Genomic DNA, 119,166 nt, shown 5'->3' with positions numbered 1-119,166 from the left:
TTTACTCCATATAGTCCAGAAGGAAAATACTGCATCTTTCATTCCACTACATTGACTTTAGCTGCTGTTATTTCAGAAAGTCAGGTTTCAGTCAATACAAGTCTTCCTGTAGTTCAGGGGTATATCACGAGAAGGCTTTAGTTGTGAAACACGTACAGAAAGTGTGTTTAATCAACAGGAACAAAACACTTTATTCAAAACTATATTGGCTGCGCTCTGCAGTTGCTCAACCCTCTCCTCAATAGGACAACAGTGATGGAGAGGAAGGGGCTTGAAGAGAGTGATCCCTATTTGTGTCCTGTGTTTCTTAAAAGCCCAGATTAAAAAAAGAAGCCTATAAGCTTTTTTTTACTCTGTTTCCAGTACAGCAAGCATGTGAATCAACAGACCCCGGGTGCTGCTCAAGCACCGCCCCTTTGGCCTCTGACTATACTAGTGCCCTTTAGGTGAGACATTTTGTAAAAAAAAAAAAAATTCATTTGAATGTATATAGATTTTTAATATGGCCAACGATGGCATCAATTCTCAATTAGAAATGACCTCATGTGAAAAACATGTGAATCATTACACAGCCCTTAATGTGTGTATGGGTATACCTAAATACATGTGTAATTAAAAGATTACTGCATGTAACTTCATTTCTATAAATAATTGTAAGGGGGGGGGATGCCCTTTTTTCCCCCTCTCAAAATGTCTGTGCACGGCCCTGAGCTACAGTGCGTTTACCCGGCCGGTGGTTCCAGCTGCTTGTTTGGTGTCAGTCTTCTCATCCACCTCTCTGCAGGGATAAGGCTAATGGCAAAGTGTCCCCTGGGTCCTGGTACCAATTTCCACAAAGCAATTCAGAGCAAATAGGCATCAAACCTTTGATTAGAACGACTCAAAGATCACCAGGTAGGATTTTTGTTTTCATAAACCACACGATTAGCTCTGTGATTGGACACTATAGAACTATGTACACACGTATATTATACATGACGTTTAATATGTTATTATTAAGGTTCACGTGTTAATGTTTCAGGTTTTTAAGCATGAAAACTTCCCTGCAGGACTAAATCTATCTGCTGCTTAAATATGCATTAATGTTAATTAATGTGGATTGTCCTTTTTAAATAAATAAACATAACCATAGTAGACAAGAGATTAAAAAGTGTGTGTGTGTGTGTGTGTGTGTGTGTGTGTGTGTGTGTGTGTTTCCCTTTATCCGCCTCTGTGAGTCATGCAGCCTCTGATTGGTCTGTTCAGATGAAAGGGGCGGGTCCAGAGGAGGGGATTCCCGCAGCTCTAACAAATATTACTTTTCTCTGTCTCCTGTCACTCATTCAGCTCGGACTTCTCTGCCAGACGGTCACTGAGAGTGAGTGAGTGTGTCCATCATGAATGGTGAGTGGCAAAACCTTGATTTAGTTCATATTAATAACACTAATACTACTCATGGTGCTGTGTGAGATGTCAGGACATAATTGAATAAGGAGCAATAATCATGTGTGTGATGTTCACTGCTGACTCCAGTGTAACTGAGTTTATACTCATATGTGAAGCCTTTGTGTAGAAGAACAGGGTTTGATTTCTTAACGTAAACCGTGTGTGACACTAAGTCTGATGAACAACACAGTCTAACTTCCTCATTTCTGCAATGACTGACAGTGTCAGTGGAGTCAGTGTCAGTAATTACAGTACAGCTTCAGCAGGATTAAATGGGTTAATAAGCACTATAGACCGTGAGTGTGTGACTGAAATATGCTTGTATTCTGCTACACCGTCACTACTATTCCCTGTGGTTTTGCATGTATTTATATATAAATATATTTGTCTGATTTGTTTTCCTCCTCAGTTCTTATGCCCTCCATGCTAGGGGACGACCCACACCTGAGTAAGGACATTTTCATTTTAATGCCTCTTGTGTCAAAATTAGGATTTTAGCTGCCCATCTGCACAAGTCAAAACTTGACTGTCCCTGAAAACAGTCACAGAATGTGTTGCAGGGATATTTCACTTCCCCAATTTGTTTAGTTTTTTAGTTTTTTAGACCTGTATGCGTGTCTGTGTGTCATCTTTCAGTTCTGTGTTTGCTAATGTGGCGGCAAAATGAGGAAGGCAGGACAGGCAGGATATTGGCCGTGCCACTTAGTTTTTCTTTTGCCAAACCTACATTTCTTAATCATGTCAGAAATGTAACTGGACTTGTTTCATCCTAACCTACTTAACATCTGCGTATGAGTGCCGCACTCTTGTTGTGCCTGACGCATCTTCAGAACCGTATTTTAGTGTTGCTGAGTTGTTGGAAACGCCCAAAACAGACACACTTTCTGGATCGGTTTTAGTTCCTCTCTTGCGCAGACATCATGTGGGGCATCAAGATTTATGTTAAAGGGACACAGTGCTGATGAACTAAATTCATTAGACATTATATATAATGTTGTTTCAGTATATCTGTGAGATGCATAACTCTCAATATAGACTTTGAGTTGACTAATGTTGTATCTAAAACCTCTCACCTCTCGACCAAAGTTTTCATGATTTCATGTCATTGAATCAATGCTTATTATTACTGAGCCAGACCATTTTAAATTGAACTGTTAAATATGAGATGCAGAACAAACAACAAACTCACCAGTTATGAATACACAGATACAGGTAATTACACAGGATTTTAGGCACCATCGCCAGTTTGTGCCTAAAAAGAAAAGAGGAAGTGAAAGCTGGCGAGAAAGAGCTTTAATCAGTGTCTGTTTCCTGAAAATACCAACGCTAAAACAGCTCTTGTTTGTTCAGTCTGACTTCCTAAAGACTGGTCATAAGACAACGTCCTCACCTTTTTCACAGCCGACATTTTATCGTCATAGTCAGAGAAGCACAGGTCCCACCAATAATATTCATGATGGTTTCCAGTAAGACAGTGAGACAGTTTATACAACACCAGGAGCATGGGACTGTCATTAAATGAACTCAATCGGTGTGGCAGCCATATTTGTTCATGTTTTGTTGACCTGAATCTAATCATTTGAAATCACTAAATCCTCTGAATAGTATTTGGTGAAAGTAGATTTGATAGTAAACTTACTTTCCTTACACAACCATCCTTCCCTCCATCCATATATCCATCCATCCATTCATACATACATCCATCCATCCATCCATCTATTCCTCTATCACTCCCTCCATCCATCCATCCATCCATCCATCCATCAATCAATCCATCATCTCTTTCCCCTCCTCTTCACTGACTCTTTTCTTCATCTGTGCTGTGCAGTGGCTGAGCCGGCGGTCCAGATCTTCGAGCAGCCCCGGCAGCGGGGGATGCGCTTCAGGTACAAGTGTGAGGGTCGCTCAGCCGGCAGCATCCCCGGAGAGAATTGCTCCGACAACAACAGGACCTACCCCAGCCTGCAGGTAAGCCTGCTCAACCCTTCCTCAGTTGCAAAGATTCACATGCTAAGATATATATATATATATATGCAAAGTCTTTAAAGAACATAATTTTTGGCTTTTCTTTTCACATCTTCGTGTCTTTCTATACAAGAGCATTACATTGGTATCAGTATAATAACTGTAACAGCAACCGCCTCCTCTCTATCTACAGATCCTGAATTACTCTGGGAAAGGTAAGGTGCGCGTTTACTTGGTGACGAAGAACGAGCCGTATCGGCCGCATCCACACGACCTGGTTGGGAAGGACTGCAAAGACGGATTCTACGAGGCCGAGTTTGGTCCCGACCGCAGAGTGATTGTGTGAGTTCTCCTCCCACAGTCGTCTCCATCCAACAGCCCCCCTGTCATGCACAGTGTTCACTCACTTCACTGTCACTGTCGTCATCCCTCACTCTCCGTCTTAAGTAGCATGCTGTGATTGGAATACGTCTACACACTCTCTCTCTGTCTCACACACACACAGACACACACACACACACACACTAACACACACACTCACCGCAACATAATTATTTGCTCTCTGTCAGCAGTATTTTGTGTTTCGCTTGACTGTTCCGGAAGACACCCAGTGTAAATAAGTGAGCTCTCAGATACAGAAGAAGAAACTCATTCAGCAAATATTCGCATTCAGGCCCACACACACACACACAGGAAGCATATTTGTTAAACCATGTCTGTGATGAGGATAGCAATATGGGAATTCCCCAAGTGACATCACCCAGAGAGAAAACCGTGTGTGTGTGTGTGTGTGTATGTGTGTGTTTGCATTTGTGTGTGTGTGTGAATGAGTCAGTAACTTTTAGGGTGTGTATAATTTGCACATCCCTCATGTTTTGCTGCATTAAATTCATTATTTATTTAGGATTCCAGCCCTTATATGTGCAAACAGTGAATTATACTAGAGTTCACACAGTCACTAGTATAAAATAAACACAACAAGATTGTTGACATTAAAAGCATCATTGCTTTGATTTGAATACACAGCTTTGTACACAACAGCAACACTTTTTTAGATTGCACATCATTCACACATGGGGCCAGCATGTGTTTTATTTACATATAATAAGGCTGTTACGGTGGTGTCACTTTCTCATGGCAGGACTGTGTTGTTATTATTGACAGTTTCCAGAATCTGGGCATCCAGTGTGTGAGGAGGAGGGAAGTGAAGGAGGCGATCGTACAGAGGATCACCAGAGGGATTAACCCCTACAGCGGTGAGTCCTTCAACTTCCTAGATTCTATCTTGTCATCTTGACATCAGCGCGCCGTCACATAGAGCCGGACTGATGCTGGATCTATTTAGTCCTGATAACAGATCACATAACAGAACAAATCTGATCATGTTATATTGGCTCATATTTATTCTCACAAAAACCAAAAAACTCAAAAAAGAGTGATGACATGTTTGTTCTGCATATATCACACTTGATGACATGAAATGATTAAATCTATATGAACTATCCCACTTGATGCATGCTAGCGAATAGTGTGTGTGTGTGTGCGTGTGTGCGTGTGTGTGTGGGGGGTCCAGGTGGGGACCTAGATCTGTTTACAGTCACAATATGAGAACGGAAAGCAAGTCCCAAGAATATAAATCATAACATTTCAAGTGTTAGGTTAAGTTAGCCTTAGGTTAGGTTAGGTTAGGTTAGGGTTGGTTAGATTTAGGTGAAGTTAGGGTTAGGTTAGGTTAAGTTAGGGGTTAGGCACGTAGTAACTAGTCTCCAGGAAATCAATGTAAGTCAATGTAATGTCCTCTGAAGTCATTGAGACAGGGTGTGTGTGATGCGTACGTGCGTGCATGTGTGATTCCAAAGCCTTAGACATCTTACGATCAACTGTTTTTGAAAAGTGAGCTCTCTTTAGTGAGTTCTAAAAACAATATTAAACTACATAGTTTATGAATCATCTTTTACTAATGCAATTAACGTATTACTAAACTATGAATGAAAGTTTTCAAAAACAAAATAATGTTTTGAAAATGAAGAAAAAATTTTTTTAACTTTTGCATTTCTGCCACACCACTGTGTATGATGATACCAGTGTGTCTCTGATCAGCTAATATCAGCTGATAATATGCTATTCAGACTGCACAGAACAATGAGTGTTATTGTATCGAGTTGACAAGTCTGACTCCTGCTGCTGCTGCTGCTGCTGCTGCTGCTCTCATCACTGCTGTTTATTACTTTAACTGCTGCTGCGGCTGTTGTTACTGTCAAACAGGTTCAAAACAATTCAACAGAATTTATTTCTCGTGCCCGCTGACCCAGTTCTCAGGCAGCAGAGAAGAGTTTTCCTCACGTTGAGTCAAAAAATGAGCTCTGGCGCTATCTTCAGCGGGGCCATTTCCTCTTGTGTGCTGCGCGCTGTGCTCGTCCCCCGGTGCAGGCAGACGGCCGCTCTCGTGTACAAACAGGCGTTGAGCTGACTTCCCCATTCTTGGTCACAGTTGCTCAATTCAGCACAGTGCAGGAGGCCACGTGAGAGCTGGGAATGCAGGATTCATTAACAGGGGGGGTTCCCCAGCCCTCAGAGATGATGATAAAAGTAGGGTATGGTGCCTCGCAGGTCTGAGGAGAGAATGGGCGGCCTACAACCAGTTTTTATTCACACATGCAAGCTTCACTTTCTCTCTCTCTCTCTCTCTCAAACATAGATCCTATAGTTATTACTGATATCAAATATTTAGTTTGTTTTAAGGTTGGATTGGGAGGATTTGCGAGTGGTGACTGAAATTGCTTCAAGTGGCTCTAACTGGCCTCAGTGACCTGGAAACCATATGTTATATATTTAACATGGTCATTTGCTCTTACGTTATGATTTATTTCCTCCAACAAGGAAGCTATGTTTTTGTCTGCGTTTGTTTGTCTGTCTGTCTGTTAGTTAGCAGGATTACACAACAACTAGAGGACGTATTACCACAACACTTGGTGTGAGGATGCGGTATATGGGTCTGGTGTGGATCCAGATTATTTCTTTCTTTAACATTATGAGACACCAACCTTTTGATTTCTCAGAGTATAATTCATGGATCTTGGTAAAAAAAAAAACAGACAGGGTTACTGTCTGTGCTTGATGAAGCTGATATTTGGGGAAATCTTATAAGGCCAAGCACTGTACACATATAGAATATAAGACCTAAACTGACCTAAAAAAAAGAAAAATGAAGCTGTGATACAGATGGTTCTGTGTGATATGAACCCCCGAACCCATAGCTGACATTTATAGACTTCTGCTCTATCGACTGAGCTTCACCATGTTAATCTCTATTCTCTTACCTGCATTAGAGCAAAGAGCAAATTTAGGTTTTCGAAATTCTGCGAAGTCGAAGTTGAGAAACAGCAGCGTGTCATGTCGTTACTGCGACCAGTGAGGATATTTTTACTGTGTGATTCCTGTGGTCGAGGGTCATGCAATTAGACACGTCTTACAAAGCCAGCTGTTTGGATTCGTGGCTGAAAAGAGACAGAAAAAAGTTTCACAAAAGTCTTATTTACATTTATCCAAAATACCACTGGGTAGATTTATATCGCTGTTTCAAATCTGCCCTTTTTTATTCCTTAAAAGAGCAGTTTTAGAGTGACAGACTTTGAGTGGTTCACTGTCACAAAGATTTGATGGATTCTGATAAAAGGAAAAAAAAAGCATGCGAAGTATGGACCATTATTCACCATAGGGAGGTTGGATGTGAGCACATAACCAGAGCTTTGACTAATTCATTGGACAAACATGATCGAGATCTTTGTTGGTGTTTTGTCACGTCCATCAGTAGCAGCCGTATAATTGTTGTTTTAAAAGATGTCTGATAGACGCGTGCTGCAGTGGAATGTGGTTTCAGATGAAGCGATTTTATGAACAACTAATCATACAAAAGTGCAAGATTCAGAGTCTTTGGTGCTGTGACGATGGATATAAAACTGATTTGGGACATTTGATCATTGTGTATCTAGTGCAGGTCGTCTTATTGGTCAGGTTGCAGGTCGACGTGACTCCACCACAGACGCAGTGCAACACGATTATTGCTGCAGACGGTTTAATGGGCAGCTGGTTGTTTTGACTTTTTCAAACTCTCCCTTCTCTTCAGCTCAGTTCTGCTGCGGAACTCAGCTGCTTCCTGTGCTGTGCTCAGGTGGCTGTGTGAGTGCAGAAGGGTACACCCACCTCACCCCCACACCTTCACACACCCACGCACACAAACCTTTCCTCGTGCATGTAATATGTTGCTCGAGCTCCATCTGTAGAATATCAGAGACCTCTTAACCTTACAAAGGGGTTGAGGTCCCTGTTTATTTGTCGAGAGCTCACATCACCTACTCTGGAGGCGACACAGAGCTGAATAGTGTGTGTGTGTGACGTAGAAAATGATGTTGTGGTAATGCACCTGGTAAAAGTTTGCTGGGCTCACATGAGGAACAGTTCTTAAACAATTAAAGTGATCAGTGTGTTTATACAGTGCATTATGTTGAATCACTAATGCTTTATAAATCACTGAGTAAAAGACAGATGCAAAAAATAATTTTATAATCCAGTGATTTAAGCTTCAAATCCATATTCAGATATTCCTGGCTGCTGATATCTGTGCACTAGTTTTAGTCGTATTTCACCGTTTTTGTCGCTGAACATTATTTCACAAGCTGTAAATCTCGCCGAGCTCGTAGTTTTGCCACTTGATGTAAGAACAATAGTGATAAAACCCTCACAGCCACACCTATCAATTTAAATCACTATAAAATATGTCAGCAGCAGATTTCTGGCCTTTCTCATGTTTTTACAAAATGATTTAACACCACAGGCTTCTGAACTATTTCAGAATATGATTCCACAAGCCTCAAATTCTTTGTGATTCTAATTTGAGGCCGTACAAAACATATTATTGTCATTTAGAAGTCGGTGGTCACTTCAAAGTCAGTGCTGGATGCTGGTTGGTCGGCGCTGTTGAATATTAATGAGCACTGTTTTAGAGAGGGGTTATTTTTGCCACTTATTCTTCCTCTTTTGGTCTTTACTGGATGGGATGGATTCCTGTGCTGGACATGGTTTATCTACTTGCCTTTTACTCTTTTATTTGCGCAATGTTTGTATCCACACCATCCTCCATGTCGTTTGTGCCTTAAAGCAATTTCACTTTGAAGCAGATTTCAGAGGGAATCTGACCTGCCACAGTATGTTCTACTACACTCTGTAGCTATATGTGATGTAACTTTTATATTTGATTCAGTTATTGTTGGCCTCAGCCTCAGAATAAAACTGAAGCTTTGTGAAATAGTGAGTCATGCAGTGGAGACAGTGTTTGTGGTGGAGCAAAGCACCTGCTCCCCTTCTTTCTCACTCTCAGTCTACCCCCACATTCATGCTAACCACTCACCTCACACTCTCCCCCGGCCCCCGGCCCCCCACCGTCACCGTCACCGTCCCCGTCACCGCCACAGCCACTGCACTGACGTAGCCTCATGCAGCCTCATGCAGCCTCATGCAGCCTCATGCAGCCTCATGCAGCCTCGATGCCCAGTGACACCGAGCCCCAGGTTCTTTCCACCATGCACATTCCCTCACCACTATAGTTTTACCTGCTGCCCACTTTCCAGCACCTGTCCCTCGTCTGCCTCGTTCGACAGCACGGCTCCACAAACACATACCACACATTAGGACGAGCAACTTGGTTCCATCACTTTTGGTTGCGCTCTCATACGTGGGCTCGTCTTCATTTCTCCCTCCTTCAGTTTCTCCACTGTGTGTGTGTGTTTTTGTGGGTCTGTGCCTCCTACAGACGATAAACCTGGTGACCAAACAGAAATGTGAAATAGAGCAGAGCTGCATGCAGCTCAAAGACTTGATGTTGTTGTTGTCATTAATTGACACTAAAACTCTTCATAAACTGGACATACACACCCAATACAAAGCATATAGTATGTTAAGAAAAACTCCCTCAAACTGATTCGAAGAAAGGAAGCACGTGTTATGACCTGTTAAGAGAAGTCACAATTCTAAGCAGCCAGAAGCGCTTGATATTAAAGTAGCTGAATCAGCGATCTGATGACGAGTGGATGAAGAGCTGAGGTAGATATACTGCTGGCATGACGGGAGGCAGGTGTACAGACAGACAGCCAATCAGGTCGCTGGAAGAGAGGGAGCAGCACCATGGCTACACACACACTCAGAGACAGAGACAGACTGAGGAGGTGGAAACACCAGGAGAAAACAGGGAAACGAAAGGGAAAGAGTCAGGAAACAAGCTACATGTACTCATTTGGCATTAAAGGAATCGTCATAAGCAGCTTGAAACGATGACTGAATCTAGGTGTTTACATGACATTGAAAGTTTATTATTTTTTATTTATTGTTTTTGAAAGGGACCATGTACAGTGAAAAACATAAATGTCACCATTAGATGCACTGTACCAGATTATAGCCTGAAGCTTGTTCACATCTGGAGCCCCTTCACAGGTGAGAATAACACAAGACACACAGTGTAGTACAAGCAGAAAAGCACATCATAAGAGCAGAGCTCGGGGTCAGTGAGAACATTGCCGAGCAGCTTTCAACAGAGTTGGTTTTAAAAACTCTGATAGAGATGCAGCTCCTCACATCGTTTTGTTTTCTTATATTGTAATTATATTGTTTTATTGTAATGAAGTAACACATCAAATATAATGGTTTAAAACCCTCGTAAATATTAAGCCGCTAGTCCACTGTCTGTAGCTTCATATTTCACAGACTGTGTAATGTTATAAAAGTTATAAAATAACCAGAGCCACACTGACATGTTTTGGCTGAATCTGATATTTAATATCAGAGCTTGTGAGCTTGGATTGAAACATTTCTCACTAAAACGCTCATGGAGACGTGAGGAGAAGCCTAAAATGACCAGTGAGTTTCTAGTTGTGTTTGTTTTTTGCTTTTTTTCACTTCTGACCAAGCAAAATCCAAACAGACTTGTAACTGCACTTGTGACCTGTGACCTCACTTGGAACTGAGCCCTGAGAGGAGTGATGGCTGCTGCCAGCAGAGCATGCAGAGACAGAGCGGGAGAAATACCAAGCTACAGTACAGCTGTCTGCACTGAACTCTCCACTGGCACTCTCACAAAAGATGAGGAGTTCCCCTACATGTTGTCTGCAACCACACTGCAGCTTTTTGTTGTATATTGTAGTGTTTCTGTCGGGAGTACACATGTGTTATTAACCAAAGTCTGGTATCTGCTGAGAAACACATTGTGACAGCCTGAAAAAATACACCAACAAAGTCAAAGACGTGAAATTTGACTTGACACTGGCTCATGTCTCACCACTTTCACTCACGTCAGGAGCCCCATGGTCACTCATGCAGGAGACGCATCTGTTGCCTCTGTGCTGTGCACACGCTCACACTTCTTTCCACCCTGTGGTATCGTCGCTGAGCGTCACCGTAGCGGCAGATTGTAGGTGGGGATGGCCTCAACATGAGCACGACAGATAGAAATTAAAAGATGGAGGAAGAGAAAGTAGGCAGATGTGAAAGCTTTGGTGTGTGTCGGTGTGTGGGCGTCTCTCAGTAAAAGCTCTCCCTGCAAGGTGTGTGTTGTCTCTGAGGGTGGGACGTGTGACGCTCTCATGTCTGTGTGTGTGTGTGTGTGTGTGTGCAGATGAAAATGTAGGCCGAGGACACTTGAAAAAGCTTTCTGTGACGTGCTGAGCTTGATTCAAGGTTGAGGTTATGGCAACATCCTACAGATGTGACAGAAGCATAAGAGAATTGATGAGAATTTGTATCTTGACACACAAGAGACATTGAAGAGAGCCAATATTAATCACCATAAACAGATTTTGCAACAGATTTTTAAAATTTGACTTCTTTTCCATTTACTTTTGGTCTTAATGACACATACTTACTGACACATTTAAAACTGTTTATGGAGGTCAAGGCGATGAAAAATTATACTTTCAACAGGACAGTCTCATAATTAATGTCCCAGTCACATTGAAATGACATCTGCTCCATCTGTCCCAAATTTTTGTTGCACTGTCCAATTGTTGTTTCCCAAAGCTCTGAGCACCGCAAACAATTCATTCCATTTACTTTCATAGTATTTAAGTGGCTGCAGACTTAAGTAATATACTACTCCTGACCCTCAGATATACAGGTGGAATGTACGGGTACCTGCACTTTGGTGTATTCGTCTACCCCACCACAATCCAGAGGAAAATGTTAAACGTTTAATGCCACCACATTTATTTGATGGCTGTAGTTACGGGCTACTATTTGCAAATTTATATTATTAGAAAAAAATATGCTGAAATATCAACCATATATAAAATTATTCAAATTTGCTTTGCGATGCAGTTTGATCCTTTTGCTCCTCTGCTGCTTGTTTTTCTGTCAGTAAATATGACTTGAGTCAGCATCAGTGTGTTTTTATTCTCATATTGACGTTCATGTCTGTGTGTGTGACCTCAGTGCCACGTGAGCAGCTGCTGCAGACCGAGGAGTACGACCTGAACGTGGTTCGCCTTTGCATCCAGGTTTTCCTGCAGGATGAGAATGGGCAATACACCCCGTCGCTCAACCCCATCGTCACCAACCCCATCTACGACAACAGTGAGTTGGTTGAGCTCTCTCTGCGTTAACTGCGTTCATGCTGACATCATGTTAGGGTAATTACAAGTGATGAAATTGCCATACGCGAGAAAACAGGCTGCCTGAGGTTAGATGTGTCCGCGTTATGGTTCAGTTGATAGTCATGATGATGATGTGAAATTAAGGTAAGTGCTAATATTAAAGCCATCCCATGCACTTACCTAGATTTGTATCAGTGTCCTATTAACTGAAATGCAGTGACAATAATATTTATTATGCAATAACTAAGGAGTCATACAAGGAGCAGAATTGCCATGTTCATAGACTCAGTGTATGTTTGTCCAGTAGATATCCTCTCAACACTGTTTCAAGTGTTGCACTCAGTTATCTACTTATGTGTTCCTCACACACATTGAGAAAGGGGAAGTTCTTTATACGCACTAACCCTCAAACTACACTGTTGCCATGGAGCACTTCCTCTTCTGACAACACGCATGTGACATGTGACTCAACCTGGCGAGGCTTCAACTGTAAACTAACTGTGCTTTCTTTTTCTAAACTGAGGCAGATCCTCACACTGATCATTTAAGCTGCTCACACCTGCACAACAGTAGATTTAGCAAAGGCAGATCCTGACATTATCATCCTATGAAAAAATGTATTATTTGTATTATGTGCCTGCCTGTTTGGAATGGCCTATGTTAATGCCCTGTAGCAACTACATCATTATTTGTTGTCATGAGTGAGTCCTCCTAAAACATATCTATACTGTCACTTTTTTATTGTTTGTGTGTTAGAATTTGTTTGCAGAGCTTTTTATAAGCAGTCTATGGTGCAGAGTGAATTTAGAAAATCTTGTGTTCATCCTACCTGGTTTATCTGCAATGAAGATTTTGTTGTCAAGGTTTTAAATAAAACAAAACTTAATATCCTTCATTACTGTTCACATGTGTGGCTTATATATAAGATTAATGTATTTAAATAGCGCATTTCTAGTCTTGATGACCACTCAAAGCGCTTATGGGTTATATGTGGTAATAACTTTTTCCTGCATCATCAGGGGCCCCAAATACAGCAGAGCTGAGGATCTGTCGGGTCAACAGGAACAGTGGCACTGTCAAAGGAGGAGATGAGATCTTCTTACTGTGTGACAAAGTACAGAAAGGTACAACTATCAGTATTGTGTATAATCCATCAGAATTTTTATTGTTGACACACTTTACAGTATTTTTCTTATAGCTTGCATCTATTTTCTCTTCATTCATCTCCATCCAATCAATTTACCCATAAATTAATTTTGCTTTTCATAGCTGAAGCACCCAACTCTTTGCATGTTTATTCAGTTTCCCATTCCTGTCATCCCATCATCCCCTTTACCTCCAGATGACATTGAGGTGCGATTCTACTCAGCTGACGGCTGGGAGGCTAAAGGCTCCTTCTCCCAGGCTGACGTTCATCGCCAGGTAGCCATCGTCTTCAAGAGTCCTTCCTACTATAACACCTCCATTACAGAGTCGGTCACTGTGCACATGCAGTTGCGAAGACCTTCTGATCAGGAAGTCAGCGAGAGTATGGAGTTCAGATATTTGCCTGATGACAAAGGTGAGCAATAAATGCCTTCTTTCAAACTATCACCGTTCTTCTGTGTCTGATGGTGGTAGCCAGCCAATCAGACCCAGTTCTCAGTTATTTTCATTTGATTTATGTGAACGTTTCCTGTTTGCTATAGACCCTTACGGCTACAATGAGAAAAAGCGCAGAAGAGAGCACTTGATGAAGATATCAGGATTGTCAGGTAAAAGACATTTCACATGAATGAGCATTTCCTTTGTATGTCAACACACATGAATTTATTGTAACAGAGGTTTCTCCCCATCCTTCAGGTGGTAATTTTTCTGGTCTGGCTTTGAACAGGCCAAAGGCAGTGTCACAGACTACCATGAGTCATATGCGTAAAGGTAACTGCTTTAATTTGATTTCCCTCAAATAGGAATCAACATTTTAAACCAGGTTTGGATAATACTGCCCTGTGATTACACTAAATGTAACTATCTGTTTTCCAGACCCAAACATGTACCTAAGGACACACCCCATATCTACGATACAGCAGCAACCTGCTATGTTCACCCAACCTTACCAACCAGGGCCCCAGAATGTGATGATGACACCACAGGCGCGTAATCTACAAATGAGCCAATCATGGGCAAACCCCAGCGCAGGACTCTCAATGGAAACAGTCACCATAAACCCATCTGTTGCCATAAACAATCTGCCACGTCATACTACTATCAGGCAACAGCAGCCAAACCATGGATCTAGTTACTCCCACAGAATGGGGCACAACAGCTGTGAGAATAACGCCCTACCCCAGCTCTCCATAAGGGACTTGCAGTGCTTGGATACAGCCCCCCAGTCCTCTGTAATGAGCCAGTCAGAGTCCCAGCCACTCTTCCACATGCAGCACCAAAGGGATGAGCAAGCATCTGAGAGCCAGGCCCAGAATCATCTAGGCAACCAAAACCAGGGTCTCCAGACTGTGTGGCCCACTTTCAATACCCTCAATGCAGTCCAGAGCCCATTTAACGGGTCAGTACCTGGAGGTGGAGGGGGGTCCCAAGGGCTTGGCTCTTTCCCCTTCCTTGACGGAATGCAAGGGGATGATTTGCTGAAGGGCATAGTGGGAGGAAGTTCTCAGACTGGCTTCCAGCTGAAGCAGGAGCCTCAGATGAACGTGGGACAAGACACCCATGCCTCGCTCATGCAATCCCAAGGAAATACTTATACCAACTTGCTTCCTCGTCCTATGAGCAATGGCACGAATATGGATCAAGTGATACACGATGGTAGTGGCAATAGCCAGGCTTTCAAAAATCTGCAGAATCCTTACCCAAACAACAGCATGGCCCCAGATAATCACTTTTCAACATTGGCTGACTGGATCGAAGCAACCCGGCAAAGCGAGTAGAGGCAGTGACATATGTCGTATATATTATCTTGTTTTACCTTATTAATCCAGAAATGTTGCTCTCTCCCACTTTGGCATGGTAAGGCTCAGTGGGGACTTGGGTTATTTCATCTGTGGGCATGAGACCAAAATTATTGGCAAGCATTTGGATTCATAACCAACCATTGTTTTGTTGTTTCTTGGTGGCACAACCGATTACTGTCTATATTCCTTTTTGGAATTGGTCTTTGCTTCCAATTATAAATCAGTAATGATACATTTCTTCCTAAATCTATCAACCAAAATTTGGTGTTTTGGCAAGTTTAAGGCCATATAGCTCCAGAAACTTCCATCATTTTATATCAAGGAGACTTTATTTCAAGGTCATTCCATGATCGGTGTAAAGTGTGGTTCTGATATTGTTCTACCCCAACCCTCTTGGTGTGCACCATTCACTCCCCCTAATTCACTTATTGGTTTGGCATCCAGCTGGTGGTTTTCTCCAAATGACTCAATAAAACCGAGCTCACATTTCTTCACTTGGTTTCTGCAAGGCTAAGACCTGCACGTGGATAACCTCTGCCTAACGCCGGGTTTACACCGGACGCGGAAGCGCCGCACCACGCCGCGCCATTCTCAAGCGCGCAGCCGCCTGGCTGTTCACACCAGCCTGCGATTCTGCTTTCTCCGCTTGTTGTTGTACCCGTTGAATGTCGGGGTTCGGGGGTAAATGATGATGGTCTTAATAGCCCCCCCCACCACCCCTCTCTTTCTCTCTCTGTCTGTCTGCTTGTGTGCTTGTAGTGGATGGGCAGATGGGGAAATTTAATTATGTGATTGGGAAAATTGGGAAAATTAAAACTCCAGGACAACAGAAGGGGAATACAAAGTATGGGATGCATATTTGATAATTTATATCATATAAAATATGTCATTTATATCGTTTAAAATCATTTTTCAGTGTATTTCCTGGCGCGATACGCTCGCGGCAAGCGGAAAAAATAGACCCGACGCGGAAACCATCGGTGCAGGGCGCGAGGCGCCCTTGGCGCTGCGCGGCGCATCGCAGCCTATGTGAACGGCACAATTGAGTAACAGGGGGGCGGAAAGGAGGCGCCTGGCTTTCCTTGGCGCGGCGCGCCGTGGCGCTGCGCTTCCGCGTCCTGTGTGAACACGGCGTAAGGCTGTAAAGATGATAATGATCTCATCAAATGATACGCTGATGGTTTCCAAGAAAGTTAGATTTTTAAAGAGGTGAATGTGCTTCTCGCTTTCTTTCTTTCTTTCTTTCTTTCTTTGTCTCTCTCAGGTGAAGTTGGATTCACTGTCAACATACTGTATAGAAATTAATGTTTTCTTTGGTGTTTGATGCTAAAGAAAAGTGAATGTTAGAGATTTTGAAAATACAGCATACAAATGGCTTATCATCATGGGTTTACTTGTTAATGCTTTTTAAGAGATTTATACATATTATATGTGTCAGTTAAGGTGTGCAACTGTTTCATTGATTTCTTTAACAGAGCTGTTAAATGCTCTCTGTATATACATGTTAGCCATAGTTGAGGGTGAATGCAGAAACTATGCTGAAACACTCAAGAAGTGGCAAGGTACTGAAATTTCCATTGAGGAAGTGGGAGGAAGCACATTCAGTGGTGCCTTTCCTTGTAATGACTATGTCATACCAGTGATCACATGTATTATCCAGAGTTCTCAGAGCATTTCTACCAGATGTTTTATAGATAAACATGTAATTTTTTTGTTATTGTTGTAAATGTTCAACTGATGCTCTTAGGGACTGTTACACAGAGTTCTTTGTGACTAGACACATGGCTGATGTTGGAGGAGAACCTGGTGGAAGCCTGCAGAGCAACTTTGTTACAATCAGCCCAGCTCAGCCTACATGCTTTCTGACTTATATATCTTCCAGAAGCTTTTGGATATTATTTTGTTGACAGCTTTGTAAGTTTTGCTTTTTTTGTTGTTGTTTTTTTGTACTGAATCTTTTCTTAATAAATAAAAACTTTGTCCACATCTTTTATCATTTTATGTCTTGTTTGTATTTTTAAAAAAGGTATAAAAAAAACTGCATGTGCAAAAATATATATTTATGTAAGTAATGATGCACAACAAGGTGTCCAAACAAAATAAATCACGGAGAAGGTCAATCTGTGGCACATCAGAGTGCAATATCCCAAACATTACAAGACCACAAAATACATTTATTATTTGTTCATATGATATAATATAATCAATTACTATCAATTTTGTAGGATTGTGTCAAATTATGATACCAAAATGTCATGGCCAACATAAATAGACATAAATACTTTGAGCGAAACTTGTTGCTTTCATGTCCAGACACAAATCTCAGAGTACTTTGTGCATTCATCTTTATAAATAATTATTTATCTATAATCTATTTTAAATCACTTTTAAAACATTTTCCATTTTCTGGCCGAATCAACCAGTTGAAATGTGAGTGAAAATATCTGACCATTAAATCTCACAAAGAAAGTTTAATAAAAATGTACTGATATTTTCACAAGTATGCTTTTCTGCTAACTCCCCCAGTATGGGATAAGAGGATTGATACCATTAGCATAGTGTAGCTCAGGTTAGCATAAAGACTGAAAGCAGAAACCCCACATAAAATTGCAAAAGGCCAAATCTGAACTGTTGGTCGGCTGTTGTCAGGCTCTCGCACATTTGAAGCATAGTTGCAAGACGATGCTGTACCTTCTTCCCTCACTGCCTCTGTGGGACATGGCAGAACACGATAGTAGGAAATGTAGTTTATGGCGGGAAGCAACCGCACTGCAAGAAAGAAAAAGGAAATAAAAGTGGTTCTTACAGCAAAGTAATCAAGTGTAGCTAGTGATCAATTTACAATAAAGTAGCCTTAAACCTTGTTTGCTTCTTTTTCTACAAAACAGCAAAACCAAAATGCTGATGTCTTCCAAGCCATGTATGCTGTCCGTATGCCGACGCCTCTTTCTTGGACGTTTTGATACAGAATAACACATATGATCAAGGCAGCAAGGCGAAACAGCTAGCAAGGCTCATGTCTGAAGATAACAAAATTTGACTTTTTCTGTACAGATTCAACATTAAACAAAAATAACGTTAGTTAACTGACCTTAAGACGTGGTGGGGGATAATTTTGTGGGGGCACTATTAAAATATTTGTTCAAGGTAATTTGTTCTGTTAATCCTAAGCGACTGTTTATACGCCCACTTGTGGTCAAGGAGAACTGTTTCAGTTTGTAAGATTTTAGAAAAATTTGGTTTATGATGGCTCGAACATACAGTACACTGAAATGTGCATCTGAGAAACAACTTCATTTAAAACTCTTAATATCAGGCTTTTGTACAGAATACAGCCCAAATTTGTCACCAGTTGCACAACCAAGACAAAGTGACTATTACTACTATTATTGATACTGTCGATCAGTGTCAGCTGCATAAGTTAACGTCTGTTATTAACAAGTCTCATCTTTTATACATTTTTACTATTCAACTTGTAAATGCATGCACAACACCATTATATATGAACTGACTCTTTTTCTATATTATACAAAGCCTGGTTTAATAAAAGGTTTAATAATAAAAAACAGACCCGTTTGCATAGTAACACTGTGTAGTGATAAACTACAAAAGTGTTCCTCAGGTTTATTTCTCACATTGTTTCATAGATAAGTGTTTTTTCCATATGATCTCTTGGCCTATCAGCTTTCTGAAGATGTCCCTTCTAGTTCCTCCTATTTCATGTCACTTGAAATCTATTGACTCATCTTCTCTATTGCAGCAAATTTCCTCATGTTTTCAGACACAATCTGTCTTGTACCTTATGTCTGACCTACAGTACATGGGTAAGATAAAATCTGGGATGTCGTAGTCGCTATGTCATCTCCTGTTGTTTGGGTGCAATGAATTTTTGGTTATGTACGTGATTTTACATGAAATAACGCATAATTCTGACACATGCGAAACTCACCATTACCTCAAGGTTTCAATAATGTGGTGGTAAGAATGAGGGTAACGTCCACTAAATATCTGTCTAAAATCGTCAGTCCCGGTAGTGGAACCTGATGTTAATGACGCCGTTTCGAGATTTTGAATGTCAGGGCTTGTGGACACTTGGATGACACCACACGAGCAGTATGGAGGCATTTTATGTTTTTTTTCTGTTGTGTTTATGTTTTTTACGTCTGAAGAAGGACTCACAAGTTACTTCAATTGTATTGAGCTGCAACTCTGTTTACCCTTGAGACTCCAGACTGTTTTGTGGACTCAAACACTTCACCCCTCCATCGGCATAGTGGTGAGTAGATATTGAGTGAATGTTCCTTTTTTGGGGAACTATCCCTTTAATGTCAGAACTTTTGTAGATGTGTGTGTGGAGTATAACTGAAGAAACATGACACTGATGTGTAATGCTGTGAAGTTCCATACTTACTCACCGTTGCATTACAATTACGCCATGATTGATGATTAGGGGACAAATTGACAATCTTAATTCTAATCTCGTTTCTTGAAAAACTCTACGTTCGCTCTCGCCGAGGTAATTTACAGGCAGTGCGTCCTGAGGAGCCACTACCAAGCAACCCAGGATGTGCTACAGTGGCGGTGCTGGTTTTCTCTTGTATCAGGAGACTGACGTAAAGTGCTGCATGTAGCTTCCTTCCTGTCTTGTTGTCAGGAACCACAACGAACCCTGATTTAACCTCAATGCACAGGATACTGTCAATAATCCGTTGGCAGGTTTTGGTTCACCGGACCAAACTCTCTCGTATTTGCAGACAGCATTTAGTACGTTCAATTTAATCTACACTCATACTTGTCATTTTGATTCAGTTATGCTCCTGTAATCAAACTTAAATGACCCTTGCCCTAAATAGCAGTAATGTCAACATTTCTGATTTATATTTACACTAATAAGCCTTTGTATTCTGCAAGGTTTCAGGAGACCTCCACAACAGTCAAAGGTCAAGAGTGTGGCTTAATAACCTTTCCTAAAGTCCTATTGACTCTCCTTTTAGCTCTGTTTTGGTCTGCCAGGTTCTAGTTGCAAAATTCTCCAGTACATTGGACAGCTTGCAACTACTTTTGTTTTACAACCGTTTGCTGCGCTTGGAAACAGGATTGGTTGAAGTGGAAAGTCTGAAACAAAACAGGGAAGTTGTAGCTGTTAAACCAAAACAATGAGATGCTAAAACCCTGAGTAGAGCAGACATGCATTAAGGTTTTGATCTGTAAAAGAATCGAACAGCTTGCAAACAAAATCACAGGTCAGTGGAATGGATGTCTGATGAAATGATGGTGATGCACCTAATGTGTTTGTTCCTGTCATGTTTATTTCAACATAGACCTGTTCACAGATCATTGATATTTTGACATCTTGCTTAATCTGGCATATTTTCTTCTCCGTTGTTGGTCAGTCAATATAGACGGGCCACGGGCTGACATTGACATGTATATGAACTTTTCTTTCTCTCTTCTCACATCTTGTTGTATGTTCTATGTTTTTTCAAATAACTTTTTTGGGCTAATCTAATCTCTGCCTGGTCATTTCCATGTTTATTTCTAAGACAGCATTTTGAAGATGTTAATGCTGGGCTGAGTGTTTGGGTGCGAGTCCTTAACCCAGCACTTACTGGTTCAGAGTCAATAAATACATATGTTGAGAAAGGTTGAACTAGCACTGGGCTGTTTAATGAAACAAGGTATTACAGCATCAAATAAGTGAACCAAATGTCTCCTCTAACTGGCAGAACAATGAAGTAATTCTTTAACAGTCAGGACATTTAAATTCTGCAAGGAGCTGTGCCTGACAGAAAGCTCTTACTGTAAAACATTTCACTGGTGGGTTGGTGCACATGCATGTTATGTGGTGTGTCTGTGTTTGACATCATGTTAGCTCCTGTGCTCACACACAGTTTGTCCAAGACACACGGTGCAGCGTGTCTCTTTGAATATTTCCAAACCACGTCCTGGAAAAGGCCAGATAGACCTGTTTAGCCACCTATTTCCAGTAAGGCCCCTCCTCTGCTGCTCTGTCTCCTCCTCGTTCTCCCCTCCTTCCTTTGAAGCTCACAAACCATCTCACTGCAAACGTTGCTGACGACACCGGCGTGTGGTCACGCTGCACCTGAATGAGTGCTATTATCTCACCAAAGTAAACTGGGGTTATAAAAGGGCAGGCTGTACTCAAACAGCACTGCACACAAACGGGTAGTGGAGGACAGTCTAATTTTATCACAGAGATACGATAATGAATTTCTTGTCTGTTGCAGTTAAACATTCACATTAGGTTAAAACAATTTAAAAAATCTAATATTTGTTTCAAATTACAACACACTTCCTTGTTGTGTGTGAGTGTCTTGCTTAAATGACGAATCTGGACCCCAAAATCTCAAATGTATCCCCTGCCCCATAAATGGTATTAATATTACAGTGATTATTTTTAAATCATGTGAAGGATTTAGATTTTAAGATTCCTCACACTTCAGTCTGCAATAATTCAATAATTCACCACTGAGGGACAAAACATGCTCAATAACGTCCGTTCATTTTGTGACTTATTTTCTAAACCTATCTGAATCACTACTTCTGAGTAAATTCATGGAATGATTCCAAAACAATGTCACAGCCATATTTATTCATCTTTAGCACCTGTAAAATCACTGAGCCGACACCTCTCCGTCAAATACAGAGAACGGTTATTACTCCCATTCTCTGAGAGCAATTTCCCTGATCCTACAATTTGCAAACTTCCTTCAGCACATTTTAATTATAGGTATTGTACCTTATGTGTAGCTAGAAAGGCTCCTCGTGCAAGACCCAACTCATGTTTCAGAGCAGGGAAAATCCCACAAAGCTCTCACTGTGAATGTTTGACCAGAACCGTATACATGCTTGTTACAAAGTGTTTATACACAGGTTGTATGTGTAGCTCTATTGTTTTTTTTAAGTACCACTCTATAGGAGAATACTCTAATTTATGATACTATGATTTATGTTTAAGTTGCCAAATGTGGTATAGTGGAATAGCTGCTCCTGTAATTTATTCAACACTAGATTTACAATATGCTACAAACCCACAACATAAATTTATGAAAAGTTCTGTTGATATTAGACTAATAATATTATTATGCATTATAAAACGTGTAAGGTCTGCACACGCCAAAGAGAAACAAAAAAATAGGTAAAAACTACATTTTAGCTCCAGCTAATTTACTGACTTTATTCTTGTTGATTTTATTTCGTGTGTTTCATGATTCCTTTGGTTTCTTATGGTTGAAAAAGCTGTTTTGTTGCCTCAGTGTTTTAGTTTTCTTGGACAATATACACAAGCAAAAGCTAAATGAGAAAGAATAAAACAGATATGTCCTGCTAAAGCAAGTCCAGCCTTAGATGCCCATCCACACAAAACCCAATATCAAATCAAAACAAATCCCAATATAATCATCCTATATGTTTTAAATGGAAAGTTTTATAACTTTTATAAGTGTGTTAGACACTTTGGACTGTTTAACCTTCGCCCTTTACACTGCCAGGACTTTTTTTCTTCCTTCTTTCCTTTTCTGCCACACAACCATGTCAACACACTGTAGATGTTACAGAAAAACTTCAATGAGTTCTGTACGTTCCACCAATTTTTCCCTCCCTCGACACTTCCACTTTTGAATTCCTCCATCTTCCCCTCTGTTGTGCATATTTTTGTGCAATACCCATGTACACAGCACAAAAAAAGCACAGGCACACAGAGCAAGACGGAACCGTGTGTCTCTGTAAAGTACCCACATCTCTTTAATGCCAGTCTGCGTGCTGCCCAGAAAAAATACACCATTCAACCAGTTACAAACACTGGAATTTCAGAGCGCATAAAGGAATGCTGTAAGAGTGAAGTCATTGGGCTTGTTTAACCACTTGGCTAAATCTCTACTCAAGAACAGAAAGAGATCTGACAGATACAGAGCAATACGGGAAGCCGAGGGATTCTTTGATCTTTATTTTATGGTCTTTCATGATTGCCACAGGAACAGACAAGATACACTCTGTGCCTGGCCCAACATTTGATTCAATTTCTGTGAAATAGACAAAGATTGGTGTTTATTTGGCCACGTATTGAGATTGGTTTTATTTATTAAAACTTTAGGATTTTAACAAGAAATAGGAAAAGAGATCACATTAGTCCGGTTTTAGCGTCTTTACACTGGCTTCCAGTATCCCTGAGGATTGATTTTAAAATTGTTTTACTTGTTTTTAAGTCTATAGTCTATATGTTCCAAACCGTTCCCTCAGGTCATCTACCGCGGGCTTGCTCAATATCCCAAAAACGAACTATAAAAAGTTTGGGGAAGCAGCTTTCTCTGGCTATGCACGAAAGGTTTGGAACAAACTCCCAACACACATCAGACAAGCTTCTTCTGTTCATAGTTTTAAGAAACAACTCAAGACCTATTTCTACTATGTTGCTTTTAATTGGTCTTCTCTGTTTTATTTTTATTCTTTCATGTTTTTGATTTTATTGTAAAGCACTTTGAGCTGCATTTTATGTATGAAAGGTGCTCTATAAATACATTTATTATTATTATTATTATAAAGATCATTTTTTCAGTATTTCTTGAAAGGTCCTTTATTGCCTTTGACCCTCCTATGACATGAAATGTCACAGGTGCATTGCACAAACCCTAAATACCAGGGCCATCCTCAGCGCGGGGTCTTCCCACACACAGCGACATCTCAGGCCAGCACTTTGGATTCCCACCTTTCCCCGGAGATTCTAACGCCATCATGAACAGCAGCATGTCACTCTCACACCTACACTACGGCTTGCACCCGCTGTTAGAGTGACAGCTCTGTACGCACACACTCACACACCCACACACACACCCAAAACTCTTGACATCAGGGCTCCCTCCTAAACCCACAGCATACACCTCTGCACTCACTGCCTGCGCTCAAGAGCAGCTCTCTTCACCGCAGCACAGTCACAAGCGGCCCCCTCACAACCGTCACTATGGGGTTAACTGAACACTTGGCTGGATTCTGGGCGCTGGTGGAAGCCCAAAGGGGAATCCATCATCAAATGAAATTCACATGTCTATATGTCAAATCTCAGGGCTGCTCCATAACTAATAAATGAAGATTGATGTAGGATAGGACAGTGCTCATTGTGACTAGATAGTGTTTGTATTTGTATTTTTTAATTTAGGACCATAAGCATTATGTTTAGCAGACAGGTCTCCATCTCCTGCCAGTGGTTTGACTGTGTGAAATGATCTATTTTGGATCGGTGTGGGTTAAATGTAATGTCTTTCTTAGAATGCAATTTCAGAGAGTAACAGTGAAGCATTAATGAAGGCGATGAAGAGGCTTTATAGGACAGAGGGCTTCCATGGATCATGGTTACATGATAACTGTAATCTGTTTATTCAGTTTTACATCTGAGCTTGAGGTGCAGGATGGACAGGCAAACAATGAAGTCCAAACCTCAGCACAGCAGCGTTAATGTTTCTCTAGAGTCAAATCACACTAATGAAAACCTATGTTCTTTGTTATCCACACTGTATAGAGTTCAACAGGCTGGTTGTGGAAGTATTCATTCATTTTCTGAATAGAGATTTTGATTATCAGCCATAATATTTTGAATCATCCGAGGTAGACTTGCCACAAACTATGAGATTGTGAAACAATGTCATATGTTCCTGTAGAAGCCACAAGTCAACAGCCTTTAAGAAAAACGTGTTTTATTCATGATATCAATGAAAATCCTACTACATCCATAAACATGCACAAACGCAAACATGATAAGTGAGACAATTGAAAAGAAAATTTATAAACAATTTTATTAATAAATAAAATGTAAATGTGAAATCGATCTAATAAATCTCTTATCTAGGGACTAATGAAGTGATACTGCTGACAAATATAATATGCGGCTTTTCCAGTTTTTGTCAGTGTGAAAGAATTTGTGTGACAATTCTTTATACTGAATCTCTGGTTGGTTAATCAGATTTTCTGTCCTCCATTATGAGACCAAATCTAATTTAATTCCACATTTTGAAAAGCCTCTTATAGACACATTAAAAGAGAATGCTATGTTCTATTCCCTGTTTCCTTAACTTTATATTGCATGTTTACATAGTATTACTTTCCTCCTGTCCATTTTTGGCTGTCCTCTTTACTGCTGTAGCAAATCTCCCCGGTGTGGGACTATTATCTTATTTTATCTCTATTATTGTAGGTGCGTTGCCTTTTCTGCTAAGTTACAGCACCCTCTGCTGGACTGAAGTGTAAAGTGCGGCTTATTTTACGGCTCATTTTACGGCTCAGGCCTTGTAAATCGAGTGTGAAATATTATTAATGCATGTGTGTATTTTAAGTTAGTGAAGTGTATTATAGTGTTTTTTTTTATTAAATTAATTAATTACAGTGACTGCTGCATTTATATGATAAAGTCACGTCACACATGTTCCTGTAACGACAAGCACAGGTGGTGCCTTCAGGAGCTGATGTGAATATGGGCATTCATTGCCACCCTTATACTTCCTTTATATCTTTTTGGAGATTGAAATCTCTAAAGTCGTGTAAAGATCGAACACACAACATTCAGGTCAAAACAGGTTTAAACAGAGCCAGTGTTGCGTAAAGTCTTGTATAGTCCACACAGTCCACACGCAGAGCACGAGTGGCGGTGTCAGGAGGAGAGAATTACGAGGAGCCCTGGAAGGCAGCAGCAGAAACAGTGTCTGACTGTTCCGTGTTATTTTTACACGTTTGTCTCATAATGGACTCACAGCCTCCCCCAAAGCCGTGGGAGAGACGGGCTCCAGGGATGATGTCTGCGCCTGTGAACTACAGGTAAACGCGCCTTTAGCCGCGGCAGCTCGCTCGCCATCTTGGAACCTGCTCGGTGTTTACTGGCTGCAGCTGGTTAGCTCTGGTTGCTAGCTAGCTAATGCTGAAGTTGTTGCACGAGAAACCAAAAAGTAAAGACTATGGCGGGAATGACAAGTTGTTATCTAGCAGTCACACACTTAGGCAAACTGTATCCTCTGTATAAATTGTATCCTCTCAGTCTACTTAACTAGCTAAAGACTCGAGTCCGGACAGCTAACTTCTGAGCTAGGCCCAACGAGGCCCTGTTATGTTCAGGCCCTGGGGTTTCTTTACAGACGTCACCTGTACGTCCTGCTTCTCTGTTTCTTTACGTGATCATGAATGTAAACACTGTAGAGTACATCAGACTAAACATAGATGAATTGTATTTATAATTGTAGGTAATATTTAACACGATAGTCACATTATATTAGATCTTCTCTGCTTACTCGTGAGCCATCAGATTCAACATGTTACCTCATTGGTTGCAATTGTAGTTTCATACCAATAACGTTGTGTGTTGGGTTTGAACAAATCCTAAAATCTTGTTTCAAATCGTATTGTTTTTCGTACGAGTTAACCCTGAGGGTTGTTTTGAACATCCTGTTAATGATTAACCTAATGCCTGTTGTAGGGTAAGTCACACATCAGTCACATGGCTAATTTAATTTCTTATCTTGACCTTTCTATCTTATAGGTCTGCAGACTTTGGACGAGCCTTAGGGCCCTCCACTTCTTCCGGCCCTCCTATCCTGACCAGGATGGTGCCCCCAGTGCCCGCTCGTCCTGTCCAGCATCCCGTCCAGCAGTCCTACCGTCCATCCTACAGCCCTTTTGCCTCATCTTACAGCCCCTATGGGAGCTCCATGTACAGCGGCTACAGCCCCTACAGCTACGGGGGTGGTGGTGGCGGCTATGGCCAGGGAGGGTACAGTCGCCTCTCCCACCAAGAAGACGTGGCCCCCAGCAGGTTTGTGCAGCAGGCAGAGGAGAGCAGCCGCGGTGCCTTCCAGTCAATCGAGAGCATCGTTCAGGCCTTTGGCTCAGTTAGCATGATGATGGACGCCACCTTCTCTGCCGTGTATAACAGTTTCCGTGCCGTGCTGGACGTAGCCAACCACCTAACGCGGCTACGTACTCACCTCACCCGAGTCTTGTCAGCCTTTGCTCTGGTGCGAACATTGCGTTACCTCTACCGACGGTTACAGAGGCTGCTGGGGCGGAGGTCAAATGCAGATGTTGAGGACTTATGGGCAGACAGTGCTACTGATGCCCTTGCTACGAATGCATCCCCAGGGCTTGGAGCAGGGATGGAGGAACAGACTGTCAAATCTTGGCCAATCTTTCTGTTTTTTGCTGTGGTTCTGGGCGGACCTTACCTCATCTGGAAACTGCTAAGCTCCAGCCCTAGCCCTGAAGAAAATGGTGAGACTTTCAGCACATTTAAGATTTGCTACTCGTAGATGAGATAATGCCTTCCCAAGTTTTTATATTAGAGCTTGACCCAAGTGGATTCCTTTGGGGTTGATACCAATATATTGGCCTTTATAATTGATATTGATTCCCAAGATGTCATTATTACAACCGTATGATGAAGAAGACTGAATTTGTTATGAATTATTATAAATAAATAACCTATTAATACTATAAACTATTAATAATAAACACAAAACTGTTACTTTATATATTCGATCATCAGCTCTCACCTCGAGACATCAAACCCTATGACTGCAGGTGGTTTTCCATACACAATGACACCTGTTTTTATCAGTTACTTGGAATGAAAACTTGCACCATCTTGTTGCACATAGGCAAACAGATGAGGACCATATGTCTAGATAGTATCAGTTAGACAACAGCCTCTGATCACTGGGAAAATACTAGAAAATATGCGAGAACTACATCACTTGTACCAAAGGCAGCCATTACTCTACATATGTTCTACGTGTTTGATTAAAACATAAATATTTCTCAAATGATATTCTATACATGGTTAGAAAGTGAATCTCATAGTATTGGTGTATCCAGCCAGTCTTTTACTCCAAACAAATAAACATCTTTAATGCTTCTTTATTTAGCCACCGACTGGGCCAGTGGAGAGGATGACCATGTAGTGGCCAGAGCAGAGTACGACTTCACTGCTGCGTCTGAGGAGGAGATTTCTGTTCGGGCGGGGGACATGGTCAACCTGGCCCCTAAAGGTGAGAGAGCTCCTTAGTGACTGAGGGCCATTCTTTTCTGCTCTCAGGTTTCCCCCACAGGGAAATCTTTGAATGTTTCTTGGTGCATTCAACCTTTATGTTCAATGTTGCAAATCAGTGAACACATTTTACAGATGTATTAGATTGGGGTAAGATTAATTTTTTAGGCTTTCATCTGTTTTTCTGATCTATTAACATTTTCTGAGTTGATTCTTAAAAAAAAAAATGTCGTAGCACACAATATACAGTATATATTGATAACATGATATTTCCTCCATGTCGATGAGCTCAGACCTTTTATTCTCTCTTGTGTGCAGAGCAACAGCCCAGGGTGCGCGGCTGGCTGCTAGCCAGCGTGGACAGTCAGACCACAGGGCTTGTCCCAGCCAACTACGTTAAGGTACTTGGTAAGAGGAGAGGCCGTAAGCACGCAGAGATGGAGAGGCTTTCTCAGATCCAGCAAGCAAACACACACGCCTCCCAGACGGCCTCGTCTTCACACCCACAACCAAATCCCACCCAAGGCTTCACCCCAGGCCCTGGGTCGGCCTCCACCTCGCCTTCCTCAGAGGAGCTGCTAGAGTCAGTGTACAGAGAAGCACCAGCTGCCTCCAGTGTGCCCTCCTGCACAGTGCTAAACATTAATGAGACAATAGACTTGTGAGGTTTACGCATATGTACATACCGCTACATGCAGGTCTGTGTGGGCTCATAACATGCATCTGCTCAGTCCGTACTTGTTAGAAACGTTGAACTAATAATCAGCTGACAATAGATTATTGGAGAAACATCATGGACCTCACCAAGAAGCTCAAAGTACTTTATAGATTCATCTATGATGATTCAAATCATCTAACATAATCGGAGCCTTTACTAAGGTCATTGGTCAGAATAGGTTCTTAAAATCATGTCTCATACAGAATATTATGTCAAGATTGAAATAGATTGAGACAGAAATTATTTTAATGTTTAAGTAAATGAGGTGCACTGATGTATCACCTGTGTGACGGTGTAAAAACAAAGCCAGGGTGTTTGGTTTGATACTGTAATGATGTAACATTGTGTTTGGTCTGGACTTTACACTGTTTTCTCTGTGAAGCAAATGGGATTTGATTCATCCAGGTTGAGGGGCTAATTTAGCAAGTTTCCAACAGTTCACAGGATGAAATTTGTAAAAAAATATTTAATAGTAATTTTGAAAATAAATATATTTCCAAATGATCTGGCCATTGTGATCTATCTATCTATCTATCTATCTATTTCACAGCACTATTGCCAATACACTAATAAATTGATGTCCAAGTATGTATTGTTATACATAAACTCAAATGGAACTAGGGCTACGTTGTAGCACTGACGGGCCCGAGCACAGGCATTTTCAAGCCTGTTGCGGTCGGTGGAGGGAGCGATCAATGACCAAGCGCACGTCTCCGCGTTGCATGCGTTTTGCGCACTGCGGCAAGGACAAACACTTCACTTCCTGCGTCCGTCACGAGTTGCGATCCTTGCCTGCTAATTGCTCATTACGGTCCACGCTATCAATTGCACATCACACTGTGAAAATTGTATGCAAATCGAATGATAGTTGTAAAACAAAGCTTACTTACTGTTGCCATTAGGTGGCGCCATCAATATTATTACATACAGACTAATAGATCTTTTCAAGTAGGGGCTCTGATGTAGCGTGAGCAATTTTGTGTCAATTGGACAATGTTACAACAACTTAATTTTCACACTGATCAGTAGGTGGCGCTATGACCCTGCACTAATATTAATATATGGATGTGTTCAGGTCAGGATTGTGATCATAGGTCAGTAGTTCGGAGCCGGTTGGATAATGCATAGTGGATTCACAAAGTACTTCCTGTTTCATGGCGAATCAGTAGGTGGTGCTATGACACTGAGGAAATATTGACACATAGAGCTGTTCAGGCTTGGTCTCTGATCATGAGACAGCAGTTTGGCGGTGATAGGACAATGCACACTGTAGTTATGACAACATCTTCTCCTTTGGCGAAGGATGAAACTTCGCCGCACCTCAATGTTTACACGGTTTGAGGAAATGTCACAATTCTGATCATGATCCAATGACTTGACTGAGCTCTTTTGAGCTGTTTATTGTAAAGCAGCCAGGAGCAGTTCATCAAAGTATAAAACATGTCACTTCCTGTAGCCAGCAGGTGGCGCTGTGATTTTAAGTCATGATTTCTGTGTAGATGTCATCAGGCCGGGACTCTTGTCTTACATGTCTAGTTTGGACTCGATTGGACCAAATATGTCTGAGATACAGAACCTCATGTTTTGATGGCGTGTAAACAAAATTCTACGCCTCGCCACGGTCACACCGTGTGACGAAAAATCGATCTTTGAGGTAGTTTTCATCTCCATCTTGTTGTGATGACACTCATCTCCATATGAAGTTGATCGGATGAAAGCCCTGGGACAAGTACATCAAAGTAAAAATGTGGAAAATGGCCAATATGGCCACTAAAGTCAAAATGGCGGGCTTCCTGTTGCTTTTTTCCCATTGCACCTTTGACCTTTTTTGTTTGTCTGGTCATGATACACCTGGGCTACGATTTTTGTGAAGATTGGTGAAAGCTAACTGAGGGGCTTTTCCATAGATGGCGCTGTTGAGCCATTTTTCCACGCCCATTTCAAATTACTCCAGAATACAATTACTTTTTGGGGTTTTGAATTCCCTGCAAACTTTGGTAACAATTTGAGCATGTCTAGGCCCTGAAAAAGCCCCAAAAGGGAAATACAAATCCTTCGAAATACAATAGGGCCTCCCACCGGAGGTGCTCAGGCCCTAATTATTTTATGTCTTGTCTAGTTAGCAAAATTACACAAATACTACTGTGCAGATTTCCATGAAACTTGGTGGAAAGATGTGGTATGAGTCAGGGAAGACCCATTTCATTTTGGTGCAGGTCCAGGAATTAGTTTCACTTTCTTTAACATCATGAGGGCATTTTTCTATTTCAATGTTCTTTTGCATTTCAAAACCATTTCCGTTGATTTCTCAAAGAAAAATGAATGGCTCTTGATGAAAAAACATTCACGGTTAGGGGACTGATATTTAGGAGAATGTGCAACTTGATGCAGATCTAAATGTCACACTTTCAAAGTTCTAAGGAGGATTCAGTGCAGAATTATTATTATTGTCCTTATCATTATTGTTGTTAGAAATAGAGGTATTAATATTACTATAAGTAGTAGTAGTAGTTTAATTCATATGAAACGATGATATTTTGTTCTCATGTGACACTTTTAAAGGTCTTAAGGAGGATCTCCTGCACAAACAGCAGGTTTACGACCTCTGTCTCTAAGCAACAGGACGCCTGAACCTGCTGCAGTGCGACAACAGGGACGAGTCACCGCTGCAGATCCGACTGCGCATTTATTCAAGAGTTTATTCGTTTCTATTCCAGGACTCGTTCACTAAGTTTGTATGTTCACAGAACAGCTGTGGACCACACGCGTCTTTTTCTACCGAGTTTAAAATGTGTGACACTTCCTACTTTAGCTTAGATGATAGCTGGAGCTAATGCTGCCTTCAAGGACTGTCGGGATTTGTACAGCTGCGTTAGTCTATTTGAGGCTGAATTTTGAATATGTTCATTAAATATTGATAAGAGACTTCAGTCTATTTCCACTGTTTCTTAAATATCTTACCGTATAACTATTTTATTCTTGCAAAAATTCTCTCCTCTGAGACATTAGGGATTACATAGTTTATGGCGGTTATTATTACATAGTTATTATTTGGGTGAAACAGCAGCACAGAAACAACTGAGCAACTTTAACAGCAACAGTCGTGACGCACGCTGTGGGCTGGAGATCGGGAGTTTTACGAGGAGTCCTCGAAGGCAGCAGATGCTGTCCCGCAAAGTTAGCTAGCAATGGAGGCAGAGAGCCGGTAGAGGAGGAGAGGACCGCAGCATCAACCTCACACACCGACATGACAGCCGCTGAAGCCTAGGACCGAGAACCACACGACGGGGGAGGACGGACTGTGACGACAAGTGAGTGAACAACATGTCCTCCGTGTGTCTGAGTGAGGGGTGTGGAGAGAAGCAGCTGGTTGTTATGTGACCCGCCAGCAGCAGATGTTGATGGAGCAGGAGGACAAGAGGGGCTCGGCCTGCCCCTTCACCACCGCTGGATGTGCGTGATACACGTGCACCCGCAAATGTGCAGATGTTATAAATGATGTGACTCATCGTATGTCCAGTCTGACAGCACTGAGCCATCAGGATGTCATGGCACTGACAATTATCAGTACTTTGACTTCTAGTGATGCGTTACTCAGCAGTGGGTCACCAGACAGAACCAGTGAATAGACAAAACCAGTGAATATACAGTGGAGAGATTATTTCTCTGTATTTATATATTGCTTCTCTTGTCTTGATGAAAATTGTTTACACTGCAGGTTATTGTCCTTCACCCATTCATTCATACTGTGCATCTATGGGCAGCACTTTTTCTATGAGGGGCAATTCAGGGTTCAGTGTCTTGCCTCAGGATGCAGATGGGAAAGACTGGGATCGAACCATATACCTGCTGGTTAGAGGACGACCGCTGTACCCTCACTGCCGCAGTATAAGAAATTCTAAGTCCTAAGCCTGATTTTATTTAATTATTTATTATTCCTTATATGAAACAGTAAATGGTCTTTTCATCCGGCACAGGATTCTTTACTATCTTCTGCATGACACACTTGTGTAAGAGCCAGCACTTCACTGCACATCCAAGGACAAGGCAAGATGTCCTGAATTGCTTGTCACCACCAAAATATTGTTTTGTTTTCACATCTCATGCACGTGATGTGTTGTGAGTTCATCTGCAGGTGCCGCATTAAATCCCAGAAAGACCTGTGTGGACTTTGCTCCTTATTCCTCAGAAATCTCCAACACAAAACAGTAACAAGCTGCTTTACAAGTTCAAAATAAACAATTGAGGGCAACACAACAGGAAACGATAAAAAAGCTATTAGAAGATCACACACCATTATGTCACAAATACAAAAATAGAATAGAAAAAAGTTTCCCAAACGAGAAAATGGTAAAAGCTAGATAAAATGATGAAAATAGTCAGATCAGAGCCAGGAGAAATGACAAAATGTGTCTTTAAGAGAGATTCAAAAGAGTTAAAGAGTTTACCAGACAGATCTCCTCAAGGTGATTGTTCCAAAGAGAGGGAGCCCTGACAGAACAGGCCTGATCGCCTTAAAATTCAACAATTAAATCTTTTAATTGACTAGAAGCCAGTAAAGAGAAGCTAAAGTCGGAGGGATATGCTCTCTTTCAGTAGATTTGGTGAGAAGTATGGCTTCTGCATTGTAGACGAGCTGTAATTTATGTAGTTTAGATTAATCTGAGTTTGTTTTTGTAATATTTAAATACGTTGTGTTAATTTACCATTTGAAGGTCAAAGTCGTATGGATATTTAACTTTATGGAAGCTGGCTGAAGTGAAAGTAAAAGTGAGTCCCCTCCACTGTCTGCATTCAAAGTCGTGTTGCATGAATCAGTATCGATGCAACACCCTGTGAATAGTGCCGTAAGAATAATTAAATATTATGGCTGCCACTGCTTACGTACCACACCTCACTTGAGGTAGGGGTGGTCCTGTACGAAAATACAATCATGAATAATTTGGATAAGAATTGCATCTCACCCTTTATTTTAATTATCGATTATATGGTGATTATTTTCTCAATCCAACAATTTCTCGTCTGAGCTAAAAAGAAATTCAGAAAATGGAGACAAAAGGTTCATCATGACTTTCTAACCCCTTTGTTTTCAAACAGTCCACAGACCAAAAGATATTCAGACTGTGCATCAGTCTTGCTTGAAATGAATGAAACAATTAACAAGATAGTTCATTCAGATCAGCCAACCAATCATTTCCAGGCTGATTTGGATGTGAGGGTTGTTCATTGTAGACTCACTGCCACTTGTTTCTTATCTCTGTCTCTGTAGAGATGAGCCGCTACTGCTCGGACAACAACAACTTCCCCTATGACAACAACGTCCTGGTTTTGGACATGGTGCTGGGCTCTATGTGGGGAGTACCCCAGCCCATAAACTGGGACAACGTCGCCAAGCTGGTCCCAGGATTCACTCCCAAGGAGGTAACGTCAACGTCGGGTGACTGTTTCCATCCATTCACCAATTATCCCATGACTTAGTAACACAAGGTTAGTAACACAAATGTTGACATTGCTGTGATCTTGCAGTGTGCCCGTCGATTTGAGGAGCTGAAGAACACAGGGGGGTTTCCTCATGTCGACAACCAATGTAATACTCTGACAGAGGGAGGCACCTCCCCTTCAAATGGCCTGTCTATCCTGCTGGACACTGGGGAGACGGTCGACTCAGGAGACAGCCAGAGCAGCAGCAAAGTTACAGGTTGGTCAGTGACAGCCTGAGCAATACAGATTAAAAAAAAAAAAACATTCTTTAGTTTCTGTTCTTGACACTTATTTTCTTTTCTGCTCTTACAGTTTAGTGTCATCTTAGGAATAATTTAAGTTTATTGAATATAATTCACTTGGTTAAAATGTATGTCAGTAGCTGTGTTATTGATGGTTTTCTCTTTTTTGACGTCCAGGCTCTAAATCGACACTCTCAGGAAGGAATGGGGGGGGTGTGGAGAAGAAAGAGAAACGAGTGTCAGTAGATGAGGACGACCGACCTCAGAAGCCAAGAGAGTAAGTGGTAGTAACTCTTAGTCCTTACAAGGTGCTGCTCTCCAGAGCAGTGAGGCCAGCTAACCTAGATAAAAGTGTGGATCGCTCAAACATACAGATCTGCTTAAAGTGAAACTCACCCCCTGTCCACTTGAAAATAGGATTTAAAAAGTTTGCAGGTTTACATAGTTTTATTTAGTAGAATGCTTTAATGACTGACTGTATTGCAAAAAATAGATGCAAACTTTTCTTCCCACAGTCCCAATATGGTCATCCACGTGTGTGATGAGACTAAGAACCTGAAGCAGGACTTCACGTGTCCCAGAGATCTTCTCGTTAAAGAGATGCGTTACTTCGCTGAGTACTTGTCTGTGGACGCCCAGAGATGGGAGGAGGTGGACATCTCAGTGCACTGTGACGTGCAGATCTTCGACTGGCTCATGAACTACGTCAGGAGGAACTCCGCAGGAGAGGGGAACAGGGACAAACCCCGGCTCGGTAAACTTCCCCAGAAAAACTGTAAAACCACATCAGACACAACGTTATTCCTCATGGCAACGCCTGAGCTGTCACTCTCAGCACCTGTTGGTGTGAATCAGTGGATGGTGCTTGATTTCTTGGTTGGTCATGTGGTGTGTGTGTTTGCTGGGCCACTGGCTGTGTGTTCTGTGTTGTTTGTCGGTTGTGGGGTTTGCTTGGTTGGTCATGTGGTGTTTGTCCATTACAGAGCCCAGCAATGTGATCTCAATCCTGATCTCCTCCGAGTTCTTGAAGATGGATACGTTAGTAAGTGTTGTGACGCTTGATGCCAACTGTGTCGTTGTCCTTCGGGCCCCTTGTTTTTCAGATGCACTGCACAGAATTGTTCTTGTAAAATTTCTCTTTTTCATATTTACATTTATATTTATAATACAAATAATTGGATGTTTTGCATCTTATAACTTCTCCTGAAACAGGAAAAACAAGAGACCCATAGATAGTTGATGTTGCATGGATGTTAGTGTTAGTGTAGATTTTCTTTTGCCTCCAGGAGTTTAAGTTCTAGTAGAGGAGCTAAAACTGTAGCAGTGTTGTTTAATGTGTTTGTGAAGGTGGGATCATATGAATGTTACAGTCCAAGTCGAAGGCTCTTGTAAAAGCGGTTTACCTTTTTTATTGCTTAGGTGGACGAATGTATCCAGTACTGCTACAAATACATGAGCGCCATCGTGGCTACACCCTGCAACATGAACTGCATCAACAGCAACCTGGCCACACGCATCGCCGAGTTCTTCAGCCACAACGAGGCGGACGACATCAGGGACAAAAAGGACAAGTTCAAGAGGTGAGTGTAAACAACCAACACAGTGTTCAGTCAGTGTGTGGAGAGAGTGTGTGGCTGAGCTCCGTGAGGAAAACAAACAGAGAAATGACTCAAAAGCATAATATCACAACTATCCTTCCTGAGTTGATTCCGTTGTTTCAAAAAACAATCACCACTTAGTCATGTTATGCAGAAAATTGGAGAGTGGGGAATTAGTATTGGAACAAGAATGGCACTCTGTAGAGCACGTAGCTTTGCCAAGGGCCAATAGTCCCGATAAATTCAATCAAGCTGCACCACATTTCACACCATCATAGATATCGGTCCCCTAATTATGCTTGAATTTATTTTAACAAGATTATTCTCTGGGACATTTGTTAAAATGTTAAAAGACACTTTCTATCTTGCAATGTTAAAGAAAGTGAAAAATAAAAATCCTGGACTGCCCCCTGATCCAGATCTTTGCCAACATTGAAAGGGTTCTTTCTTGAACCATGACCAATGCTCCCACTAAGTTTCGTGGAAATTCGTTAAGTAGTTTTTATCGTAGTCCTGCTGATAAACAAATAAACAAACAAACGCACAGACTGGGGTGAAAAAATAACCTCCAGAGGTAAATATATGTATATATACTGTATATATATATGTATGTATACAGCCATCTGTCAGGAGAATCTGTTGTGGAAAAATGTATTCACAGTTTTTACTGCAGTAAAAGTACCAATACAACGGTGTGAAGATACTCAATGTCACACTGATGATAGAACTCACTCTGTACAGAAATATAATATTAAAAAAATTACAAATTATATGTATGAATATTTATTCCTGTAGCTTTAATCATGGAATTAGAAGTGACTCACTCTTGAAACTTTGCTATTTTGAAGCAGTTTTTGTTTGTGGTATTAAAACGTAAAGAAAAAAACAATAAACAGAAAAAACATGTTTCAGTAAATTGGTTGAAGTGGTGTATATGTGATCAGTCGACAGTGTGTGGAAACTGTCCTGCACTGATGTTAGATGAATTATTCTTATTACCGTCTGCTCCGGTTCAGAGTGTATTTGATTGAACGGTGATCAACAGCCATTTCTCGCAGCATCTGAATGGCACCGAGTAGGTGATACAACAGCACTGTGTGGGAATTAAATATAGTTCTATATTTGTCCTCTGCATTACAGTGCAATAGCAAACAATATTTGATTGTTTTTTCTCTTTATTTCCTTTCACCTTAAAAGCAAGTTGTTCCAGAAGAAAATTGAGCGTCTCTTCGATCCCAGCTATCAGAGCAGAGATTCACCGGGCAACGCCTCGACCCTCTACAGGTGAGCAGGAAGCTTCTTGGTTTCCTCACGTTTCCTTCAGTCTGTTACCTTAATTCGTTTGACTGTTATTGTCTGTCGTACGTGTGTTGGATCCCAGGTGTGGTTTGTGTGTGAAGATGCTGACCAAAGACACAGAGAGGAAGATTTGTTGTGTTCCAGGGAAAATCAACATCGACGCTCAAGGAGAAATCATCTATACCCACACAAGGTATAGTAGCACTCGTTCATTATGACTCCGCTTCACATGTATGAGGACATGATTCATGTAATTGTGTGTGTGTGTGTGTGTGTGTGTGTGTGTGTGTGTGTGTGTGTGTGTGTGTGTGTGTGTGTGTGTGTGTGTGTGTGTGTGTGTGTGTGTGTGTGTGTGTGTGTATTTGCAGACAGAAGAGTTGGGACGTGCATGATTACATCAGTGGACTATATGAGGAGCTCAAGTCCTGGGTCCTGGTTTACTGGAGAATCTGGGGTACAATCAACTACCTCACCTGCTCCCGGTGCCAACAGGTGTAGTGTGTGTGTGTGTGTGTGTGTGTGTGTGTGTGTGTGTGTGTGTGTGTGTGTGTGTGTGTGTGTGTGTTCAAATGATCAAATGAGGAATTTAAGAGTGTGACTCTGATATAAATCAAGAACATGCTCAAGGAGAAAATTTGAGATTTATTCTATGAATCTGACATATTTATCATGTACATTTTGTGTGTTGTGTGTTGTGTGTGTGTGTGTGTGTGTGTAGTTGTTTGTCTGTGCAGAGCTGACCCACTGCAAGTACCACCAAGACAGTGTGCTGTACCCTGGCCCTGGTGCTGAGAAAGGCTTGCATGGTGCAGGAATTTATCCCTGCTGCAACCAGAGGGTTCTCCGCTTCGACCCCACTGGAATTCCCAAGGTATGGACCACAATTCAATGGAAACTAATACAGTGCCCATTCCAAACGGGCCTGTTTGGAATGTGCCGTTAGCTTGGCCTGTGGTGATGCTGGTCACAGGTTTCTTTGTGATTTTGTAAAAGTGATGTGCAGCAGAAGATCCCTGATGCTGCTGCACTAAGAGCTGTTCACCTGTTTGTTCAAATTTTATCACAATTGCAAATTGCCCAACAGTTGACACTGCACTTCACTGGACCCATTCATGCCGAGCGTGAAGCCATCAAGTTGAACAGTGTTGAGTTATGCGAGCTACAGACTGACAGAGATTTCTGGAACTATTAGGTAGATGTTGCCAAGTTACTAATGTTTGATGAAAACCTTTAGAATGGCTTTTATTCATAAAATAAATCTACTTTGTTAGTAGAATATTTGCTTGACCAACAAATCAACCCACGTGCTTTTTGCAGGCTCCATCATATGATTAGTAAAACAGGTGGACTCAGTAATGGCTGCCCTGTCAGTGTTTAATATAACCGTCATTTGAACTTTTGTTTTCTTGCTGCTCATTTATTCACGTCTGCAGTCAGCGTCCAAGCTGTGACCAGTTACATTTGAAAACTTGACTTGCAGTCTGCTGCACATTCCAGCTGCAAATGTCTGTACGAGTGGCAAAGAGGAGGACACTCAGTTACTTTGACATAAACCATGAACGTGGAAGTTTTCTAGTGCTGCTTCAACCTGCTGCTGCCTTTGCTGTGTAGGATTCTTGTAAACGGAGGAAATCATCATATGCTGCATCATATGTGTGTGTCTGTGTTTGCAGGGCTGTAAGATGCGAGACCACATAGTGAACCTACCTGATGAAGAGAACTGTGATGAGGTGACCTCAGCTCAGACCAGAGTCCTCAATGACCTGCTGCTGCACAGAGACGCAGTGTGTGTGTCCAACACACCACCGGTAGATGGGTGAGCAACAATTCTTCTTTTTCTCCCAGTGTGTAATTGTTTTAAAGCAGCGTTGTTGTGAGAGGGCAATGCAGTCCTCTGATGATGTGTGTGTGTGTGTCAGTACTGAGGAGAGTCCGTCCAGTGCAGAGAAGGTTCAGGACTGTGATGTTCTCTTGGAGCCAACACTCCTCGGACCTCTGAGAGGAGACGGCAGCACTGTAAGTCCCCCTCTCTCTGTCCGTCTGATGCTTTTCATCTGTTCACCTTTGTGTCTCTGCCTCGGCTCTTTTCCTCCCTCTGACCTCAGCTACTTTCTCTTTCTTACCAGTTTTCCCTCTTGAAAAACTGGAGTCTGCAGCTGGTAGGACTTTTCCCTCATTCCCTTCATTACACAGTGTCTGCTTCTAACCTGGGATTGTTCATTTTGTTAGAAGGGAACTGTAGATGGGGCTTTTACTGAGATCTTTTGTTAGATCAGTCAAAATGTCGGCTAATGTCAGATTCATCAAGCAACTGAGTGGTAATGTGTGTGACCTCTCAGAGGCACCAGTCTCTTCTGTCAGAGGACGAGGAGTACACCACGGGGTCAGAGGTCACTGAAGATGAGGTGGGGGATGAAGAGGAGCTGTCCAAGAAACAAGGTGAAATAACAGTGTACTTTTATCCTGATGCCACACAGAAGTTTTATTTTAAAGTTAAGAGATCATTTTATATAGGACGTGGTTAGCTTAGCATTTGTCCAAGCAAACAGGAACTATTTTTGTTGGTGTATTCCCTCAACACTTTAGTGCAGATGTGAAGATAAGACTCCAGATGAAACTTTTACTTTAGACAAATGAAACAAATCAGTTTTTGTCGTCTCATTCTTCACAAAGCTTCATGCTAAGATAATATATTCTCCCTGATAATAACATCAACTTATAGTATAATATGTGTGTGTGTGTGTTTATGGTTAGTTCAACTACTCTTTTTAATTGATTTTGATCAGCAGTCAAAATAAGTATTAATTGATTTTATGATAGATGAAATACAGACAAGCTTTTCTTTTGGTATTTTACTCTATACTAGAATGACTAGAATCATAACTTATAGTTACAACTAATATTATTCATATTTAACTTTCTGTTTAACCATTTAAGAATTTAAAAATCACAACTTTGACTTCACTTCTCCTCATCAGCAGTTAAAGTGTTAGTTTGACAAAAATATCTAAATGGGTAGCAATGGGTAAAAAAAAAGGATAATTGTTTGTCTCGCTATTTTTTTAATTTTTTTTTCCTATCACAAATATACTGTCATGTCATACATGGGAGTAATCCCCCTCGCCTCATCACAAATGTCATGTTTGTTGGTGTTTCAATGAATTTTGGTTCCATTGACTTGTTGTAGTTTAAATGATTAAACTGTTTATAGCACTTCATCACTGCTCCACTCTCACTCTGCATTTTATCATTTCATTGTTGCAGTCTTTGCATTTTTAAGACTGGAAAATATAACAGTTGCTGTGTTTGTCCAGCAGGTGGCGTCAGATGCTGTTGATATATGTTTGGTTTCTCTCTCTCCAGCTGCTAAGAAGGCAAAGAAGGCCCACAGACCTCTGAAGAAACAAATGTCCTCTCCCAACTTCCAACGCAAAGACAAACCAGAGAAAGTGAGTCAGTGATTTCATTAATATTCAGTCCACACTCCTCAGTGGAGTAAAACCCTGCAGAGGGAAACCTGGACGTGTTTGGTCTTTAATTCAGTGTCAGGAAGCTGCACAGAAAAAGTTCTGTAACAGGGTGTGTCAATTATGGAACAATATTGATATAGAACTTGGTTTTCACAGTATAGTCACTTATATTTGATATGAAGTTAGATATACAATATTACTACGGAGTATCAGGGCCATATGAAGAAACAAATATTCTGAGATTTCGAGAAGAAAATTTGTAATATTACAAGAATGAAGTTCTGATTTAATGAGAAAAAGGCATAATATTCTATGAATAAAGAATATTTTAAGGAAATAAGCAGCAAGGAGAATTTGTGCTCAACAGAGTTTCACTCCTTCTGGATCCCAAATCTTGAACCAATCTCATGTCCTGCCCATGTGACCACTGGTTTCTTGCACAGTAAAGTCCTGATACTTATAATATGTATGTATTTAGTTATTTGTGAAACTTAAACTAAAGTATAACTTAACAAAATGCTGCATATTCCTCTCGCAAATGTACAACTTTATTCCTGTAATAGTAACACTTTACTAACGCAAATTTACAACTTTATTTTTATAATATTGTGACTTTATTTATTTTCCCTTTAAGTGGCCCATCGTACAATATACATGAAGTTAATTCAAGCTAAATAATTCATCTTGAAAGAATTTGAACTCACAGTTGTCTCTAATATTTATGCATGACTGCTCTAAAACATCTGCCTAAAGTGACACAGTTGACAAATTCAACCATGAACTGCATTTTAACTTCTTCTTGTTTATTCCTGCTCAAACAACACGGAGCAGCTGGAACAGTAGTTTACGCTTTAATGTCTGAAATCCTGAACTCTTCTGTTTTTCTTCCCTCTCAGTCACAGACGAGGGACAACACACCATTCGTGTGAGTTCATCTGCAAACACCATCATCCTCACACACATTCCTCTCACACACTTGTGTATCTGCTGCAGTAATTACGTGCCTGACGCTGTTAGTGCTGCTTCTCAGTGCTCGTGTTGGCCGTTTGAATGAGCCGGGCCTGACGCTGGTGCCTGTGGTGTGTGTTTTGCAGAGTGAGCGTTCAGAAAAGTAAGTGGGACAGCTCTCGCTCCATGCGCTACAACCAGGACGCTCAGAGAGAAGAAGGTAAAGGAGGCGTCCACAGGAAGTCAATGTTATTAATACTTCTATATTTTTAGGCATGTCAAGTATGTATTATCTATTCTTAGCAGAATGAGTCCTACTTGATTATTTTATTATGACATTTACAACTGTCCAGTTGTGGTCAAAGTCACTGTTACCTCACAAAACATGTATGTGGCCAAATAAACAGTATTTGTCATAAACATGTCAGGAACACAGTGGGAAGTCCCATCAAACATAAACCTTCACTCCCTTTGATCTCTGTGGTCTCTGTGTTCACTGTGACGTTAGGTTTTGTGAATTTATCAGGAATGTGAGTTGGGAATTTCATTACATCTGGCACAAACATTTACATGAATATTTCAGTTTTAGAGCACATCACTTGTGATCTTTGGAGAAACTGCTGGCCGACTTCTATTCAGAAAATTCCAGGGTTGTGTTTTAGTCTGGACAGAAACAGACTTTTGGAAACAATCATTGTGGAGATAGAAACGTATTCAATAATTCAAAATTCAATCAATAATTATCACAATGCAATTTTCATCAATAGCAATAAAACACAGGTTCATTATATATAGATATAATACTTAAGCATTGTGTAAGCACTGTGAGGAGTTATAACATATAATTGATTGACCTCAGATTTGTAAAATGTTTTGTTGTTTATCAAGTGTTTGTCAAGCTTCACTCAGGAACTTTTAACTTAAAAATATAATAATGGGACATTTATCGTGATGATTATCGATGTCAACTGACATGAACATTTTTATCTTGATCATATCTTTGACTATATTGTCAAGGTCAAAGGTTAAGGTCACTGTGACTTCACAACACACTGTTTTGTAGATAACGACAAAATGCACTAAGTACCTTTTATTATGTTCCCTGAAAGTCTTCACTAAATATTTAGAGATGAATAAGACATGAATGTAAACTGTTTAGTTCTTCTCTTCACTGTTTTATCGTCTTTATGAACCAGACCAGCGTCGCATGGTGGAGATCATCGGCCACCTGACGAAGACCAGGTTTGGAGACCAGGAGCAGAGCAGATCTAAGGACACTAAAGAGGTGTGTGTGTGTGTGTGTGTGTGTGTGTGTGTGTGTGTGTGTGTGTGTGTGTGTGTGTGTGTGTGTGTGTGTGTGTGTGTGTGTGTGTGTGTGTGTGTGTGTGTGTGTGTCTGCTGATAGATACGGTATGTATGGCAAGTGATCACATGTGTAGAATCACACTGCTGCAGGAAATGTGACCAGGATTTATTCACAGCATGAGGTTGTTGTTGTCAGCACAGTTGTTCTAGTTGTTGCAGCTGCCTGAAGTTGGATTGTTTTTGGACTGTGTGCCTGTTTGTGTGTGTGTTATTGCAGCCTGCAGGGGGAACCTACTCCAGATTGGAAGGGCAGTTTAAGAGTACATCTCAAGCCAGACAGAGTTCAGAGAAGACACCCAGGTTAACACACACACACACACACACACACACAACCACATGTGTACATCTTGTTTGTCATAATCTGACCACATCTTCTTCTGCCTCTTCAGATCTAAAACTCGCTACGCTCAGATCCGGACAACGTAAAGGACGTGATGGGAAGAAGGCCTCTGAGCTGATGAAAAGACAGATCAGAAGAAACGAGGAAGAGGCGAGATCTTCCTGTGAGGAGGAAAGTAACTTCCTACCGGCAGCCCCCTCCAGCACGGCCACCTCTTATAACTGTGGACCCCCTCCCTCTCTGCTTATCTCAGGTGACTATGTATGGATCACCATTAACTGCGTCCTCTATCACTCAGCTCGCTGTGTATTTGTGCAGCTGTGACCAGCCTTGGAAAAACAAGGAGAACTCTGGATCTAGCTCAGCTCTTAGGAAAAGCACGTTGACGACCTCAGTGCTTCTTCAGGATTTCTTTTTCATTTGGAGCCAGTGAAGTGCAGGTTCAACATGAGAAAAGCTGGTTTATGAAGTTGAACTGTTTAGATCCGAATTGTTTAGAGCCTGTGAAGCTTTGAGAGTAAAAGACGATACGAAAAGATCCGACCTCAGATCTGTGACAGCACAGACAGCTCAGCTTGTTTCTGCTCATCACAGCACATCAGTCAGTACATTTAACTCTGCACTAATTCTCATTGTCTAATGTGGCGAAGCGCAGACGTCTGGATTCGACTGATGCTACAATTACTAACAAATGTTTTAACTCCCAGTTCTTATCGAGAGATGTGTAGTCACCTGCATCTGTTCTGGAATGTGAGTGTTCTGTATGACACCGGGACCAATAAAACATGAATGACACTGACCTTCATTTTCTGCTCGTTGTCCACTTGGTGGCAGTATATCACCTCCGGGGGGACGCTGGGACCTCGAAAGTTAACTTTGCCCCAGTTAGACCACAAACTGTCCCCTCTGCTTTCGGCTAACAACCAGGTGATATCACACACTTTTCATCGGGGTGATTTTACTCTTCGCTAACTGTGTCGCTTTAGTTTCTCTTTTTTATTCTTGTGCATGAGACTAAAAGAACAAGTGCAGTTTGTAGAAAGTGTGAAAGTCCTGTGCAGAGGGTTGGTATGTGCCCCTGGGTAGAGGGTCAACCACCCTCTCTGTTTGATAGCCTCCGATCAGTGGGTGTGTTAACCTGGCTCTTCCTGTCTAACTTACTCACAGGGGTATTAATAACCGCTCCTGCCCACAGAGCACACACAGAGCGGGGCATAACGGGGTGTAGAGTGTGGAGAGAGCGGGCTTTTTTTCCTCTGGTGGGCAGGTGGGGGCTCCCCCAGCTGTTCCCTCTTCTCCTCGACAGCGGATGCCGAGAATGGCTGAGGATCTCTGGATCTGGGTCAGGAAGGGAGGGAGGGGTCCAGTTACAGTACAGCCGGACTGAATTATGGTCCCAGAGAGATGGTTAGATATGCAGCATCAAAGCCGACATATGCAGCAGTAATGCAGCAGGAGAGAGAGATGCTGAGTCCACACAAGACCACAGGCAGCCCATGCACAAAGTGGTTTTACTGCTAATAACCACAAAACCCCCTCCCTCCACTGCAGAAGAAGAAAAGGCCTCCGGAAACAAAACTAACAAAGAAACCCACATCTGAGATTTGCAAAAGAAAAATCAACCAACGTCCTAATAACAGGAGTTAATGTGGAGTTTAGAGTCTGACAGCAGATATCTGTTCAGGTCCAGCAGCTTCCTCTCTGGTTGCATCAGAGCCGACAGGTTGTTGGACTGGTGTCAGACGAGTGTTTCAACTTTCACTGGAAAAGCATCATCATAACCTTCACTGTAATACCAGTAAGTTAACAGGGATTAGTGGCCGGCTCGCCTTACACTTCACCAGCCGCAGCCAAACGTGTCTGAGCGGAAGCAGTCGGATGCTGCGGGAACACTGTGTGTACCAAGGGACGACAGTGTGTGTGAGGTGTGTTGGAGTTCAGGTCACAGCTGTCCAGGTGAGTCTAGATCCACATCTGTGATTTACACAGAGACAAACTGTACATAGATGTTATTTCATATTTACTTGTTTAAACCAGAAAGTTTATTTTTGATGGCAACATGCTGTCTTATGTCACAAACAATTCATAACCAATTCTCATAATACTGATGATTCAACTTCAGTATTATATTACTTTTACTTATACTTGTTACTTATATACAGGGCCAGGCTTAAGAGGGTTTTATTTTCATTTTAAGAATAACGTAAAAATGTCAATACTAAAATCTAACTAATTAAGAGATTTTTTTACTTTGTTTACTGAGGATAACATTTTTCGACATTGAAATTAAGTACAAATGTTGAGAATACACTCAAATATCAGACTTCTAACATTACAAAATGCCTTGTGCAGATGAACCGGTGAAGTTTTGCCTTGGAATCAGTTTTAGCTACAGGCAAATTCTTTTTCTTTTAGCTCATAAACCCAGTGTAATAATCGGAGCTCAGTCTTTGGAGAGGTTGTGCAGAAAAGTGTGTCTGTTCATAAGGAGAAACCAGACCAACACTCCCAGGATGCAACACTCTGGCAGCTCACACAAGTCAGTCACTACTCTTAACACAGATGGGTCCATCAAATGTGACATTTAAACTTTTTTTTCACAATAGTATTTTTTTTCCACATCCCAGGATTGTGCCAACACATTATCACTTCATCTGCTTCAGATGTATTCAGACTGAAGGGTCTGAGCTTCATTTCACGCAACACTCAAGTGTAACCTGAACATTAGTTTGAGCTTCTGCCTAGTTTGGACAGTTGATTAAATATTCAGGATTATTTATCTTTTTTTTGTTAGCATTTAAATGTACATCTCAGTACATTTATGAAGAAGTGATGAAACAAATGGTGATAAAATATGTGTCCCTGTCGTGAAATAAAGAAATCTGAGCAGAGGCAGGGTTATAAAATTCTCAACTTTAATCAGTTCAAAAAGCTCACAACAAATGTAACACCTCGAGAAGGGAAATTTGCCATAAGAGATCGGGTACTTATTTGGATTTATACATTCTTTTCCTAATTAAACTCGTTGGCATTTCATTTGCTCTGTGGACAAAAAGCCTTTTGTTTATTTGGACAGAACGCAAACAGGTACAAATGAAAAAAAAATGCAAAAATACAAAATTAAATGTAAACCCAGTTTTATTTTTCATTTTGCTCTAAAGGTAGTGTCTTGAAGCACTACTGCATGGTAAACAATCTAAATTAGTACAATTCAAAATCTTGAAAGCCATCTGAGTTAAACAGGAGTTGTTATAAAGATGCAACCAACCAAGAACCCATAAATACCTCTGCCACGTCCGTAAAACATCCCATTAATGAAGGCTCACAAATGAGCAACAATCCTCTTAGAGGAAAACAAAACGCTGATGTCGACTAGGCGACAGCACACACGCACACACCCACAACAAAAAAGAAATAATAGAATAAAAGGAAAAAAATTTCCCATGGTAGTAAAGATGCTATACAATTGGGATGATATGCACATATTCGGTTTTGCTTTCCCTAAAAACAACAACAAAAAAAAACTCCTGCCGGCAGCAGCCAAACACTTTTTTAAGGTGAAGCAGAACTCGGGAGCCACAGATGCTGAAATATGATTCAGCATCTCTCAGCCTTCATTCATAATCTGTTAGATTCACATTCTCCCACAATGCCGTGGGGCACCAAATAAGCGGCGTGTGTGCCTCCAAAAGAGCCACTTCCTGTCTGTCTCGCCAAAGGTCTAGAAGCCTCTATGCCGACGTGACACATATGGTGTCCTCACAAAAACCCGGCTCAGACTGTATATATAATATATTTATATATAAACAAATATATGAGGGGGGAGGAAGAGCTGAGAAAAAGAACGAGGAAGGTGAAGGGAACAGAACGAGAAATAAAAAAAAAAAAGACAGATCGTAAACGTGTCCTAATCGTTACAACCTCATCATGCAGGTCAGATGGAACGGAGAGCAACGAAACATAAGCTCAGATTGATGCTTCTGGAAAGAGCTCACACAAAAGGTTCCCATAGAAAAATGCAGATTATGTAAAAAGGGCCACAGGGTGACGCGGTTTCATTTACACGTTATTGGCATCGTTTTGGTCAACAAACATCCAGTGGGACGGCCCCGCTCTGCAGAGGGGGAGTGGCCTCCCACCACACTCAAGTGCCTCTCTTGGGTTTTGTTGTGTTTGCTGTGGTCAGGGTTTATTTGTTTGTTTTTGTTTGTTGGTTGTCTGGAGTACTGTACAGTTTGGTTGAGCTGCTGCTCAGTCACACATCTCCTCTGGGATCTCGTGAGGGTTGAGGATGCCCGGCACCGACATCTGGATCTTGTGTTTCTCCTCCTGAGCCTGACGCAGCGACGCCTCCCTCTCCTCCAGAAACAGGTCTGAGGTGTCCTCGCCCGCAAACTCCTGGAAGAACAGCGGAGGAGAAAGAAAGGCTTCAGTCAAACTTCACCTCCATCCATCCACACATCCTACTGTATGATCCTGACTGGGGAAACGACTAATGATCCTTTTGTGATCATTCATCTGCTGATTCATTTTATGGTCAATTGATTAGTTTAAGAAAAATGTCAGAAATATAAAGCTCAATGTGACATCACATAAATCTATTTACTTTGAGAAACAGAAAGTAGAGAAAGTAAATGTTTAACTCATATTTTGTGTCATAATAAATAAAGTTGTTGAGAATTATACCTATTTTACAACAAAATTAGCAGGTAAACACAGGTTTTTAAAGGCAGGAAAACTCGCTTTAAAAGGCGATTGACTCCTTTCCCGTTGCCAGTACAAGTTTGCCTTTCGTTTTTTTCCATCGGTGTGTCATGTTCGACGTCATGAACGCTCTCTCACCTCGCCGCCTTGCCAAATTAGCACGGGTTTCATGTTTCATCACTGCTCATTGAAGCAGGAGCCGATAAAAAACGTGTCTACCTCAAAGTCATTTGACCTGGGAGTGGATGTCGATTGTATTCATTCCAATTGCAGACAAAGGTGAGATGTTAGTGGGTTTGTGACCAGCAGAAAATGGCCTTTAAGTGTTTTCGCTTCAATCCTGATTCCATCTGAAAATATCTTTATTTTGAAATGATCAACACAAATAAAGCGGCACATAAAATGATCTTTCTTTGATCCGGACAGCTGAAAAGTGGCGCCATCAGCAGACAAGAAAGAGTCTACATGTCCTTCAGTGGCTTATCACATCACTGTGTCATACATAGATTTATTCCAACAATAAACTGGCACAGCAGCCACAAACCTCCCATATATTTAGAAGGGAACCTGGCCATGGAGGAAAATGTTATTTCTGGAAACAGCAGCTAACCAGTAAACTATGTAGTCACCGATAACCTCTTTGAGAAGAGACAAAGGCTGAGCAGTCGTAGACTGAGCTTGGTTAGATTCACGTTAATAAACAAACAGAATACAGATACAAGGATGTATTTATACTGTACCTAAGTGGAAAAAAAACTACGGTTTTTCTATTCAAACTCATTATCATGACACCTAGTTGAAATAGTGTGAACTGAAAGTTGTACATGACTCTAACAACCTCACCTTTATCTGGACTAAGAAGTCCCTGAGGTGCTCCTTGAAGGCAGGAATGTCCTGGTTTAAGCTGAACAGCCCGGTCACAAACACCTTCACCTGAGCACTGAAACACAAACACAGACACAGTGAGGATTTACCTACAGCAGTGTGTGTGTGTGTGTGTGTGTGTGTGTGTGTGTGTGTGTGTGTGTGTGTGTGTGTGTGTGTGTGTGTGTGTGTGTGTGTGTGTGTGTGTGTGTGTGTGTGTGTGTGTGTGTGTGTGTGTGTGTGTGTGTGTGTGTGTGTGTGTGTGTGTGTGTGTGTGTGTGTGTGTGTGTGTGTGTGTGTGTACTCACTCTTGTAGATGAGGGAAAGCGGTCTTGAGCAGGTTGGCCACGTACTCTTGGATGAAAACCTGGTTGTTGGTGGGGTTGGCAGGGTTCAGCCCCGTTGTGATCTTCCCCTCCTCCACCAGGTTGAACATGTAGGCCAGGATGGACGCGTGCATGGTCAGGCCTGCAGGATACACACAACAGCACCCACACATTTACTTCAGAGACTTCCAATTGTGTTATCTTTCTAAGGGTGTTAATATCAGGTCCTGGGGGCCCCGGGTGTCCCCTCATCTGTGCTGTGAACTCACCGGCAGTGTGCGACGTGTCCGTGACCACAGAGAAGATGTGTTGCAGGATGTCACAGAAGTACGTCTGGTAGAAACTCTGAGCGGCTGCTTCCTCCTGGGCTACGTTCTGCAGCAACGTGTAGAGAATCTGCAGACCTGGATGAGAAACATGAACGCATCCTTAGGTCAGCATTCTTTACATTTCTTCCTCACCACAGGACCGTTACACCTGTACATTAGTGTGGGTCCAGGAGCCTGATTTGAGATCTTAATATGAGCCCTCTGAACAATGCTGAGGTAAAGGATCACCGTGCACCTGCAGTGTCACATTTCTGCCTTTTAAACAGATAAAGTGAGCCACCGAGTTTTCACTGTTTGAAGATTATCCCAGGTCTGACACACTCTGTCCTCATGACATGAGAAAACACAGAACCCAGGGTGGTGTTTACAGCGGTGACTATTTATACTGTTGCTGTTGTCTCTTAAGTGAAATGGTTGTGTGTTTTCAGTCTTACCGGTGTCCGCCACGTTCCTCATGGTGTGTTTGAAGGCCCAGATGATGGAGTCCAGCACCAGTTTGAACTGGGCCGGGGGGATGGCGAGGAATGCAGGGAAGCAGTGAGAGTTGACAGCTTGGAGCAGGTAGAAGAAGTGGGTCCTGTGCTCTGGATACTCCTCGAAGTTCTGGTGGAAACACACAACACGTGTTTCAATATGTTCTCGCCTTCTATATAGTTCAAGAGGTCTAGTTTAAACATTGTTATTAGGCCTGCAGAGGTGTTTAGAGACCACAGCTGCATCAGTGAGTGTGGATCTTTTATTCCATACAGAATAATCAGCACCATGAGTTAATGTGGCTTTTCAGCAGTGGTGGGATGTAACAAAGTACATTTACTTCATTACTGTATGAGCACACGTCTCTGTACTTTACTTAAGTAGATTATTTTCAGGTACTTTTACTGCACTACATGTATCAGCAAATAGCTGTATTTCTACACAACTACATTTTTACAAAGCATTGCATTACATGTTCAAAAAGTTTTCTATATTCCAAAGGAATCAATAATGAGAGGGGGATTGGTCCACTGATCCAATCTGAGCAGGCAGGTAACATTAGACCACGCCTCCTGCAGCAGCTGCATCACCGTAGTCCAGACGGGACAAACTAAACTCCTTTTGAGTTTTTATGACAACTGAAGGCTACCACAGTTTCTCTTTCATGTTTGGAAGGGGAGGGTGGGGTGAGGGGTAATCAGCTGCAACATGCAACTTCACCACTAGATGTCACCAAATTCTACACACTGAACCTTTAAATATATTAAAAGCAAGTACTTTTACTCAAGTAGAAAAGTTATTGTGGTACTTGTATTTTTACTTAAGTACATTTTATTTTGTATTTATTTGTACTTTTACACAATAGTTTCAAGGTTGGATTAACACACACACACACACACACACACACACACACACACACACACACACACACACACACACACACACACACACACACACACACACACACACACACACACACACACACACACACACACACACACACACACACACACACACACACACACACACACACACACACACACACACCTTCAGGAGGTTCAGATCACTACTTTGTTACACGGTTAAAATTTGATGTAACCCATCCCTGAACTGTTGATTATTTATCAATTAAGCCATGACATGAGACCAAGTTAAAACCTAGTACTTAGCTTAACTGTGTCTGTTCAATGTCCCAGGATCATTTGAAAACAGTTATGGAACTGCCATATGGTAATTAACATATTGATGACATTGTCACATTATATTTGCATTCCACTGAGTGTCAGGTGGTTTCTGTCCTTTATCTGTTTGCTCACCAGCTCAATCAGACATCACACAGGTTCACGCAGCTCCTTTTAGTTATGTGTAGAAAAGTTCAGTGCCTGTCTAAAATCAGCTTTTCTCTGTCACATAGTGTGCAGCCTCCATCTGGGTAACAAACTGCTGCTCCGCCACTCTGAGCTGTGGCTCTCGTTTTGTCAAAATTCACTAGATTTGTCCCAAGGTGCTTTTTTGAGGAAAAGAATAGTCACTGAAAGAGTCCATTAACAGAAACTGTTCATTTTGGCAGAACAACGTCATATGGGACAACTCCCAAAATGCAGCCAGTCGACCAATGGTGTAACTATCACAAACTGACTCAACTCACTCCCCCTCTCAGACGCTCAGGGATGTGACACTCGACTGTGTCCTGTTTAGCCAAGAAGGAACTGTCTGAAGTCTGCTTTCTGGTTTCAGAGATAAAGGTTCAAAAGTCTAAACGACTGACAGTTTTTCATTGTTTTTCACCTATTTTTCCTGTTTTTTGTGTCATCCAATCATGTGGGATCACATCTGGCTTCTTGTTGGAATATGAAATCAAACCCTCCAGCCGAGGACGACTGAGCTGCAGTACTCCATGAAATTAAGTGTTCTGAGTAACTGACCTATACTTTGATACTACAATATGAACTAAATGTATTACACTAAAAACTCATATTTAATATACAGTATATATGAAATACACACACCCATACAATGTAACTGTTACAACATGAAAGTCCCAGTTCCTGTATTGTAATGTCCGTGTCAACCGACATCCTTTTTCTAAAATTTAGTTTTTTTGATGACTAAGAAAACACCTACTGTTATCTCTATCTAAAATTGTATTCAAACTAGTGCTAATCAATGGCAAATACTTAACAGTCTCACCTTGTTGATCATGTTTAGGGTGCACTCAAAGACGGCATCAAAGATCTGGGGGATCTCGCCGGTGATGTGTCCCCCCAGCTTGTTCACAATGGTTGCCATGGTGCTGAGGACTTCAGGTTCTCGGGCGGCGGGGACATTTCGCTGGTAGTCGATGAGGACGGCGTCAAGCAGTGGTGGAACAAAGTTTTCCCCGACCTGGAAGAATGACAGGAGAGATCAACATGGATCAAGATGTTAGACCCTGATGTGCTACAATATTAAAACCAGTTAGCGGTTTTAGTTGTGGCTTCTCAGTGTATTACACAGAGACTGAACATGAATTATTATGCAGATAAAGACAAAGCTGAGGGCAGAAACAACCAAGTCCTCCACAAGAAAATGTAGTTTTGTGCTTGATCTAAAAATACCAACAGGATTAGCTCTATTTCTTTTCTACTGTCAGCCGGTTCATTGATTGCCACAGTGTGTAGTGACAATGACCTGAAGATGCACAACGTTGAAAATATATCTCTGCTGTTTACTCAAGAAGTAAGATATACTTTTACTTTGTGAAATTAGGTCATCACCCCAAAATATTTGGACCATTGTTCCTAGTGCCAACATTAGAAAAAGCTGAGGTTTTCCTTCCACATTTCTCACCATCTGTGGGTCGTTTGATCGGCTGACCCAGCCTGAGATCAGTTTCAGAGTCTCTCGTTTCACTGTCCTCATACTCCGGATCAAGGGCTGTTTTGTCACCATCTCACCTGCACACAAAGGAGACACATATTAACACACTGTATGAAAAACATTCAACCAGGACTTAGTATAACGATTCTGGCTGAGTTTTGTGAAACTGTGTGAAAACAGAAAGATGAAGAAGAAAAGTTTAACGTGCACTACACCCCCCCCCCACAAACAACAGCCTCAAACCAACAAACACCTTAGACACATTTTCCATCAAGTGGGATGTTTTACTTACTTAAATTTTGGTCTGTACTTGATTCAAGCTTCACACACCCTTTTACTAACTATACTTTGTTTAAAAGCAAGGGCTCCTTCTTGTATCTATACAAACCATTTCGCAGAATCACTACAGCAGCTGTAAACTCAGTCGTTTCAGACGTGTGGTTAGGGCTCCAAAGTGGTTTCCTACTAAATGCCTTACATGTCTCTTTAATGTATATAAAAAAATTTACAAAAAATTTAAAAAGCATGTTTTTACCATGTTTGTGCCACAGTATTTTTTGGATCAGTATCATTTCCATTGTGAAATCTAAGGGGTTACATTTCTAAGTGGACCAGTGTTCTGGCAGTAATCAGAAGGATTAAAGAAATTATTTTGAATTGATTTGGGGAATTATTATTGTTAGGCTTGTGCTCAAAAGGTTGAGCAGTTGAAAAAATAAAGATGTGCAGGAGCCGTTTTATGAGCCTCTGTATTCCCGATTGCATTTGTATAATTTAGTTTGGTAAATGTCAAACTGCTCCCCAGCAAAACATTAAGATTATGTTTATGCAGGAGTATGTAATGGATAAAATATACTTTGAGATGATAAATTAGCCATGGAGACTTTAAACCACCATTTCAGTTATGGTATTAGAATATCTACCCAGTTAAAAGCAATGATGCAAATCAGTTAATAGGATTGCCAGAAATGGATATTCCCAACAAACAAATCATCAAAGCATATCTGTATTCACATTTCCTTCCCCTACAGGTGAGCCTGGTGTCAACCACAAATTACTACCTTTCCTTAAAAAGCTTATTTGCTCAGCAGATATCTTTAATCTAAATTTCATACACTTGAATTTTTTTATAAGTAGATTCAAAGTCAAACTGACTAATACATTATTGTCATCATAATTTTTTCTGTCACTATTTCCCCCCTGCTCCGAGGTACACGTTTTGTGATATTTGATCATTACTGACACAGCTCCAGCTCAGATGTGTCAGCAAAAGCACAAGCAAGAAAAAAAGTCTTGAATAGAACTTAAATATATTTAGGACCAACTAAAAAAATAACTAAATGATATTTTGTGTAGGTGAGTGCAGCTTGATCTTTAATTTCCTGATGAACTCTTTCCACACAAAGTACTAACACATGCCACTGAAAGCATGTGGGCATTTTTCAAACCTGGCATCTCACTGATGCAATGCTGGAGTTACACAAAGAACGGCATGCCATAACAACAATGAAGCGTCAGAGTCCAAGCACAATATAGAGCTGATCTGTTCACAGGAATTAAAACACTATCACATCAAAATATGTGCAAGTGCAACACAGAAGAGTTAGCATGTCATAAGAGTTAGAAGGATTCATTTGCTGGTGTTATTCTGTCCAGAGACATATTAAATGGTTGGTTAGGATGTTACAGAGATCATTTAGAACGCATCTCCATGTGTCTGCTGCTTACAGAGCTGCTATACCCGCAAACTGATAGAAGAACAACAATGAGATCAACCTACAGACATGTTATGAGTGAGTTGTAAGATCACAAACACACACCTCCCTTACCATTGGTCTGAATGGCAGCAGATATGTTCTCACTGAGGCACTTGTAGACATTGAGCATGTCGAGGTAAATCCGTCCCAGCTGGATGACAAAGGGGTGTCCCACAGCCTTACATGCTCTGACGTTGGTCTTCAGGATGCTGCCCAGCTGTTTCACAGTCTCTGGGTCCTTCAAGATGTCCACGTTCTGAGAGGTGAGTGGCAGGAGGAGACATGGAGATGGTAATAGATTAACCCACTGTTCTTGTTTGTCGTTCATGGATGTATAAACTGATATGTTGGGTAATAGTAGACTTGTGTCTTACCTTAGTGGCTTGTTGGATAATGCTGTCCCACACTTGATTAGGTAGCAGCATGTATTTCTCTATAAGGTGCTCCTGAACAGCCTGGTCTGTTTGGGCTCCGATCATATAACCTACCGCCTCGTAAAACGTGTGCACCTGGACACAAAGAGGGGAAATGATCAGCATGCAACATTGAGCAGGCAAGTGAGATGATTAATTTAGGGTTAGTGGAATTTTGGTTAGAAGGTTTGTCTTTTATTGCAACTCTACGAATGATAAAAAAAAATCCATGTGTGTCACTGCGCTGACCTGTTGTGGTTGGAGGTCACAGATTATGGTGTTGATGTTGTTGAGGATCTCATCGATGAAGGGCATCACCTCTCCCACCTGCACCTGGATAAAGTGGCGCCGGCACTTCTGGGCAATCTTGATGAATGTGTCACAGGCCATATCCTGAACTCCATCATGGGTCTCTGATGAAGGGACAAGAGGATGATGTTAAAAAAAAAATGGAGAATCTCAAAATGAGATCTTTATAGATTCAACTTTTATTCATTCATCTGTGTCAAGGTCTTAAATTTCTCACCATGCATGAACTCAAACAGCTTGTTGACCACAGTTTTGAGGAACTTCCAGTGGGCTCTGAGAAAGCGTGGATACTGGCCAACGATATACATGATGTTGGAGGCTATGATTGCCTTGTTGTCCTTTCCTCTCTTCTGCTCACACAGACCCAGCAGATCCTGAGACAATGGAGATAACTCAGCATCACAAACATGCAACGCAGGCTCAGGATTTAGTGTTCGTAAATGTACACAGGCTTAAGAAAGTATTCAGAACCCTTCGCTTTCTGCACATTTTATTTGTTGTGCTGTCAAATTTGTTTAAATGGTACCCGCTGTTTATAAGATCTTATATATAATCTTTTGAAGACAACCTCTCCACCAGCACCTCATATTCTGTCTCGTGAGTGTGGGAAACAAGGTCTTGGATGTTGAGCTGCTTAAATATTAACTTTTAGAATTAATAAGCTTGTTTGTTTGTTACTACCTAAATGGACTAGTGCTACCGGATCTCCACTATCACCTAGAAACTCTACGCAGGTCTTTTTTATACCTTGATAACTGTGACCAGGAACCTCTTCTCGTCCTCTTCATGCATTGCCCCGCTGATTGATCCAATGGCCCAGCACAATGTGTTGAGGTTCTTCCAGGACCATTCAGTGCCGTTCACCTGGTTGTGAAGCTTCTCCGTCATGATGCGTTCTGTGTCTGCGTAGTCCAAGTGAGTGAGGTACACTGCAAGATAACAGAGCACAATCTTAGTATCGGTCAGTGTATCATGGCTGCTAAACAAAAAGCCAAGAGGACATCTCATAACAGAAATGAACCAGGACTAAAGCTGTTGGAAACACAACAAACGTGCAAAACAGAGAAATGTTTTACAATAAAAACATCAAACTATAGTTAGAATCAATGTTCCAACCACGCAATTGTAGATAGTACAAGAATAAAAGCTACATCTTTCCCTATAACCCTCCATTTTTAAACAGCTTATCCTCTTCTTGGTCTAAAGAGAATCAGTCTGTCCTAGTGGACCAGGTTCACAGGTCTGCATACCTTTGGACTGTGGTAGGAAACCAGAGCACCTGGAAAAAATCCATGTACACACTGGAAGAACATCACACTTCGTACAGACAGGCCCCAGCCAACAGGCAGTGCCACTGTGCCACCTGGTTATCCAACAATATTTGAATTTCACAGCAGCGCCGAGTAAAATTCACCTTGTTAATGGACTGATGTGATCAGTCAGTATTTACTGTTGGCAGTCTGTTAGTATAAACCTGCCATTGGACGCCTTTTTCACACTGCATTCTCCTCCCCTCCTTTGGCATTTTAAAAGTTTACAGAATCCACATGCTAAAAATGGCATGTTTATGATTTGGATTGTGCAATCACACAGTCAACATACTACGGTCATCAAAAATACTATTTTGATGACCGGGATCAACTCCACACATTAAAAAAACCAATAAACCCCAACACTATTCAGCAGGCACATCATCACCGCCTCTTGAGCAGCACTGACACAGTGCTGTGATTGTATAAGACTAGGTGGATACATCAATTAGAAGTTATGCACAAATCTTTTTGGGTATGATCAATTGAATAATACATATACAAAAGAAATGGCCAAGAAAAAGCAGACTAAGAATAATGTCAGTGGATGTGCTAATTCCTGAGGCATACCAAGTGTTTCTCTCATGTTCTTGTAGAGGTTGATGGAGTCTGTGTCCTTCATGAACTCTCTGACCACCTCCCCCTGGTCATTCTCCACCACCAGTACCTCCTCTGGCTTGGCCATCCGACTCACCATCAGCAGACGCACCTGTCGCGAGAGATAAAAACGTGTCAGCTCGTTAACACATCGAAGAACTGCCTCGCTTATCTGATTTTCAGTAACATTGGAACTAGCAACTCTTTTGACAGCAGTTTGGAAACCACCTGACGCTTGACCAGTGCCAGCTGATTCTAGTATGACTGAGCTTGCATTTACTGAAACCCTACTGCACCTCTAAACACCATTTGTCTGTGCCAGCTCCACCTTCATGTAACATATAATGTTGAATTTGTTAGCTGATGGCCATGTTGCTGATATCCCAAAACGTATTTGTCATACTGTATCCTATTGCATCGGTGTGGATGTAAATATCATCAAGAGAAAAAAGGTACAATGCCAATCAAATAAATCAATGTATAGGAAAGGGTTCGTTCTTTATTAGTGGAATATATCTGGCTGTGTGCGGTACCTTGGAGAGGACAGGCAGATAGAGCTGTCTGCGTGGTGGCACGTCAAAGTGCTGGTTGCCAGAGAGCAGAGGGGACGTGGATGTAGAGAAGGGACTTTCTCTGTAGAGCTCCGCAGCCAAGTGGTTCCAATACTCCAGACAAATCTTAAAGATCTCAGTCTCTTCCACCTCTGACACCAGCAGCATGTAGTGGAGGGCCTGAAAGAGGGAGCAATGAGATTATTAATGTTGTTTACATCAGTTTTTTAAATACAATTATCAATTCCACAAACGTCTGTATGTTGAACTCATATCACGCGAACTGTTCATCTTATCAACTTTAAACTTGGCATGTGTATTCTTAGTGGTCATAGGAAGTGCAGTGCCCAATTTGGTGCAATTTGGACCCACGATACGTTCAAAATTAATCAAAAATCAATCAAAACGAATAAACATGCAACCAGCACTCTGTAGCTTCAGAGCGCTGGTCAGTTTATTTGAGTGTGTGGAGATAGTGGGAAGCCAGGAGCAGCAGGCATCAATGGTCAGTCCGCGGACCCAGTAGACTTCTTCTACATCCTAGGATAAACTTCAGCTGTGATCAGTAACTGGGTCAAACCACGGTTCCAAAATGCCGCAAAGACAATTTTGGTTAATTGATTTTAGTTTTATTTTCTGAAAAACATTGACTATAAAATCTTCACAAACCAGGTCTGATTAACGCAAAGTCAATCTGCCCCAACTATTAAAAGCACACAAACAATAAAAAGTGAGGTAAAGTAAATTATGTTGTAAGACTGTTTGAAGAGGACTCACTAATGACATGGAATAATTCTGAAGTAGCTCCCAAGCAAACTGGCAGGTTTAGAACGGGCACTGCACTAGTTTGTTTAATCTGTAATATATATTTCCGCTCCAGGCTGTGTATATGAGCAGTAACACGACTATAGAAAATAAAATATTATTTCCCTGTGATTGACTTACTTCCATTAATGTTTCTCTGAGGTTGAGCCGCTTCTCAATGAGTTGCCCGTGCTCCTTGAGGAATGTGCATAGGAACAGACTGAGGTTCTGGATGAAGTTCTGCTCGTCATCCTTCCCGTTGGCGTAGGCCAGTCGAATGTTGGTGTTCAGAGGCAGCATCTAAACAGACACATTATTCAGAATTAAATTCTACTCAGCAGTTTAGACAGGGAATTGTCAGAATTGTTTTTATCTGCACCGACCTGTTTGAGTTGACACATGGTCAGTGTGAAGAGTGTGACGAACTGCTCTTCATACTGACTGACACTGACACCGGCGATCTCTGTCAGGCACTTCAGTGTCACATTGCGGAACATGGGCACGTTCAAGAACTGAAAACAGTTGAAACAGATATTCAGTTGAAGACTTTTTCTTCAATAATTTGTTCTGACATAGGAACAGTTAAGCAATTAAAGTTAAGTTGCTACAGGATATTGTGTGCGTCCACACCTTATACACCAATGTGCTGATCAGTTTGGTTTCGAAGATGTAGCCCAGAGGAATCCAGTTGAGAAAACGTAGGAGGGTTTCCAGAGTGGCGTGGACCAAGGGGGCATTCTGGGAATTTTCCTAAGGTGCAATCAATGAGTTGACAAATAGTTGAAGAATAAACACTGGTTTGTAACAGAATTAAACATTGTAAAACCATGCTGAAAAATTAAAAAGAAGAGATGATGATGTGCATACCATAACAAACTGGCAAAGCTGGAATATCTGGGAGAATTCATTGCACATGCTAAAAGAAACAAAGAGACACATTAGAAACATTTACATTAAACATTATAAAACATTTACATACAATAATGCTGCAACAGATTTTCAACAGATCCTCCTGAAAACAAAATGTTGAGGTTTAAATAAACATATTTATGTTAACTGTGAAACATGTCTGGCTTAATTAAATTACCACCTGCTGAGATATGTCTAACTGATCATTACATACAATATTGTACAAATTTTTTTTATGTATTTACTGAATGTGATTGATTATCTTAACAATCACTTATCAATGATATTACATTTTCCATGTGAAAAAAAAGCCTCTGCACATTAATCCTGTTTTATTTAATGAAAGTGAAATTATTATTTCCCATTGGAAGCTACTTCGCACACAAGAAGAAGACGTAACAGTGCACAAAACCTGTATGAAGTCTGTGACAGCGCTGAGACCAAAGATAAATTATACTCTAGTAATAGAGTAAAACCAGAGTAAATTCCATCCAGGCATTTCAAATATCTTGTCTTCAGAAGAACGTGAGGTTTAAGTGCCCTGTACCTATGACAATTGACCGTAAACTGTCATCTGTTTATTCTTGAGTCCAATTGAACGTTAATGTTAAATTTAAAGAAGTTCCCTTGAGGTTTTCCAAAAATATCCCGTTCATGAGAATGAGACAGACGGACAGACAACCTGAAAACATAACGCCTCTGGCCACAGCTGTCACGGACATTCAGAGATTCATAAAACTTAACATGAGCAGCTTTTCCCCTCAGTTACAAGACCTCAGATCCAGTGAACATGACTGGGGAACATCTGAATATGAAAGAAGCAAAATGATCTGTAGGCAAACCAGAGCAATACATTGATGATGCAATGAAACATCAACAACAATCAATTGTGCTCAACAGGAGACAACGGTCTTTGGATATGAGGGAAAAAAGCTTATTCATCTTAGATGTGATGCCTTGCATAATATTTATAAGAATAACACTGATCGACTTGTCAAATGTAGCATTGTGGTAATAAAAGGAATCAATAGCTTATGGCAAATGCAGCCATGCAGTCAGTGCATGACAAAGGCTGTTTGTCTGCAGCTGTGTTAGATACAGATCACATCATTAAATTATTGGATTAACTGCTGTAACTGTAATATTTCCAAATGCCAACACACTGAGATCATTTTTTGAAAGTGCTGCAATAGTTTGGACTTCATACTCTTTGAATTTGGTGAAACTCTGCCGTCTCAATGACAGACAAATGCTTTATTAGTACTATAATTAATTAAGCGGAATATTTAGAAATCTGATTTTAATGATATTCTACACCCTGTGGGCTTGCAAGGATAATTAGGATAATGATGAAAGCAATTTGTAGGTCTTTCCGAAATAATAATCAGAATACATTTCTTTACGGTGATTTTCTTCCCAGGGTTTAATATAAAAACATTGGAGCATGCTGACCTGTCTTTTAGGTGCTTGGCCTTGACCTGGGTCATCTGACCACTGGAGAAGTCAAAGACCTCCTCGCTGAGCAGCTTCAGAATCACCATGTTGTTCTGACAAAGGCTCTCACTCGTACGACTGGCCCCCACAATGTCACTGATGAAGGTGGGCCAGTGTTTGGGCCACTCCTGCTTCAGGATCTGAAGACACAGAAGCACACATGTATCAGAGTAACATTTTTTTGCTGAAAATTTTAAAAATAGGGGCACAAATCTGTGAATCCTGCTAAAATAAGGATCCCTTTCTTTCAATGTGCCACAGTTTAATCTTGCAGAAGAACCTACTGTCAGCATGTAATAGTAAATAGACTGTATGACTTGTACACAAGAACAAGCCACCACACAGGTACAAAAATATTGGACACACATGTTTGAAACACAGCCTTCCTGAGTATGAGAGTGGAATCTGGAGCTCTACAGTCCCTCAAGGCCAAAACAACGTTAGAGCTCAGCTGACGCAAGCAGTGAGTCATTATCACTGGCATTAATGCCAAGTCACTCGTGTAGCCAGTGAGCCAATAGCTCCCTCCCTCAAATATACATCACACACACACACACACACACACACACACACACACACACACACACACACACACACACACACACACACACACACACACACACACACACACACACACACACACACACACACACACACACACACACACACACACACACACACACACACACACACACACAGAAGTGGTCCGGACTAATTTGTTGATAGGAGGGCACACGGCAGTGAACAGCTAATTTCTGCAGCAGAGCATTAACAGGATGCAGCACTTTCCTGGAGTGAGGGTACAATTATCACTGGGACTATATGTTATATAATATGTTGTTGTTGTGTACTTATATTGTGACACTGGTGATAACCACTTTGCTGGTTAACAACTGCTACATGAACAATGACTAGTGATCTTATATCCCAGTTTACATTCAAACAAGGATATGTGCTTCTCCTGCATCATGATGACCGTTTTTTAAATCATCAGGCCCCAACCATGAATTTTCACACATCGGCTGAGACATTTGAGAAGAATTAATATGCAAATTTAATAAGGAATTGTGAACCTAACTAACTGTCACTGACCGTTTGAGACATAGACTAATTAAGACTGACATCTTCAGGTAAAAAAGTATCACTACAAAAACTGAGGGGGAGCAATGAGGCAGCAACATGATGCCAAAATCCACAGTTATCCTGAAGTTCTATTTATATAACAACAGTCAGCATCTCTTTCTTTTTTTATATGAATTGTACAGTTCTGTGTTTCACAGACAACATTTGGAGAGAGTGAGAAAACGTATTATTGTATCTGTTAAAATCACCGGCTAGTTGTGCACATACCCCACCACTGTGTTTCCCATAGAGTTATATTTTATCTATAACAGCTTGGTGACGGTTGACTTTATTCTGTGATAGACAATCCTGTGTGCACCTTGAGTAACAGGTACACAAAGAGAACTGGTGTTATGCTAAGCTCTGTCATACTTTTTTTGAAGGTTCACTGGACCAACGATGTAGTGGAATTTCTCTGAGCATGACAGACAGGTGTGGTTAATGTGTTTGAAAGAGCAAGAGAGACAAGGAGGGTCTGAGCAAATCAATGCACTGCACAAAGCTCTACAGGGAGGCAACGGTGTAGAGATACTTCAAGTTATTCTGAAGAGTTAAAAAAAAAAAAAAAATGAAACTGTGGCCGGCCAAATTGGACTGTGGAATGCTGCCCAAGTCAAGGTTATAAATGGATAACACTGCCCCCTCAATGTAGTCAAGAATGACTATTAATGCAAGATCAATACACCAAGCAGCAACATTAGGAATAAATCACTGCTTGACTAAAACAAACTTACAGTTTAGCACTATTAGTCATCAACCTCAACTTTACATCTGCCTAAAGGCTGTTGAACATGCCAACTCTGATAAGCCATTTGACAACTCAGGAATTTCCAACAGCAAACACTGAGCAATAATATGCATTTTGCTTAACTAACATGTAGTTAGTACTCTTCCAATTGTCCTGGCCACTGAGTAGGATTCAAGTTGCAGTGTTGAAGTGGGTTCTGTGCTCCGGTGTACTACTCTCTTCCTGTCAGTGTGGATAACTTCACTGAAACAGTTTGCTGCCACAATATACTCACACACAACTATGTGGGGCTTAGGGAAACTCTGCAGTGTTTCAGCAGAGCACAAAAATGGCCGGCATCATACAGACAATACTGTTCATTTGAAAAAACAAAAAAACACTCTTGCAGACTGACTTGAAGTATCAGCATTTCCAGTTTGGAGAAAAGAGAAACACTATCTTTACTATTCCATAAACTAAACATTACATAAGAACAAGGGGTTTGAAGTGTAAAATCAGCTGAAATATATGGCTCTCATTTGAAAACAGTTTATTTTGACTGGTTATTAGTATTAAAGACTTACCTGAACAAGGATCATGTTCAGCTTCCCAATGTACACCTTTTCTTTCTAAAAAGTAAAAATAAAGAGGGGAGATATTTTACAAATACATTCAGTTTTTTACATCGTAGTGAAAATGTAATAAAATAATATGTAGAATTAAAAGGTCACAAACTAGACTAAAGGTAGTAAGACTAAAAAGGACACCAACACAAACATAAGTTAAATATTCAGTTTTGACATTTCATATTTCGCAAGACTCGGAGCTAGGGCCAGGTACAAAACCAACTGCTTGGATAAAGAATATTGAAAAATGTCTTCAGCATTCTGTACCAAGCGTTATTCTGATCAGTGTCAGTGCGCTAATAAGCATGTAGCATGCTATGCCTTCAACCAGGATCTAATCATGATGGTGATTGCCTTTCTAACTTAATGTCACATGCACCCATTGTGATGAAATGTAGGACAAACACTACGTTAGGCCAAAATATGGGGGTCATATTTGTGTGTTGTTGTATTTTGAGAGGCTTCACTATAGTCTCTCACACCGTATGATTAAAAATGTCTAAGGCCCTGTTAAAACCTGGTATTTAAATCTGTCCTGAGAGATCCGATCACAAATGGACAGTGCTAAGTTTGTCTGTTTACACCTGGCATTAAAATGCATCCTGAATGGATCTGCTGTCACCATGTGGGTGATTTGTGGTAGCAAAGACCAAATATTGTTGTTTTAACCCAGTCTGAGTTTACAGATGAGTCTGAGTGTGTGTGTGTGTGTCAGTCTAATTGTGTCAGTACAAGAGAGAGAAAGACAGGAGGCTGAGTCCGGAGAGGCTGAATGAATCAATGAGCTGCGTGAAGATCTGCTATGCAGAAAGATTTTACCCATTTGATACTGTAGTGGGTTGGAGGATGTCAGCTGAGTAGACAGCGCTTCATATGTGACCCAGGATCTACTTGCATCTTCAAAGTGACAAGAATGTGGCCACATGCATCCCAGACCACCTCTGAAATTGGTCTAGGTGATCAGATCTGAAGGCGCATCTACGCATTTGGTGCATTCCCCCTGTGATTGGATCACTCAGGAGTGATGTTAATACCAGGTCTGTACTAGCATGGCTCCATTTTACCATGCTTGATGCTAGAGTGCACCAAGTAATATATGCAACAAGCACACTGTAATACTTTCTCTCACACTGCAACTTATGAGTTTTCAAGCTGAATGATCTTTATATTTCTAAATAGATAGGTTCTCTTTTGAATAACAGACCATTCATAGAATCAAAGACAACCTGGTCTGCTTGGCTGGCTCAATAATCTGAATGGGCTTCAAATGGTCTGTGCAGCTTGGTTTAATCTGTAATGTTTTGCAGAGTTACGTGCTTGAGAATCATGCAAACACCAGAATTGCTTTCTCAGCATGAAGTTAAATACTAGCAGCGAGGTGGTTGTACATTAGTTAGAGCTTGACAGCGTTTTCATTTAGCTGGCACTAGCACTCTGTAATTTTTAAATGTAGCCTTGACAAGAACTGACTCTTAACCACGGCTAACCTCTTGTTAAAGGTAAACATGTTTGCCTCAAAACATTGTCTGGCAGCAAACAGTGGCCACTGTCTATCTCATGTCTGATCTGAATTCTAGTTTATTTTTTAATATGCATTTAAAAGTGGGAATATGTAAGAATTATATTGAACAGACAATGAAGAAGTAATAGTTTTGATGTTATGTCAAAGACTTGAACAGCTGTGTCGCAATTTATGGACAACCTCCTTCTGGGGCTGCATTTGAAGATTGATTGCGTCACAACAGCGCAACTAGATCCCATTTCTAAGGCTCCTTAAAATGCAGCCAACAAATGCATCCTTTCATCCCTAAGCAACGGGTGGATACTTCTCAGGCCAACCTATCCCATGATTCATTGCGCTTTGGTGACGTTTTTTTCAAAGAGCTAATAGCGGTGGCAACAAGACCAAAACGTCTGATGATTACACTTTTAAATTCTAGTATGAAAAAAAACACGTTTTTAAAACTTTCCCGTCCTTTCCAACTGTAGCTCTCCTGGTAGGTGGCAGCGTTAGGACTGGGACAAGCTGATGATGCAAATAGTGTTAAACCTCTGTAGACCAGACAGTCTCATTTCAATTCGGCCATAGCCGTCTACATGAACTATGAAGGCTGCCTCCTTTTTGGACCCTTGGACCACGTCCATTTTGTACCTCAAGAGGCAAAATTGAGTCACTGGAACTTCTAATCTGCCCTCAGTACAATTTGAGAGGATAAGGGAGCAGTAACTGTGAGGCTATAAACCCAAGTTGCAGATACTGATGCTTCTCTCATTCGTGTCACTCCACCACTCGTGGCTCGCCCTCCACCACTCGCGGCTTGCCCTCCACTCCTGCCACCTCTACATCTTACCCGTCTGACTGATTTTGAAATCATTGCCGTTAGTCTAAGAATAACCCCAAAAAATTACAGACTAGTTACATAATCCGGTTGCAATTCCCCAATTCATGCAGGTTTGGCAACATGTCAACAACTGCTCTACAGTAAACTGAGCTCAGATTTATTCAAGCTAACGTTAGCTCAACATGACGAGTGAAACTTGGTTGTGATTGAGAAGGGTGGGAGTATGAATTCAACAGTTGAACAGTTATACATATATTATAATATTGCCCCTCTATAGTTTCATTTTAGGGTTTATTTAATTAGGTTTTCAATTTTGCTTTGCTTTTAGTTTTGCAGTACTATTGTTTTTAGCATGATAGCAATAATACTTCTAATATTAGGCACTAAAGGGAATAATAGTGCTTCTGCTATGACTTGTAACTTTTGTTAGGTTGGACTATTACAGACACTCACACACCATGACTTCCTACTTCCCACGCTACAATCATACAGTTGGTTGACAACCAACCAAAGTCACTTGCTGACAGTATTCTCACTTGAGTCGTTTTACCTTCTGCTTTTTTTCTTGACAATTCTACCTTCTGCTTAAGTGGTAAAGTTGGCATTTTTGGTCTAAATTACTCAGCACTATAGTTACCCCGATTACTAGAGTCCAACCGATGAGGGGGTAAAATATTTCTGATACGAGCCGATGTATGTATATATATGTATAAAAATTGGCAATGATTCTTGAGATGAGGTTTTCAAGCCCTTGTGACAAAAAATGTATTTGAGGCTTGATATTTCACAGTATAACCATAAACTTCATTATTAATACTCTATAAAAGAAAACACAAATAAAACCAAATATAAATAACTTGAATTCAGAAAGGAAACATTTTTCATGAAACATAAACATAAATGCACATCTTATCATTGTTTATTCTGAAAAATTAAGGTATTCATATTAGTGCTTATCAGCAATAAACAGATACCAATATGTTATGTCTGTTAAAGACTCATATCAAATATTATTGGCAACATTGGTGCACCCATACAATTACCCCACAAATGTATGGGTTTAAATCAAATTAAATTTACTCACCTCCACATTTGATGCATCTGATGATGTCTTGATTATGAGACCAACAACATACTTTTTTATACCTGGAAAATACACAAAGATGTAAGAAGAGTTAGTGTGCACCAAATAAATCTGTAAATCTCAACATATCCTGACATGACCAGCTGCCTGGAGCATGTTACTCTGTCTGCTGGCTCATAAGTAGCTAAATCTGACAATCATATCCCAGTAAAAAAAATTTTTTAAAGGCGTGGTCCTCCATTGACTTACTCTTGCCAAGCCAGTTTGTAAATACATGGATATGGGCTGCAGCTCCCACTGAACTTCTCTACTGGGAAAAAGTTTGGTCAGTTCAGTGGAAGCGACATGTCACCAGTTGTTTTCACAGACAAGTCAAGATTGTTAATGTGAGCAGAGCATCTTTAAAAACTGGGTTTTCAGCTCCCTCATGGTTGTTTCTAGACTGTAACTGTACTCAGTTTTGACAATGATGTGCTGGGGTGTGGTGAGCGGAGCCGAAAACAAGGCAATACTCTGGCACAAGGGGGGAAAAGACATACTTGCCGGTCGCCCTGCACTGGGTTTGCCACTTGAACAAAATTCAGGCATCTACGGTCAGAAGTAGGGAAGTCTTAGGTCAATGAAAAAATGAATTTTGAGCAAAATTATAAAAGAATGGAGGGAGGCAGAATCAACTGATTTGCACATGATTGTTTTATTCTATTTCAGAAAAATTCCTGTTTTGCTCAAACCAAAATCTTTTTTAGACATTTTATCCCACTTTTTTCAGATTCTTAAAAATAAATCTAAAATGACTCTAGCTGTAGGCAGTAAGGTAAAATCAGAATTGGCAATTATGCAACAATTAAATTCAAAACTTTACATTATGGTCCTGATATATTACAACACTCTGTAGACTTTAATGTTCCTACCCATTGTCCTGAATTTAAAAAGAAGGATTTATACTGTAAACAACTTTTCATATTGTTCATAATAATAGTGAAGGAAAATTTATTTTTCCAAAGACACATAATGGAATCCCTCAGATTGGATGTGAAAACTTCTGACTTTGGTAACTTTTTCCTGTGGGTACAATGAGATTAATAGGATTATAGTAACACTGGGAATGTCTTTTATTCTACAAAAAAACATGTGAATAATCTGTCACATAAAAATGTGTAAATTGGGGTCTTTACATTGTAAAGCAAAGTAAGTAAGTGAGCTGATAACTCTGATTTTAGGTATCCCTACTTCATTAAATCAGTGATCGGGTGTTTTTAGTGGTTTCTGCAATAAAACAACTTCTACAGTGCAGAATCCAACCATTTTGCAGTGGCCAGTGCAAGCCAGTCGAGCACAAAGCAAACCAGCATGCTTAACGGGGGAATACTTCTCAACTTGGCAAAAGCACGTCACAATGTTTAAAAGGCCACCAATGGTGACAGAATGCAAGGATTTGGTGATTTAAACCAAAAAAGAAAATGTTACCTTCACACTGATTCCTGGGAAGAATCTTCCATCTTGTTTTGATAACCGTTTCCAAAATCTGAAGAGCATAGTACTGTAACACGCAGAGGAGGGAGAAGCATTAGCATAAAGACTTATGATCACAGTCAACAACAAGCACTGTGTAATTTTTGTACAAACCAAAAATAGTATGAAGTGAACCAGTCTGTGATAACTTGCATTTCTTCACTGGATTTGACTGAACCACAGCTTTCATGCAGATTTTGTAGTATGCAGAATATTCACATCTTCTTTTTTTTATATCTACACAACCAGCATTGAGCTGGAACACTGCAGAAGTCCTGCTGTTTCTCCCAGCATCACACCAGACAGCAAAACACAGCAGAAAAATAAAACAATTCATTAAGCAGCTTTGGCTCTGATTGCTCCAAGGGTGAGTCTAGTAGCCTAGAAAACATAACAAGGGCAATGTTAAACGTTATTTTACAGAGACTACGGAACCTATGGAAGGTCGGACATCGACAACTGGTTTTCGATTGGGACTGGTTTGAATTTGTTAAAAAAAACTTGATATCGGATTTTCATTTACAATTCCTGAAGGCAACATTTGAACCGTCAGTGTCTCCATCTGCCTCTCAAGGTGCATGTGTCCACACACAGGTACAGTTCTTACAGCAGACAGACTGGAGCTTAAGTTCAAAAGAGCAGCTACGTTTAAAACAGTGAAATGTAATCACAGCTGAAAAGGACTTGTGCAAGAAAGAATATCCATGTGTGGTAACAAGGCCTTTATTTCAATGAGGTCACATTCAGAACAACTTTACATGGAAAAGTTGGGCGTATGAAAACTGCATCCCTTGCATTCATTTTAATGGAACTATTTTATTGATACAGCAGGGGTGCCAGTGCAGGGTCGCCCCACAAAGAAGTCACACCTCAGGTTTTACTGCAATGGCACCAATCAACGGTCAACGTGCGGCAGTTGTAAATGAAACATGTGGAAGTGCATATTCCTTGGAAATTATACTACACAATGAATGTTTTGTTTATTAAGATCATGGCTTCTGTAAATAAAATTATAACTTTCTAAATAAAGTAAATCCACCAAAATATTAAAGCACTGTGCAGTTTGATGAGCTTTTGAATTCATGGATGTATTACTCAAACTGGACCTCTTTGATTTCACCAATACCTGAAGCAACACAGCCTCAACAATGCAGCTTTGTATTTTTTTAAACACAGGGCTGTTTTTGGTGTGATCGCCCACCAAGAATGCAGCTTTTTAAACCCCCAGTTATAGTCGTAATGCCCCACGATCTAACGCGTGTCTAAGTTTAATACAACCAAGTGTTAAATGGGGATATTGTAAAACTCAAAAACTGTAAATATGTATCCGTTTTTCCTTTAAACCCCAGACACCTTCATGACAAGGCACTTTGCAATGGCATTCCCTCTGTCCAATGAAACAGATGCAATAGAGACGGATGAACAGAATTCAGTCAAAGGGAATTCAAAAAGGGTAGACCTTGTGGAGACCTGCCGTCAAAGCCTAGCTGTGTCATGATGCACAGGATGACACACCCCTTTTCTTCCTATTACAAGCCATAAACATAATGGACATTGTGATTAACATCAAATAGTCACAGCTTGAATTCATTACATGTTTTTTCAAATATTATAAATACTATAGCTACAAAGAAAAGGAGGCCAAATATTCAAAGTGCTTTGAAATTATGCACTTTTTAAACTAAAGAAACAAGGCAAATGCAGAATTCAAGAGGTTTTACCTTTAGTTTCCTCTTTTCCTCTAATGCCCCAATTTTTGGGGCAAATTACAAATTTAAAACTAGAAATAATATGGATGATACATCAACTCAGACATTAGTGAAGAATGTCAGTGTTAAAAGCAAACTTGGACAAGCAAAACAGAAAAAAACCTAGTCACTGTGACTTTGAGGAAGTTTTGGATGTTTGGCACTTTGATTACTTCATTCGGGTTCAGACAGACTTTCCATGGACATAGATATGGTTTAAATATTAATCATATCAGTGATTCTGTGTTGTTGATACAATTGTGAATCTCTTGCGGGTGCTTCTGAAAATTGAAGCACTGGGTTCACTATTCACAATCAGTTTGCATTATCAGCTGAATCACAAAACATAGGACCGCCACAGTTATCATGCTGGGAAAGGAATTAATCTGAGGACCTCAAATAACAGAAGAGATTGAAGGAATGTTAATGATTTATTTATAAAATGAATAAAATTATTTATTTATACATAATTAACATCAATCTATTACAATTATGTGTTTTCATTGCATGAAACTGTAAGGCTGGTAAGAGGTGACGCTGACATGCTTCTGGGAGCGTGCCTTCACTCAAACTACACATCTGTTAACTGCATCTCTTTATCTAACCGGTAATTATGCCAGGCCTTTGTTAACCTCATTATAGAGTTAGTCGCAGCCTGGCCGTACAAATGTGCCCAAATTGGGCAGCCCATTTTATATTTCGACTTGATGTCATCATTTATAAGCTACACTCATTTTTCTTTATAAAAAAATAGGTTGGACTTTTCCTGCATCTTGAGTGTCATCTAATTTATGTGCACTGAAGCATTTCAAGGGAGCAGAGAAATATGTTTCCACACTATTATTTTGTGTGGCCATTTTCTGTATGACAAGGGAGTAAACTAAAAAACAATATTGCAATTGACTACAAATTAACACACAACTTTTGACATCAATTCAGCTGATAAGATGGTTTGATTAAGATAGATGAGTGAAATAGCAGGAGCCAATTCCCTTCCAGAACCAACAGGCCAGAATGTCAACAGGCTTATTTGGTATTTAGATTTTAAAACCACCAAGAGGTGACAGGCAACATACTTGTTTGTCTGGTAGGTACAGATCCAACATAATTTGTTTTATCAGAAAAACAGAGGTCCTGCATAGCCCAAGAGTTAGTGCATGAAGTAAATACTCCAAGGGCTTCTGCTGGAGCAATGTGCACCTAAAATGCACACACACAGTACATTAAGTTTGTTTTTAACCATTAGGGTTAACAGTTTTCTCTATAATGTTTAAGGTCTCGACCTTGATACGCTATGATTTAGTGCTTAAACTTTTTTTTTAATATATATATATATATATATATATATATATATATATATATATATATATATATATATATATATATATATATATATATTATATATATATATATATATATATATATATATATATCTGTATTTTGTGATGCACTTTGTGACCTTGTTTAGTGATAAAGTGATATACAAATAAAGTTATTATATTATTTTTAAAAAATTTAAGATCCACCGTATAGCATATTTTTTATAAAAAGCATGCTATAGACAAACCACTGTGACCTAGTGTATTTTTTTGTTCTGTTTCTCTCCACACATTGTTTGTAAAAGACTCCGTCCTCAAAGCACAAGTACGAGTCTTTTCACCAATGTTTTCTGAACTGAAGCTGGCTTACCTTAGTGTTCATGTTCTGGGAGAACTCAAGGATGGTGTCCACTCTCGTCCAGGCATCCGGGTGCTCTTTTAAGTGTGTCAACACTTCCTGTGCCATTCTTTGCTGTGATGCAAATATGAATGACACTTTAGATTAAACACTTGGGTGGGGTCAAGAGACTTAATTTCATTGCAACTGCAATTTCCACACATTTTTGTGCTTAAACAATCATGTCAATTAATTTTACAGGTGGAACAGGAAATTAATAATTAACATGCTATATTTTTAGGTTAGGTATTAGTTAACGTTCAAGTTGAAAAACACCTTTTTTTTTTATTTCAGGCATAATCAGAAAGTACACACACTCACACTTTGTGCATTTGTATATGCTTCAAAAACTAACCTGTGGTCCCACCCCATGGTATAGACAGTTCACCACATTATCCAGCAGGTTGATATCCAGTTTCTGGTTGAAGTCCAGCAGCTGCTGTGCTGCATGGTCTGCTAACATTGTCATAACTGCTGGCATAGAGCTCTGCAACAAGGACAGCAGAGGGAGGGGTCAAGAGTGCACAGAACACATTCAATAGGCAAAGTCATGTGAACTGTGTGTTTAGAAACAATTCCAAACAGCTGACCATGTCACAAACACCCCCCAAGTCCCTGCAGCCAGCAATCATTCAAAGAAGTTAAGCTCACAGTGCCACAAGCCTGTCACTGCTCAGACAGTATACAAAGGGAAGTTCAAGTTTTTATGATTTGGACAATTAAACTGTGTATATTTCTGATTTTGGAATTCTGCATTTTGGCTGGAGATTCTAGACAAGGTGTCCTGATCTACCCCAGGAGTCTGGAATTGCAAGTGAGGACTCAGACAGCAATGACAAATTAACTTAATTGTCTCACTCAGTGGCCTTTAACACCAGAGTGTTACTGTGAAAATGTCTCAAAACCTAAGGTTACCACAGACCTACTCTATTTTATAGCAAAAACACGTGAACAGCGATCTGTAAAGGGGTGAGCACACCATTCATGCAACCAGCGTCAATGAAATTTCCAGTGAACTTAAACATATAAACAGATTCAAAAGAGGAAATAAGCAGCTAGTACACAGGACGCTGCACACTCCGTTAGATTCCTCACAACACTTATTCCACGATCATATTAAGGAGGTTACGGCAGCCACGTGCCAAATATACAAGACGACGTCACGTTGTTTACATCCGTATGTGACGGCGCTAACTCCTCCTAACGACACACTCCGCAGCCTCAGCCCACTGGCGATTCAAACACAGACGGAGTGCAGCCTACAACTGTGTTTACAGAGCTACTAGCATTACCTGCAATATGGCTAAAGTAAACAGTGTTGGCGCGGAGGCTGCGCACTTCACACACAATGCTAACAGGAGCTAGCATCGAGGCTAGCTGTGTGTTAGCAGTGTGGGGCACAAACAGTTCACATGTGGTGGTTCACTGCTGACTACAACCACTCCCACCAGTGGTCCCAGGGACAGGGAGCGCTCAGAATTACACTCAGGGTATCATTTAACTGTTTGGAGAAGCTGATGCTGTGTATTACAACTGCTCTACAGAAACAATTGCAGCAGCTCGTCCCAATAGTTAGCATTTCTTTACACTACACAGATATAAAGTTCACGTTGGCTGCCGCTAGGCACCTAGCAACACCAACTTGACATCCGCTCACATCACGCACACGAGTGATGCTGCTGTAGTGGGAGAGGCACGGATTTATCCACACAGCACTCTGGTTACTTATTCATCTGCAGTCACACCGTTAACACATGCAGCCTGCGTTATCTGTGCAGTTACTTAGGTTAAGTTACAGCACTTTGTATGACAGCTGACGTTAGCTAATCCTTATAAAGTGGTGGAGGCTAGCTAGCGGGCAGTCGGTGGCGGTTATCCCGTGGATGCTACTGCATTCTGAATTAGCTCGTCTTTTCAGGTGCATTGTGACAGACGATGTGAACTATAAGCTAACACAACTTCCACCCAGCAGGACAATGCATTGGATCCCATGTACACACACAGTCAAGGTAATCACAGCATAGCAGGTTGGCGCTTCAGCCCAGTTACCTACCGAAAGTCCGAGGCTCTGGCTGGAAAGAGTGGCGTTGGCCAAAGACACTAAAAGATAAAGAGAGTAGTTGAGGACCACAGTTGATTGGAGAAAGACTTCCTAATTCTGCAGCGTTGACTCTCCAGCTCCAGCCGTGAGTGATGTATGGCTGCTAACCACCACTGACTCCAATTCTTACTACCACGGCAAACCCAGCGATCTGTCGCTCCGATACATTTTACAAAACCTTACTTCACTAATTAATTGGTGACTCTGATAGATTTCCAGCGGGGCTGTGTGGAGGTTCTGTGCCTGCGCCTCCTCTCCTCTCTCAAGCAACTAACTCGCAACCGGTTGAAACCGGTTCAGACTGGGAGATTCCATCTCGGTTTAGTTTTCAGCCGATGGCGCCGCGTAAAGTTTGGACCGGTGCTACGCCCACACCGCGCCGCGATTGGCTGCGGCCTCGGTGAGCGCTTCCTTGTCGGCGTCCCATTGGCTGAGAAGGCTGTCCGTTTATTTCAATTCGCTCAAGCGCCCACGCGACTACTCCGCCCGGAGAGAAAAAGAGGGCAGACAGACTCCCATGCAGAATGGACTCCTTCATGACTCCGCTTATCAGAATGGAGAATAACTTCAGCCACATCTGTTTGATTGCTCCTCCTGAGGGTTCACTCACATATTACCTCGCTTCCTGTAGACGCCACACAGCGTTACTACACGTGCGTAAAGTGCGAGGAGTGAAAGTGCAGCCATTTGAAGGCTTTGATCCACTTAAGACAGTGTGTGTCCCTCTTTAAACGTGATACACAGGCAGTGGCTGTCTCTTGCAGGTTCACCGCTCGCTTGAGTGACGTGACAAACCGCAAGTACCATTCATTTGCCTGTTGCTTGTACGCTGGTAATTTTCCACCAGCCACGAGTGGGAGTGGTTACACGATCATGAACGCACGGGGTTAGAAAAACGACCTGGAGGAGAATGTTGTTCCGCGACCGGGCAACAGTGGCAAAGTCAATGGTGGAGTGGATTTTAAATACACGGTGTCAGCAGCAGCACGGACGAGATGTGTGATAGCGCCGTGTACGTTTTGCAGATTGAGAGCCGAGTAGCGGAGATCACCGCTGTCAACTGAGGATGCAAACATGACAGCGTCCCCCTCCTCTCCTCTGTGGTCACGTGGTCCAGCGCGCTACTTGATGGAAAAATACTGGATTTGGTGTGTAGTGGAGACAGTACACAGCCCAGGAAAGTCATTCACAGAGGATTTTTCGAAGGGCGTTTGAGTCCCTACCCAGCAACACTGTCCACCACTCATTTCTACATGTCTCTTCCACCCACACAACATGCACAGGTCATTTGAAATACTTTGTTGCATTTGATCAAAGCTGTGTGTGCACAATATCTGTTTTTGAAGTGCATGTTGGATGTGGATTGGACAGAAAATGTCATTTAATCCTGAAAACATCTTGACAGCAGCAAAAGCTGCAATTATTTGAGCTGTGTTGTTTCAGGATTGCACATCGGTCATAATGATAACTTTATTTATATAGCACCTTTCAAAACTGATGTACAAAGATGACTGATCAAATCAGGAATATGAAACATCAAAGGCAAGAAGCAAATCAATACAGTGACATTTAGAAATGAAAGACAGCTCATTAAATAATACAACATTGTTTAAAAGTGGTGGCAAAAAAAAAGGATAAATGAAACATGTAATAATTCTAATAATAATTCAGCTCATAGCATGCAGTGTTAGGGCCACAAGGTATATGTCATAATGGATTGCATGGTGAGTGGATTTCTGATTGTAATATAGGTATCATATGCCCCGTGCATCACAAAGCCCTTAAAACAAAGAGTCACCTTAAATCATTTTGAATTCTGAGTATACCATGTTTCATCCTCAAATGCAAGCATTCTGTCAATCTCACTTACAGTATCTGTGCACTGTTTGAGTCGACGTCCTTGGATCAGCCTCACACCCCAGACAGTTGGCCTATATCTGAGCCTTTGTTATTAACAAACAAGATTTCAAAGCCTATTATCTCTGCGTTGATTCATGGATGCCATTTGCTGTGCCCTCCATGCTGTCACATTCCCATAGTCCTCTACTTCAGCAAGAAATTAAATGCATGCACGTCACTACAGACAAACAAACAGGTCAGACAACTTCTTATGAATTCATTAGTCTTGGAAGTAAAAGAAAACATTGCCTAAAGTTCAGTTCATGACAAATGGTGTCTGGGGTGAAAGTTGTTCATCCTTGTCCCATGACTGCTACTTTAACTGGTTTTTGTTATTTACATGTACATGTTCACGGTTGTCCACACATGAATTTGACTGCAGATATAAGATTTGCAAACAAATTAAAATGCAGGATAGACTGCCATTTAAAAAAAATGTTTTAATTGAATCCTTGGTATAAAGTGTATTTTTCCATTTGGTCTCCAATGACATCTCAAACCACAGAAGTGCAAATACACTAAAACCTGCAAAACTAAGCGTGTGTATAAGTTTGCGCATGTGTAGGGACCCTTCACAATTTTCATCTACTTGAAAATGTATCAGGTAGTCAATGGCATTGAAGCGATAATGATTTAAAAGCTGGGTCCACTCAAGCTATTGTCGAAAAGTACTTTTCACAAGCAAGAAGCACAATATATTCATACATGTTCACTAATGCTTTACAATCAAAATACTTTAAAAAGTTTACATCAGGCTGATATAGTTTGCTGTTAAATCCTCATTATTTCATGCTGAGCGATTTTGTCCACAAAACATCAGCTGCTTTCAGGCCCTCACTGTCAGCAACTCCCATCTCTCTTGTTGCAGTGCTGGAATTTACTGTTAGACATGTGTGAAGTTTGGAGGTAAGCAACCTCGGCCAGGCGTAGGCTGGTTAAATCTCGTTCTGTCTGGTCGCGGCATTGTAGCCCATTTACATATATTAACATTGCACCACACCAGGGGGCTGACCTCCATGTGGCAATCAACTAAAGAAACTTGTAATTTGTTGTGCTGGCTCACGCTGCTCTTGTCCCACTGCCTAAAAGCTCAGCCTCGCCATGGAAGCTTACAACAGGGAAAGGAGAAATGGAAACTGCTGCACGGTTTCAGAGATATTGCACAATAATGCCAATGTGACAACACATGTAAAGCTGCTATCATATATATTTCTCTCAGAGTAATATATATATGTATCATTTCCTGTGCTTATACTTGGAGAGAGTGTGTGCAGGAAATTGGATTTTGTTAACACAGGACAAGAATACTGCCTTGTGATTAGCCTTCTACTCCAGTCCATGCTTCAGTCCGGACATTATGTAAACAAATAACAGCGCCATCTTCTGAAACACGAGTCTTTAGACTGCCTGCATCTGATGTGTGATCCTGCCGCGCCCTCTGCTGGAAAAACTGAAGCGTCATCTCACTGAAAGTCACACGACATCAAGATAAGAAATTTAAACATATGAACTGAGATCAAAATCAGCTAAACTGGAATGAAGACAAATTAAATTCATTAAATATAATTAATACAATGAATAGTTGAGTTTATTATGTCAACAAAAAAGACATGTTATTGCAAACAAAGCACTGATTCCGGGGAGAGCTGACAAATCTAAAATGTTTAATCAAACATTAGTCATTAAATGTCTCGGATCTATCATTGTCATGTTGGCACTTTGGAATATTTGTGCATGGCTCTGCATTTCTGCTTCCACAGTTACCTACACCAAGGAGGTTATGTTTTTACCCCTTCAAAATAAAATTGGCGTTTATAATTAAATAAGAACAAACTACATAAGCTTTGTATGTTTTACAAGTTGCTCAGTTTGATGGAAAGTAGACAATCCCTGCTGTAATTCAAACTGTGATGTCTTGTCCGGGTCTGGATCACATGATCTGGTTTACATGATCTGAATCACATCGCATGTGATTTGATGCTGTCTTCAAGTTGAAATATCAGATATATGAGTGAATTAACCTATCAGCACAAAAATATGACTTTACAGGCAGACATATTTTTTTCAGGCAGATGGCAAAAATGAGTGAGGCCCAGTCACAAATTCAACGTTTTAAGTGTAGCTATTGATCCACTGTAGTAAACATTTGTAACTTGTTATACCAGTGTGGCCAACATGAACTGGTACATGTCAGATCATAATAGCAATACTGTAGAGAGGATAGGGATTTCCAGACAGCCAGCATGGCTCTGGCTAAGCAATTCAAGTTCAGCCTAAAATCTGGCCTCATGAGTGACACTCGAGATAAAAGTACACTCTTACTATGATTAGGACTCGCGAGTTTGCTTGTGTGCAGTGATTGCATACAGTCTATGAGTGATTACAGGGTTGACAGTAGCAGCACTTGTCTTATCAGTAGCAGCTGTATTTTTGTCCCACTAACATATGAAGATATGACCTTTCAAAAGTGTTTTGAATTGTCTTGCCTAATATTCATACAAAAACTAAAATATCAGTGACAATATTGGTCTTAAAGTGAATGTTAATTGTTTAGTATTTCAGGGCAGAATCATACCCCAGTTCCACAGCAACCACAACAAAAAAGTAAGAAGTTGCTCTGGCCAGTCATGCATTTATACTTTGGAGACCAAATTGTCGGGGTGTACAAGAGTACTGTGGTATTATTACATCCACACCTGGGTCTTAAACAGGATTGTCTTTACATGACAATTGTTTACTAAGACACACAAAACGGACCTATTAAGGACTTATTTTAGTGAATATTTGACCATCATGGCTGCATTCCGAGTGGCCTGTGTGTGTTGAAACTTGAAATAGTTACAGCAAGTTTCGGAGGCAGTTGTTGAAAGCCAGTGTTATAAAGTAGTTTTAAATACTCAAAGGGGTACACATTCAGTTTACCATAGTTGGTTGAACCTGTTTTGGGCCCCACAGGAAAATAAGGTCATGGACCCAACAGACTTTTTTTCAAGAAGACTTTTGTGCATTCCAAATCGATGTCAAATAACCCAAAGAAATGACAAATTTTAAGTCTTCTAAAGTGTGTGCTAGATTTGTGAGTTTTCAAGTAAGCCAGGCCCCTAAGAAACAGCTTCCTCCTTCCCTCCTGCGTTTGGTGAATGATGTATCGCCATGGCAACAATGTCCATCATCCTGACCAGATTTGAGGACTAAACAGACTTGAACCTGCTATGAGACAATGTCAAAGTACCGAGTTAGTGCCAGTAGGTGGCACTATGACCAAGACTGACATTTGGCCTGTAGACTCTTCAGACTGGGACTTTTACAAAGATCTGCTATTATGGGCTGAGTTACAATAGTTTTGTGTATATGCAAATTAACAGTTTGACTCACAATGTTCACATATGTTTGTGACTAATTTAACTGTCCCGTGTTAGCAGCTCTCCACCAGCGCCTGTGGGCGATGAAGGACAAGATGATCAGCATCTCCACGAACTTCTGGTGGAGGAAATGCAGGACCAGCTTCATTGCCACAACCAGCTCCACACCTGGGATCTTCCCCTCGTCGCTGCTGCTGCAAACAGTAATTAGGATGACCTTAATGTTTCTTCCCCTCAAGGCTCAGTATATAGGGGGCTAACTGCTCCATCTCAGGCCATCCCAGCCAAACCAGTACACTGTCATCCAGGCCACAGTTGGGGCCTGTGGTGTCCTAGGCTCCTGGGTGTGTATGAGGTACCTGGGAGAGTGGTGCACAGTATGCACTTTGTTTATCATATTGATAATAAAGGAATTGTTAGAAGACTGAAATGATGTCTTCCTTCCTGTTAGACAACAGCTAACATTATCTTTAAACCACTTGATGATCGAGCTCCAAGAACTCAACACTACATTTCCCATAATTCAACCCGATTACAACAGGCTTGTGTCACGTTCCATTCATCTATATACATGGTGAATACCACAATATAAAAAGATATTTACCAAATGTAAATTCATAAAAAGCATTGCAAAAGCAAAATAGTTTTTCATGAAAATCTTAAGAATTATAACTTCAAAACATCGAAGTGTCAGTGGTAGTTAAACTTGATTCAGACCTTTCTACAGCATTGTAATTTGTACAGTAATTTTGATATAGCTGATTTAGACTTTGGTTATTTATTCACTTATTTTTTGCAACACACATTTAATTTTGTGTAAGCTGAATAATAGCTTGTGTTGCCTGGCTCAATATAAAAGATTTAAATTAAAATAATGTTGAGGTCAGCAAATGTATTTGCCGCACTTCTGTACACCAACCAGAACAGTCAGAACTTTAGTAGCTCTGAAGTAAGCTTCAGTTACAGAAAGACACATGGACGTTTTATGTGGTTTTACAACCATATAGAAAGGTTTTATTCTTTGTCTGGGGTCTCACCTTTCCATTCATTTTAATATAACTAATGTCCAGTTGAAGGATGAAAACAAGTACATAATATTAGGTCTTAATTACAAGTAAATGAAAGGTGAACAAACATTAAATTTATAGTTCGCCAACAAAACATGTGTTTGTTCACGCTTCTAATTCTTCCATATAGCTTAAACGTATTACTCGTTTCATGTTAACATTTCAGAGACTTTGAGGGGGTGACATGTTGTCCATTCTGTTTCTGTTTTCATTTCATGGCATTGTGGTTATATCAGACTCATTCAGCTGAGAAACTCTTCCAACTTCGTAACATGCTTTAATATATTTTTTTCATAGCTTCCTAAAATCAAATTTATTTTTGTTGCTTGTTAACGCAGACATTTTTACCTCCAATAAAATGTTTTGTTGTGTACTTTAAACTGAAACTGTTTACTCCCCACTGGACAGAGCTGAAGATGTGTGATTTTTATGGCCGACAACCTCAGGGCACGTTCACACCATGTGTGGAGTGTTTATTTATTTTTTTAACTCTGGGATGTTTACTCCTTTGGCTTAGTTCAGGGGCAGCAAATGAGGAACACAGTAGGACAGCTGAAAATGTGAGTCTCAACTCTCTGCCAACAGAACTGTGTTACGGCTTATTAATGAGGTGGGAACGAGCCACAGGAAACAACAAGACCAAAACACCATTGCATCAATATCTATGTTTTTTAAATCAAAATTTCACATTGTCATAACCTATTGTTTAACTTTCTGCTCATCTCTCTTTACTGTCTTTTTTTGTCTGTCACTGACACTTATTCATCTTCACAATACTGACTGAATTTCTGTGGGTCCCTGACATTTACTATGGTTTGATCAATAAGTCTTTTGAAACCTGATATCACGTTAATTGAATTGTTTGCCCAAAACACCCACAGGATTAATTAAGAGTCAATTAAGCACTACCCTCTGAACCATGTGTTTATTAATTTAAAGGCATACTGCAATTTTGCGGGACATGTGCGAGACATGTAAAAATACATATAAAACAGGCTTTCTGTAAAAGCCTAAAATTAAATTTGTATTATTTATTAGGTTCAAGATACTGATGTGATACTTTTGTAATTTTCAAATTACTATTTCAATATTATGTGGAAGGATTACCACTGTGTATAAATAAATGGAAAGTGGGGTAACCATGCTGTTATAGCAATGTAATTATGTATGGTTTCTTTTATTACATTTTTTTGAATGACATGAACCTTTCTAAATGTTTTTAATAATGTGTATTTATAAATTACTGTCAATGTACCAGGGTTACAAAACATGAGGCTTATTGGAACAGTGACCAATATTGATGTTAGTGAAAAACTAGAACAGCTTCTATGACAGATCAGATTGTTGAATCATAACTAATACAGGAGCCAATTACTCCAACTCATAAACAAACCTTACGGGGGTTTAATGAACAACTGGCCATTGACTTTCAAAGACAGTGCACCACTGACAGGACATGAACAACAGACTTCTTTGTCAAGTACAAAGTACATGTCAAATCAAGTTTTCTCAAAGATGGTCTCTGTCACTTAGGTGGGCCTAGTTCTTATCACACTGCTGTAAGTTCAATGCTAACCCTTTTACCTCTGACCTGCAAATTTACAGGCCAGAGGTAAACTGCTATCTGGAGAAACACCAAGTTGGTGTGTCTCACCCTTCAATTTGCAGATAACCTCCTCAATGAGTAAAACCTTTGAACAGTTATGACAGTTCTTTGTACAAATACCTCTTTTAAATAAAATGTTTGAAATTATAATCCTGTTTGCAACCAAGCTAAGCTAACAAGGTAATGAGCTTCTGAGCTAACCATTGGCAAGCTAGCTTGAGAGCTTTATTTTCCCTAGTTGATGACTTTTATTAAACAAAATGTTGTTCAGTGTTGAAAAGAAGAGCAGGCTGAAGTAACGGGTCAGAGGTGAGAACATAATAAGAAAATACGAGCTATTTTTAGAGCTAACACTACCCCAGCTGGTTAGCAAGTTAGCAGCTAGATCAGCAGTGAGTGGACCATGGACTGTAAATACAGTATGCTAACGAGATTTTGTTTGCTCTTTATTTGACCAATTCAGTCAAATCTATTGAACAGAATGCTGAACAATGTTGAACAAAATACCGGTCTGAAGTAAATACAACAGTGGTTATATACATAGTTAAAAGCTGAGAGCTAGTTTTACTGGCTAGCACTAGCCTAGCTGGCTAGCAAGTAAGCAGTTAGGTCAGCGCTGATTGGAACATAGACTGAATATACTGTACATATACATACAGTCTTTGTTCCACTCACTGCTGATCCACACAAGTTTTGTTCAAACTTACCTCTTTAGATCACATTTGTTATCTTATTATCCTGTTAGCAACCATGCTAAGCTAGCAACCACATGGGATTGTGAACTGATCATGTCCTTACTAGCTTTGAGGGCTTAAGGGATAGTTTAGCGAAAAATAAAATGTCACCCATTATCTCCTCATCACTATGCCGATGGAGCGGCGGGGGAAGTGTTTGAGTCCAAAAAAAACACTTCTGGAGTCTCAGGGGTAAACAGAGTTGCAGACAAATCCAAAATCATGGTGGAAATAACGGCGTTTCGAGTCAGATTTTAATGTCGAGGCTTACGGACACTTGGATGACACCACAGGAGCAGTATGGTGAAAGTTGATGTTGTTTATTTACATTTGAAGAATCACCATGTACTTCAGTTGTATCGGATTCAGCTGCAACACAGTTTACCCCTGAGACTTAAAAGTGTTTTGTGGACTCAAACACCCCCATCGGCACAGTGGTGAGTAGATAATGACTGAATTTTCATTTTTCGGTGAACTGTCCCTTTAATTCACCCCAGTCGATGATCTCTATTGAAAAACAGTGTTGAAGAGCAGCCTGAAGTAAACAGACCAGAGGCGACAACATAGTAAAAAGCTAGGAGCTATTTCTAGAGCTAACACTAGCCCAGCTGGTTAGCAAGATAGCATCTAGATCAGCAATGAGTGGATCATAGAGTGTATATAAAGTATATACGGTCTGGTTTATATGCAGAGAGTTGGGGGGGGGACCCAGGGAGACCAGGGGTAAAGGCAGGTCAGGCAGGCGGGCAGCAGGGGGAGGGAGGAGGGAGGACAGAGGGAAGGAGGGGGCGGTGAGAAGCGGAGCTGTGATGCAGACAGCGGATCACATGAGCACGGATCTGTTTACAAACTGAAGTGGAGCACAGAGACGAGGAAGAAGAGAGGAGCGCGGTGAACGTGAGAGGAACAGACGAGAGAAGAGAGGAGAGGCTGAATCCGCATTAGCCGCAGTGTATCAACCCTCCAGGAAGAGATGAGGAGCTGCTTTCCACAGCAACGTTACTGAGGCTCACTGACTGACTGACTGACTGCCTGACTGCCGGGGGAACCCATCCATGTCCTCCCCTTTGTCTCTCCATAATTGGCCACGGCAGGTTTTCACAGCCTTGAGAGGAGGACAGCGACGTGGAGGTCTGGAGAAGAGAGGAGAGAGTGACAGAGGAGAGAAAGCAGGAGAAGGAAGAGCCTCATAACGATGATCTGAAGAGGAGACGAAGCTAAACAGCAGGGAGTCGTGCTTGGACAGGTTTATTTCCAGAGCGCTGGGTTGGATTTTGAGCTTTTTTCCTCATATTGTCTGTGGCATTGGTGTCTTTTCATCCACGTCGCCCACAGGATTGTCTCCATGCTGAGGAAGGACACAGCTGGGAGTCTAAATCTCTACTGAGGTGGATGTTTTGTAGTTAATAATCTCTGCTGACTGATTTATTACTCTGTTGAGTTGAGCAGCTGCTTGCTGGGCTGATGTCTTCTTGAAGAACTGGAATCTCAGGTCTATTTACTCCAGACCACAAGGATATAACTCTCACCATCAACTCTCAGGGTCACCTAGTCTGAACTTAAAAGGTAGTGGACATTATATCCACCGCCGATCCCCTTTTAAACAAACTTCACAAAAGTTGTGGAAATTTGTGAAGCTTTGCCATCTGAACAGCTGCATTTAATGCATCCTGTCAAATGGTGTAACGGTAAGTGCCAGCACAGGCTTTTTGCAAGATATGACTGTGACAGTTTGTAATCTTAAGGGCCAGTGTGTAGAATTTAGTGTAATCTAATGGGAGAAATGCCATACGATATTCATAATTATGTTTTCAGTAGTGTTTCATTAGCTCAAATGAAACAGTGAGTTATATTCATTTGCTCAGGCTTAGAATGAATCCTTCATTTCTACATATGTCTATGGGTTCCACCATGTTGCACCACCATGTTTCTACTGTAGCCCAGAAAGAACAAACCATACAATGGCTCTAGAGAGGACCTCTCGTGTATTTACATTACCTGAAGGCCACAGTAGAATTGCTTACACTCTTGGAAAGGAACGGTTGAGGAGAATTCAGTTGGTTGCAATCTGCACCAATAACACTAGATGTCGCTAAATCCTTCACACTGAACCGATTGTTTGTCAAGTGTTTGCTAAGTGAACATTTACAAAACGCTAAGTTAAAATGGGTCACAGCCTAGAAACTCGTTCCAATGTAGAGATTAGTCATTGCACAACGGAATTAATGCTGAGCTAAATGTTTGCTAATATACAACAAGTTACAGTCTTATAGTGAAAAGTAGTAATTTGATCAAAAGGCTGTTTAGTATAAGATGACAAAATGTGAAGCCACACAACGTCACTCTAAACAATGTCAGTGAGGCAAGCAAAATCAGACATTCATACCCAATACCAGTATCCAAGCAAGGGAGGACTATTTAGTTTAACAGCCAAAACACACCAAACCAAAGCTATTATTCCTGTTTAACAGTGTTCAGCCACAATCCTGTTCACAACACATGCATTTGCACAGTGGCCTACCTGTCAGTGCTCCACTATCAATGATTCACTCACATTGTGCTAAGATTACAGCCGCCGACTTCTTTAGCCAAATCTCCTGTCGAACACTCCCCAAAACCCCTCAGTGTACAGCAAAACTGCACTCCACTGCCATAACCATTGTCCATTATAGAATTACTCTTGAACCAGGAGGTCACCATTACAGGATCAGTTGTGACACTTGACCTCAAGAAAGAGTTAAGTAGTGCAATGAAAAGCTGATGTGCGTCGCCTGGAATGAAAAGTGCCATTTTCAAGGCCCTCAGAGTTCATGCACTTCTGTCCCTCCAAGCTCAAACTCCAGTGAGTAACCACTTTCAGGCAAAGATGCAAGTGGAACACATTCCTGTGTTGGATGGTGGTGAATGAAAAGTATTTCACAGTGTGGAGATGTGTTAAGTTTTATAAATGTGTCCAAAAATCCTCTTCTCGTCATGAGGATAGCAACCACTTGTAGAAATAAACCTCATCTGACCCGGTTTTTCTGTCGATTAATTCAGTTTTATCCAGATTAATGTGGATTTTATGCCTCAGAGATTTTACAGCCATAAAAACTTGGAACTTTGATAAAAGGCAAGAAAATAATAACTTATTTCCTCAACACAGTTCTCCCACTTCATTTCCCGCTCACTTCTCGGTTAAAACAAAGTCCTAAATTAGGTTCTTCCATAACTGTTACACATACCACCTGCACACATGCACTCATTATCTCAACTTTCACCCAAGTCCGAAACTTTGTGCAGCCCAAGAATGTCTGCAGTGAAAGCAGTATTACATTGCAGCTTGAAACAAGAGGCTTCACAGATGCAGTGTGGAGTCAGTGTGCCAGGCTCTGCAAGTTACAGATACGTCCACACACATGCACCTTCTTAAAATCCAACCCCACATCCCTGCCACAGGAGGTGGACAAAGGTGAAGTCTGGTATTGCCAGACAAGGTCATGTATGATGGTCTATCTTTGGCCTGCAGTGCTCTGTGGGCCATGGAAACACACTGGAAAGGCTCTGACAGGGTGGATTGGGCTAATATTCCACCAGAAATCTGAAAATATTCCCAGTCTACATACAGTGGTGACACAACTGACGTAACATTTCTTTTCACCTTAATCTTAACGATCAGATCTACATGCCCAACTCTGCGTTAGCAAGGTTTGTCCTCACTGGGGCAACACAAGCTATACACATAATGACATATTATCTCCTTTTGAGATTCTTATGGCAAACTTGTCAGGTAATTCTTGTCAAGTGCCACATTCAGCAGATACAAGCAATGTTTTAGCATCGGATGTGATACATGTGCTTGTCCAAATGTTAGTCAATCATAATGTCTCACCTCATTTTTATAGAATCAGATAATTCAAACCAAACTTACTGGCAAAAATGAGCACTTGAACATACACCAGTGTGATAAGAACCACCATAAATGACAGAAATAGTCTTTGAGAGAAATTTATTTGACATTTTGAGTTCATGTCCCTTCTGCAAAACAGTAAGGATGTAGGTTGTGAAACCAACACAATAACCTACAGATGCTCTGTTGCTCTGCAGAGCTGAGGGGGGCTGCAGAACAGACCGATTGTTCTTTGTTTGTCTGTCACTAAATGTGACAGCTGACACATTGCACCTTTGATTCATTGTTATTTTAAAAAAACAGTTCAATAATGATGTCATTTAGATAGACAAAACATGGAAACCCATGTCACTATGAATTTTTCAAACTATTCATGCTGACATCTGTCATACATTCTGTCATTGTGATTTGTGCTGGGACTCTAAATGACTCATAATGTAGGTTACAATCCTCACGACTCAATTATCTGACTGTGGCTTTGTTTTTTTGTTGCTCTTTATGTATAAAAAATGAGATTTTGTAAAAATGTTATCAGGCAGTAAAAAACATGAATGTGCGTCAAGCTTTATAACAAAGAGTAGGCTATATTCAAGACTGCATTGTTCTTTGTGTGGAGGACAAAGTCGATGCAGAACCCAGTCCGATTAGACCTGCATACTGAGCAGTACCATCCATTCATGAAAATATTAACATAATGGATATGACACAGTTTAAAAACTAAATGTATACATTGTAGAAACATTGAAAACTTAAAACAATTCTGTAGGAAGTTCGAATCAAACTTTTAAATTACACTCTTCAGCACAAGTATGCATATACTTAGAGGAGATATTGCATTTTCCTACTGGATTGAATTTTTCTTTATTGCAGCCAAACCATTATTTTTTCCTCATGAAGTCATCTAATTTCTTTTTCCCTGTGTGCCGTCCTCTCAGGGTGTCTGTGTGACCTTGGATTGCAGAACTCCAAACTCCACTGCAAGATGACGTCCGAGGAGCTCTTCAACCTGCCACTCAACATCTACATCATCATCCTGGGCATTGGCCTCTTCGTCCTCATGCTCAGCCTCATCTTCTGCTGCTACCTCTTCAGGTACAAGACAGACAGACAGACAAGGCTGAGGTAGTGTCAGACAGCTACACAGGATCAGTATCACCATGTTATTTAAGAGCAGATAAATTCACCCACTTCTGACTGGAGACATCATTGTAGTTAAACTCCAGTATGTCAAACATCCAGTGAACTGCCTTCTTTGGGACCTCTCTGAGTGCCACATACCATTAACCTCTAACCTGCATTTCAGGAGTTATTTTGTAGTCACTATGTGAAGTGAAATTTTGTATTTATCTTTCAACAACCCTAAGAGACCACACCTGAACTTCTTGCATACAATATACTGTAATTATTGCTTCTTTAAATCGACTTTAGCTTAAGAAATTTGACTTTAACTGTACATGAATAATAGTAGCCATAAGCTTAATCTTATTAATCAATCTAAAAATCTGAAAATAACGCAAAGGCAAATTTACTTCCTCTGCTCAAAGTATATGACACAACTAAACGTCTCGATTTTCCTTGCAGTGAGATCCAACTATCAGCAGCCAGATCATCTGGCTTTCACATGGGTTCGCTTCGTATCCGCTGAAACCACCTAAGTTTTATCATGGGCCATTTTCATGTGTGCTCATCTTATTAGCTGACTGTGCGTTAGCAGATGGTATCTTGTGTGCTCTGGGAGATCTTCTTAAATCTCTGAACAGACTGGTTTTTAGTATTGCAAAGAACTAAAGAAACGCAGCTTATTAAGGCCATCAAGGTTTAAGTAAGCACTGCTTAAGGCAACTGCAGACGGGTTAAGACAAAGTAAAAAACTGGAAAAACCTGTTAACTCTTACAGCAATGGTGTTCTCTGATCTTCTAGTTAATTATCTGACAACCAGATATTTGAAAAACATATACACGACTGTGGGAAATACAGTATATAATTTGGGTTCCCAGCCAGGCATTGGATTAAGAAGCACCAGCTAAGAAGACTGTAGTGATGATCTGAATCTGGAGTTTGAATTGATTAGATGGAGTTTAGTTCTTGGTTTTATTTAGCTCTGATACTAAAGGACAGAATGTAAGACTATGTTTGTGGGATTAAAAAGTCTAAATGGACAAGTTCAAACAGATACTGTACCTTGAAGATGAAGGTGCCTCTAACTGCTCTAATTGGATCATTTTTGACATCTCAAGCTTCTCAAATGGTGTATATCTCAATGAGGAATTAACATTTTTATGTTTTTTATTATTATTTTATGGTCACTGAACCCAAAATAATGGAAGTGTATACTTTCAATGAGAGTGTAGACACACAGGCTGGTACTGGAATGTGGCATTGTGTGAATTCCAGGACTTCAGCTGATTCATGAAGCATGACAAGACATGTTGCACTGAAGACAAACGTGGAGCCTCCAGGCACATCGTAGAATTTTGAGACTCTAAACTAAAGTATGACAAGTTTGTTTGTGTTTTTGCTTTACAGATTGAGGCGACGAGGTGCTCGAGAACAGTATGGCTACAGTGAGGTAACATTACAGCATTTTCGAGTTTGTTAAGCAACTGTTATTCAGATTATATCGTTTTGTCCTTTGAACTCATTTTGTGACAAATCCCTTCTCGTTCGCAGGTTGTTTTGAAAGGAGCGGAGAAGAAACTGAGCCTTCTTGGCGTAAGTCCAACACACAGTGAATGTGATGAAACACTTTTATGAAACAGTTGAAAGAGGCATAGCTGACCAATGCTAATGGTCTAATGGGACAAAAATGAATGTGGGAAACATACTCAGCAGTGTTTGCAACTCGTGTTTAAAATCTAGCAACATGACTCAGTGGCTACAAGCAAACTCACTGCTGTAACAAATTACACGAAATAAAGTGCTATGCTAATACTTTTAGTAAGTTATGTGGGAAAATAATCACGTTGAAATAATATCTCTTTATTTTAGCCTCAGGCGTTTGTCTCTGAAATGCTGACAAAATAACGTAACTACTGATTTGTGAGATTTTGATTAGCTAGCTACAGCAGCTAGCTTCCCCTTGATGCTGTGCTGCATTGCAATCATATATAACATTGCTTATGGCTGTATAAACTATACTTATAAACTATTTTCCAATTACATAATAAATACTAATTGTGGCCAGATTTGACTAAAGTAAGGAAACTGAGTATACTCCCAAAAAAGTATACTGCCATGTTTTTGTTAAACTAGAACAATATCTAGTGTTTTGGCTCTGTATCAGTTTTAATCCCCATCCACACTAACACCCCTGACAACGCACATCACAAAACCACTCACATACACTGGGCATGTGCAAACTGGTGTAAACAGGAAGACATGCGCATCCCGCAGGAATTGTTGCATATTGTACACAACTGAAATAGGAAAATTACTCACAGCTGATTACAAACTACAAACTATGGGAGCTTTGAGAAAATCACCGAAACAACATGTGTTTAATCCTTTGAAAATCAGTTTACTGTCTTTTTTAAAAATACCATATTATTAGTAGTAGGCTAACGTTGGTGTGCATTTTCTATCTACATTCATTCCAGGTATGCAAAAACTGGGTATTGCTGACATTAGAAGTATATGTAGTATTATTATAAATAAGGTATTGATCAAAGTATTTGCAGTCATCGTTGCAGTCATGAACATTTACATCTGTAATATTTTAACATAGGATTACACAGTTATAGTTTCTGATAATAGTTAAAATGGCAGTCATATCACCTCTGACCCAATTTCTTAACTTGTCATTTTCCCTTCTCAGCAAACATGTGCGGTGTGTTTAGAAGAGTTTCGCAGTAAGGACGAGCTCGGGGTGTGCCCTTGTTCACATGCTTTTCACAAGAAGTAAGTTCTACAAACTTGGTTCAAACCTCCATGAGATTGGACAGCTGACTCCACGCTTGTTAACATGCAACAGTTTTTATAAGTCACAGTCAAATGAAAAAACTCCAGACTTGATTCAATGCTTAAGCTGTTTTACAATTGATATCACGCAGCTAATTTTTGTGATTCATTTATTATGTTTGAGACTGTGGATGGAAACACTCTTCAATTGAAACCATGTGGAATAGCACTTTTGTGGCAGCCATTGTGTCTGCAAATCCATTATGTGGCTCAATAGGCTAAAAACCACAATATGTTGTTCTAGCCTTGAATTCCTAGACTTTCTGGTGTGCAAACATATTGACTAAACCATTCATGAGGAATGACACATAAGTTTAAATTCCCCTTTTTGTTTGATTTATGCCTTTAAGTTAACAGCTGAACGCATTCTGAAAGGGAGTGACTTTCAGGAAAAGCAGCTTTTTCAGGGTGCCCTTGAGAAAACGATTAGGAAATTCCTCACAACATATGTCCCTGCATGTTTGAAAATGAACAAGCTCTATGCAACTGAGACCTGTTTTTGCCCTGCAGCATAGGTGTGATGGTAACAGTAGCTTTTTTTTTGCCTGGTTTATTTCTGACTGATATTTCTCTTTGTCACCAGCATCTGTGAACTGTGCACGTGTCTGATCAGTCCTGTTGTACAACTACAGCAGGCAGTCAAAATTCAGCATAAACTCAGTAGATACCTCTTTACCTGTGTATCAGGAATACAGTTCTAAGCAGCAGGCAGACTTCAGACCCTCCTAAGTAATATTCCCACCAGGTTTGCAGAAAATGTGTGTTTGAGTTACTTTGTACACACACAGGCCGCAGGGTTATTAAGCTGGAAACACACGTCTGTTTTTCTGTTCTGTCATGATTCCCAAAGTTTCAGCATAAATGTAACTTTACATACTTTGTCTGCCTTAGAAATGACAAAACGTGGTAATGCATCATGTCTTTCATCTATCTACTTTCCCCAGGTGTCTGCTAAAATGGTTAGAAATCCGCAGCGTCTGTCCCATGTGCAACAAGCCCATTTGTCGCCTCCAGCCGGACCCCCCACAAGCACCCGAGCGGCGACAAAGTCTCCTGGAGGTCTGAGAGGGAAACGCATGTCCAGCAGTACCTCACGTTCTCCACTAAATAGACATCTGTCACTATAGAGGGTCCTGTTTCACTGTCCAACAGACTGTATTAATAGTAAAGCATTTTGAGGCAGAGCTACTGTGGGAGAAGAAATTGTATTAACTGGACATAGGGAGCCAAAGAACCTAACAAGCAAACTGAGACATATACGTCACATGAGGCCAAGTGTAAACAACCATCGTCTTTGCAGTCACCTGAGGCGTGAAATGTGAATGTTTGTTAAATTCGCTGTAAAGGGATGAAAGGACTGCATTGTAGGTGGTGGATGAGAGGTGTCATGGACCTCCTCCTCTGTCGGGTGGTGGTTTCTCTTCTTTGACGTAGATGGCCTCCTTCACTCCTCTTTCAAACCACCTGTCCTTCCGATCTAAAATATGTGTGATTGTTATCATTGGAGGTGTGTCCCTTATCTTTAGGTGTAAGTAAACACACAAAGTGTGTGCTCCTGTGTTGAGCCATGCATTTGTTTATTGGTTGGTTAGTTTCACCCGTATGTGCATTCCTCACTGCATTGGACAGCAGACACTAGATTTCTTTTCCGGGTGTGTGGTCTTTTGGATGTACCAGTTCATGTCCTAGTGTGTTGCTGAGTTTGAAATACACAGGGATGCAGTACTTGTTGAAGATCAGTGTCTCAAATACTCCAGACATGCATAAGATGGCAGTGTTGTTGGCACATTATCATCTTGGTACTGATATCTCCTAGCTTGTGTTCCAGTGGAGCTGGAGGAACTTTCCTCAGGAACTAGGAAACTTTGCAGGAACTGCAGTGGAACCGGGGTCGCAATTAAGATCAGTGGAAATCTTTTTACCCCCAAAAAGTCTCTTAACTGGAAGGGGTACTTTGGAAAAGTATAGAAATCTTTGGGGTGGGGTTTGCAATTTTGAAGAGTCCTGATTGGTCGAGTATTCCTGCAATAGCTTGTAAAATAATTATTCATGAATCGAGCATTTGAGGTGTTTTCAATGCACCTTTTTACAGCGCTCTTGTCTCATCAAGCATTAAATTAAGATTGACAGCAGCATGGTTTTAATCTCTTCCATGTTTACTGCTGTTTTGCTCGATTTGTACAGTGTCATCGTTATCAATCTTTTGCATTGTGGCCTCCTGGTGGACTGGGGTGGAAAAGCTTGTTGTAGCCATTGGTTGTTCCTACATTAGCAGGCTGATTTGCCAAATCTCTCCTGGTCTATAGATGGTGGTGGAAACACTGGTGAACAGGTGTGCAGGAACCTTTTAGTTCCTTGAAAAAAGTTCCTGCATGGGGTCTAAAAGTTCCAGTTACTTTGGTTGCAACACAGCTCATGTGTAGGTACTCCTGTGTGTGAATAGGTTTAGATCGTGCCAAGATTACCAAGATAGCTAGAGAGCCGTGAAGCTATAGGCTCCTTCTCAATCTTTGGGTAACAACACAGATTAGATGTTCATATCTTTCTTGTCTTATTCTTGTTTTTTGTAGCAAGAGCACATCTGCTTGTCTTTTCCAGTGGCCTTCAGTTTAATATTAGTCCTAGTTATACAGTAACCTATAGAAGTATGATTCATCCACTGAGCTGTGATCATCCATCAGGCAGAGATGTGGGTGCAACTGTGACATAAACACAACAGCATCAAGGATTTAGCATTCTTCACGACCATCAAATTCACAGCATCATCACAAGCAGTATATTCTGTTGCTATAGTGTCATTGTCAGAATATGGAGAAACCAGCCCCATGTCACCGGCTGAGGATCTGACCACATTTTAATACATATTCTAAATGCAGGTAATTCCAAATGGTTTACTTTCTTTTTTTCTCTCCACTGTATTCAAGTTGCAAGTGGAGTCAGATGACATACTAACATCTTTAGAAAGGGTCTCTCTATGTGACACAAACAGTTGTTTTGGGCCCTCAGCCATTTCTGGGATGTTGATGTGTCGTGTCACTTCTGTAACTCAGCTAATGAGATTATTTCTGCCTCCAGAGCAGCTCTGCCTCTGAGCCACGTTTGTATGACAGTTTGGCCCATAATTATATGCAGGTCCATGTAAATGTGATGTGTCTGGGCCTTTAGCCTCAACTTAAGAGGCTGGAGCTTGGAAAGAGGAAGATTCAACCACCAGACAACACCAGACAACTGTTCTTGCCCCAGCATTGATGGGTAATGCAGAGACTGCCGTGAAAGATGTAGAACATTTACAATCAAAATAACATAAAGTCCTGTTTAATTGAACAAAACAGGTTAACATTTAACTTTAGATTGAGTGTTGTGGTGTGTGTGTTTTGACTGTAATCTTCTATTATCTCACAGTCGATCAGCTCCATCCCACAGTATGTTGCCAAGCTTAATGAAGGTAATGAAGCCCTAAATGACAACACATTGGAGCCATATGAGATCTAAGAGAAAAGACAACTACATGCTGTCATACGCCTGTTCAGCTACAACAAAAGGTCTGAAGTGACTTAACCACAAAATACACATGAATACATACAGGGTTTTTAAGTTATTTTTAAGAACTATTTTGTATCATAACTGGCTCTCAATAAAGGGCATAGTATGTCAGCTACAACACTTTGACTGTCATTTGTCTAACGGTAGGCCATCATCGATGTGAGACAATGTGAGAGATAAAGCGACCATTCATCAAATTAATCTAAGCCCCTGACGTTTAAGAAGCACTCTGTAAGGTTATAAATAGAAACACTGCACTGATATGAGGAACCTGTTTGAGCTGGTTTCTTGTCTGAGTGAGGTGCCTTTGAACACCATTCTATAAGGGTAGGAATACATTATGAGTACTGTGCAAATTGTAAATGCTTTGAATTTTCTATTTCTGAAAAAATACAGAATCCGTGTTTTGATATTGTCAATTGGCTCCAAGTCTTTTTTTGTTCTAGATTTGCTACGTATTGATACTTAAAGCTGTTTATATGTGAAAGGAAAAGTTACGAAATATTATCGCTAATAAGATGCCGCCTGTGATATATAAATGTGCCCAAAAGTCTTATGTATTTAAATTAAAAATAGGTTGTTGTTCTTTTTCTTGTAGTGACGTTCCACAGGCAGGGTTTCAGGCATAACACTGCCCACTGTAGTCATTAACATTTCATTTTATAGCCTACTTATTAGCCTTTAGACAATGTTGGTCTTTGTTCCACATTGAAATATCCCAGCAATTGCCATGATTGAGATGAAATATCTCAACATCACTTGATTATGGTGGCCCTGAAGTGAAAATCAAAACAAAAAATGTGAAAACACAACGACAAATGATATAAAACAAAGACAAATTTATAAAAAAAATCACCCCAGGAAACCACAAAAACGACAAATGATAAAACACAACAACAAATCCAATACAAGCTGTTGTGTTTCTTATTTGTCATTGTGATTTACACTTCAGGGCCACCGTACTTGGCATGAATTTTATAGGATGTAACCAAATGACTTTGGTTACTTTTCATCTTGTGCCATCATCATCTAGGCAAAATTCAAAATAGTGCAATACTTTTTTCTTTTTTTTTTGACAAATACCTGTTAATTACTGACAACTACACCTCGGCTGTACTGTGTGTAGTGCCATTTAGCAATTGTTAGCATGTTAACAAGCTAAACAAAGATAATAAACATGCTGAGCATTATACCTGCTAAAAATCCACAAGTTAATATTGTCACTGTAAGCATTATAGCAGTAGGTCATGGCGCTGCTGTGCCTAAGACCATCCTCATTCAGCCATGAGAAAGACTGAAGGGTAAATTTAAGTCACTCCAGTAAGTTTAAAATAGAAAAATAGTCCCAAATTTCTATTGCCATTCCATACTGTGTTCTGCACTGTCAAATAAGATATACTGGGCTGTATATACATTGCCACACTGACAGTCATTCAGGGTGTTTGATGTAATTGTTCCAGCGAAGCTAGAAGATCCTCATCCTTCCTCACAGGACTACGCTGTTTATACATTTCTTTTTAACAGCCTCCTCTTCTCATCATCTGTTTTTATTTAGGCCGATGACAGCCAGTGGTCGGAGGCATTATGTCTCTAGGTCGTCCGTCTGTCCCATTCTTGAGAAAATGAAATGTCCCTGAGGGAATTTTAACATGTGGCAAAAACCTTCTCTTGGGCCCAAAGATGAACAGATTAGATTTGGATGGTCAAAGGTCAAGATCACAGTGACCTCATGTTCTTGTGAATGTGATATCTCTGGAATTTCCAAGGGAATTTCATTACATCTGACACAGACATTCACTTGGACTCAAGGATGACCTGATAAGAATTTGTTGGTAATAAAATCAAGGTTACTGTGACCTCACAAAACTCATTTGCCTCATGAACAAGTCAAGAAGACCTCGAGATTCTTGAGTTAGTCCACGACTCCTCTATCTGTGCCCGGAAGCACGCTTTGCACCCATCGTGTGATTGGTGGGTCAAAGAGGTTCTTCATGATCTAAAGCTGGAGAGGTTAAGGTTTTCTCTTGGCGGTTCTCTGAAGAAATTTGACCAAGTTTGGAACCATTTAGTGTCCCTCTTAGACTCTTTGGATATAGTACCTGAGCAGATGGATGGCTGAGCCCTGAAGCACAGTTCTCTGAATCCTTTAGTTTTTTCCCCTTATTATTATTTTATTTTACCTTATTTTTCACTTCGTGTGTGTCTTTGTTTTTGCCCCTTTTTTTTTTGCGTCTATCACCCAGAGACAAAGTGGGGTTGGGAGTGGGATTTCAGAAGGGGATGGAAAAAAACAACAAAGACGTGAGCATTGTTTCTTGGACTTTCTCTTGTTTCCTGTTTTGTTGATACCTTGCATCATTGATGCTCAGTAAAAAATATTTAAAAAATAAAATAAAAAAAGAAGACCTCGAGAAAATCTTTCAAATTTTGCAAAACACTGGTTTTCCAGACGAAATCTTCAGATCAGTAGATTCCTTTGAGAAGGTTTGTAGCAATTTCATCAGCAACTTAATTTCCCTTCACTCCTGAGTATCTTGCCTCACCAAGTCCAACAACAATCTCCATATTCTCAAATTTAAATGAGGAGCATTACACACTTTATTTTCTTAGGTTTAATGACCTCAATCCACCTCACGGCCTGTAAAATTGCAGCCAGGTAAGTAGATGCCCTGTTGGATCAGAAGGTCAGCCGTGTACAGTCTACGTCCCAGATGTTCTTCCTGAGATGCAATCTGCATAAACAATCTCAGAAGATATTTCTCGTACAGGTTCTGGGAGAAACCTGAAGCAAACAGTCTAAATCAAGTCATGTCATCTTTGAGAACAATGTCCCCAGAACAAGTGCAAAGTGATTGTACAGATAAGACTATTACACACGATGAGAAGACATCTGGAAATTCCCTCTTGGGTCATGACATCAGGATTTTTGCAGAAGATCGCAATGATTGTGTCATGAAAGGTTGTTCAAGGATCCCAGTGTTACATTATTGACGAGGACAAACTGCAGGACTTTCAGAGAAACTTGGATCAGTTGAAAAGCTGACAACGCAGTGTGATAAGTTCAAGTGTATATCCCCAGAGACACATCCTCTGGCAGATAGAAAGTAGTCCACAGCTCTTCACAAAGAAAATCTCTCATAAGTAAATATTTAACTGCAACAAGCCCCAGATATCAGGGACAAGTTAACTTTCTATTCTCATTCACAGAAAGACCAGCACAAGCTTATCGACTGTTTTACCTGCCTTTACTAAGTAGAAGGTCACTAAACTGAAAGATGATGTTACACCATCTGTTCATTCTGTACCCAAGGGATCTCTTTCATTCTAACAACAGCCTTCGTCTATTTATGTTTGTAGTTTCTTTAGACCAAACTTTGAAAGCTGGTTAAGAGTTATACATTAAGATGCGCTCATTTCAACTCCTTACATATTATAATGAAAGTGGCCGTGAAAGTAGCCAGACCATGATTGTAAAGCTAAATACTCCTGGCAGGATTTTATGTGGATAAATCCATAAAACAGGATAATACCATGATGAATTTGAGAAAAGCTTCATCACAACCATTAGCCAGCTTATCTATGTCCGTTCACAGCACCTGTAACCACTGCACATAGTTACAGCATCACCATTATAGAAAACTGAGGTTTCAGGTCCAAAATATAAACTATGCAATACTTGGCGGCTCCTGTGACCACCCATGCAAAGAGACACGTTTCATCAGCTGCAGTGTCAAAACCACTGTAATGCTTGAGATTATTTCATGTATAATATGATATAAACAATGAGTACATGTCAATTCTCTCTCTCTCTCTCTCTCTCTCTCTCTCTCTCTCTGACTCCAGAGCTCCTGGATTCAGACAACAACTATTATATTATTATTATATGAATTGTTGCTGCTATCATTAATAACATCTTTACATCCTTATCACTCTTATGGTTTTCATTATAACAACCAGTCAGAGCTGAAACATGATGGTTACACAATAGTTCCTGGTCTCTCTCTCCTCTCTCTCCTCCTCTCTCTCTCTCTTCTCGCCCCTCTTTTCCATCTCTCCTCTCCGCATTTTTCTCTGCTCACCGCAGCCGGGTCGAGGCAGATGGCCACCCACATTGAGTCTGGTTCTAGAGGTTTCTTCCAGTTAATGAGAGTTTTTTTCTCTCCACAGTCGTCAAAGTGCTGCTCATTGTGGGAACTGTTGGGTTTCTCTATGATTTTTGAGGTCTTGACCTTCTATGTAAAGTGCCTTGAGATAATGATGGAAGGTATGTGCTGCTCAGACATGCTAAGAATGGGGATGTCCGAACTCTGGTGGCCGTGACACTGCAAGATATCACAACTCAGTATGGCCCGTCTTGTGATGCTGCCACAGTAACAAAAGCGAGTTTAACTCTATAGAGCTCTATTTTTTGTGCTTTTTTCTCAGAAACTCTGCCCTGAATGTAAACTACTTCTCAAAGCCCTTTTGACACAGTAACACACAGTGGGAATATATTGTGTCCTCGTGTGAAGAATCTTTTTGACATGTCGATCTGTGAATTGTGGTCCAAACGTGATTGGTCCTTCTGCAGCCTTGTAATGAGAATATATTCAATTGATGTATTTCCAGATTGTTATGCTATGCTATGTTGTGCTATGGCTGTGCTGAAAGATGGAATTTACGTTATCCATTTTCAACCATCTCAATGTTTTTTTTCACGAAAATAAATCAAGAGAAACAAAGGGATGACTTCTGCTCATCAATAAATAAAGTCCTATTGCCCTGGCTGCATTTATATGTTTACAGCGCCCCCTGCTGATAAAATCCAAGTAGAATCTTCTTATCCATTAGTTTGTTTCCCGGAAAATACGTCATTGTGTCTTCAAAATAAACGTATGGCATCTGTCAACCGTGTGTGGAATTACTGAGATATTGAATTTCCTAGATTTTATGCTGCAGATTTTATCCCTAGAGTGTCTCCACATTCTTTCATTCACACATTTTTTGTCAAATTCAAACCACCATATCGCTGGACTCTGTTTTTTATTATTCCCTCTGTTATACGCTATTGCAAATCTTTTTGGCCAGTAATTATTTAACTTAATACAAATCAAAGGACAGCGTCACACTAAGGATGTATCTTGACATCCGTTTCATTCGTTTTTTCTCCTTACAGTCGCTTTTATTCTGAAGGGTCCAAGAAGGAAGTGTCATTGTTGTTGCCGCTCGAGAAACACGAGAGGGAAACGGTGGCTAACGTGAGTGAAGACAACAAAGTAGATCAAAGTAGGGAGTGACTTGATACCGGGAAAGTGGTTAAAGGTGATGATAGCAAGGAAACAGGCTTTTAACTTTGTCAACCTAAACTTTAACATTAGCTTCAAACGGAAACGCTTTCGTGTCGGTAGTATTTAACAGAGTAAGCTAACCGTAGTCAGCTAGCCAAGTGTTGCTAACTCACCGGCAACTGATAACATCTCTGACGTCTAGAGACATGCTCTACTTCAGAAGAAAGTTTTGAATTTGACATTTTGTCCTCGTAGCTGAAAGGTGAAGGAAGTTGTTGTCGTTGGGAATGTCATCACCTCCGTATGGTCACAGGAGTCATGAAGGGTCCACGCACATATCAGACAGCGATTCAGAGACCGAGGTACGTTTATCACTGGACTTCCTGTTCCTGTTGCTTTCCTCATAGTTGGATGTTGATGTCCCGTCCTGCTCGCTGAACTGACACACGCACTGAAACACAAACTAAAAAGTGCTCTCCTTCTTCTGTGCTTTAATGGCGGTTGGCAAACTACTTCCAGGTGCATTTCTGCCACCTTCCGGAAACGAGTGAACTCCAGAACATCTGTTAAATCTAACTGGATTCGATTCTTTTTCTAATTTCCGTGCTTTCTAAAAACCGGAACACAGCCCCGCACCCTACATCAGCTGAACCTCTGATACCTGTTGATTACTCTGGACTGTGCCTTGCACTGAATGTGTCTGCGGCCGGTATCTGGGACAGTGTAACAACCACTCATTCTAGATATGATGTCCTCCTCCTGCTTCTTCTGTTGCTTCCTCTCATTTCCTCTACGCCCCTGTGAATGATGTAGTCATACCAGCTCTCATTTCCTAATCCCACAGCTCTTGGCATTTATTTTGCATGTCTTTGATTATGCCTTTTCATTTCGGCGTTGCTTTATTTGATAGCCATACTCGTTTCACTTTCCTTTTTGCATCTGTTGCATTTTTGTCTGCCAGCTCATTTCCATCCACACCAATGTGAGAGGAAATCCCAATGAATGTCATTTCTCTTCCTGCTCTCTTTATGCTGGTTGCTGTTTGTACTAAATCCAGCACTATGTCCTGTCTTCCTGAGTCTGACTTTGTGAGAAAGTGCTGTTACTTTTCATCCAGTTTTTTGAACCAGCCCTTAAATCATGTGACCAAGCCTAAATGCAGGCTCCTGGATATTTCTAAGCTGTGTCTCTTCACTGTGGATGTTCATGTCTCCACAGCCAAAGCTCCCCCTCAACCAGTTCTATCCATACATCCGCTGTGCCCTGTGCTGCGGCTTCCTCATCGACGCCACCACCATCACAGAGTGTCTGCACACATGTAAGTTACAACACAGGTGTCATCTAGATCCTGGAGTCCTCAGAGAGACTGTAAGAAGATTCAAGTGATTCCACCTGAACTAATTTAATATGTGTCTTTCAACACTGAGTGCAAAAAAACATACATACAAATCTAACCTTTAGTAAGAAAGATGGAACACATAGGGTAATGATGTAATATATTGGTCTGAACTGATGCATTTAACCCCTGACACGATGTCCAACATATGCCAGAATCAAACAAGACTGTATTCAAGACACTAGCTGATAAACTGGTTGGAATAATGTGTTGTTGGCCAATATCATCGTATTACAGATAAATCTTTATATGCATATGTATATAATTTTGCCATTGATTAAGAAGAAAACTGACTATCAGAGCCAAATATATAATCAAATTCAACCTGGTCTTATCTCTATGAACATATTTTACATGTGAATATGCAGAATCTGTAGGTGAGGGGCAACATTTTGGAGCAGGAAGCCTTCTGGTCTCCGTTTCCACTTTGACCGATCACTTGTGAGCAGCCCTTTGTTGCCCGCTGGTAATGCGTCCACATGAAGAGCAAAAGAGGCAGATCACATTGACCGAAATGCTCCTGCTATTGGCTTTTTAATTTATCTGCATGCATACGCTGATAGCTCTTAATTCAGATGAGCAAAAATGTTAAAACCTAAAACACTTACAAGAAGTATTGCTGTTTGTGTTTTGTGTGGATAAATGTTAGACTCATGTGATAACAGAAACTCATCAGACTGTAAACAGTGTATGGTGAACAGAAGATTGAGTCTTGGCCCAGATATCTGCTGTCTACAGCAGAAGCCCCAAAATATTGGCTGTTGCCCCTAGAGGCTTATTCACTGCCAGACAATAGCCGATGGGCTCCAACATTGAACTTTGTCCCATAGAAGCAACTGACATGTGTCATTGTCAACTGAAAAACTTCCTGCTCATTGTATGATTTAATCACTATTCTTTTCAGGGATCTTTATCTGACATGTTTCTGTATTGTTATAAATATGAATATCAGCTTAAATATATTCACATATTAATATTTATATCAGCCTCAAAAGTCCATATTAGTTTGACTGTATCACATACCTGACCTCCTGCCTTATATTTGAGGTTTTACTTTTTCTCAGTTTGCAAAAGCTGCATCGTGAAGCACTTCTTCTACAACAGCAGGTGTCCCACATGCAACATTGTGGTCCATCAAAGTCAACCCCTTTACAACATCAGGTAGGTGCTCATTCTTGATGTTTGATGACTTTTACCATCCTCTGTTAAACCTGCTAAATCAGCAAGTGGCTGTCAGATTATCAGGGTTTTTGACAGTTAGTCAGAGAGCAAATGGTAGGAAAACACATTCTTGAAACTGAGATACATTAGTTTTCTTGGTTAAAGTTTGACACAGAGAATTCTGCAATTTAAATTTAAGTTCAAGTTTACTTTATTTTCCCAGATGGGAAACCTGGCTTACAGAGCAGCATGGATACAAACAAAAAGTACATAAATTATCCCAGAAATGTCATGTGATGCGTCTAAAAGTCAGAAATAAATGCTAAATATAAAAAAGAACTTAATCAAATATTTAAATTACATGTGCAAGTTCAGTAAATTTATTGCACGGGGAAAAAATTGTCTTTACTCCTATTGCACCTGAACCGGGTGATATTTAGGATATTTCGACTGTTCATCTGCTGCCACTCAGGTCTATAGCAAAGCAGTCTATTTAGCCCCAAATGCTTTCTTCTCCCACAGGCCTGACAGACAACTGCAGGACATTGTTTACAAAATGATTCCCTACCTGGAGGAGTGTAAGTGCATGTACAGTGTATTACAAAACAGTACACCGGTTAATATCACAAAAATGTCAAGGTATGAAAAGTCCTGTCCATTTAACACAATTTTGACCCAAACTGATTGTATGGATCTTTGATAAGAGTTTTATTAGTCAAACATTTCTCTTTTCACATCATGCATAGCAACCAACTGCAACGAAATTCAGTTCCTGCATTAATGAGTTTTTGTTTTTAAAATGTTTTAAATATTAATATTGTATTGTCTGCTCCTGGGTCCTCCTGGGTATGACACAAATCTGTAGAGAGATTCTGCTGCTGTTCCCAAGTGATTGTTTCCAGTTGCTCTTTGCTCGACGAGTTCTGTTGCTTTACTTTTCACTTTAAAATATAACTTTTTTTAATTGGATTAAAATCAGCAACTTGCTTGGTCGGGGATAGTTTTCATCTTTTAAAACTCTTGTGTGATTTTTGCACTGTGTTTGTGGATCTTTATAATTTTGGGAAATTCATCTCATGTTGAGCTTCTTAAGAATGGGAGTCTTCTCTTCATTTTATTTAGATATACAAACCTAAACACTTTTTGCACAAATGCAATTTGAATCTTTTGACATTTTAGGGATATTTCACAAGGTGTGACTGTTTTGTTGTATATATATTTTATGTATATATATATATATTTAGATGCATTTGATATAACTGATGTGTTTAATGTCTTTTCTTTTCTCTCTACAGATGAACGAGAACAGATGTGTAACTTCTACAAAGAGAGAGGGATGGAGGTGCCTAAACCAGGTAAAACAATTGCTTTAAAAGTTTCAGTAAACAGGTTGAACACTGAAACACATTTTGTTTTGTCAGACTGAGATCAGTGGTGAACAAATCTTTTCAAGGTCAGAGGAAAACTTTTGATCACTTTGACTCTTTATTCATTTTAGAGGAGAAAATATCAAATTGGGGTCAGAATGATTTTGTAGTGATAGTTGTAGTGAATTCATAAATAAACTGAATGAAAAAAAAATGTCATCACGATCCATGAATTATTCCCTGGGGAAAAGGTTGAAAAACACCCTATCTTGCTATGTTAAACAAAGTGGGGGGAAAAATCATGGGGCCGCAGCATGATCCAGATGCACACCACAATTGAATATGTTTTTCCCTGACTTATACTGCATCCTTCCACCATCCTTTTGTGGAAATGTGTTCAGTAGTTTTCAGTACTCTTCTACATCTATAAATTATTTCTCTCTCCCCTGCACCCTCTCTTTGAGTGTGTTTTTCCTCACCACAGTTAGAAAGATGTTGCTCATGTGGGGATGTTAGGTCTCTGTGAATAATATTGTAAAGAGTACAGTCTATACCTGCTCTGTGTGAAAAGGGTCTTGAGAGAACCTCTGCTATAATTTGGCACAATCCTAATAACATTTCTTTGACATTAAATCGGAGAATCCTTAAACTGAAAATCCAAAGATGGAGATTTTTAGCACAACCATAACAAAAACTTCAGAGTTGGTCACTCAAGCGTCTCCTCTGTTTTCTCATCTCTTGTTTGCAGTGGTGATCACCTCTCCAGCTCCTGTTGTGGTGAAGAGGCAGAGGAGAGATAACACTCCTCAGTCTGTGTTCACCATTCCTCCTGAGCTGGATGTGTCTCTGCTGCTGGACTTCGTTGGGTAAGGATCTCATTGGACAGCTCTTAATCCAGCAATGACACAGAGCTGTAGGTACTTTGCCTCTTTTCATTCAGTGCATTAATATTCAATTCAAAGATCTTACAAAACAGCCAAAAAAGATCTGCGGTTGACCACTTGCTTTCTAAATATATCATGACATTTCCCTCGTCTCACCGGGAATATGTATTATTGCATTAACTAAGATGGCACTCAGTAGAGCACAGACATCCACTAAGCCCCAGCAGAGCCTTATGAAACATTTTAATTCATTAGGTCCAGATTTTTATTTGGATCTACACCAATTTGAGAAATCTACGAAAATGTTGAAAAAGAAAGTGAAAAGAAATTCCTATACTCTCCCCCTGATTTGGATCTGCACCAAATTTGTATGCGTTCTTACCTGAACCACCAAGCAAATGAGTGAACATACAGAATATCAGGAATGTGGAACTGCTAATAAAAAAGCAGCCATTGGTAATCAGCAGCAGTTTTGAATTAAACAGGTGTATTTACTGCTATGACCTGGTCGAATGGTTTGTCATTAAAAGGCCCTGATACTCATGAACCCCTACTCATATTGTGTACCTTATCTCCCATTAAAAAAAATATATACTCACAGGTTCTCGGTGAACCTCAGTACCATTACAATCATAGTGAAACAAAAACCTGCAGGTTAATTGGTGTATTGGTGCCTTGTGTTGCAGGTGTAAATCATTTTATAGTTTGGCGATCACTGTATTTTTAAAGTTCGGTGCTTTGCTTTTGGCCTGTAGACGTAAATAAGACCAACTGACCTGAGTTTTACTCCTAGCGAGCATTTCTTCTACTTAGAAGAAGAAGACCAGTTTGCAGACATGAATGAATTTACCATGCAGTTACTCAGACATGTCACCAGATGATGCTGTTGTCTTACACCGTGTGTTTTTGCTCGGTACCAAATAAATGTACTTACATCTACTCTTGTTTTGTTCTCAGGGCTGAAGAGGGCATTATTGGCTATAAGGTAACAACCTCAAACTTTAATATTTATCAAGTCTTATAAGAGTTATTATTTTTTGTATTATTATCTTTGTTGTTACTATTATTATGATGCACTGTAACAGATAAAATAAGGACAAGGTGGATGATAACTCAGAAAAGTTTATAGTGTAAGCTACACCCTGGCTTTTCCTGAATATTCTATATTTTTTGTATGAAAGACTTTGATACAGTGTATTCTACCCTGTTCCTGTGTAGCCGTTGGAGAGGCGGTATGTTCGTGTGTCGGGTGAGGCCACCATCCGGCACGTGGAGCTGTTCATCAGGAGGAAGATGGAGCTTAGCCCAACTTGCCTGGTGAGTCTGCCAGGCTTACAGCTAATCGGTCAACACAGTGACATGACCACAGTGTTGATCCTGATTCACGCTTTGGACCAACTTGGAAGTAGGACAGCAGAAGGAAGTTGGCATCGCACTTTAATGAAGGTGTGCACATTGAGCACACTCAAAATAGCACAGCGGCTTCAGACATGTTCAAAGGTGTTCCTGTCATGTAGCTTGTGTCGTAAGTGACCTGAATGACCGTCTGACTCACAGGATGTGGAGATAGAAACCTGCCAATCACACTGTAGATGTAGATCCATTCATGTTTTTAGTAGAATAGCAGATGTTTTAACTCATCATTAAGGATTTTGTAAAGTGTAAAGTGGTGGCAATTTTAGCCATTTAAAACCAAATCTACAACACACACAGGCACACATTGACATGTCTCAGTTTGTCTTTGGTTAACATCAGCTCCCAGAATAGTAGAATTTGAATCACATGTCTCTCGATTAACAAATCTAAGCTACCGTACCCTGACGTCTACATCTGTTTGTGTGTGTGTTTAATGCAGTCAGGGTTTGTTGTGTGTCATCTGACTTGTCAAATGACGAGCGGCTGCAGATTTTAGAATTTGTTATAGTTTGTGCAGTAGTTTATTTTAATTAAGAAATATATATGTACTGATTACTGCAATAGCACCATATATACTATCGAAAGGGTTACCTAAGTCACATGACTAATTGTTGGAATAATACACCATCCTGATGAAGGCAGGATAACTGAAAATGTCTGAGACATAAAACGATCATGCTGGGGACTTGTTTGCCACTAAATTATAGCAACACTCAGCCTTGTCTTAACCTTATTGAAACATGTGGCACGGTCTCTGCGTTATTCGTGTTCCACAAATCCACATCGGCCCTGTGTCAGCTGACCCTCCTGCATGATCCTCCTGACCAGGGTGACACGTGGTCTGAAGCTGGCAGTGAAATAGAGGAAACAGTAAAGGAAATGAACTCTGTGATACAAACTTTTCAACCTCATTTAACTGTCCCAACACAGAGGAGTCACCTGCTCAGTTCAAAACTCAGCAGGCTACCTACATCTAAAGGGCAACAGACAACCGTAATCTGATTATAATCAAATTGTTAGTGCAGTGATACCGCATGTCTGTCTCAGAGCAGGGGGCAGGCTGTCAGAGGACGCTCAGGGTCAAAAATATCGGTGTCAGGTCCAGAAGTGTCCTCCTTTCTTCAGACAAAGAGGGATGTCTATGTGTGATCAGTTTACCAGAGGCAGAGTTCAGGAGTTGGTGTATTTTGTATTTAGAAACACGTGGATGAGGATTAGCAGCTTTCCTTCAGGGCTCACCTGTCTGGACAAACCTCGAGAGGACGGACAAAGATCAGCCCAGGGTCACTGTTCATTGCAGCAGAGGTCACAAGAGTAATACAATGTCTACCTTTAGATTTTAACACTTTAACCTGCAGTTTAAACCGTGACTTTCAAAGTTCTCCGATCGCTATGCAGTTCACACTACATGACTTTCTGTCTTGTGATCAAAAGTCTTGCAGTTGTTGAGTTCACACCACACAACAGACTTCTTATAGGGGGGTAGTGGGGTAGTAGTATGTCTGTTCCCCAAACTTAAGTTGTTTTCAGACATGCACTGAACTCCAGAGAACCTCCGGACATTCTGCTGAGGGGCTGTATGTGTGGACGCAAATGTCCGAGTGACAGCCTCCAGAACTTTCTGTGGAGTCGGGCTGAAAATATATTGTGAACTAAGCTTTAGTTTACCCATCATCTTCATCCAGTTTATCATAGGTCTCCAAGGCATTTCCTGTTTGTTCAGTGTTTTGGTCGGTTAAATGATTCTGGTCAAATCCAAACTAATCCACATTATCAAGCACTCATAGTTTGTCCGTCCAGAAATTCAAAGTTGTGTGTTCTATGGTAAAACCATCTAGACACGCGCACGCACGCACGCACGCACGCACGCACGCACGCACGCACACACACACACACAGAGTTCTCTCTGGGCTCAAAGAACTGGCTCTGATTCTCCTGCAGGTGGACGTGGTTTGTGGCGATCACCTCCTGGATCCCTCCCAGTCACTCAAAGACGTGCAGAGCACCGTGGGCGATGCAGCGCTGCAAGTAAGAACCCGAATCACACAAATCAACAAATCACTTTGTATGAAGGAGATTTCTTTAGAATGTCATGAATACTGATCCCAATGAGTAATCTTATTGTTCTGGTTTCCATTTTGCTCCAGGACGGTCTGCTGGTGCTGCAGTTTGGCCTGATCCTGCCCGCCCACTCCTGACCATGAGATTGTGATTCTTTTCATCTGGCTCTTTGTTATCATGTGGAGTGAAGTGTCTACCTTTGCATTATACCTGCCTCGCGGCCATCTTGGATGTGAAAGCCTAATATATCCAAACATGGTTTTCTTGAATGGTCTGGAATGAAAATATATCAACTGTTTGATATATCAAAATTTCTCACTGTAGCATCAAATGTTCATCTCTCAGGAGGACGGGTACATACATTTGACCTACTTAAGGGCCAGCATGTCAAAATGAGTAACTCCAACCCGACGAGTGGAAATTCCTCTTCCTACTGCCAAGGTGTCTTTAGGTGGCGTTTAGTGGGCTTCCACTCTACAGAACGTGACTTCTGCTGTAGCCAAACTGCGCATGACTTCTGTGAATAGAAAGTGAAACTCAGACAGTGCCTGTGAAGCCGATACAAGCTGCCTCATTTTCTATGAAACCAGGGACCCATTTCTCACTTTTGTATTTAATGACTGATTGACTGTGATTTCAGATACTACTGATTCAAAGGGCTTGAAAATTCAAACTACCACTACCAAAGGTTTGTGTTTGTGTGTAAAATTTTGATATTCAGAGCTCAGATCTGCACATCGTCTTTTCCAGCTTGTTTCTGGTTGATTTACACATTTAATTTAAGAGCTGTTAACTTTTATATGAAGTGTCAACTGATGTAAATGAATGCAACAGACACGATGAAGCCAGCTTTCAGTCCTGCTCATCTGAGCACTAAAGCATTTATTTAAAGGGTGTTTGTATGCAGAGGTTTTTGGTAAGATTTGTTAAAAAATTGTTTTCTTACTTGGTTTTGTCAGTTTGAATGAATAAATGACTGCACAACTAAGAAAGGGTTTCCTCGTTCATCCATGTTGCTGTTTCACAGCGGTGGGTTAGAAACTTTAATGGGAAGAGTCCCTGGTTCTTGGCAATAAAAACATTTAGATTATTAATAAATAGTGTTTATTTCATGAATGCTAAATAACTTCCTATCACGAGACTTCCTATCAGGACACGTTGGACAGGGATTCCTCCCTGACTGGTTGAGAACTTAAAATGTGTGATAACAGCCTCCCTACATTTTTTATGCAGTTGCTAAATATCTTGCTGTCTTGTATGAGTTCTGCAGTTTGTTAATGGTCCGAGGTTCTTCCGCTAATGGACATAAACATCTAACTGGAGGCAGCTTTATGTCTTCCTCTATGTGTGAATATGTTGATGTGGATATAAAAAAAAAGGAAAGCAGCTTGTTAGCCAGATTATTTTATTAATTGCATTGTTCAGTTCCACTAAAAACAACAGTAAGTAACATTCCAGTTTTCCTACTGAAGCATTGTATTCATTGTACTAAACAATTTTTTTCTGGCACCATAGCTTTTTCCACCATACAGCTCTGTAGCTTATGTTCAGACCAGGGAAACTTTTACACTTTGTAACGAGACAAAACAAAGAAAAAGAGCAGATGGTGTCCTTTCTTTGAACTCTGTGTCCAAGGGGCTTTAAAATGACAGTACACTGCTACAACAGAGAACTACACTAACATTAAGTGTCTTCCCTTGATAAACACTATGGGCATTTTTCTTACCTGACACACAGGTGTCAGTGCAATGTAACACAGCAGTAAATGCAAATTCATCCATATTCAATACTTGCTCACACATTTACTATTGTACAATATTTGAAAAGTGTTAATCTCTGGAGACCTTTCGAGCAGATTTGTTTCAAATGTTTCCAGGTTGGCTTCTTTTGTTTAATGTGGAGTGGAACAAAGTTTATTTTTAAAAAGTTTGATAATTTTAGAGTCCAAAGATCATCTAAGCACTGAGACCTATGACCCAGGAAAGATGTCAACTAAAGGATATTGATTATCACCCAAAATACAGATTTTCACCTCTAAGTCACACAACATTTGTAGAAATGGTTCTTTTATTAACTCTAAACTCACTATACATAAAATGAATACGTCTTCAAACGTCTTCCAGAATTCCCTGTCTGTCTATCTATCTATCTATCTGTCTGTGTTTGTGCTCAGTTGTTGGAGTTGATGTCTGCTTCATCTTTGTCCTCGCTGATCTCCTTGAAGCTTTCCTTCGTGCCTCCTTCTTTCTCCCTCTGGCTGCTCCTGGAGGAGCTGGCGGAGGCTCGAGGCTGATAGTTGAAGCTGGCAGCACCGAAAGACACCCCTGAGTTAAAGTGAGTCTCCTCCCCCTCCAGCAGTTTCCTTGTGGGACCGAGAGAAACAAAATGTCAGAGTGGACATGCAGACATTACACGTCCCACAAATGCTTCAAGATACATTTTTTAATGGTGTCCACTAGTCAAGAGAAAGTCATCTTTTGTTGGGTTTGTCCTTTTTATCCTCTCAGCACCTGTAGGCAGCGATCTCTATGTCCAGGGCCATCTTGACATTGAGCAGGTCCTGGTACTCCCTCAGGTGCTGGGCCATCTCACCCTTCAGGTTCCTCAGCTCAGTGTCCAGATGGCCAATCGTGTCCTGTTACAATGGAAATGACAATGGATTCAGACGAGAGAAAAGCAAGGACATTATCAGCAGTTTTCTCAATGAATTTACTTAGCATGTGCATGGATCTATACCACGGTACTGATTTTCCAGCGGCATGATTTCCTCAAAGGGAATAAAGAATCCTTTTGGAGCTTTAGCCTCTCTAAAGAGCCAGTGAAAGCAGATGGCCTTCCTTTATCCGAATTAGCAGGTCAGAGGTTAATCTGATAGACACGCACCATTGATTGACTAAGAACTGTTTCGTGTCTTCTTCAGACCTTGAACTTGAATCCGTTGATCTCTGACTCTGAGTTGTCAAACATTGAGGTGAGAGTCATAACTGTATTTTAAACAGGTTCATATTACAGACAGGATTTTTTAAATTCAAATTCCCCATTATTATTTCATAAGTATAGTTTATCACCTTTTAGTAGGAAGCCTCACTGCTGACATTCGATCTGAGAATTTGCTGTTTCTGCTGTTTGCTGTTAAATAAATAGTTCATATTTGAGGAGTTTTTTGAAAATTTGTTTTCTTTCTTTTTTATGGAACTACCAGCGCTAATGCTGACACATTATATAATCTATTCTGATTAGCGATTTGCCCATTAATTAAACTCTGCACTTTTTTCTTTCTTCCTGCTTTTTCTTTTTCTCTTTCCTATCTAGCTGCAGGCAGTTAGCTTAGCATAAAGATGGACAAGGAGGAAGAGCTAGCATTGCTCTGTTCAAGTCAAAAATCAGTCTACTGTCAACTCTAAAGCTCAGTAATAAGTAATAATATACTTATTAATGATAAGTAAGTAATAATAGGTAATAGGCAATGATAAAGTTTAGTCATAAATAATGTATACTTACAAATGATTAGTAAGTCATACTATGCCTACTAATAAGTAATAGGTTTCCAGCCTTTATGTTTAGCAAAGCTCCTGTCTGTAACTTCATATTTATTTATCATACAGACAAGAGAATGCTATCAACCGTCTCATCTACAGCTATAGATGCTGAGATTAAGAGGAAATTCATCAAACCATCTATCAATAAGCAATTATGAAACTACTTGCCTATGTGACTGAGTGGTGATTATGGCAGGATTACACTCAAATATCACTGATTTCACAATTTCACCTTCAGCTTTTTGATCCATCAACTCTTCAACAAACAGCCTTTATTGCAGTTTAATTAGTGGCTCAAACTTCTGCTATCTAAGAGGTTGGCAGAAGAACTGCCATCACAGGGCGTATGATTGATGGTTTTAATGATAACATCGCCAGTATGTTGTCTTCCTTGCTCCTACTCAGACTTGACATTGAAAGGTTTGGGACCGCCTGCTGTGTGCAGTTAGCAAACAGCTTTACTCAAGCTGTGGCATAATTCAGGACCATGAGATCTGCTGGCTTCCAATCCTATTACTCTACAGACAGAACTGACCTCCATGCAGCCTGAAAGCAGGTGACTGAGAGCAAATGACTTTCCTTTTTCCCCATCAAGGCTTTAATTCACAAGTCTGCACTTAAGTAATGTTTATAAAAGAGTCCCGGAAAGAGTGATGCAATCTCATGATAACTGTCATGAAAGGGAATTAATGTTCTGAGTGGAACTGCTTCTTGTAAATGAAACGTGCAGAAATGAGTGTGCTTGGGGACTAAAATCTTCCATTTCCCTGAGAGATGTAGGAGACAAGGGCACAGTAATGCTAATAACAACATAAATGCCAACATACTGTAGGTCCACTATAGTTTTTAATGACTGTAATTGCTTGCCTGCATGGATGAGACTTCAGCATTGTGTCCATCCTCCATCTCTGCGATCTGCCTCTCCAGAGACTCGTTGGTGCCCCTCAGGGTCTCGATCTCGATGGTCTTGGACTGCAGCTGCCTCCTGAACTCGTTGATCTCCTCCCTGCTAGCCCTCATGGCCTCGTTGCTCCTGGTCGCCTGCTCGTTGAGGCTGGCAAACTTGCTCTTGTACCACTCCTCGGCCGAGTGCAGGTTCCTGGAGGCGATGGACTCGTACTGGTTGCGGATCTCCTTCAGAGCTGAGGTGAGGTCCGGTTTGGCGACCTCCAGCTCCACGGAGACCTGCTGTGACTCCATCAAGTTGCTCAGCTCCTGGATCTCCTCGTCGTGCACCTTCCTCAGGAAGGTGATTTCGTCCGCCAGCGACTCCACCCGGCGTTCCAGGTCCAGGCGAATGACTGCAGCGTCATCCACGTCCTTCCTGAAAGACTTCAAGGTCTGCTCTGCTTCCTCCCGTGCGATCACCTCCTCATCAAACTTCACATTGAGTTTCTGATAGTGAAATGAGAGAGAGAGAGGTGAGTTAATGGACAAGTAAGATTTGAAATAAAAAGCATATCCACATGACTCCGCAGCTCATTTTTGATTTGAGAAATGAGATGATGAAGATGAAATAATGAGATTTAGGATAATGTTGTCAACAAAATTCCTCACATGCATCAGACATACATTATCATTACCACTGCCCAGTGGTTTTACCTGTAGCTCGTCCTCTATGTTGTTCCTCTCGATCAGGATATGGTTCCTTTCCCTGCTCAAGTCGTCCAGCTGTGACCGCATGTCCCTCATCTCCTGCTGGTAGACGTGAGCGACGCGGGACGGCTCGTTCTGCTTCTGCCGCAGGGTCAACAGCTCCGTCTCCAGCACTTTATTCTGCTGCTCCAGGTGACGCACTTTATCGATGAACATGGCGAAGCGATCGTTCAGACCCTGTGCAACAGGATAAAGGCTTGTTTATAATCCCACAATATTTTACTTTTGGATTAAAATACCAGGAAGGCTTCTAACCACAGGTGCTGATTCATTTAAAATCTCCTGCATGTAATAACATAAACATCCAACCTTCCAAATGCACTCATTGTAATATCTCATGTCTCATCAAAATTGAAAGTGTATTAAAGGTTCAGTGTGTAGAATTCAGTGACATCTAGTGGTGGAGTTACATGTTGCAGCTGAACACGCTCACCTCACCCTCCCCTTCCAACCTGTGGTAGCCTTCAGTTGTCATAAAAACTCAAAAGGTGTTTAGCTTGTCCACAAGGTCAAACTTGTCTTTAAGAATAAAGGGATAAATCGAAAGTACATCTCCCGCCTCTCTCACCTCTTTGGTATGAAACATGAAATGTAGGTGACATCCCCACACATGGGTATTAAAAACACATCCACTGTTTGTCTTCCTGCCACCTGGGTTCTCAAAACATAATGAAACATTTACAGATATGACATCGTTGGTAGCACTTAAAGGAACCTTTTAGTTCCTTTAAAAACGTTCCTGAGACAAAAAACTTCCTGGTACTTTTGGTCCAAATACAGTTTTTGGAGGAGAATCACACCACAATCACATTATATACCACACATAATGGCTGAGTCGTAAAAACACAGCCGCCATTGTGATGCAACATTTCATTCTTCATATTATAATTCATTCTTAATTATTGTAAACATAAACATCTTTGGGATTTGGACTGTTACATGAGCAAAATAACACATTTCAAGATGTCAGCTTGGAATCTGAGAAACTGGGTTGTCCTATGTTGTGGCATTTTATAGATTAAATAATTAATCAAGTAATGTCAGATTAATCCGCCATTAAAATAATGGTTGCAGCCGTGTTCTTGAGCTTTTGCCTGTATCACACAGAAGGTGTCACCATGCTGCCTTGTCAAACTCAACTTTTAAGTCAACTCTTAAGTCAGTGGACCCTGAGTTATTCAGATGCTTCAGATGTTTTGTCAGATGTCTGATTAGCGTCGTGATTTTTATGGCTATGTTTATAAAGGTGTGCTGAATTGAGGGCAAAAAAAGCATCAGATTCAGGGGGATTAAAGTAACAAGTCTATTAAGAGATCAAAAGGCCAGGTCACCTTATTATAAGTAAATACAATTGCTGGTTCTTTCTTTACGATAAATGTGTCTGAATTATTTTATTGATAAAGGGCTTAAATTCAGAATGAGGTTATGAGAGGGGTATAATGCTTGTTTACATCTGGATTTATTTAGTGCTCTACATAGGGAAATGTAAAATGACTATACAAGGCCTGATACTGAAAGACTGAAACACCACAACTGGAAGGTCATTGGTCATAAATTAATATAATAATACGTTTTATAAGAATGAGCTGTTGAACACCATTTTATTTTATAAACTGTGATCAGTTTATTTATATAATATTTAGATTTTTAATAGTTTTTATGGTTTGCCTTAAATTTTTCATTTTGAATTGTGCTATATAAATAAAGTTAATTAATAATATTATAAAGAACAAGTTAAAATACTTTAAAGGCTTTAATAAAAAAATAAAAAAAGACCATTTACTGTAAGACGCATCATTATAAACTATTCTATATAAATCTATATATTTCTATATATAATCTACCTGCAGCTGCTCCTTCTCGTTGGTTCGAATGACTTTGAGTTCGTTGTTGACGACAGAAGTCTGGGTCAGGTCCAGTGAGTCGGTGGGCCCCGGAGAGAAAGAGGAGGACCGTCCCGACCTCCGGTACAGGCTGAGCGAGGACGCGTGGCTGCGGGACGCCGCCATGGACCTGAGCCCCGGGGGGAACCGAGAGGACGCGCTTCCGGTGCGGGACGGAGAGACGGGGAACCGGGAGGATTCCCCGAAGAGCCTCCGGTAGGACGAGGAGGTGTAGCGGTCCCCGTAGCTCATGTCTGCGGTGAGTCGGAGACAGCACTGATGTGCGTAAAGAGCTTTGCAGCAGCTTATATAGAGCAGGTGACAGGTGGCAGGTGGAGCGAACCACTTTACGCACGGAGGGACACTGAATAACGACAATATAACGTGTGTGCTGTGGTGAAGTGAAGATGTTGACTGAGGTTTTGCTTCTTGAAGAGATAGACACAAAGAGTGATCTCACTTCCCCCACGTTTTACCCAGACCTGTGCTCCATGTGTTCACTATGTGATGGAGTCGTCCTCCTCCACACCTCCAGTCTGTATTTCACTAATCACACCAGCAGACGCACAAACTCCCAATGAATGAACAAGCATCAGACCTAAGCCTCAATAGTTCACTGAGACTTGCAGTGTTTGAAATTTCTTCTACGTTACATGATCAGTTGATTTTACAGTAACTGATCAAATAATATATGAATAATTCATCTTAATTAATAATTAATAATAGTATCTTCATTTATAAAGCACTTTTCAAAGTTACAAACTGCTTCACAAATAAAAACACACAAGTAAAAAAATACATAAAAACATATAAACATTACAATCTAAACATTAATGCCCATTACAATAATAAAAACTAGAATTAGGTAATAAAGTAAATGTACATTTACACCTTGATTTAAAGGAAGCTACTGATTCCACCTGCTGGATCTCCTTCCACTGCCAGTGGATCTCAATGTGTGACCTGGGTTATATGAGGATTTAAAAAATCTGCAATATAGTGAGGAGTCAGACCATTAAGTGCCTTGTAAGTAATTAAAAGAACCTTAAAATCAAATCTAAAATAAACTGTAAGCCAGTGTAAAGAGGTTAAAACCGGGTTGAAGTGTTCCAACCTGTTTACTCTGGTTCAGTTGAGCACATTTGGATCATGTGGGACCAATGTACATTTTAAAATCCAGTAAATTCAAAGTACTTTTTTCAGCTTTCAGACTCTGGTTTTGGAGAAAACTGTAAGGAATATGTTTGTATTTTTCTCCTCTCTTGTTTAGGTGAATGCTATAATTTATATTTTGTTTATATTCTTTGTTTGTGAAACCATTTGAATCTTTATCATAACAATTAAACTGAGCTCATGTTCCTGCAAGAAAGTATACATTCATGGCTGAGCCCAGAGGTTCCCTGATCATCATGACAGTTATTTTGTGGTAATTAAATTAACTGTAGATTTATTTATATTAGACACATTATATGAACTGAAATAATAGGGGCCTTAAAGCACCATAACAATTGACTTGATACCCAACCTTGAAGAAGGGCCCGAACAGAAGACTAGGGCTGTAATATTGAGTATTTGTATTCATGTCCACAAATCGTAAGAAACCAAGAATACATCAGTCCATCTCATGACATGCCAACTTCCTTACCCTGGTCTCAAATTGCATGTTCCTTTATGTAAAGAGGTGATTAATTCATTAAATATCTTGACAGTTGTTTTTTCGTGTTTTTTTCATTCACAGTCTATGGTTCTTTCCTCATCACCCATCAGCTTCTGGTGCCACTGTAGCCCAATAGCTCCTCCTCTCTGCCGCAGGAAAAAAATCCCTGTAGCCCTGACCGATGAACAAGGTCTACTGATGCTGTATTATCACTAGTTTGATAAAACCCTTCACGAATGACTGAGCAGGTCATTTTACACCATGGAAATGGAAATGGAATCATTTAAAATGGAATCACGTCAGTTTATGATGGTTTCAAAGAAAGAGTGCGAGGGGTTGTCTTTTTTATTCCAGTTCAGTCATTAATTATATTATAACACTTATATATTTATAGTTTAGATTCAGTCGGGATGTAAAGCATTTTACAACATAATAATAATAATAATAATAATAATACATTTTATTTAAAGAGCGCTTTTCATGATACTCAAAGACACTTTACAACATTAAAAGTTGAGCATAAAAAGTAGCACAATATAAACATATAACACATGTCAAACATTCACATTAAAAGCATTTCTAAAAAGGTGAGTTTTGATTAGAGTATTGAACATGGTAAGGTCGGGGCAGTCCCGGATGTGTTTGGGTAGAGAGTTCCAGAGGGAAAACAAAGGAAATGAACCTCTTTATCTGTTTCATGCTTACATGAGTCTCATGTAGCCTGGGTGAGTTATTCACCTGTGATGTTGATTAATATACAATGAGTTGCACAAAGTAACTGTACTTGAAATCTTTGCATTGCACTGCTTATAACAGATTTAAAGTGTTGGATATGTGAGGGTGGACAGGACAACTGGGACAAACAGTTGATTTCTCCAGTGGCAGCAGCAGCAGCCTCAGAGCGCTCCTGCATTAATAACTAATGGTGTGGTCTTTATTGTTGTTTAAAGAAGCCCCGTGTCAGCATCTGCTTTTATGAGCTCTATCATTTCCGTTTATATTGGCCTCCTATGGTGCACATTCCTAAATAAAGACGTGTTTAATCAAATTAATAGACGCAACGTGACACTGGAGCCCGATACAGTCAGTGCAGCATTTGTGGATGGTTCCTGATTGTATGGACAAACAATGAAGATCTACCATGTCTCGTATGTTGTGTCCAATGTAGGCTGCTTGATGGGAATGTAGAGGCAGTGGGTATAAACATAGAGCTAGGGTGTGGTCAGTCAAAGCCCAGCACTAAACGTTCTCCCTCTGGCCCTCAACTGTTCAATGAGGAATCCAATGAGTGCATACTTTATACGAATCTTATGTAAAAGACAAGATATATCTGGTCTTTGTGCTGCCATGAAAGTAAAGCCCTCAATGTCAATTTGGTGAATTTTCCCATGGAGGATTTCTCTCAATTTTTCTGAGATGCTGACAAATACTGTGGAGCTGCATCTTGTCTGCCAGTAGAGGCCAAGGGGTGGCTGCCAAAGACTAAAAGTGGGGGTGAAGTTGCATCTGATTGTCAGTAGATTAAGGTGTAGCTCCTGGAAGTTGGCAGAGGCTGAAGATCGCTGTTGAGAACGGAGGATGCATGAAGTGGAAGGAGCTGTCTACTGTAGGAGGAGGAGAATGCTGCAGTGGGTTAAAAGAGGCTGGAGACTGGAGCTGGAAGTGACTGGTGGGTGGAGGTTTGACCTGTATCTGTTTGCCAGAATCAGGAGGAGCAGTTGGAGGCCAGAGCTGCAGGTTGCTGGCAAAGGCTGAAGGACTTAAGGGAAACTATGGGTGGAGGTTTGGGCTAAGCCTGTCTGTCAGAAGATGCAGGTTAATGAGACTGCAGAATCTGAAGGTGGAGATAGAGCTACAGGTTACTGACAGAGGCGGTAGGTAGAGGTTCCAGGTGCAGCTATCTGCTATGAGATGCTGTTGGATCAATGCACTCAGTGGTTCCTCATGTCAACCAACAGGATCATTGTTTATACCCCTCAGGTTGAACTTCAAGGAGTAGTTGATGATTACGGAATTTGAGCTGCAGTTTCCTTGGACTGCCAGCAGAGGTCAATGTAAATCAAGAATTACCTCATCTTCCTGATCCTCTGAAGTCCTTTGGGTGGTGTTGGAGCTGTGGGATGTGGGAAGAAGCAGGTGCACAGTTGTAAGAAAACAGGGGGGATGCAGTTATGGCAGCTTCAGCCAGCTCTGTTGGAATTCAGCCATCAGCAGACAGGCACATGCGCTTCCTGTATATACATAACTGTGTGCTGACATGTTTGTTTGTGTGCACAGATCATTCTGACAAACCTGTAGCTGACTGATAAAATGAGGAGCTGAACAAAAGCGATAATCTGATAAACTTCTGTACTCTACAGTGAGTTTATACGATCTTACATTACATCTCCACCCATCGTGCCACTATAGCATCATGGACCTCTAGGGATGGTGTCTCCATAATCCTGTACATTGAAGTCATGGAAAGTATATTATTGGTTTTTAAATCCAAACATCTCAGGGAACTGGGTTGACACATACTAACTAACTATCCAGTTCTACAACACCTAAGAAATGGTGGTCACTCCCCCTGAATTAAACTCTACGCGGAACATACATGAAGAAATGGACTTTGCTCTCGCCAGGTTAGTATTGTTAGCAACATCGTTTGATAACGGCACATAATAAAC

General features: G+C 40.6%; 7 protein-coding genes across 14 annotated transcripts; 5 read left to right on the top strand and 2 right to left on the bottom strand.

Moving 5' to 3' along the window:
- Positions 1-1,269: 1,269 nt before the first annotated feature.
- Positions 1,270-15,642, top strand: rel (v-rel avian reticuloendotheliosis viral oncogene homolog). The gene is made up of 11 exons (XM_035173287.2): positions 1,270-1,383; positions 1,835-1,873; positions 3,254-3,393; positions 3,584-3,732; positions 4,555-4,646; positions 11,866-12,006; positions 13,046-13,150; positions 13,369-13,587; positions 13,715-13,780; positions 13,869-13,943; positions 14,049-15,642. Exons 1-11 carry the CDS (start codon positions 1,377-1,379, stop codon positions 14,948-14,950), a joined length of 1,935 nt encoding a protein of 644 aa, XP_035029178.2. The 5' UTR covers positions 1,270-1,376; the 3' UTR covers positions 14,951-15,642.
- A 9,774-nt stretch (positions 15,643-25,416) lies between these two features.
- On the top strand, positions 25,417-29,235 carry pex13 (peroxisomal biogenesis factor 13). Its single transcript, XM_035173316.1, has 4 exons — positions 25,417-25,795; positions 26,511-27,238; positions 27,892-28,014; positions 28,332-29,235. The coding sequence occupies exons 1-4, from the start codon at positions 25,722-25,724 to the stop codon at positions 28,676-28,678; spliced, it is 1,272 nt and encodes a 423-aa protein (XP_035029207.1). The 5' UTR covers positions 25,417-25,721; the 3' UTR covers positions 28,679-29,235.
- Positions 29,236-31,344: 2,109 nt separating this feature from the next.
- sanbr (SANT and BTB domain regulator of CSR) lies at positions 31,345-44,274 on the top strand. Of its 2 annotated transcripts, XM_035173513.2 has the most exons (21): positions 31,346-32,042; positions 34,001-34,152; positions 34,258-34,429; positions 34,632-34,731; positions 34,970-35,208; positions 35,438-35,496; positions 35,874-36,034; positions 37,250-37,336; positions 37,434-37,544; positions 37,720-37,843; positions 38,070-38,222; positions 39,025-39,167; positions 39,271-39,367; positions 39,478-39,510; positions 39,691-39,790; positions 40,715-40,800; positions 41,718-41,746; positions 41,916-41,989; positions 42,966-43,054; positions 43,352-43,434; positions 43,524-44,274. In XM_035173513.2, exons 2-21 carry the CDS (start codon positions 34,003-34,005, stop codon positions 43,558-43,560), a joined length of 2,127 nt encoding a protein of 708 aa, XP_035029404.1. In that variant the 5' UTR covers positions 31,346-32,042; positions 34,001-34,002; the 3' UTR covers positions 43,561-44,274. The 2 variants fall into 2 exon arrangements, with proteins under 2 accessions (XP_035029405.1, XP_035029404.1); XM_035173514.2 differs by lacking the exon at positions 39,478-39,510 and having other exon boundaries at positions 31,345-32,042.
- Positions 44,275-46,372: 2,098 nt separating this feature from the next.
- Positions 46,373-74,693, bottom strand: xpo1b (exportin 1 (CRM1 homolog, yeast) b). 2 transcript variants are annotated; one of them, XM_035172121.2, is made up of 26 exons: positions 74,336-74,693; positions 74,105-74,151; positions 72,407-72,538; positions 72,025-72,126; positions 68,543-68,615; positions 67,076-67,137; positions 63,608-63,652; positions 61,133-61,314; positions 59,639-59,687; positions 59,402-59,521; positions 59,155-59,283; positions 58,913-59,071; positions 57,950-58,147; positions 57,390-57,528; positions 56,257-56,438; positions 55,727-55,883; positions 55,450-55,613; positions 55,162-55,296; positions 54,851-55,043; positions 53,001-53,107; positions 52,362-52,556; positions 50,132-50,300; positions 49,638-49,772; positions 49,351-49,510; positions 49,022-49,118; positions 46,373-47,872 (listed from the first exon to the last, which is right to left on the bottom strand). In XM_035172121.2, coding segments are annotated over exons 1-26 (3,279 nt in total). In that variant the 5' UTR covers positions 74,337-74,693; the 3' UTR covers positions 46,373-47,725. The 2 variants fall into 2 exon arrangements, with proteins under 2 accessions (XP_035028012.1, XP_035028011.1); XM_035172120.2 differs by lacking the exon at positions 74,336-74,693 and having other exon boundaries at positions 54,860-55,043.
- An 8,903-nt stretch (positions 74,694-83,596) lies between these two features.
- Positions 83,597-94,629, top strand: LOC118118799 (RING finger protein 122). 3 transcript variants are annotated; one of them, XM_035172165.2, is made up of 6 exons: positions 83,597-84,208; positions 87,645-87,801; positions 89,237-89,279; positions 89,381-89,422; positions 90,525-90,607; positions 91,612-94,629. In XM_035172165.2, the coding sequence occupies exons 2-6, from the start codon at positions 87,692-87,694 to the stop codon at positions 91,730-91,732; spliced, it is 399 nt and encodes a 132-aa protein (XP_035028056.1). In that variant the 5' UTR covers positions 83,597-84,208; positions 87,645-87,691; the 3' UTR covers positions 91,733-94,629. The 3 variants fall into 3 exon arrangements, with proteins under 3 accessions (XP_035028056.1, XP_035028055.1, XP_035028053.1); XM_035172164.2 differs by having other exon boundaries at positions 83,597-84,386; XM_035172162.2 differs by having other exon boundaries at positions 83,597-84,508.
- A 4,774-nt stretch (positions 94,630-99,403) lies between these two features.
- On the top strand, positions 99,404-108,750 carry pcgf6 (polycomb group ring finger 6). 4 transcript variants are annotated; one of them, XM_035172980.2, is made up of 11 exons: positions 99,404-99,447; positions 99,733-99,839; positions 100,696-100,795; positions 101,938-102,034; positions 102,557-102,612; positions 103,330-103,389; positions 104,150-104,267; positions 105,243-105,270; positions 105,504-105,602; positions 107,643-107,729; positions 107,849-108,750. In XM_035172980.2, the coding sequence occupies exons 2-11, from the start codon at positions 99,765-99,767 to the stop codon at positions 107,897-107,899; spliced, it is 771 nt and encodes a 256-aa protein (XP_035028871.1). In that variant the 5' UTR covers positions 99,404-99,447; positions 99,733-99,764; the 3' UTR covers positions 107,900-108,750. The 4 variants fall into 4 exon arrangements, with proteins under 4 accessions (XP_035028871.1, XP_035028873.1, XP_035028874.1 ...); XM_035172982.2 differs by having other exon boundaries at positions 99,410-99,475; XM_035172983.2 differs by having other exon boundaries at positions 99,414-99,511.
- A 400-nt stretch (positions 108,751-109,150) lies between these two features.
- Positions 109,151-115,131, bottom strand: LOC118119227 (alpha-internexin). The gene is made up of 5 exons (XM_035172978.2): positions 114,802-115,131; positions 112,904-113,134; positions 112,169-112,696; positions 110,273-110,397; positions 109,151-110,124 (listed from the first exon to the last, which is right to left on the bottom strand). Exons 1-5 carry the CDS (start codon positions 115,090-115,092, stop codon positions 109,932-109,934), a joined length of 1,368 nt encoding a protein of 455 aa, XP_035028869.1. The 5' UTR covers positions 115,093-115,131; the 3' UTR covers positions 109,151-109,931.
- Positions 115,132-119,166: the final 4,035 nt, after the last annotated feature.

This window comes from Hippoglossus stenolepis, chromosome 12 (assembly GCF_022539355.2).
Source record: "Hippoglossus stenolepis isolate QCI-W04-F060 chromosome 12, HSTE1.2, whole genome shotgun sequence".
Classification (NCBI taxonomy): domain Eukaryota; kingdom Metazoa; phylum Chordata; class Actinopteri; order Pleuronectiformes; family Pleuronectidae; genus Hippoglossus; species Hippoglossus stenolepis.
The sequence above is the reverse complement of the archived record's forward strand: the minus strand, read 5'-3'. Positions and strand labels throughout refer to the sequence as shown.

What these genes read in the sequence shown, in the direction of transcription:
- rel (XM_035173287.2), top strand. An exon ending in CAACCCCATCTACGACAACA is followed by an intron (nt 12,007 to 13,045) that starts GTGAGTTGGTTG and finishes CTGCATCATCAG; the next exon opens with GGGCCCCAAATACAGCAGAG. An exon ending in CATGAGTCATATGCGTAAAG is followed by an intron (nt 13,944 to 14,048) that starts GTAACTGCTTTA and finishes TCTGTTTTCCAG; the next exon opens with ACCCAAACATGTACCTAAGG.
- pex13 (XM_035173316.1), top strand. Translation starts at nt 25,722, where the DNA reads ATGGACTCACAGCCTCCCCCAAAGCCGTGGGAGAGACGGGCTCCAGGG. An exon ending in TCTGCGCCTGTGAACTACAG is followed by an intron (nt 25,796 to 26,510) that starts GTAAACGCGCCT and finishes TCTATCTTATAG; the next exon opens with GTCTGCAGACTTTGGACGAG. An exon ending in GGTCAACCTGGCCCCTAAAG is followed by an intron (nt 28,015 to 28,331) that starts GTGAGAGAGCTC and finishes TCTTGTGTGCAG; the next exon opens with AGCAACAGCCCAGGGTGCGC.
- sanbr (XM_035173513.2), top strand. Translation starts at nt 34,003, where the DNA reads ATGAGCCGCTACTGCTCGGACAACAACAACTTCCCCTATGACAACAAC. An exon ending in AACGCCTCGACCCTCTACAG is followed by an intron (nt 37,337 to 37,433) that starts GTGAGCAGGAAG and finishes GTTGGATCCCAG; the next exon opens with GTGTGGTTTGTGTGTGAAGA. An exon ending in AGTTCAGAGAAGACACCCAG is followed by an intron (nt 43,435 to 43,523) that starts GTTAACACACAC and finishes CTGCCTCTTCAG; the next exon opens with ATCTAAAACTCGCTACGCTC.
- xpo1b (XM_035172121.2), bottom strand. An exon ending in CCATGTGTCAACTCAAACAG is followed by an intron (nt 59,072 to 59,154) that starts GTCGGTGCAGAT and finishes GTGTCTGTTTAG; the next exon opens with ATGCTGCCTCTGAACACCAA. An exon ending in GGACACGTCGCACACTGCCG is followed by an intron (nt 49,511 to 49,637) that starts GTGAGTTCACAG and finishes TGTATCCTGCAG; the next exon opens with GCCTGACCATGCACGCGTCC.
- LOC118118799 (XM_035172162.2), top strand. Translation starts at nt 84,484, where the DNA reads ATGCATCCTGTCAAATGGTGTAACG. An exon ending in TCCTGTCAAATGGTGTAACG is followed by an intron (nt 84,509 to 87,644) that starts GTAAGTGCCAGC and finishes CCGTCCTCTCAG; the next exon opens with GGTGTCTGTGTGACCTTGGA. An exon ending in AGAAACTGAGCCTTCTTGGC is followed by an intron (nt 89,423 to 90,524) that starts GTAAGTCCAACA and finishes TTCCCTTCTCAG; the next exon opens with CAAACATGTGCGGTGTGTTT.
- pcgf6 (XM_035172980.2), top strand. Translation starts at nt 99,765, where the DNA reads ATGTCATCACCTCCGTATGGTCACAGGAGTCATGAAGGGTCCACGCAC. An exon ending in CACAGAGTGTCTGCACACAT is followed by an intron (nt 100,796 to 101,937) that starts GTAAGTTACAAC and finishes ACTTTTTCTCAG; the next exon opens with TTTGCAAAAGCTGCATCGTG. An exon ending in GATGGAGGTGCCTAAACCAG is followed by an intron (nt 103,390 to 104,149) that starts GTAAAACAATTG and finishes TCTTGTTTGCAG; the next exon opens with TGGTGATCACCTCTCCAGCT.
- LOC118119227 (XM_035172978.2), bottom strand. Translation starts at nt 115,092, where the DNA reads ATGAGCTACGGGGACCGCTACACCTCCTCGTCCTACCGGAGGCTCTTC. An exon ending in ACGAGAAGGAGCAGCTGCAG is followed by an intron (nt 113,135 to 114,801) that starts GTAGATTATATA and finishes CCTGTTGCACAG; the next exon opens with GGTCTGAACGATCGCTTCGC. An exon ending in ATAGAGATCGCTGCCTACAG is followed by an intron (nt 110,125 to 110,272) that starts GTGCTGAGAGGA and finishes CGGTCCCACAAG; the next exon opens with GAAACTGCTGGAGGGGGAGG.